The sequence below is a fragment of the Vipera berus genome (assembly GCF_964194415.1).
Source record: "Vipera berus genome assembly, chromosome: 1".
Lineage (NCBI taxonomy): Eukaryota > Metazoa > Chordata > Lepidosauria > Squamata > Viperidae > Vipera > Vipera berus.
In genome coordinates, this window is record NC_138202.1 from 185266742 (window position 1) to 185410920 (window position 144179).

General features: G+C 43.2%; 1 protein-coding gene across 2 annotated transcripts; it reads left to right on the top strand.

Moving 5' to 3' along the window:
* Positions 1 to 13017: 13017 nt before the first annotated feature.
* Positions 13018 to 62149, top strand: RAMP1 (receptor activity modifying protein 1). Of its 2 annotated transcripts, XR_014027302.1 has the most exons (5): positions 13018 to 13261; positions 42190 to 42325; positions 42796 to 42864; positions 60063 to 60936; positions 61864 to 62149. XR_014027302.1 is itself a non-coding variant. In XM_081334373.1 (4 exons), the coding sequence occupies exons 1-4, from the start codon at positions 13210 to 13212 to the stop codon at positions 60316 to 60318; spliced, it is 513 nt and encodes a 170-aa protein (XP_081190499.1). In that variant the 5' UTR covers positions 13018 to 13209; the 3' UTR covers positions 60319 to 62149. The 2 variants fall into 2 exon arrangements, 1 of the variants encoding a protein (XP_081190499.1); XM_081334373.1 differs by having other exon boundaries at positions 60063 to 62149.
* The last annotated feature ends 82030 nt before the right edge of the window (positions 62150 to 144179 follow it).

A 144179-nucleotide genomic window follows, 5' to 3' on the forward strand; every position in this document is an offset into this window, starting at 1 on the left:
AAAGTGGCCGCCCCAGTTCTGTTCAGGGAGAAGAAGGATGGTTCTTACCGCTGTTGTATAGATTATAGAAATCTGAACACAATTAGTGAATGCAATCTGTACCCCTTACCCCTAATGAAGGATATGCTATCCCATCTGTCGAAAGGAAGGATTTTTACCAAACTAGACCTGAGGGAAGCATATTACCATGTTAGGATTAAGGAGGGAAACGAATGGAAAACCGCATTCAACTGCCCATTGGGTTGCTACCAGTTCAAAGTACTGCCATTTGGACTGCAAGGGGCTCCCGCAGTATTCATGTAATTAATTAATGACGTGCTAATGGAGCACCTTTATAAGGGGGTCCTGGTTTAACTGGATGACATCATTATCTTCACTGAGATCAAAGAGGAACACATCAACCTAGTCAGAGCAGTCCTGAAAAAGTTGCGAGCTGCCAACCTATATGCTAAACTATTGAAGTGCGAATTCCAACCAGCCTGTAAAGTGGACAATGGAGTGTCAAACAGCATTTGAGAGGCTAAAGAGACTTTTTTCTGCTGAACCTGTCCTAAAACACCCAGATCCCAACAAACCTTTTGTAATACAGGCAGATGCGAGCGATGTAGCGGTAGGAGCCGTATTATTACAAGAAAATGATGGGGGGACGTTGCAACCATGCGCATACACATCCAGAAAACTCACAGAAACGTTGGCCAATATGGGGAAAAGAGGTATTCTTGTTGAGGTGGGCATTACTAACATGGCGCCAATTTTTAGAAGTAAATAAAATACCTTTCCAGGTCTGGACAGACCACAAGAATTTGGAAGCACTAAAAACACCCAGGAAGCTCACTCCTAAGCAAGCCCTCTGGTCCCAACATTTTCACCAATTCAATTTCACTCTCAAACACTTACCGGGGGGAAAGAACTTCCTGGCAGATGCATTATCCCGCATGCCCCAATGTAACAGCACAAGAGTTACTGACTTTAAACCACTTGTGCCGGAACAACAACTGGCAGCACCAGTCACCACCAGGGCACAAGAAAAAATGAAGCCAAAGGTAGATAGCCAAACTGGAATAGAATTCAGGAAGTCTTTGGAAAGCGATGAATGGTTCCAAAAAAATAGACATTTGTGCACAATTAAAGATGGGTGGGGGAGAAGCTATATACTTGCCACACAGAGAATCAATTTCATGCAACTGTGCCATGATACAAAATCAGCAGGACACTTTGGTTTTGTAAAAACCTTACACTTAACTAAAAGGCAATTTTGGTGGCCATCTATGAAAAAGGACATAAAAAGCTATGTGGGTAGCTGTCAAATTTGCGCGATGGCCAAAAGACTGCAAGGGAAACCGCCAGGTCTGTTACAACCAGTGGCAAACCCCGCAGCCCCATGGAAAGAAATAGCCATGGATTTTATCATAGAACTGCCAGAAAGTAATGGAAACACCGTAGTCTGGACTGTCACAGATCTGTTCTCTAAGCAAGTACATTTCATACCTTGCCAAAAAATCCCAACTGCAAAAGCATTAGCAAAACTTTTTGTACAGCATATTTACAGATTGATAGAGGGGTGCAATTTATGCCGGCATTTTGGAAAGAATTTTTATCCCTCTTAGGAACCACCCAAGGAGTGTCATCTAATCACCACCCTCAAACGGATGGGGTTTCTGAACGACGTAATGCTGTACTTGAACAATATTTAAGATGTTTTATTAATTTCCAGCAATCAAATTGGATGGACCGACTGCCTTTCGCAGAAGTAGCATATAATAATGCAGTCCACTCAAGCACAGGTTAAACTCCTTTTCAAGTAGCTACAGGCCAGAGTTTCAACCCAATACCAGAAATAACCCCAAAAGAACTGGTCATTCCTAAACTGAAGGAATGGATTGCTTAATTACAAAATACCTGGCCAATCATTAGGAAAGTGTTGGAAGATGCCAGAAAAGCATACAAGACACAGGCAGACAAAAAAAGAACTGATCCCACACCATTCAGGGTAGGAGAGATGATATATTTATCCACAAAATACCTGAAATCACTCCAACCATGTAAAAAACTAGGACCAAAATATATTGGACCTTTTCCAATTAAGAAAATCATAAACCCAGTAACAGTTGAATTAGAACTATCCCAAAATCTTAGACGAATACACCCAACCTTTCACTGCAGTTTAATAAAGAGAGAACAACAATCACCCCTATGAACAAAAATCCCACCACCACCACCACCCATCATGGTGGAAGGAGAACATTTTGAAGTGAAAGAAATCTTAGATTCCAGAAAACACCACGGAATGATACAATATTTAGTGGCATGGAAACACCTGCCCTCCTCAGAAAATGAGTGGGTTAACAAACTTCACGTTAAAGCACCAAGGTTGCTTAAGAGATTTCATACAGAATATCCGAACAAACCAGGCTAAAATTTATGTTTTCTTTTCCCCGCAGAGGGACACAACTTTTTTCTGAAAGGAGAGCCGATTGTCAGAATCCATTTATATCACATTTCATAAATGTATGGTTAGAATATTGTACCTATACTCGAGATTCTGCCATCTCTCCGAGGGGGGGGAGAGGATGTCTATTCAGATTGCAGTAGGCTGTTTTCAAAGACCAGGAAAGCTTTTGATCTGGGGGGAACAGAGAGAGAGAGAGAGAGAGAGAGAGAGATCTGGGTTGCATCTCCATTTGAAACTGAAAGGAAGAAAGCAATAACAATAAACGCAAGAAGATTTCCCTTTCCCACGAAAGGGCCTGACACCTAAGTAAATGATGTGAGCCTGACCAAATGGATTCGAAGGGAGGGGGTTGAAACGGGAATGCTTTATACAGTATCAAAATGTAACTTAATGTCAGATCCCGTCTTGTATTGCCACAACTGATCTCATCCTAGTAAACTTTTCCTTTTGGACAAACTTGGATCAGAGAGTTCTTATTTCCTAAGATTTGGATTGGGGTGGGTCCTGACAGGAAAGCTCTTTTTTGTTGTCTTTTGGGCAACCCTATGCATAGGTTTGTCCCTGTAGAAAGTATTTCTAGGGATTTTATTAGAGAGTTAATGCTTATCTCTTCCCTCAAGAGAAAAAGTGTATTAATTTATATATATTGAGAAATACTGTATTCTTCCACCAAGAGAAACTTAAAAGGAAAGTAAAAGTAAATACAAAGTAACTTGTTTCTTTTTTATTTGTTAGTTGACTGTACCATTCTCAATTTATATTTCTTAGGTGTCAGAACTGCCATCATACACAGAGCTTTGCATTTGCTAGCTGCCAGTCTGCAATGGACATGGGGGGAGGGAGCTAGATGAGAGGGGCAAAGTAACTACTCATTGTGCCTTCCAGAAACACCATCTCCAGGTCAAAGCTATGGGAATGGAATGCTGGCTAACTAGCCAGCCCACTGTTGAAGAAACAGTTACCAAAACAATTTATTCAAATATAATTGGACAATAAGGGACTATCAAGGGGGAGAAACTGGACAGGGAAAGTTAACTTGGAAAATTTGGTACATGAATCTTTAGTTCTGGCTTTGCTACACAAGTAGCAATTTATGACTTCAGTTGAGCCCAAAATTTATGTTGCTAAGTGAAAAAATTGTTAAGTGAGTTTTGCCCCATTTTACAACTTTTCTTGTTAATTGAATTACTGCAGTTGCTAAATTAGTAACACAGTTGTTAAGTGAATCTGGTTTTCCCATTGACTGCTTGTCAGAAGGTCGCAAAAGGGGGAAATCACATGACTCGGGGACACTTCAACTGTCATAAATGTGAGTTAGTTGTCAGGCATCCATATGTGATTGTGAGGATGCTGTAATGGTTATAAGTGTGAAAATGGTCACAAGTTACTTTTTTTAGTACCATTATAACTTTGAATGGTCATTAAATGAACTGTTGTAAGTCGAGGACTATCTGTACTGTAATCCAGGGCTTTTCAACCTTTTCACTATTGTACCACTTTTAGGATAAGGCAATATCCGAGTCACCCAGCAACTTGTCAAACACTTGAGAAAAAAAAAAAGGAAAAAAATGATAAAGTACAGGTAGTCCTCAACTTACAACAATTTGCTTAGCGAATGTTCGAAGTTATGACAGCACTAAAAAGTGACTTATGACCATTTTCTACACTTATGACTGTTGCAGCATCCCCAGGGTCATGTGATTTACATTCAGATGCTTGGCAACTGATTCACACTTATGATGGTCACAGTGTCCCAGGGTCATGTGATCACCTTTAGCAACTTTCTGACAAGCAAAGTCAATGGCCGGGGGGGGGGGGGGCAGCTCATCACTCAGGTTGTAGGGTGCCTGCGTGCCATATCATGTTGGCATTTAGGAATGATTGGAATTCTGCTGCTGTGAATTATGCCCCATTGTCAGAAACGATGACATCTGGCAGACCGTGTGTGGCGAAGAGCCAGCTTAGCTCCTGGATGAACCTGGCAGTTGTCATTGATGGGACAGGTACTACTTCCAATAACTTGGAATAGCTATCCACAACAATGAGGAATACCTGTCCCTTGAATAGGCCTGCAAATTCAATGTGCACGCGAAACCAAGGGGTGTGCGAGGTCTCCCAGCAGTGCACGGGTGCTTGAGACATCTCTGGAAAGGTCTCTTGGCAGACCTGATAGCTCCTTACTTGGGTTTCAATGTCTTTAGCCAGGCCGGCCACCACAAATAGCTCCTGGCTAAAGCCTTCATTCTTACGATTCCGGGGTGCCCTTCATGTAGGGAATCTAGCACCCTGGCTTGAAGACTGGGTGGGACGATGACCCTGCTCCCCCATAGTACAGAACCCTTGTGGGCTGATAGTTCATCTTTTCTGCATGCATAGTGCTGGAACTCTGGGCCTGGGCGGGTTTCTGGCCATCCCCTCAACACCCAGTTGAGAATGCGGCTGAGTGTTTTGTCTGTGGTGCATGCAGGGCTGTTTCTGGAAGGTCCTGGATTGCTGCCAGAGCTGGGTCTGTATCCATCTGCAACAGAGGCAGTCGGCTGAGCGCATCGGCGTGGCCCATTTCCCTCCTTGGCTTGTGGACTAACCTGTACAAGTAGGCAGCCATGAAAATTGACCATCGCAGCATCCACAGAGACAGGATCTGTGGAGTCTGCTTATCAGCTGTCAAAAGGCCAAGCAGCAGCTTGTGGTCTGTGAAGAAGGTAAAGGGTCGCCCATATAAGTCGTGGAACTTCTTAATACCTGCAACAATGGCAAGCGCTTCTTAATCGATTTGTGCATAGTTTCTCTAAGCTGATGATAAGGTTCATGAGTAGTATTTGATGGGTTAGCACTGCCCCAATGCCATAAGGTGAAGCATCGCAGGCTGGCATTACTGGCAGTTTTTCATTAAAATGCATCAGCACGGAGTTTGATGACAGCAGTGACTTGACCACCTTAAATGCCCTATCGTGGGTGCTCGACCAGACCCAGGGCACTTTTATGTCCAATAGGTGGTGAAGTGGTTCAGCCAGGGCAGTCTTGTGTGGCAAGAATGAGTGGTAGAAGTTAAGCAGGCCCAGAAATGCTTGCAGTTCCCCCTTGGATTTGGGTCTGTGGGCTTGTTCAATTGCTTTCAACTTGGCCTCTGATGGGTAGATTCCATTAGCGTCAATACAGAACCCCAGGAACTCTGCGGATTCCACACCAATTTGGCACTTGTCTTTTTTTAGATTTAAACCTGCCTCACAGAAGTGTTGCAGTACTGCCCAGAGACATTCTGCTAGGACTGCTGCTGATTCCCCTGCGATTAGGAGGTCATCGAAGTATGGGAAGATGCCTGGTATATTTTTAAGAGTCCGTTCCATGATGCTTTGGAACAACCCAGGGGCTACACTTACCCCCAAACTGCAGGCAGTGCACTCGGAATGGCCCTCTGTGCGTGAGGGGGCGTCGGGCTCCCGTTCATTGGATACTTCGCCTCCCTGAGCAATATCCAACCTGGTTCTTCCCTGGGCCCCAATTGACTTTCTGCTGTGGGGGAGCAGTTCATGTTTCTCTCTGGCAACCTCTACAGACTCTGGTGATGTGCCCTTGCTTTCCACAGGCGCGGCACACAGCTGTGTGAAATCTGCACTCTGCCCTTTTATGCTGTCCCCAGCAGGTGGCGCAGTTCAGTGGGGCTGTTGTTTGCTCTGTCGAATGTTGCTGTCTGGGTGGCTCTCTCTGCAACCGATTGATCTCATTGTCTTCATCGGTCTCCCTGGCTCCCTCAGCAGTCTCATGGTGGATCGCCGCAGGGCTGGTGTGTGCTTTTGGTGACCGGAGAGCCTTCATTGCTCCTACGGCAGCCTCATCTGCCATGACTTCCTTGAAAGCATCTTGAAATGTCAGTTTTTCCATGGCAAATAGGTGCTGCTGAAGCTCTTTATTTAACAAACCACAAACAACATGATGAGACTACATATAAGGAAATCTTAAGTTTAGAAAGGAATGTATGGCAATTAAAGCCATATAATATTTTAAAAGAAGAAAAGATTGTACAAACTTGGTTTCAGTATGGGCAATTACAGGCTAGATGGAAAGAGGATCAGAAAACTGTTTTTTTGATGACTGATGAAAATTTGCTAAAGCAAATTAGAGATCAAGGTCAAGCACATATAAAAAGGATATATAATGCATTGATAGAAATTGATTCAGAGACGGAACTTGTTAAAGACTGTATGATAAAGTGGGCTCAGAATTTTCAAGAAGTTATAACAATGGATACTTGGGAAAAGATTTGGGTTAGAAATGTTAAATTCACACAGGCCCAAAATTTAAGACAAATTTTTTACAAAATGCTTTATAGGTGGCACTTAGACCCTAAAAAATTAGCAAGTATGTATCCGAACTGCCAGCCTAAATGTTGGAGGTGTGGTTGTGAGGATGCAATGTATTTTCATATATGGTGGACTTGTAAAAAGGTTAAAGCTTTTTGGATTAAAATTTGGTGGAATATGCAAAAGATATTTAAGAAAAGGATAGTTTTCTCCACAATTGTTTTTATTGGGTATTATTACAGATACTGCTGCTATAGATATTAAGTTGATGTTGAATTTAATTACGGCAGCGAGACTTTTAGTAGCGCAATATTGGAAGAAGGAAGAACTGCCGACTATAGAAGTGGACTTTAAAAGTTTCTAACTTGGCGGAAATGGTGAAGATTTCAGCGTATTTGAAAGACCAATCGCAACAGAGATATATTGGTGAATGGAGGAGATGGATTGATTATATCCAGAACAAATATGGGACTAAAAAGTTTCATTTAGCATTTGAATAAGTAGTGGATCTATATGATGTATGATTAGTTTGTAGTTATTTTATTATTATTTTGACGATGGAGAGTTAAAGTGTGATAGAATTTAATGTTTTATTGTTGTTAGCGTATTTTAGATTATGTTTGTATTTTTATACCCTGTATTCAGCTCTGGGAAGTTGGGGAGGGGGGGGGAAGGAGGGGGGCTTTTTTTGTATTCAAAAATGTATTTTAAAACTTTTCAATTAAAAAAAAACACAAACAAGTCTGTCTCTGAAGTGGACTTCTAAATCTGGAAACTCACAGTTGCATGAACGAACTCAGCTGCTGATTCTCCAGACCTCTGCTCGCATTGCTCAAAAGCATGGCACCAAGCAATTATGGAGTTTTGGCTCAAAATGTTTTTTTAACCTCCTCTTGAGGTCTGCATATCTCACTGACTCTATGCTTGCCAGTGCTACCAGGTTTTCTGTGATGTCGAACGTTGCATGCCCGCATGCACAGAGTAGGCTTGCTGCCTTCAGGCCATCGTCTCTGACCTGGTTTGCCCATAGGTAATTGTCAACATGGGAGACATAGGAGCTCCACTGCTCCGGATGGGTGATGTTGAACTCGTTGAGCCAAGTTTAGCCATTCTGGGAGTTCTGTGGGGTCCTGGTTACTGCCCTTGCTGCTGCGGTAGGAGCTGTGTAGCCTTTTTGATCCTGGAGACGAATCCCTCAGGATGTCTGTGCCTCCAGTGTGTCTTACTGGCAGCCAGGGCGGGACGTGGTCCCACCAGGACTCAGTGCCTGGTCTGACACCAAGTGACTTCAGTCTCTTAACTCACACCAGCTCTCTTTCTGCAGCACCCCACCTTCGTCACCACTATTGTGTAGTGGGTTTTGAAGGCAATGACCAGACCGGCATTATACAAAAGTGTTTATTCAACCAAGAACAGAACTGTCAAACATTGGCAACATGCCTGCTCTTTATACTCTAGGGCGCCAACCAATCACAGCTTGCTCCCGCTCAAACTTGAATCCTTTGAATTTTCCCTCCAAAATTGTTGGAGGTATCCTAGTTTTACAGCACCATAATATCAATATTAATACATAACAAAGATTACCCAGGAAACTATATGTGTCACTTTGACTCCTATAATGGACAAGGTTTTCAAACAGATTACAGTATCAGTACATTTGTGAGCACTTGTGGGCATGCTAACAGAAGTTGGAATGGATTTATCACAAGTAATTACAGACCAGTCTTATTTCTTTTCTTGATCTTGTTAACTTGGTCAATCAGGAATGTATAAGACATGGTGTATTCCAGTAAAATAAAAACTTTGACAGATTATATTTTCTTAATAAACAGTTAAGTGGGTTATTAATATATTGCTAGTTAGACTTGCAGTAGGCAAAATTAGAAGCTTAGTCCCAAGTCCTGATATTTTAATGTTTTTTTTATCAATGACTTTTCAAAGAGTGGTGAGTACTCATAAAGTTTTGCAGAGAGCACAAAACTGGGGTAGTGGTGGTATAAGTAAGTAAATAAGTAAGAGAAGATTTAAAATCATATAAATAGACTTGAGCAGTAAGCTGAAATGAATAAATGGAATTTATTCAAGAAGAAATTTAAAGTTCAGCATCTATCTAGGATAGGTCCTAGTGGCTTGGCAGTAAATGTAAAAATAAGCTGTACTCAAGTCAAATCCAAGTGAAACATAAGCCAACAGTATGATGCAGCTGCTGAAAAGGTAAACACTATTCTGCAGTACAAGAACAAGGGCATGGTGCTAAGATCATGAGAAGTAGTTTGAAGTACTGTATTTAGTTTTGGGCACCACTACTCAAACATGATAGTGATAAACTGCAGCAAATACTGGGGCAATTGATGGATGAAGGCTCCACAAGCCAAGGCCTATATAAGAATGTTAAAGTATCTGGAAGGAGTACTGTATCAGAGATAAAGACACAAAACCACCCTCAAGGATAGCCTTTCCCGCTCCTCTCCGGGCAACGGCCCGTCATACTATCCCAGAAGGAGGTCATACAACAGTGACGGGTGGATAACACTAGAGTTTATTGTCTTTTGCTTTCGACTCTTGGCTACTCTCCATGCTGCTCTCTTTCAACTCTGATCTTTGAGTGAATAATAAAACCCGGAATTCGTGAGCCTTGGTTAATCCACCTTCAGGCAGTCTCAGAAATAGAACCCACAGGAAGAAAAACCTGCAGTTCCGCCAGCACAAATGAGTTTGTTTTAAATATTTTTGCTACGCATATTCCTTCGCCTTGCGAGTGAGTCTGGTGCAAGCTCCCCCTCACGGCAACACCACGGTCCCCCGCCGACCAGCAAGTCCCTGGAGGAAGAAGGAAAACGAACATCATTCCTTCGCAGTGGCGTAGCGTGGGTAGTCAGCACCCGGGGCAAGGCAAGTAATTTGCGCCCCCTAACCTGTGGATTTTAGCACTCGAGTCTCTTCCACTAGCTCAGGAATTCTGGGAGTTGAAGTCCATGAGTCATAAAAGAGCCAAGGTTGCCTACCCCTGAGTTAGGTTCAAGGCAAAAAAGGGTCTCTGGAGAAGAGGGAAAATGCTAGTTTAAAACTGAAACAAGGCAACTTTAAGGTGCCTCAGCTGTGATTTAGGATGAGACAAAGAGAGGACATGGCGTTGAAAATGGTTAATGGGGCATGTTTGTTCCACTCTTAGTGGACGTCAGGATAAACCCCACGAGAGAATGACCTTACAACAGATGTGAATAGGCTTGGACTACGTTTGTAGATTGAGTGCATACATCACATGGAGCGATGATGGGCTTCATCAAGATTTATGATCCCACAATTGGCTAGTTTTCTCCATCTTGTCCTAAACCCTGGATACCAACCACGGTTTATGGCTTAGCATGTGGCGTGGGGTTGACCCAACATGTTAGGCGACAAACAATGACTTCCAACTTACAATGCCTCAGCTTCCCAAGGTTATTCCAAAGCCGGAAAAGCCAACCAACCCACCCTGCAGCTTTGCCTGCTTAGGCTGAACCCCAGGAATTCATACTTGCTGCGGCGCCCGACCTATTTTCTGCCCAGACGCTGCTTATCCAAGCCAAGCCGCCTCCTTCTCTTTGGCACCTCACCCCAAAGATTCGCCGGCCTGGCTGGAAACTCTCGCTGCTGGCGACGTGTGTCGGGGGGGGGGGGCGGTCCCGATCGCCTCCTGCAGGGGGAACCGAGTGGCCGCAGAGAGTCAATACAGCAGGAGGAGGAGGAGGAGCAGCAGCAGCAAGCAGCCGCAGGTGCGGCGGCTGCAGTTGTTACCTGACTGCCAGTCAGTCTGACCTAAGGGAATTGAGCTTTACCTGTTGGTTTAGCATCCTGCCAGCAAAAGTTTCAGTCATTCAAAGTCAGCGGACCAGGCTGGGTGCCGAAGACTTAGGAGCAGACAGAAGGGAGAAAGTTGGGAACTTTAACTGAGTTTCCGAGTGAGGTACTATCATTCCTTCTCTTTGTACCTTTATCCACATCCATAACAATAAGAGAGTTGGAAGGGACCTTGGAGGTCTTCTAGTCCAACCCCCTGCTCAAGCAGGAGACCCTATACAATTTGAGTAGTCTCCTCTTAAAAACTTCCAGTGATGGAGCAGCCACGATTTCTGGTGGCAAGCTGTTCCACTGGTTAATTAATTGTCCTCACTGTCAGGAAGTTTCTCCTTAATTCCAGGATGTTTCTCTCCTTGATTAGTTTCCATCTATTGTTTCTTGTCCTGCCTTCTGGTGCTTTGGATGTATAAGTTCACACACACACACACACACCATTCTTTGCTGTCATGTCACCCCAATGATACGTTTGGTTTGCCATTAGGGTGCTGTGTGAATGTGGTCTTTAAATAAACCGCTGTTTATTAAATAAAACAGGTTTTTTTTTAAAACAAACAAACAAACCCCCTTTAAATAAAAGGGAAAGTCTGTAGCTTGGGAGTTTGGAGAGAGAAATGTTTTGACACAGTTAATGTGTGTTTCTGTGACGTTCACGAAGCCCCGGTTGAATGACATGAAACGAATCCCAGTTTATGGCCAATTTGGGGAAGGCGGCATCTGAGCGCTCGTTTTCCCCGCACCGGGTCCGGTCAAATTCACACACTCTTGAGCCAATCGAACGCATCCTTGTCTTTTAATCCGGTTCGCGCTCCAGAAACTGAGATTGAAGGCAGAAGAAGAGTTCAAGCTTTTAATGGGGGGGGGGGCGAGGGCTGCTTTTCTGCATTCCAGCAGGACAGGATTTATTTTTTTTTATTTTATTTTTTTTAAAAAGCGCCTTTTGCAGAACAGAGACAGCACGGGCGCGCCCACAAACACACACACACACGCACACGCACCCGACCACGTCCTCTCGCCCCCAAAGTCTGCATGCACGGTTGGATCGGCAACCTGCCGACGCAGCTTTCGTTCCAGAGCAGGGACCCCCGGAGAGACGCTGCAGCGATCCTCCCCCCGCGGGAAATCCACCCTCTTTCAAGCCCCGCCGCGCCCCCCCCCCCGCCTTTGGCAACCCCGGGAGCGCCTTGGGAGAGCCTCCGCAGCGGAGCCCCGGGCTTGCAGGAGGGCCGCGCTCTGTGCACGCTCAGGAGCCGCCTTCTCCTTTGCGGGGGGGGGGAGGAGGGAGAGAAGGCTTTCGTCCAGCGCCGGAGCGAAGGCGGAGCGGCCCGAAGGAGGAGTCACGCTGTGTGGTTGTGTGTTTGTTTGTGTGTGTGTGTGTGTGTGTGTGTGTGTGGCGCGCCGTGGGGCGTCAGGCCCTTCCCGGCTGGGGCTCCGGTGCCTCCGCCCTGCCGGATCCCGGGGCCGTCGAGCGCGCCCCCCCCAGATGTTGCGCCCGGTGCGGCCGGCCCCCCCTGCACCCCCCACGCTACGCCACTGCCCGCCGCGCCCCCCCCCCCCGCCTTTGGCAACCCCGGGAGCGCCTTGGGAGAGCCTCCGCAGCGGAGCCCCGGGCTTGCAGGAGGGCCGCGCTCTGTGCACGCTCAGGAGCCGCCTTCTCCTTTGCGGGGGGGGGGAGGAGGGAGAGAAGGCTTTCGTCCAGCGCCGGAGCGAAGGCGGAGCGGCCCGAAGGAGGAGTCACGCTGTGTGGTTGTGTGTTTGTTTGTGTGTGTGTGTGTGTGTGTGTGTGTGTGGCGCGCCGTGGGGCGTCAGGCCCTTCCCGGCTGGGGCTCCGGTGCCTCCGCCCTGCCGGATCCCGGGGCCGTCGAGCGCGCCCCCCCCCAGATGTTGCGCCCGGTGCGGCCGGCCCCCCCTGCACCCCCCACGCTACGCCACTGCCCGCCGCGCCCCCCCCCCCGCCTTTGGCAACCCCGGGAGCGCCTTGGGAGAGCCTCCGCAGCGGAGCCCCGGGCTTGCAGGAGGGCCGCGCTCTGTGCACGCTCAGGAGCCGCCTTCTCCTTTGCGGGGGGGGGAGGAGGGAGAGAAGGCTTTCGTCCAGCGCCGGAGCGAAGGCGGAGCGGCCCGAAGGAGGAGTCACGCTGTGTGGTTGTGTGTTTGTGTGTGTGTGTGTGTGTGTGTGTGGCGCGCCGTGGGGCGTCAGGCCCTTCCCGGCTGGGGCTCCGGTGCCTCCGCCCTGCCGGATCCCGGGGCCGTCGAGCGCGCCCCCCCCAGATGTTGCGCCCGGTGCGGCCGGCCCCCCCTGCACCCCCCACGCTACGCCACTGTTCCTTCGCTCTTCCTCTGCCCTCCCCAAAACGACCCAATCAGAACTCCCTCCCTTTCCACGTGCCCTTTGTGGTAACTAAATATCCTTCTTCGAAGAAGAACGAAGGCTACGGCTCGTGGGCTCGTTTGCTACGGGCTCGTGTGTTGCCACCTCCCTTAGTAGAGGCTTTGTACGACGTTGAATTGGTTGCACTTGGTCCTGCCCATCTTTCTGTGGAATAATTCGTTCGTCAAAGATTCCTGTTGCTTAAAATAAAGTCCCCTGGCGTCGACAGGCTTCATTCCTCTACTGGAGACATGGCTTTGGGAATGGTCTCCCTACTGAAGCACTGCCTGTGGCTTGGTGTTGGTGAGTGCCGCTTCGTGCCAGTGTAGAACAGAGAAGTGGGCAGGTCATCTATACGTTGAAGTGATATAGGCTAAAATTTGAATGGAGGAATTTAGTTGTGTGTGTATGTGTCTATATCTATATCTCTGTGTGTGTTTGTATGTGTGTGTATATATATATATATATATATATATATATATATATATATATATATATATATACACACACACACACACACACACACACACACACAGATATACACACACACAATGTGTGTGTGCATATGCATATACTCTTAATTATTTTGCTGTCTGTGTATTGCTGTATGGCTGTTAATCTGCCAATGATGATAAACTATGTTGGAACAGGTGATGATGATTAAAGGCAGTACAAAACAATTTATCAGATTCCCACAAAATAACTTTTGCTTTGAATCAACAAACTTATTTTTCCAACAATATCAACTTTCAGCTTCAGTGGAATTGTATAATGCCTTCTGCATTTATAAATACAATTTGCACAATTTACTTTTGAGTTTGTATTCTGTTTCTGTTTTATCAGCTTAAGTTTTGCCATGCCACTCAGTCTAACTATGAGATGCTTTGAGGTCAATGAGAATTCAATTCTATCTTTCATTCTACAGATGTGTTGCATTTCAACTCTCTCTTGCATGTTGAAGCATAAAGTGCTGGTGGCCATTCTACTATATTTTCCTCTAAATAATATAGTGAAGAGGATTGGGCCAAAGTTGAATTTCCCATCCTTCTAAGCTAGGGCCTCATAGGCAGAATGAGCAAATGGATACCGACTGTTCCTCTTTGCCGGGAAATCACCCACCACAATGGCACAGCTCTTCCCAAGTGTCAATGTTAGACTAAAGTTGTAATTTCTTATATCCTCGCCCCCCCCCCCTTTTTTTGAGATTAAGAGCAAATTTGCTGTCTACAGGGTGTGTGTGTGTGTGTGTGTGTGTGTGTGTTCAATGCTGACTCCTGGTGACCGCCTGCAGTTTTCCTGACAAGAGTTTGGAAGTGGTTTGCCCTTCCCTGCTTCTTAGGGTTGAGAGAGAATGAGAATGACTGGCCCTAGTCACCCAGCTGGCTTTTGTGCCTAAGACAGGACTGAAAGGATCTCCTGATTGCTATCCTGGTGCCCAGAGTTCCCCAAACATTCTGGCTTTGTGGATGGGGAGGGGGAAGGGGATGGTTCCACATGAGCAGCTGGCAAGCATGCATGGGTGTGCACAGCTCCATTTGCGCAAGTGGTGTCCACACACATCTGCCATTCATACAAATGGAGTGCATGTGCATTCACTCACTTGCTGCAAGTGGGGATGCTTGTGCGCATGCTCACCTGCCGTTTCCATGGCCCATTTGCAAACTAGTGGGCTATGGCCCAGAGGTTGGGGACCCCTGCCTTAACCAACTACAGGTGATCTTCAACTTATGAGTGATCATTTAACCATTCAGAGTTATGATGGGCTTGAAAAAAGTTACAGTGGATAAAGAAAGTCTACACATGTCTGTTAAAATGTCAGAGTTTTGAGATGTAAAAAATCAGACCAAGATAAATCACTTCAGAATTCTTTTCATCTTTAATATATACGTTATACAATTCAATTGAAAAACAAACTTTCATGTCAAGAACAGCTGCTCCTTATGAGCCTTCCTTCACCCTCAGAAAATTTCCTGGAAGGACTGTGCTTGGGGGAGTTATGTCTCAACAGATGTCAAAGTTATTACAGTCTTCCATTTTTCTTACTCAAATGTATGGCTTTGTGTATGTAGGACCAGGGCTTTTTTTCTCATAGAATGCTCAGATCAGCGTTCCGGCACCTTTTTTAAAAAAAATCTTTTGCACAAGCTGTGCTGCTATTGGCTTAAGCCTATTGCAGGCTTTGCTCTTTTATGACTCATGGACTTCAGCTCCCAGAATTCCTGAGTCAGTTATGCTATTGGCTTTTGGAAGCCAATAGGAATTGCTGCTGAGCTTGCCAAAAGACCCGGCAGGCAAATGTTGCACAGGCAAGAAGGCAGGAACTTTGCTCCCCAACTACACCATCTCAACTAGGTAAGTAAGATATTATTTGCAAATAGGATATCCAAGTATGACTCAAGGAAATTTTACCTGCATGGAGGGAGTAGTGGTTTGTTTCATTTTGTTTTACTTTTCAAATTGCTAATGATGATTAGAAAAAGGCAGGAAGTTATTTTTATTAGGAAGAATGCATTTATCCCATGCTAGATCTTTGGGAGCTTAGTACCACCAGCACAGGACATTTGCTTTTCTGAAACTTCATTCAAATTCAATTCCTGATAAGGGCATTTGAAAAAAAAATGTTATTTATTAAATTTATATGCTGACTATCTCACCAGGATGACTCTGAAGTCAAGGAGAGGGTTTGCAAATTCTGTTTGTAGTGATCCACATTTCTGCACACTAAGATAATCTGCCATTGTACAAATACAGAGCCTATCATGCTTTTATATTTATATGGAACAGATAGATTATCTGAAATTTTTGGAATGTGTAAAAAATTTGAACCAGCCCAGAAACTCATTTCCCATTGTTTGTGTATATAGAAAGTAAACCCTGAAATAGATTTGGAAAGAGCAAAGACTTTCATTAAATGGAAATGTTGCTAAGCATAGAACTGTTGAGTTAATTTGCAGCTGTTTCTTCTGTTTTCTTTTTATGCGCTTATGATTTTACATCACATTTTAAAATCAGCCAAATTGAATAGGAATAAGATTGTGACTGAAAGCATACTAATTTTGAAATATAGTAAATATCTTTAACAAGTAATGTTAAATTTAGCTTTAGTGTAATTTGCTTGTTTACTGTAGCTAAAACTGGAAATCATATTTCTAAAGGATTAGTTTGGATCATTGGAAAGAAAAAAGATTTAATATTTATGATTCAAAATATAAATATGTGAGAAACATGTTTTTAAAGACCTTTGCAGCTTGTTCTCATATATACCCTGCCACAAAGGAATAACGAAAATTATGAAATTTAGAATCTACCAAGCTTCCCTCCCCTGGACAGAAGACAATCCATGGGAAATGTGAATCCGTAATCCATAGCTTTAGCAGCAATAATAAATCTAATTATGCTATGTATATTTAAGTTAGCCAAACCCTGGAGCAGTGGTAGCAATCTTCTATCACAATGGCAAGACTTTTAAGATTATATATTAATTAATCATATAAGTTAATCATATAAGTGAAGAAATGAGGAAAACTGTGGTTAAAGAAATTGTTTGATCCAATAATAAAATTTCATTGATAATTGATGAATCAACCACAATAAGCAAAAAACTACCCTCATAGTGTTTGTTCGATGCTGTATTGAAGGTATGGGAATGAATTCACCAGTAAATTTGTTTTTGGACTTGATACAACTTGAAAAAGTAACAGCAGAAGGAGTATTTGATTCCTTACTCCAATGTCTTTACTCTTATGGGATGACAGAAGATTATTTGAAAAAATATTTGATTTCTCTGGCATGCGATGGCACCGCTGTGATGATGTGATGTAAAAGTGGAGTGAAAAAATTGCTGTCAGAACGTTTTCCTTCTATTATAGTTTGGCATTGTGCTAATCACAGACTAGAATTATCAGTAGGTGATGCTGCCAAGGAAACTTCAGGAATAAATAGATTCCAATCATTTATTGATAAACTATATGTCCATGCTTCACCAAAGAATAGCAGAGAGTTGCATTCATGTGTAGAATTACTGGGGACTGAGCTGCTGAAAATTGGAAGAATTTTAAGTACCCGATGGGTGTCATCTAGTTTGCATACAGTTTTGGCTGTATGGAATAATTTTGAATCCCTTGTGTATCATTTTGAACAAGCAATGCATGATCCTACAAGAGATAAAAATGATAAATGCACTTATGATGGCTTGAAAAGAAAAATAACATCTACAGAACTTTTATTGGACCTAGGATTGATGTGTGACGCTCTCCAAGAATTGTCAGATTTAAGTTTGGATCTACAGGACCGCAATATTGACTTATATAAGGCAAATAAGAAAATAAAAATACTGGTACAAGTTTTTGAAGAAAGAAGACAGAACTTTGGGCCCTATTATAAATGTGCTGTTGCTGCTGTAAGTGATCTTCGCTTTCATGGAGTTTTACTTCACAAAAGAGATTAAAAAAAGGATCCTCCCATTGACCCAAGTATATTTTATACAAAATTTAAAGATTCAATTGAAAAAAGATTACTTGATAGCAAAGATCAAGTAATTGGCATATTGGTCTCGCGTACTTGATCAAAAACATTGGCCTGAAGATGTTAATACTCAACTGACATTTAGAGAAGTGAAAATTAGAAACTTATCAATCAGACTGCAACTAAATGAAAGAGAATTGATTTGTGGATTCCGTGAATACATTCTTGAAAAGACATATCCAGAAAAACTGTTGCATTTGATACGGACTCTGAATACCATTCCTATTTCTTCAAGTGAATGTGAACGTGGGTTTTCACAGATGAATCTAATTGCCACCCCAACAAGAGCTTCATTAAAGACTAAGACAATTTCAGCACTTTGTTCATCAAACTTGTTGGACCACCTCTGAGACTTTTCGATCCTTCAAAGTACGTTGATCTGTGGTTACTCAGAGGACGACATTCGGCCATAGATACTAAGAGCAAGGAAAGGAGTCAAGAAGATTTGCCAGACAAGAATTGGACAAAAGTTGGGAATTTTCTATGAACGTTTGCCTTAAATACAATAAATTAAATGTATGTTAAGAATTGAATATATAATTGTTTAATTATATAAATATATAAATAAAATTATATAAATAAAAGATTAACAAGATGAGAGTTCCAGCACCTTTTTGTTTTTTGTTTTTTAGAAAAAAAGCCCTATGTAGGACAGATACTATTTTCTGGTGGAAATATTTCATAGTATTAATTTATTAATTTTAATTTATTAATATTTCTATACCGCCCTTCTCCCGAAGGACTCAGGGCGGTGTACAGGGCAAGAATAAAACACAGAGATTTACAAAAGATAAAAGATAATTAAATACATGCCCAATTAAAAATACAGTAATACATAATTAAAAAAAAACAACCAATAAAAATAGTAAAAAACCCCACCAATCCCCCTCAGGCCAGGCCGGCTTGCTCGAACAAGTATGTTTTCAGATCGCGGCGAAAGGAGCGAAGATCGGGCGCCGTCCGGAGCTCAACCGGTAACTGGTTCCATAGCTCCGGGGCGCCCACAGAGAAGGATCTCCCCCTGGGGGCCACCAGTCGACATTCTCTGACCGGTGGCACCCTGAGGAGGCCCTCTCTGTGGGAACGCACAGGGCGGAGGGAAGTAGACGCCGGCAGCAGGTGTTCCCTAAGGTACTCCGGACCCCTGCCATGAAGGGCTTTAAACACCATTACTAGCATCTTGAATCTCACCCGGAAGACAACTGGTAACCAATGCAGCTCACGGAGCAGAGGTGTGACATGGGAGTATCGGGAGACTCCCAACACAACTCTCGCGGCTGCATTCTGTACCAGTTGGAGCCTCCGGGTGGTCCTCAAGGGAAGCCCCATGTAGAGAGCGTTGCAGTAGTCTAGACGAGAGGTCACGAGCGCGTGAGTGACCGTGCATAAATCATCCCGGCTTAGATAGGGCCGCAACTGGCGCACCAGGCGAACCTGGGCGAAAGCCCCCCTAGTCACAGCCACCATGTGATCTTCCAAGGTGAGCCGTGAATCTAGGAGGACTCCCAAGTTGCGAGCCCTATCCACGGGGGGTAATAATTCACCCCCCATAGAAAGAGATGGAATATCCGAATAGACCCAGGATGAAGGTATGCAAAGCCACTCGGTCTTGTCGGGGTTGAATTGAAGTCTGTTCCTCCCCATCCAGACCCGAACCGCCTCCAGGCAATGGGACATCACGTTGAGGGCATCACTGGGGTGGTTTGGGGTCGAAAGAAAAAGCTGGGTATCATCAGCATACTGATGATACCCAACTCCAAAGCCACGAATGATCTCACCCAGCGGTTTCATGTAGATGTTGAACAGGAGAGGCGAGAGGACCGACCTCTGAGGAACTCCACAAACGAGAGACCTCGCGGTCGACCTCTGCCCTCCTGTCAACACCGACTGCGAACGTCCCTGGAGATAGGAGGAGAACCACTGTAAGACCGTGCCTCCCACTCCCAATCCCCTGAGACGCCGCAGCAGGATACCATGGTCGATGGTATCGAAAGCCGCTGAGAGGTCTAATAGGACTAGAACAGAGGAATGACCCCTGTCCCGAGCCCTCCAGAGATCATTCACCAGCGCGACCAATGCCGTCTCCGTGCTGTGCCCGGGCCTGAAACCTGATTGGTACGGGTCTAGATAATCCGCTTCATCCAGGACCAAAGGGAGCTGATGCGCCACCACACTCTCAACAACCTTCGCAAGAAAGCGAAGGTTGGAGACCGGACGAAAGTTGTTCAATACAGCTGGGTCCAAGGCAGGCTTCTTGAGGAGAGGCCTCACCACCGCCTCTTTCAAGGCGGCAGGGAAGCTACCCTCACTCAAAGAAGCTGATATAACTGCTTGGAACCAGCTGCGTGTCCTCTCCCGGGCTGCATAAACCAGCCAGGAAGGGCACGGGTCCAATAAACATGTGGTGGAGCTCAGTCTCCCCATAATCCTGTCCACTTCCTCCGGAGTCACAGAATCAAACTCCTCCCAGGTGATATCGACAAGACTGCCCGTGTCCTGATCGCCAGAGTCTGCCCAGTCAGAGTCCAGACCGGTCCGAATCCGAGCGATTTTGTCCGACAGATAATTGTTAAACTCCTCGGCACGACCCTGCAAGGGTTCCTCCCTCACCTCTTGATTAAGGAGGGAGCGAGTCACCCTAAACAGGGCGGCCGGGCGATTATCTGCGGACGCGACAAGGGTAGCGAAGTGATTAGACCTCACCACCCTTATCGCAGCGAGATAAGACCTAATGTAGGTTCTTATTCACAATCGGTCGGATTCGGATCGGCTGGACCTCCAACCGCTCTCTAGGCCCCGTCTCCAACGCTTCATCTCCCGGAGCTCCGTGGAGAACCATGGAGCTCGACGGGATCTGCATCAGGTCAGGGGCCGCAAGGGTACAACTCGGTCAAGAGCCTCAGTGGCTGCCCTTTCCCAGGCTTCCACTAAGGCATCTGCCGAGCTGTGAGTGGGGGAGGCAGGTGGGGACCCCAGCGCTGCCTGGAATCTCTCGGGATCCATTAAGCATCTGGGGCGGTACCATCTAACTGGTTCCACACACCCACGGCGGGGGGTAGCAAAGCGGAAGACCAGCCGCAGGAGATGATGATCGGTCCATGACAGGGGCATAATAATTGGAGAGCCCCCACCAAGATCATCTAACCACCGACCAGATAAGAAAACTAGGTCAAGGGTGTGGCCTCCCTCATGAGTCGGTCCTGAAATTACTTGCGTCAGGTCCATGGCCGTCATGGAAGCCATGAACTCCCGAGCCAACTCAGATGATCCTCCCAGAGATGGTAGATTGAAGTCCCCCAAAACTATAAGTTTCGGGAACTCAACCACCAGCCCAGAGAGGACATCGAGAAGCTCAGGCAGGGCTGCTGCTGCGTGACTAGGCGAAAGGTACACCAGCAGCAAGCCCAACTGCGCACCAGGGCTGCATCTCAAAAAGAGAGACTCACAACCGACTATCTGCGGAACGGTGGCCTCCCGCGGACCTAAGGTCTCCCTCATAACAACAGCCACTCCCCCACCCCTACCCTGAGCCCGAGGCCGGTGTAGCATCCGGAAACCTGGTGGGCAAAGATCAGCCAGAGGAATATCGCCCTCTGGGCCCAACCAAGTCTCCGTGATGCAAGCCAGGTCCGCCTGCTCACACTCGACCAAGTCACGGACGAGAGGAGCTTTATTGACGACAGACCTGGCACTAATCCCAGCACTAGATCCCAGAATGGATTTTGGATCCTAAAATGGGTCCCATATTGGCAGAAAAAGTAAACATTCATAAAATCATAATCCTATAATCAAGCAAATCAAAATTATCCAAATCAAAATATAAAAACTCATGTAAAAAGATAAAGCCATGTGTGAAAAGCTAAGTACACCATATGATTAAATAGCTTGTTTTAGCAGCAGTAAAATGAAATAATCATTTTCTGTATTCCTTTATCAGTCTCTCACATTGTTGTGGAGGAATTTTGGCCCATTCTTCTTTACAATATTGCTTCAGTTCATTGAGTTTGTGGGCATTTGTTCATGCTGTTCTCTTGAAGTCCCATCACAGCACAGCATTCAGTTAAGATGACGTCTGTACTTTGACTTTGCAATCCCTTGATTCTTTTCTTTTTCATCCATTCTGTTTTAGATTTGCTAGTGTGTGTGGGGATCATTGTCCTGCTGCATGATCCAATGTTGGTTAAGCTTTAGCGGTCAGACAGGTGGCCTCATATTTGTCTCTAGAATACTTTGGTATTCAGAGGAGTTCTTGGTTGATTCAATGACTGCAAGGTGCCCAACCTTGTTATGCAAGGTGCATAACAAGTACAAATCATCACCCACTCCATCATTGTGCTCAAAGTTGGTGTGAGATGTTTGTGCTGATACATTGTGCTTGGTTTTTGCTAAACATAGCACTGTGCATTATGGCCAGACATCTCCACCTTCGTCTTGTCTATCCAAAGGACAGTGTTCCAGAAGTTTTCATTTGTTCAGCTGCAACTTTGCAGACCTGATCTGTGCTGCCATGTTCTTTTTACAAAGAGGCTTTTTCCTGGCAACCCTTCCAAAAAAACCCACAAAAACATAGTTTAGGTTTTTTTTTTCTAATTGTACTGCCATGACATTTAACTTTTAACATGCTAACTGAGGCTTGTAGAGTCTGAGATGTAACTTTTGCAATTTCTCTGAGCATTGCACGATCTCACCTTGGGGTAAATTTGTTAGGACGTCCAGTCCTGAGAAAATTGGCAACTGTCTTGAATGTTTTCTACTTGTGAATAATCTTCCTCACTGTAGAATGATGGACTTCAAATTGTTTGAAAATGGCCTTACAAGCCTTCTCAGATTGATGGGCAGCAACAACATCATTGCTGATGTCTTTCCTCTTTGACATTGTGTTAACATACATCTCAGTGCTGGAGACCATCAAGTACCTAAAACTTTACCTTTTATATAAATAGTCACATTTGCTGATCAGTTGATCAAGGGTACCTGATTAAACAGGACCTGGCTGTTACTTAGCTTCTTCATACTTATGGAAGTAATAAGGTTTTAGCTTTTCACACATGGCTTCTCCATTTTGGGTTTCTTTTTGTAAAATAAATGATGACACGGTGTAATATGTCATGTATTGTTGTTCACCTGAGGTTGTATTTACCTACTCTTAAGAGCTGCTAAGGACCAGATGATTTTTATTATATTTTATTATACATAAAACCATAGAACTCAAATGGAGTGTACATTCGTTTTCACATGACTGCATGTGTTTGTATTCTTTGACTGTGTCAGGCTACCCACAGCTTAAACCTCTAAATAGAAACGATTCTTGTCTCCAATTGTTGAGAAAGGTATAATTTTATTAGACATCAGGTGAATTGCAGTATGGCATAGCCAAAACTGAGAACTGCATGCCCAAATCCCTCAGTTCTACTTTCCTCCCTTTAACTGTCCCTCGTAGCCCACCCCACTGCAACTAATCAAGTCCATGCAAGATGTTTTCATAATGGTCAGTCCAGGCTCACCTTGGTATGCTGCTTCCTCCTTCTTCCAGCTGGATGACCTTGGGGCAGTGTCTTGAGGAGGTGCAGTTTCTTCTTTTGATTCACTAAGCATCCCTCTTCATCCCCTCTTCCCACAGTTCATGGCAGTCTGTCACTACATAACAGTGAAGCACAGCAAACATAAGGTGACAGCTGACATTCTGCCTCCCTTGAAATAAGACTTTAGGTCTGGAAATGAAAAGCGAAGGAGAAAGATTGTGTGGTTTATCAGGATACTGGGCATGGAAATTACATAAAAACTTTGGTGCTTGCACATATTAGGCAGCCACCCATTCAGCTTCAGAGGAGGGGAAATACTTCCATGAGATAAGATATTGGAGTGCGCCCCTAGTGGAAATGCAAATTGGAAATGACTTGTACTTAGAAATGTTGCTCGCCTTCAATGAGATTGGGAAGAGGTGTGGCTTCTGCAGGTGGTCATAAGGGGGAGGTTTGGGCTGGTTTAAGAAAGACTGCAGTGGAAAACAGGATGTATCTTCCTAAGTTTCTTTGGTAACTTGTTCAACAGTCACTAGGTTAATAATTCTTACAATGGGAAAAGGGCCTACAAATTTGGATCCAAGCTTATTTGAAGGCTGCCTAGACTTTAGATCAGCAGCTCCCAACCTTTTCTATACCCCACACCCCTAGAATGCTTCTGATATATTCTCGCATCCCTTACAAAAGTTCAAATAATTAATTATGCATATACAGTATAATTTTGAAACTTCTAAACTCAAGATTTTGCACGCCCTGGAATGTTGTCTCACACCCCCAGGTTGTCTCACACCCCTGCTTTAGATACTTGGTGGATAAATAAACTTTATTCCCTACATCGAACTTCTCCGGGCCCTGTTTTTTCAGCATATTTCTTACACGCTTCTCTAGCCTCATCCAGTGCCTGGCAAATTACTGTCCAAGTAGTTTGCAATTGCTTCAGCCATTCTGTCAAAAAGTCTCTGCCAGTTGCAACTTGGAAAGGGGTAAAGCTAGTGCTGCTATGTACTGCATTGTTACACCATAGCAGTTTAGCACAATTATCTTGTTGATAATTGACATAAGATCTTAGGTACTGTTCTGATACACTGTTGGTACATTCACAGGTGCTGTTAGTCTGAGAATGATGCGAGGAGCTAAGTCCTTGGGTGGTCTCTAGTAATTTCAAAAACTCTTGCCAGAATTGGAAGGTGAATTGCACCCCTTGGTCAAAGATAATCCGCTTGGGAGTCCCATGCAAATGATAAATGTAGTAGAAACAGTTTTGTCATGGTTCGTGCAGAGGGGATTTTTGGGTATGCCACAAAATGCATGTTTTGAAAAGAGATTGGTTATAACCCAGACTAGAATGTTACCAGAACACTCAGGCAATTCAAAAATAAAATACATAGAAATTTCTTTCCAGGGTGCTGAGAGGTTAGTAACTTGCTACAAGTTGGACTGTGCTTAGTGCTGGGCTCTGGTGGTAACTAGTGCTGCTATTTTATTGGAAAGAATCATGGCATCTACTACCTCCTCCTTGGCAGTATTATACTGGGGCATTCTGTACAAGGCATCTGCTAAGATTTTTTTTCCTCCAGGCAAATACTTTAATGATTAAATTATTGCTCCCACCTCACTTGTTTAGGGGACAGCTTTCGGGGGAGGGGGTACTCTGCTTCTAGGTTTTTATGATCAGTCCAAACCTCGAAAGGTTCCTTGCCTCCTTCTAGGAAGTGACACCATATGAGTAGCGCCCCTCTGACCACATAAGCCTCCTTCTCTTAAGCCATCAATCTTTGTTCCACTCTGGACAGTTTTTGGGATAATGTAAGTACCCCTGGAGATATTCTAGGAGCATGTCTTGTGGCCAGTCTGGGAGCCTGCTAGCCAACCCCCAGAATTCTTGCACATAGACTGTGATCAATCAACTGCATTGCTGATTACCTTGATCCTGTTTTTTGCCATCCAGTCTGCCAGAGGGTCCTTAAATGGTTGTCTTAGGGCAATCATAAAGTAGTCAAAATCATGCAGCTCTTCGGTGATAGCATCATGGAGAGAAACTACCCAGTTGGTTGCCTCTCCCTCCAGAGCTAAGGTGATGTAGCTCACCCTGGCTTCATCATCTGGGAAGTTTGGCTCATGCTGCACCATGAAGTTCCATGCTTGGGTAAGGAAGTACCCAAACTGCCTCTCCATTGAATTTCACTTTCAACTCTGGTATCCAATAATCATCTTGCCCTGTTGGTCCCATGGGAATCAGGGTACTATGGTGGTGGGTAGGATTGCTGGTGCTGGTGCCAGTCCAGGTGTGGGAGTGGGTGGCTCCAGGGGAAAATGGGTCAAGAGTTCTCCAAGCTCCAGGAGTTCGAGCCTCTGGTCAATGTTTGCGTTGTGAGTCTCCTTCTGGTCTTGTCACAGATCATGCCATTCCCCTTGGTGGTGTGGTCTGGTTCCGGATCCTCTGGTGACCTCCCCTGTCGGTAGCTCCTCTGGCTTCCTGATGCCAAGAGACCACCTAGGGCGATGCCTTGCCATTGGAGACTCCCTCCATCTCTCAAGCGACAGGGGCAGTGGTGTCTGTTTCCACATTATTATGTTAGGGAGGTGCCATCCTTGGTTTATAATAGTTTGCACAGCAATTGTTTGAAGTTATGATAGATCTCCACAAGGGTTCTTAACACTTGGTTCTGATGGTTCCTCCCCCATAGTGATGTGACTGTATTTTGGGCAGTCAGTAGCTGGCCTGCCTTTACAGCTGTTTGCAACATTCCACAGTTACGCTACTGCATTTTATGATATTTTTACTAAAAAGCAGTGTCAAAACCCATTCCTATTTCATTTCATTTCATTTCTATTTCTTTCCTGGGTTTTTGTTTATTGGGTCTGTATCCTGTTTCCTGCGTTATCTCTCTGAACTCTATCTTTTAAATTGTCAGTTAAGAACAAAGGAGGAAATAAGGAATGTAACCTCAGTAACTGGTTTATGTCTACACTCTCAGAGAAAGGGGTGAAGAAGCCGCTAACCCTCGCTGCATGAGCTGGAGACGGGCCAATGTTATCTCCCTGGTTCCCACACCAGACGTAACACTTGGGGATTGGCTATCCCACATCGGGCAGTCAATCTGTGGGGTGGGGTCTTGCTTGGGGATACTATAATCTATTGCTCTGCATGGGAAATCTCAGATCCTTCTCTATTATGCCTGCTATCACCTACTCTTAATAAAAGTTCCTGTTTGGAAGAAATTGTTTCCAAGAGTTCTGCTTTCTTAAGATGTGGGTTTGACCTGGATCCTGACAAGCAGCATTTATTCCAATTTTCAGCAAAATCAGCCCATAACAAACACAAGCATTCACTTAATGTGGCATTTGCTTAACTACCATCTCAGAAAAAGGCAATAACATTGGTTCTGTGCTGAGCCATTTTATGACTATCATGACTTATGCCTGTAATGGGTATCATGGTCATAAGTCAAGGACTATATGTAGATATGTAGATAGTCTGGTATTTAGAGAGGCTGGATGAAACATACAGAACAGACCAAAACAACAGAGAAAGTAAATTTAAAAAAAAAACAAATGGAAAAAGCAAGGTGGCATCAAGCAACTAAGTTGAAATTCTGCTCCATCAGAGCAGGATTCAATCAATTATTATCTGCTATTGAAAACACACTGTTTCTAGGTAAGTGGTAAACATTAGAGATACAGTTAACAGGCAATTCACATCAAGTCAGATCTAGCTCTAGGTATCAGACATTTGTGGAATAAATCACAGAAATGATATCCATTTAGTGGTATAACTACAGCCAAGATTCAAGCACAGTTCTTAAAAATGAATGTTGGCTGTCACCTGCAGGGCTGGCAACATCTACTGAAATGTTTGCATAGAGTATTATGGTGGAAGTGAGTGTGGCAGACATCCTCAGATGACAGCAAAAAGAGAAATCTCAAGATATTTTTCACGAGTGGCCATCTCGATTTTTGCAATCCAGATTTGATTGTATGACTGCTCTACTTCTGAGCTCTGAATTACCATTGTTGCTATTCTTATCTAGAATTAGCTTAAGCAGAAGAAAAAATCCTGATATTTTCACTAATGAAGAATTATTTTGACTTTGCTGCTATTATTTTGTTAAAGACCTCCCTCCAAAATTTGTTATTTTTTTTATTCTACTGAATAAAAGTTTCTTTTTGATTAAAAGCACCTTGTAAAGAAACTATGTATTATATATGAGATTCTTATAGAGGTTACATACCACCTCTGTAAAACCTTAGATTAACACAAGATAATTGAAGTCAGTAGGAATGTCCCCACATTTTCAAATTGTTTCTGTATTGTCTCACCCAATTGCTTTTCTAAATCTCACTTCCAAATCTGTTTAAAGCCTAGCTATCTCTGTTTCAACAAGGATTATTACCAATGTAACAGTATTACATTGATATATTTTGATTGTAGGAAAAAAAGAAAGCATTAATTTCTCAAAATTGGACACTTCACAAGTAAAATTTACTCATCTAGCTTGGTTGCTGGTGACTTCATCTTGTGAATTTTGTTTTCTTGGCAGTAGTATAAATGTGGTTTGTCACTGCCTTTTTATGGGATTTTTTCAACTTACCAGTGCAACCTACAGACCTGGTATTTTCTGATTATCTTCCATTTAAATACTTTTTTCTTTTATAGATTGGGTAAAGTCAGCTAGGGCTATGCATTTGCTACATACAAATTTAAAATAAAGATCTTTAGATATCAAATGTGGCTATATAATGGCCCTACTTAGACTATCATAAAGGAGCAGATGCTGTCTGCTAAAATTGTTACATTGCTTCCCTTTCTTCATAAAACACTGCTGGAGAGAAAAGTAGAATCATGTGAGTTTTCATAGTCTTCCCAGTCAAAGACCCTGAAGAAATTGACCACAACAAATGGTAAAACATGGTAAAAAGGATACTAAAGTCACTGTAATATTAAAATACAAAATTTAATTCAGTTAAGAGATGAAAACATCAGTTGCTTTTAGGAAGTATCCCCTGATTAAAAGTACTTTCTTACATAAATCCCAGCATACAACAAAACCCCACACATTCCATTGATGTGCTGGAAGACTGGAGAAGAGCAAACCCATACCCAATACAGCAGAGGTCCTCAACCTTTTGGGCACCAGGCACTAGTTCTGTGGAGAAAGGTTTTTCCACGGACCAGAAAGTGCTTGGTTTTGTGTGCTGCCTGCATCCCACGAATGGGGATTTACTTGTTTGTGCGGAACGGTTGCTGGACCGTCCATGGACTGGGGGTTGGGGACCCTTGCAATACAGTATTCAAAAAGAACAGGAAAGAGCTAGGAAGCTGTATACCCATTGATAGCTGTACTTGAGTTTATTTCTTTAAGTATATTTACTCTTTACACTTTATTGTATCTGCTAGCAATAGTAAAAAAAAATGCTGTTGTTACTAAGAACCACCCTGTGTTTGTCAGGAACAAGTCATTTCAATTTAACTCATATATTTTTATGGCAGTTTAATAGAACAAGGAAATGTTGTGTAATGTCCCTTACTTCAATAAAGTACTGTATATAACAAAATATTTCATGATATCTTGTAAACAAGCTGTATGAATATACTGTAGGCTAGAGAGCTTTAACTGCTTTAACTGCTTCAACCTCACATTGCAATATCTCTCGGGGGGAAAACTTCCCTGTCCTGGTTACCACAATATTAAGAGTTCAAAGTCAGAGGTAATCAGACTGATCATCCCCTTCAAGCCAAGTTGAATACTCAAGTAGCTGAGGACCTGGGGTGCTCCCTAAAAGCAGCATTAGAGGGAGATGGGTGGTTCCAAGCACAATGCAGGATGGTCTAGCTTTGGTGGGAGCCAAATTATACGTTCCAGAAGGCCAAAGGATAATGGTGTTGGAAAAAAGCCTTGACTCTGAGGTGGCAGGACACTTTGGCTTTGTTAAAACACTGCACTTAGTTAAGCAGAAGTTTTGGTGGCTGCCACTAAAGAAGGACATAGAGAGCTACAGTGAGGGGAAAAATATTTGACCTCCTGCTGATTTTGTACGTTTGCCCACTGACAAAGAAATTATCAATCTATAATTTTAGTGGTAGGTTTATTTTAACAATGAGAGACAGAATAACAAAAAAAATGAGAAAAACTGGGAAGGGCTGAGGGGCTGGAAGGATGCAGGGAGAGGGCTGTGGTAGTCGGACTGCCTCTAGTTTGCTGGGCCTTGGGTCAGGATGCTTAGCTGCCCCCTCGAGCTGGGCTGCCTGGATTGGAGTAAGGGTCTAGGCAATTACTGAATATACTGTGACCCACCAGTTTGCTGTCTCCAACAGACTCCCTTGTCTGCTGTTCAGCCGCTGGTTCGCTGCTCTCAGTTTCCTTTTTTCCAGCATTGGGCTGCTTAGTTGGGCTCCTAAGCTGGATCTATCATTGTTGCCGGCTGCCTCCGACTCCACATGTAGCCATCCATTCGCTATGCTGCTGTTTTGCTGCTTTTTTCCTTCTTAACCTAGTTTCTTCTTTTCATTTGCCCTTTCTATCTTCCTTATCTAACTTTCTACTCCTTTTTCCTCTCTTTTTCCCCTCTCCTTGTACCTTCCTACTTAGTTTAGTAATTTCTCTCCCCATGATCTGACACTGCTTCCTACACTGCTTAGTACCTCCAGCACAATAATAGATGGAAACTGAAAGGCATACTAGAAGCAAAAGTAAAAATGGCTGCTGATTCTCAGTTGTCAGAGTGATGACATCCATTGTCACAGCATTGACATCCCCCCCCAACAGAGGTGTAATCCTGCAATTTAAACGGAAGCATAGGTTAAAGGTTGCCCCTTGGTTTGTTGAGGTGTTTGTCATAGAATTTACTGATGAGCTTATTAGCTTTCACATCATTGGATTTCACCCATGTGGCGTCTGATAATGCATATCCCTTCTACTGAACTAAATATTGAAATTTCCCTTTAAAAATCCTAGAATCAAGAATACATTTTGCTTCATAATGTGTTTGTCCAGCTATCAGTAGGGGAAGGTGCCTTCTTGGGAGGAGGTCATAAAGTAGAACCCCTGAATGGTTTTAATAAACTGCAGTGAAATACAGGGTGAATCTTCCCTAAAAGTCGTGGGAGTTTCAACTCCACCGTAACTGGATTTATGATTCTGACAATAGAGAAGGGACCTAGGTATTTTGGTCCCAACTTCTTACTTAAGTCTTAGATATTTTGTTGATAAATAAACCTTTCCCCCAACCTGGAAAGATCTCTGGGGAGACTGCTTTTTATCAGCTTGCTTTTTATCTGTTTCTGAGGTGTTTTTTCAGCGCTGTTTTTGTTTTGTCCCAAACCTCCCCCCATTTTGACATCCATTGGTCAAGAGTCTGGGAGGTAGAGGGTCCTTGAGGATACTCAGGTATTGGGTTGAATTCTTTTCCTGTGGCAATCTTTTTTTTTATTGAAAAGTTTTACAGTACATTTTTAATACAAATCCCCTCCCCTCCCCCTCCCCTCTCCCCAAACCTCCCCAACTCTCCCCTCCCCTCCCCTCTCCCCTCCCCGACTTCCCAGAGCTAAATACAGGGTGTAAAAATACTAACAAACATAATCTAAAATATGCAAACAACAAGATATTAAATTCTATCACACTTTAACTCTTAATAAAATGACTACAAGCTAATTGTACATCATATAAATCCGTTACTTATACAAATGCTAAGTGAAACTTTTTAGTCCCATATTTATTCTGAATATAATCTATCCATCTCTTGCACTCCACAGTATATCTCTGTTGCGATTGATCTTTCAAATACTCTGAAATCTTTGCCATCTCCGCCAAGTTAGAAACTTTTAAAGTCCATTCTTCTATAGTCAGCAGTTCTTCCTTCTTCCAATATTGCGCTACTAAACGTCTCGCTGCCGTAATTAAATTCAACATCAATTTAATATCTACAACGGTGGTATCTGTGATAATACCCAATAAAAACAATTGCGGAGAAAACTTTATCCTTTTATTGAATATCTTTTGCATATTCCACCAGATTTTAATCCAAAAAGCTTTAACCTTTTTACAAGTCCACCATATATGAAAATACGTTGCATCCTCACAACCACACCTCCAACATTTGGGCTGGCAATTCGGATACATACTTGCTAATTTTTTAGGATCTAAATGCCATCTATAAAACATTTTATAAAAATTCTCTCTTTAAATTTTGGGCCTGTGTGAATTTCACATTTCTAACCCAGATCTTTTCCCAAGTATCCATTGTTATAACTTCTTGAAAATTTTGAGCCCACTTTATCATGCAGTCTTTAACGAGTTCCGTTTCTGAATCAATTTCTATCAATTCATTATATATCCTCTTTATATGTGCTTGTCCTTGATCTCTAATTTGCTTTACCAAGTTTTCATCAGTCATCGAAAAACCAGTTTTCTGGTCCTCTTTCCACCTAGCCTGTAATTGCCCATACTGAAACCAGGTTTGTACAATCTTTTCTTCTTTTAAAATGTTATATGACTTTAATTGCCATACATTCCTTTTCAAACTTAAAATTTCCTTATATGTAGTCACATCATGTTTAAATCCCAAATTTATATTTTCTATTGCATGTTTAGGTATTCTCCAGATTGGTATCTTATAATTTAACTTATGTCTATATTTTTTCCAAACTCGCAACAGAGCATACCTTAAGATATGTATCTTAAACACATTATCCACCTTCTTATCATACAATAAATATGCATGCCATCCAAATAACAAATCATGACCCTCAAGATTTAATAATCTCGCTTGTGTTAAATTAAACCAGTCACTTATCGCTGACAATGCAGCAGCTTCATAGTATAATTTGAAATTAGGCATTTTAAGACCACCTCTTTCACGCGTATCTTGCATTATCTTAAATTTAACTCGTGGCTTTTTCCCTGCCCAAACAAATTTATTAACTCCTTTTTGCCATTCCTCCAAATTTGAATCCTTTTTAAGTATAGGTATCATTTGAAATAAAAATAAAAATTTTGGCAAAACATTCATTTTCACTGCTGCAATTCTTCCCAATAAGGATAATTGTAATTTTTTCCAACTATCCAATTCTTTTTGTACTTTTCCCCATAACTTTTCATAATTATTTTTATATAACTTCACATTTGAGGGTGACAAATATATCCCCAAATATTTAACCCTTTTAACTATTTCAAATCCCGTTAACTCTTCTAAGACAGCCTTTTGTGATACTGTCATATTTTTAGACAACATTTTAGTTTTTTGTATATTGATCTTAAATCCAGAAACTTTCCCATATTGCGTTATTATCTCCATCAATTCTACAACTGAATAATCAGGCTGAGTCACTGTAACAACCAGATCATCTGCAAACGCCCTCAATCTATAATCCTGGTCTCTAATTTGAATTCCCTTGATTTTATCCGAATCACGTATTTTAATCAGTAATATTTCCAATGTTAAAACAAATAATAGAGGTGACAACGGGCACCCCTGCCTTGTACCTTTTTCAATATTACATAATTCAGTCAGACTATTATTAACTATTATGCGGGCTGTTTGCTTTTGGTATATTGCCCTGATTGGTTGTAAAAATTTATCCCCAAATTCCATTTTCTTTAATACTTTCATCAGAAATTGCCAATCCAATTGATCAAAGGCTTTTTCAGCATCCAAAAAGATCAGCGCTGCAGGGATCTGATTGTTTCTTTCCAAAAATTCCAACAAATCCACAATATGTCTCACATTGTTCTTCATTTATCTACCACTTATAAACCCAGTTTGATCAGCATGAATTACTTGTTGTATTACCCTCATTAATGTGTTAGCTAAAATTTTGGCAAATATCTTGTAGTCCGTATTCAAAAGTGATATTGGCCTATAATTTTTTGCTTGGGTGACATCCTGATCTTCCTTCGGGATCAAAGAAATAAAAGCAGTTTTCCAAGACGGAGGTACCCCTCCTCCCATTTGAATTGTCCTAAACAATTCTCTTAAAGGTTCCACCATTTCTGACTGTAAATTTTTATAATACACAGCAGTCAATCCGTCAGTACCCGGCGCTTTACCCACTTTTAATTGTTTGATTGCTAAAAAAATTTCTTCATCAGTTATCAATTGATTCATCCCTTCCTTTTGTTCTTGCGTAAGAACAGGAATATTAGCTTTTGCCAAATAAACATCTATATCTTCATCTCTAATCTTATCTACAGCTTAGAATAAAAATCAACAAAAGTCTTTTTAATAAGACTCTGCTGGTACACTACTTTACCCTTATGTTCTATTCTATCTATATTAGAAGCCCTTTGCTTCTTCCTTAACAAATAAGCTAACCATCTACCTGGTTTATTAGCATTACAAAAAGTATTATGTCTAGCATATCGTAAATTAGTTGCCTCTTGATCTGCCATTAACTTATCAAACTTAATAAAATTAAGTTTTTGATAAAAAAATTTATCAAAATCAATAAAGTAATTACCTCTTTAATCTTCCCATCAGATGTCTTCAAAATTAAAGCCTTTTCTTTTTCCTTAATTTCATCCTCTAATTCTTTCCTCCTAAATTCCAATTTACGTCTATATTTATTGTTCAAATATATTAATACACCTCTCATATAAGCTTTACTAGCATCCCAAACCATCTCAATAGAAGTACCTTTATGCATATTAATTTTAAAAAATTCCTTCATCTGTTTTTTACACTCTTCCACATTTTCCTGATATCTAAACAAATTTTCATTTAAGCGCCAGGACCGTCTATCCCTATTATCTTTTTCTATCTCTAACCATACTGGACTATGATCAGATATAGTTCTTGGACAAATCTTGATCTTCTTAATCCTAGAAAAAAAATCATTAGTAATGAATACAATCCTAGAAAAAGATTGATGCCTGTCGGAGAAAAAAGTATAGTCCTTTTCTTGCAAATTCCTTTCTCTCCAAATGTCTCGCAATTCCAAGTCGTCCTTCATCTCAAAAAAAGATTTAGGCAGTTTAGCATGACTTGGGGTACTTTAAAAAAAAAACCTTGTCCATTTGTACATCCAAAACGCCGTTCCAGTCTCCCATCAAAATACAGGATTTATAATCCCACTGAATAATCTTGCTGTGTAATAAACTGTAAAAATCTCATTGTTGATTAGGAGCATATAGTCCAACCAAAAGCGTTTTCTTGCCTTCTATTAACAGTTCAATTATAACATATCTTCCTTGTTTATCTGCTTCAATTAAAGCCGCTGTCAAAGTATTCTTAACATAAATAACCACTCCATTTTTCTTATCAGTTGCAGAAGCAATAAACTGTGTTCCCAACCTTGAGTTTAACAAATACTTTTGATCCGTGGCTCTAATATGTGTTTCTTGTAGACAAATAACATCATTCTTAAATTGCTTTAAGTATTGAAATACTTTCTTTCTCTTCTGTGGTGAATTTAAACCATTCACATTCCAGGTTAGAAACTTTGTCGCCATCTTTCACGACCTGAAGCTTTTGGAGCGCTTCTTCCAAAATCACCTGCACTCTCTTAGGTCGCGCTCCTCCCACTGCTTCACTGTAAGTAGGTTTTGGAGGTGCCATCATAACTCTCTGTTGTTCTTGTTCTTGCTCTTGTCTCATTCGTCTAGCAGCAGCACGTGTCATTCTCTGGTCTCTAACCTCCTCCGATGATACTGAAATTTGATCCACTCCTGTAAATTTCTGAAATTCTCCATCTTTCATCTGCGTAGCTCCTTCAGCACCTTGTACTTTGTGATTGACGCTCTCCCTCACCATACTTCTTTTTGGATTCCAAAAGTGGTATGGGGACTGCCTTTAAAACATTGGTGTAAAAATCACGTGCCTGTAACACTGTAAGAAGACGATATCTTGTGCCTGCATACATCACCACCATACCCACTGGTATCTCCCATCTGAACTGAATATCCCGTCTTCTTAATTCTTCTGCCAGAAAAGCAAACTCCTTCCTTCTCCTTAAGATTCTTGGAGGAATCTCTTTTAAAATTAAAACTTCTTGTTCAGCAATTGCAAATTTATTATTGTAAAAAGCTTGAATAACCTCATTTCTGATTGCTCTCTTTGTAAAATAAACCAGCACATCTCTGGGTAATTTCCTTTGTCTTGCAATCCACGAATTAACACGAAATATTTTGTCTATGTCCTCCATAATTTCTTCTGCTGGACGCTCCAAAACACCTTCCAAAGCCTCTGAGACTATTTTTTTCAAATTTTCCTTAGAATCCTCTTTTAAGCCCCTAATTCTCACAGCGAACTCCATCTCTCTATACTGTACCAAGGTCAAATCTTTGTCAATCTTATCCACCACATTTTCAGTTTCTGTCATTTTTGCATCTAATCTAATATTATTTTGGCTGAGATCTTCCACTCTCTCGTCCAGACGCTCTATACATACAGCCATGCCTTGAAATGCAAGTAAGATGTCTGCCCTCATTTCTGTAAGCTTCTCCTCCATAAGTTCAGCTAATTGTTGAGATTGCTTTTTCAAAGCCTCTTGCAAAACATCCTGCAGATCTTTCACAGTAAAAGTTGGTACAGGTGCAGGTGCAGGTGCAGGGGGAGGGGGCATTAAAGCTTGTAGCGAAGATTGCTGCACCGCGGAAGCCCCTGCGCTTCTAGGAACTTTAGAAGATTTAGCAGCCATTTTCACCCACTACTGCCTGTTGCACACTTTCACTTTTATCAAACTCCGCAAAGTCCACCGAGTTAAAGATCATAAACTTGCTTTCACCTGATTCTCCTGTACCACTCTGCCTGCATCCAGGTCATCTAAAGTTCACTCTCGCTGGCAGGGATGGTTGCTATGCCCTGCTCTGCTCCAAAGCCCTGGAGCAGAGGCGTCCCGAGGTCCGGAGCAAACTCAGGCTTCGGGGGGGGGCTCGATTCTTCAGCCACCAGAGTTTCAACTCTGGCGGCCCGGGAGAGCTCTACCCCTGCCTGGGTGCTCACCCCCTCCTCTTCTCCCGAGGAGCGGGCTTCCAAGCCGCCAAAACAGCTGATCGGCGCTGTTTTCGGTGGTTCCACGGAAACAACGGGGCTGATAGCCTAAATGGCTGCCGGCGGCGAAGCCTTGCCACCCGGAAGCCCTCCTGTGGCAATCTTAAAAGGAGTGAAACCAGTGCTGCTATGAACAGTATTGTTGTAAGCCACCTCAGCAAAAGGAAGGAGGTCAGTCCAGTTTGTTTGTTGGTAGACCACATAGCACCTAAGGTACTGCTTCACCATTGAGTTCACTTTTTCAGCTGCCCCATTCGTAGAAGGTGAAAAGACGACGACAGTCCTTGTGACAAGCCAATTATTTTCAGGAAATCCCTCCAAAACCTGGCTGTGAATTGCATCCCCCTGTCAGAGATTATCCGTTTTGGTGCCCTGTGCAGCCTGTAATGTGCTTAAGGAACATTTTGGCTAGTTTCTGGGTTGACAGGAGTGCCTTGCAGGAGATGAAATGACCCTGCTTGGAAAAAAGATCAATCACAGTCCATATTACCATATTTCCTCTGCTTTCAGGTAACTCAACTATAAAATCCATAGCAATCTCTTCCCATGGCTGGGAAGGGTCCGCGATGGGCTGTAATAGACATTACAGAGGGTGGTGAGCACAGCACAAAACATCGTGGGCTGGCCCCTGACACCACTGGATGCCGTCGCCAGGGCCCGCTGCCTTGGAAGAGTGAGTAAAATTTTCAGGAACGACTCATATCCTGGTTGGTACCTCTTTACTCTCCTACCATCAGGTAGGAGATATAGAAGTATAGCCAGCCACACCAACAGGCTGAAGAACAGTTTCTATCCATGGGCTGTCAGGCTCCTGCACGGGACATAGCTATGTTATTTCCTTGTGAGGCCAGTGTGTTGTGCAATTAGCTCATATGATGTAACAAGATGGTGGGTTTGTTGTCACTGTGAGTTGGGGGGGCACAAAGGGAGTTGTACTTTGATAATAAAGGTTCATTCATTTATTCACACAAGACTGTACACCCTGAGAAAGAATGTGGATTACCCTAAACATCTCAGTGTTCTCAAAACACCTGGACTCATATTGGCTGAAGATGGACTAGCCATGGGAGAAGGGCTGAGGTATGAAGGAAACTTTCTGTATCATTTGAGCATGGGAAATTCAGTTCTAGCCTGGCTTTACTGCAGCCAGTATCTTTTAGTAAAATAACCTATCACTTCAATCAAATGGAGTCGAGGATATTTCTTTCCTAAGGGATCAGACTGGGATAGGTCTGAGACATGCATCATGTATCTTTTTCTTCTTTTCCTTATGGAGTGGAGGATCTTTCTTTCCTAAGGGATCAGACTGGGGCAGGTCTGAGACATACATCATGTATCTTTTTCTTCTTTTCCTTTCATTCCTTATTTCATATTCTTTACCATTTATTTATCTTATATTTTTAGTTTCAGTCTTCCATATGCCACAGTTATTGCTATAAATTTTACCAAAAACTTTACCCTTTGCTGCTTACCATGTGATCAATTCAAGCTCCATTCTTTAGGAAAAGGAATAAAGAATAGTCTAGGCTATCAGCTTTGTTGTATTGTGCCTCATGCACCACTCACTGCCAACAGTCTCCTTTATTCTGTGAAAATTAGGATCTTTAATCTAGAGATTTTTAGAAATAGTGTCAATAATAAGGTGTCAATAGTAAGAAACCTTACTATTGACTATATCCCCCTAGCTTAAAGATATGTACACCATATTGGCAAATATAGGAAACTTACCAATATTTTTTTATGAAATTTAGAGGCTGCCCAACTGCAGAATACTAAAATTGGAAAATAACAATAAAGAAAATCTCATGCATCAGGACCAATGTACTCTCTGTAAAGGAAGATTCTACCCCAAGGCCTGGGAAAACAGCTAGGTTTTTAAAGACTTCCAGAAAATCAATGTGGTGGGAAAGAAACAGATCTCTAGTAGCTAAAACTCAAGAGATATGAATCAACATTTCAATATAAACCAGAAGTAATCTAGATTTTAGATTTCATCATGTGCATTTCATGTAATCCTATTATTCCTTAGAAAGAAACCTCTGAAGCTGTGAATACTGATAAGGCATTGTTGTTCTGTAGCAGGGGTGTCAAACTCAATTTCATTGAGGGCCGCATCAGTATTATGGTTGCCCTCAAAGGGCCGGGTGGGCGTGACCAAGTGGGCGTGACCGAGTAGGTGTGGCTGAGTGGGCGTGGTCAGCTCAATGCTGCTCACTCAGCGCAGCTGACTCGAGATACCTGGTCAGGAAAGAACAAGTTGCACCGGCTAATTTGATGTGGGGACAACTCGTTGCCCCACAAGCTCTTCACCTCCTCAAACTTCTGCAGCCAAGCATGTGCACACGCACATGCACACAGACTGCATTCCAAGTTTAGGAACTTTTATCCACAGAGGATGGAAAGGGCCTTCTTCCCAAGCCCAGGCATGATTGGTAGTTTGTTAGCTCAGATATAGAGCAAGAGGAAGCAGGGAGCAGCACTTCCCAGTCCTGCATGAGGGGGGCTGGCCCTTCTTGAAAGGGAATCCCCATTTCCAATCATGCGTGGTCATGATGCTGGCTTGTTGGAGCAGCCTTCCCTCATGCAGCTTCCCTGCCACCTTCTGCTCCTCTCCAGAGATCTTTCAAGGCAGAAGAAGTTGGAGGAAACTGCTTCCTGGAAACTTTTGCCACATCAGCATCATGGTTGCCTTCAAAGGGCCAGTTGCATGTAAGACTATTGTGTTGTATTAGTTCAGAAGTGTATTATGTCTAAGAGTGGGGCAAAAAGGAGTAAAATTTCAAATATAACAAATAAGTTATTTATTTCAAATAAATCTGGAGATCTCTTGCTTGCTGGCCAAGGTTCAAGTGAATGGCAGTTTAAAGCTTTGCCTGCCAGATGCCAAATGGTGCTTACCACTGCCTGTTGTGAGAAGGGTCAGTGTTCTGGGTTCATTTATGCTGATGCATGCTTTAGTTATGTGGTTGGGCACAATGGTATCCGGCTGCCTTTTTTTATTTTTTAACTACATTTACATCTTGCTTGCACAAATATAATGCCCTCTCCCTTAGCAAGTAGGGGGAACAAATTGCTGCTTTGTAGTTCCTGAGGTCCCATCAGGTACATAGTGTTGAGAAATGCTCCTATTTCACTGCAGCAATTTAGACATTCAGAACACAGAAAAGGAAGCCCATGAATCAGATATCATCGATTAGATACCTTGAAGAGCGAGAAAAGGCCCTTTGAACACCCTTGGGAAAGGTCTGCAGCTGCCTTTGGCTGGAGAATTGGGGGCGGGGCTCATCTGAATCCCAAAGGTAAAGCTCTGCTTGGAATTAATTGGGTATTCTGTTGGATGGTAGGCCAAGACTTGCTAATAACCTGTCCCATATAAGTTTGAAAGATCAGGTGTTGGAATTTGCCAAAAAGAAAGCCTAAGTAAACTGATACGGTTGGGCCTCCCTGGCTGCAAAGCCAAAGGTAGAGTTGGGGCTGTTGCTGTGCAGAACTGTGTTTATCCTAAAGACCTTCAGGTCGCTAGAACACACTAGAATAGACTGTAGCTTGCTTTTGAAAAGCCCCAAAGACAACACAGCAGTAAAAATCTCTGCTGGGCCTCGGAATGCCGTCTTCCTTCAGGAGCTTAGCTGGTGGCACACAATGCCTGCTTAGCCCCTAGGAGCCGAGGAAGGTGTTCCTTTGGGCTGCCCCTCTCCCCTCCCCCTGGGAAAGCTGTGCTCCACGGGGATCTGAGAATGGTGCTTAGCTTCTAAGTTATTATTTAAGATTTTATTTTGAGGGGTGCCTTATTAAAATGACACGGGCTCCTCTTTTTTTTTTGCTACCCTGTACTTTGAATATTTTTTAATAAAATATTTAATTTCCTGATAGCAGAGTAGGGAGCTCTTTCTTTCAGTCTGCTCAGGAGATTTGATCTTACAGCTTGGCCCCTTCTTAGCAACATATCTATATTCTGTGCCACGCCGAGCCGCTCGTTGACTCTGGCAGCATCCCGGAGCTGGCTCGGCCTCAGCTGATGGGCCGCGGTTCGCAGGGTCCGCTCATCAGGCTGCCAGGCTTCCTGGCAGCACATCCCGCAGGGGAGGTCTGCTAGGGAGGCGGCAGTCAAGCGTTGTTTCCCTCCTCGTGCGTGTGTGTGTGTGTGTGTGTGTGTGTGTGTGTGTGTGAGACCTGCGGGAACGGCTGGTAGAGGTGGCGGCAGTCCGGCGTTTGCGTTTTTTTGTGTGTCAAGCCCCGTGGGCCCGACACACAGGAAGGGGGGAATGCCGGAATGCCGCTTCCCTACCAGCCATTCCCGTGGGTCTGACACACACACGCACGCACGAGGGGGAGAAACAACGCTGGACTGCCGCCGCCTCTACCAGCTCTGCAAGCCTCTGCCGCCTTCTCTCCGCTGCCTGGCCCGAACGAAGGGTCGTCACTTCGTTCGGGCCAAGCTGCTGAGAGAAGGGAGTGGCAGAGCCTTGCAGAGCTGCTCCCTTCGGCTCCTCTTTGTTCAGGCCAGGCAGCGGAGAGAAGGGGCAGCAAAGGCTTGCAGAGCTGGTAGAGGCGGCGGCAGTCCAGCGTTTCCCCCCCTCATGCATGCGTGCGTGTGTCAGACCCACGGGAATGGCTGGTAAGGAAGTGGCGTCCCCCCCTCCTGTGTGTCAGGCCCACGGGGCTTGACACACAGAGAAATGCAAATGCCGGACTGCCGCCACCTTTACTAGCCATTCCTGCGGGTCTGACACACACATACACATGCACGAGGGGGGAAACAACACCGGACTGCCACCTCCCTAGCAGACCTCCCCTGCGGGATGTGCTGCCAGGAAGCTGAGAGAAGGGGGCGGTGGGGGCTTGCAGAGCTGCTCCCTTCGGCTCCTCTTCGGACCAGGCAGCTGAGAAAAGGGGGCGGCAGAGCGGATCCCCATACGGGGGGGATACCTCTGGGTCCCTGCACAAACAGAGACAGGGGCGGTGCACCAATGGCTTGGACTTGTTGCCAAGGTCAGCCGGCCTGGCAGGCACCACAGGGGAATCTCTTGTAAGGTCTGCCGGCCGTGGCACGCCAAAAGGCAGGGGCTGACGGGGAAGCTTCTAAGACCCCTGTGGGCCCCCACCCCAGGCTAGCAGAGGTGGCGGTGCAGCAGGGCAAGGGGAGACCTGCCGGGCAGGGAAGAGGCAGGCCCCCCGGGGCACCCCAAGACTGGCCGCCCCCACCCGCGTAGCAGGTAGAAAAAGGGCCCACTCACCTTTCCAGTCCTCCAGTCTCTTCCTCCGCTGCCCCCACGTGCAGTCTGAAAAAGCAAGTTCAACCAATCAATTCAAACTTTGCAAGGTTTTTTTTTGTGAGCAGTTTGAATTGATTGATTGAACTTTTTGAGTCTCACTATTTTTTCCGGAACTGCACATGGTGGAGGAGGACTGGGAGACGCAGGAGACGGCTCTGGCCAATGAGCTGTCGAGGGGCTAATGAGCTGCAAATGTTGCTGGGCTCTACCAGCCCACGTGCACTTGCCTCCTACTGAGCAGGTGCTCAGCTGGGCCGGCGCCAAGGTGGTGGGGGCCGGACCTTGGTAATTTCCAGGAGAGTTGTGTGGGCCGGATTCAATCGTATGGCGGGCCATTTCTGGCCTGTGGGCCTTGTGTTTGACATGTCTGTTCTGTAGGAAGAGAGAAAACTTCTTTGGAATTAATATACACATCTATAGCTGACTGTGTCAGATTGGATATGCTTGTTTCTAACCTTTACAAAAACGCCCTTTATAGGAATGTTCCTTGTACTAGAATTTTGAACAATTCTGAGAGATTTGTTACATTCTTCAACTTCTGAGTAAAATTTGTTACTCAGTAAGATTATCTTACTGAAATTTCAGTGCGGTATCTTTTGATTTTGCTTTTATGAATATGTTAATAAATACCACAAAACTACTATTTTTCCATACAATCAAATTTAGAAAAATTGTGATGTTTTAGTCACTGCATTATAATTTACATTTATTAAAACTATTTGATGACTCTAGACATCTACCTGTAATATTTCATTTCTCTGAAATGATTATTTACTCAAGAATAAGCAACAATGTTTAGATGACAGAAAGAGATCTATTTGGGATAAAAAATTGGTAATTTTTATACTGACCTGAATCAAGAATTTCATTCTATCCTTATCTTGTTTTAAAAATCTTTCTGACTTTCCTCTTTCTATTTTAGCCCATCATTTTATTGTGGTCTCTGCATGCCATGGATCTTATGGACAATTAATTGAGGACTTTTGTCTCAGCAAATTTAAATCTGACATGGAAACTCTCAGGAAGACACTGTGGTGCGATTGGGATAAGACTTTGGAGTGAGTATCAAATAATCAAATGTATTTTTTTCTTTTATACCTATAATTAGGATCATAATAGAATGACCCAGTTAAAAGAAACCTTCCAGATTATTTAGTCCAACCCTTTGCTCAGTGCCAGAGTCCACTAGATCACATTTTTAGATAGATAGATAGATAGATAGATAGATAGATAGATAGATAGATAGATAGATAGATAGATAGATAGATAGATAACTTTTATTGTCATTTTTATTGTGGGCACGTTGCCACATATTAAAAATGAAATTTTGTTGCTTGCTCTCAAAAGTGTACACATACATAACACATTTAAACATACTAAGTACAACATATTGTAAACCTACATCCTTATATATAAATATTAATCACTGTCCATCTTGAATATATAGCGGAAAGAAGAAGCTTTAGAATTCATAAGGTTAACACTGTATGGAACAAATCTGTGACTGAATCTGGATGTTCTGCTTCAGATACCACGAAGCCTCCTCCCAGAAGGTAACAAAAAAACCATGTCGTGAAGAGCATATGTACTGTCCCAGGCAAGTTTGCAGACCCTGCTCAAGCAATGCTTATATGCTATGTCCTGAATGGGAGGGAATAGCCAATGATCTTTTCTGCCATCCTCACCACTCTCTGCACCACCTTCCTGTCTGAAGCAGTGATACTTCCAAACCACACAGTAATGCTGTATGACGATGCTCTCAGTCGTCCCTCTGTAGAAAGTGATAAGGACAGGGGAAGGAAGATGTGTTTTTCTCATGCAACACAGAAAATGCAAGTGCTGCTGTGCTCCCTTTACCAGTGTCTTGCTGTTGAGCGATCAAGCCAGTCTACTCACTAACTGCAAACACATAAATTTGATCCTGGTAACCATCTCCACAGGTGAATCATTAATACACACCTGCCTTTTCTAAAATCAACAAAGTTCTCTTTGGTTTTTCCAATGTTTAGAACTAGGCAGTTTTTCTTACACCAGTTCATGAAACCCTCAACCTCCTTGCGGTAATCACTCTCATTGTCATCTGAATAAGGCCCACTACTGTTGTATCATCTGCATACTACACAGTATGGTTGGTGGCAAACTAGCACAACAGTCATGGGTCAGCAACTGAACAGCAGCAGACTTGAGAACCTGTGCTCAAGAAAATGGTGTTAGAAATATTTGTTCCAGCTCACACATACTGGAGTGGGGCCTGTCAGTAAGATCAAGAATCCAGTTGCACAAAGGAGTGTTTAAGCCTAAAAGGCCCTGTTTGTCTACTAGATGCTGGAGAATGATTGCATTAAATGCCGAACTGAAGTTGACAAACAGTATACACACATGAGTATTTCTTTCCTCTTAAGTGCTCCAAGCTCAGATGGAAAACAGAAGAAATAGCATCCTCTGTAGAGCAATTTGGTTGGTAAGCAAACTGAAGTGGGTTAAATCCTGGTGGGAGGCTAGATACAATAATGTCCTTTATCAGCCTCTCAAAGCATTTCATAATGATGGATGTCAGTGCAACCGGGCGGTAATCATTAAGACTTGTAATTATAGACTTTTTTGGCTCTGGCAAAATAATGGCCATCTTAAAACACGATGGGACCACTGCCTGCTGCAAGACAAAGTAAAGTGATATAATTATTTCTTATGATCTAGACTCTATGTTCCAGTTAATGTGAGCCAAGAGAGAGTTTTTCTTTTTAGCAGTTGCCTCTTTAACTTTAATTCAATAAGGGTACTCAAATCCATTTCACAAAGGAAGATCTCTACTATCTTATAGTTGTGCTTTTCATTTTATTACCTTGATGGAAAATTTTACACCTCTTCCTGTCAAATTCCAACTATTCATTTCAGCCCACTACTCAATATATATAGGTTATCAACGCTGCTAACATTGGATGTTCTTGCTTTGACAAAATATGAAGATGCAGCCAATTTCCCCTTAACTTGCATGTTACTTTAAGAGTTAGAATTAGATGATACTGGGGGGTAGGAGGAAGAATGTGTATGGGAATTAGTTAGACATAACAACATCATAGTAGAGTGTTTTTCAAGGTTGTTTGAAATAAGAGATGATACGAAATGGGTTGGAGTACTGGAGGGAAGGTTTGCATTTCAAACTAATTGGAGAATGTGATTTATGACTGTTAATTAGAGTATCAAATTGTGCTTTGATACTATGTGTTTACGGGAGGAGAATTCAGATTTCGGCTTCGACCATGTACGTGCCGATGGCATGCAACTTGAATAAAGATTCTTTAAGGTAAACAATGCCTCAAAGTCGGAACCATGACATTAAGCCGAAATCTACACACTTTCCAAACTATCTAGGGGTCCTGAGCCCCAGTCGCTTTCCCTAGACTTGGGGGATAAGCTGACAAAGATTTAGGGAAGATTTCATCATGGGGGAAGACAAATTCCTGGCAGCACCTGCTACCCCAGGGGAGGAAGTGACAGCAAACCTGTGGAGAAGGAGCTTTTGCAGGCCTCCCAGCTGATAGCAAAACCCAAGCAGCTAGGAGAGCTGATCTGGTCGTCAGTTTGGGACAAGCCCAGCAGAGACTCCAGATGCCTCGTGACGGCCTTGCCACCCTCAAGGGCTTCAAAGGCAGATGAGGTGGAGCTACCATGAAGGGATTCCCGCATATCGCATTCCCCAGACCGATGGAGAGCAGGGAAGACAATAGCAGCTCCCACCCAGACAGCAACCTTTGGGAGACCTCCGGCAACTCGGGAGGCCAGTACTGCTGATATTGCAACCACCACAGGGGGATTGGCTGTGGCCCCCAAACATACAACCTCTGGGAATATGGCAGCAGCCAGGTTGGGCCAGCAGCAACTCAGGGTGCAACAGCCACAGTGGGGATCCAATGCAGCCATTGTATCAGCAGCCAAGGTGGGACCACCAGCAACTGGGGATGCAACAGCCACAGTGGGGGCCCCAGCAGCCAATGATTGCTCCACCTCTCAGAGCAACCTTCAGTGAGGACCCAGAGAAGCTGATTTTTTTTCTCAATCAAGTGCACTCTCATTTGAACTGCTGGGCCTATCTCTACCCAGACCCAGGTGCTATGGTCGATGTGATTGCGTCCAGCTTAGAGGGAAAGGCATCTAAATGACTGAAAAATTTATATAATGAGCAAGTCCCCAAATTGGAGGATCCCCACGTCTTCCTCCTGGGACTGAGAGAAAGATTTGAGGACCCATCCATTGCCCTCAAAGCAGAAGAACAAATCCATAAGATAAAACAAGCTGGCAGGCCTGCCCTGGAGTACATACGAGAGTTCCGCAAGTTAGCTGGTTGGATAGAGAGGTGGCCTAAGCAATCCCTAGTCCATCACTTCAGGGAAGGGTTGGACAATCACCTTTCTCAGGCCTGCATCTATCAAGTGGTACCTGATCTTTAAACCATTGATCAGTAAGGAGCTCTTGTTTTATTTTCTTTGCCTGAGGGTCATCCGGATTAGGGGCTCTGTGGGGTGTGAGTTGAGCAGCAGTTTGTGGATTGGAGATAATTACCTTGTTAACCTCTTCGTGTTCGCTTTTGTACTGGGGCAATCTCGATATCGCATGAGCTAGGAAGTTTTTTCCTCCCGGTATGAACTTTAGGGTGAAGTTGAAACGGTTAAAGTACTGTGCCCACTACACTTGCTTTGGGGACAATTTGCGGGGAGTTTTCAGTGCTTCTAGATTTTTGTGATCTGTCCATACTTCAAAAGGCAGATAGTGTCCCCAGTTTAATAGCCCCTGCCTAATTGCAAAGGCCTCCTTCTCCCAGGCTGCCCATCTCCTTTCACTTTCAGTGGATTTTTTAGAGGTGTAGGCGCAGGATTGCAAGGTCCCACTTTTGGTTTTTTTGCAGTAATACAGCTCCAACGGCCACATCAATGGCATCAGCTTGAATGACAAAGGGCTCCCCTGGGCAAGAGTGCTTTAGGACCGGTTCAGCAACAAATAGAATTTTAAATTCTCAAAAGCTGTCTTGACACCCCATCGTCCATGCTAGTAGTTGGCCCGATCATGGCTTCCCTCCTCCTTTGCCTGTTTTGAGTAGTTCTGTAAGGGGTAGGGCAATCTTGGCAAAGGAGGGGATGAATTGACGATAGAACTTGGCAAACCCTAGAAAGCTCTGGAGCTGTTTGTGAGTCTTTGGTGGGTACCATTCAATTGTAGTCCTCACTTTGGCATAAAGCTTGGCATTCAATAGTTTCTTTAACACTTCTCTCACCAGCTTTATATGATTGGTAATATTCGTGCTGCATATCAAAATGTCATCAAGATGTCAATGCTGCAAACATTGACATGTTTTTGCACTGACAATATAAAAGACAGCCTTTGTTTAAATTGCTTCACTTTGAACCTTGAAGGGAGGAAATTTTCTAATGACTATTTTGAGAAGATTAGAAAGCCCGCGTACAGAATGGGAGGAGAGACCTCATATGTAAAACTAATTGGATAATTGTGTGTGTGTTATGATGCATTTGGGGGGAGGAGATTTCAGATTCTGGCACCCCTCCATGAGTACCAATGTTTAATTTCATTACTAAGACTTTTTAGATAAATAATAGGCCTGCAATTTCTTTGATTTGTTTCATTCATTGGAACCATGACATTATGCCAGAATCTCCTTTCTTTCAAAGGGGGGTCCTGAACCCCCGCCGCTGTCTCTGGTAAGAGAGATAAGCTGGCAAAGATTTAGGGAAGAATCCTCAAGGTGAAGAGGGAAGGCCTGATTGCTGGCAAAACTTCTGAAGAGAAAATAATAAACCTCAGCAGATAACTGAGCTTATCTCATCGTCAAGCTGTAACCACTGCAATAGAGAATACAGAGGCCAGACTATGTGGCAAGAGGCCTCAGAAGCAGAATGGGGAGGAGATGTCAGATCATCAACCATTGAGAATCTGGGTGAGTGGAAGATCCTATCTGCAGATCAGACTGCCTGGCAGACTCAGGAGTCCCCTGACAAGCCCTCCAGACCCATAGAGACAGAGGACCCCAGCCTGGGGCCTCTGCAGCAATGGGAGGTTGGGAAGCCCCACAAGTGAAAGGCCAACAACCTCTGAGCTTGCCCAGCTAATAGAAGCCTTGCAACAGCTGGGGGTGGTGCAGAAGCCTGGAGATCAGGAGCTGGTGGGAGGACAACAGCAAGGGTGGCAGCAGCAGGACCCAAATGTGCAACCCCTGAATGTACATCAGGACCAGTGGGGCCAGCAGCAGTGGGGGTCCTGGCTGCCATTAAATCAGCAATCAGAGTGGGGCCACCAGCAACTGGAGACACAACAGCAGTGGGGGCCCCAACAACCATTTAACCAACAACCAGGGTGGAGCCAGCAGCAATGGGGCTCTCAGCAACCAATGATGAACCCACCCTTGAGAGCAACCTTCAATGGGGACCCAGAGGAACTGATTTTCTTCCTCAACCATGTATGCTCTCATTTGTATAGCTGGGCCCATCTCTACCCGGACTTAGGTGCTATGGTCAATGTAATTGCGTCCAGCCTAGAGGGAGAAGCATCTGAATGGTTGAACAATTTATATAACGAGCAAGCCCCTGACTTGGAGGACCCCCTCCGTTTCCTTCTAGGGTTGAGGGAAAGATTTGAGGACCCATCCATCGCCCTTAAAGTGAAAGAGCAAATTCACAAGATAAAACAAGCTGGCCGGCCTGCCCTGGAGTACATGTGGGAGTTTCGAAAGCTGGCCGGTCAGATAGAGAGATGGCCTGAGCAATCCATAATTCATCTTTTTAGAGAAGGGTTAGATGACTACCTTTCTCTGGCATGTATCTACCATGCTGTGCCTGACCAACTGCATGAATGGTACCAGGCAGTGGTGAAATTAGATGTTCAGCTCACCCGCTATTAGAAGCCTCTCCTACTTGAACCTGAGCCAAGGTCAGAACAACCTGAATGGCACTCACCACCACGAAGATCTCCAACTACTGTGAGGGCTGAAAGACCCAAGCCACCTGTAGACCCAGCAATTAAGTGTTTCCGATGCAGACAACAGGGACATCAAGCAGCAAAATGCCCAGTCCCCTTCCCCCAACAGCAGAACAGACCAGGACCAGCAGTGAGAAAGGAACCTGCACAGTGGCTAAAGGGAGAGAAATCCAACCGGATGACACAGAAACCTGTTGTCCAGGTCACATACCCCACACGGGACGACACTGGAATTCAGACTGGACCGACTCCAGTTCTACACTCTTTTGACAGCGACGACGAAGAGGAAAATGACCTGATGGTGAGTCGATGCATCCTACCCTATTTATTGCCTGCTAAATTCATAATCCCTAAGTCAGGGGCACAAGTAGACCTGAAAGTGCTACTCGATACTGGCTGCTCCCGATGCATCATTAGCCTGTCATGTGCCTTGAGACTGGGCATACGGGCCAAGCCGCACTCCAAACCTGTAAGGTTCGAGCAAGCCGATGGCTCCCTAATGGGAGGGACTTTAGTCACTCAATTAACAAGAGTCCTTACGCCTGGAAATAGGTGAGCACTGGGAGTTTATTCGCTTCCTGGTAGCTCAAAAGATGTCTGAGACTGTGATCCTAGGACTAGCCTGGCTAGACAAATAGAAGCCATTGATCTGATGGGAAAAAGGAATGAGAACTGTGAGATTACCCATAGGGCCTGATCCCCATATTGATTCAACAGATGTTACAGGAGATTTTGGTCCACCCAATGAGAAAGCGCACATGGCTGCCTTACGGCCACCTGGAGAGCTGCTCATCCCCAGTGAGTACCAGGATCTAGCGGAGGCATTTAGGGAGAAAGAATGTGATACTTTGCTTCCTCACCATCCCAATGATTGTTCCATAGAACTGTTATCAGGGGCCAAATTCCCCTGACCAAGAATGTAGGCTATGTCCCCCCTTGAAATGGAGGAGAAGCAGCGGTATGTGGATACAAACCTAGCAAGAGGATTCATCGAACGGGCCAAGTCTACTGTGGGAGCCCCAGTGTTGTTCAAAGAGAAAAAAGATGGGTCTCTGCATTTACTATAAAGGCCTGAATGCGGTGAGTGTGGAAAATAAATAGCCTTTCCCCCTCCTGAAAGACTTACTAACCAACCTGGCGAAGGGGAGTGTCTTCACCAAGTTAGACCTGAGACAAGCTTATTATATTCGCTAATATAAGAAAGATGACCCTGAGACAGGGCCCCAACCAACCAGAATGGAAACAGGAGATGGAAAAATCCCTGCACGTAAGTGAAGAGGAAGGAAGTTGGGCACAACACTTGAACTGGATCCTAGAGAAAGCTATCATCCTGATGAAAAGAACCCTTGGCTCCCTAGGGGAGGAGAGTTCTGAGCCCCACAGCCGCACCAGCACCCGGAGCTGCAGTCGGAGAGACACTGAGGGGGAATTGGAACCTGCAGCCCCAGGGACATCCACTTATCCAGTATCAACCATTTCAGCAGCCCCCACTACCCGCCAAACTGCAGATGGCGATCTGGATGGAAGATAATACCACCAACGATGAAGGCATTGATCCATTCAAATACTTCCACCGCTGGACACAAAATTCAAGGGGGAGGCAACACGCTTGGGGTTTTTCCTAACCCAAGTCCTCAGCTACATGGAAGAATACGGCCGGCACATCCCCAGTGACAAAGCCCATATACGGATTGTGCAATCTGCTCTGGACGGACCGGCTGCAGACTGGGTGGTGAATTTGCATGACTCCAATGCCCCAGAGCTCAATGACTTCAACCATTTCATGTCCCCTCTGAGGAGGCGATTTGAGGACCCCCTGGCTGATCACAAAGCCCGCGAAAGAATCAAAACAAGGCAAGGCAGACGCCCAGTAGCCAAATATACGCAACAATTCCAGGCCATTGCCAGCAAGCTGAACTGGCCGGAAGATATCCTCTTCAGCTATTTCAAAGACGGCCTAAATTATGACCTATATGATGCCTGCCTGCCTCAGGGGGACCCACAACAACTCTATGAATGGTACGAATGGAAGCAGAGATTGACCTACTGAAGAGGCACCGCCGAGGAAAACAATGGAGCCACTCAACACCTTGAGCCGTGTCGCGAGCCAGCAAAGCCACTGGCTATGGCCAAGAAGCCAACGGGCTGTTTCAAATGTGGGAGAGAGGGGCCATAGAATGCCATTTGAAAGCCCCCCAGCACAACCCAGACAGATCACCATCCAGCAAATCCAGGAAGTCCCCAGCTAAGCCAAAAGAATCTGCCATGAGAGTGATAGAGGCTGTGGAATCCCCAACCTCTGCTCAAGGTGTGGAAGGAACTCCAGCCTATATCGCAGGTCCGGTCGATGCCTTAGACAACAGCTCGGAGGGCGAAGCCCTGGTAAGTGGACCCATCGCACTGATCCTCAAGACAGTTATATTAGCCAGTGATGGCGAACCTTTTAGAAACCGAGTGCCCAAACTGCAACCCAAAACCCACTTATGTATTGTCGGGTGCCGATTGGGAGTGGCCCCCATGGCTACAGTGGTAACGGCAGACTGGGTGGGACTAAAAAAATCCAATCAATCAATTCCAACTTTGCATGATCTTTTTTTTCCTGTGAGAAATTGAAATTGATTGATTGATTGAACCTTTTTTCCCCACACGGCGGCGGAGGCCTAAAACCCAGCTGAAGGCCTAGGACTGGGCTGACAGTGTGTGTGCCCACAGAGAGGGCTCTGTGTGCTACCTGTGGCACCCATGCCATAGGTTCACCACCACTGCCCGAAGCTGTCAAGGTGAAAGCCTTAATAGACTCTGGCTGGACTTGCCTCATTAGCCCGACACTAGTGGGAAATCTGGGCATTCCGTTAAGGAGGCTAGAACAACCAATCTCATTTGGCCAGTTAGATGGGTCCATATCGGGGGGGTGCCAGTTACCATAGCCACTTTACCAGTCCACCTATCCTTGGGGAACCATGAGGAAGACATAACGTTCGTAGTGACCCCAGGCATGGAATGCCCAATGATCCTAGGGATGGAATGGTTAAAAAATGGAACCCCTGGGTAAATTGGAGGACAGCAGAAATCAACTTCTGAAGGGGGACCCCACGGATTTAAAACCCCAAGGGGATCAACCAAAATTAACAGAAAAAGCATCCATGGGAGAAGAAAGGGGGCTACCTGAAATACCAGAGGAATACAGAGATCTTGCTGAAGTTTTCAGTGAGGAAAGGGCAGATGAGCTTCCCCCTCACTGACCCATGGACTGTGCTGTAAAATTCAAGCCCGGGGCAAAACTCCCGAAGCCCAGATTATACTCCATGAGCCCAAAGGAGAAGGAGGAAATGGAAAGATTCATAAAGAAAAACCTAGAAAGGGGGTTCATTGAGCCAGCCAAGCCTAAAGTGGCTGCTCTGGTCCTCTTTAGAGAGAAGAAGGATGGCTCTTTATGTGTGTGCGTGGATTATCGCCTATTGAACACAATCAGTGAAAGCAACCTATACCCCTTACCCCTCATGAAGGACATGTTATCACACCTCTCGAAAGGAAATTTTTTTACTAAACTAGATCTTACCATGTTAGAATTAAGGAAGGGGATGAATAGAAAACAGCATTTAATTGCCCAATGGGGTGCTACCAATTCAAAGTTTTGCCATTTGGATTACAAGCCCCCCCCCCGCAGTATTTATGCAATTAATCAACGAGATACTAAGGGAGTACCTTTTTAAGGGGGTCCTGGTTTATCTAGACGACATCCTTATCTTCACCAAAACAAAAGAGGAACATGTCAACCTAGTCAGAGCGGTTTTAAAGAAACTGCAAACCGCTCACCTATATGCTAAATTATCAAAATGTGAATTCCACCAGGAAAGAATAGACTACCTGGGTTATCGCATATACCCACAGGGCATTGAAATGGACCCAGAGAAGGTTAGAGCAGTATTAGAATGGGCACCACCTCACAGAAGAAAGTAACTGCAAAGTTTCCTGGGCTTCGCAAACTTTTACCGCCAATTCATCCCCTCATTTGCCCAGATAGTCCTGCCCCTCACAAACTTATTAAAAATGAAGAGAGTATCCTCAGTAAAGCCTAGCCAACCACTGAAATTGACAATGGAATGCCAAGCGGCATTTGAGAGATTAAAGAGACTCTTTTCTGCAGAACCTACTCTGAAACACCCAGACATGGATAAGGCATTTATAATACAGGCAGATGCAAGCGATGTGGCAGTGGGGGCTGTACTATTACAAGAAAATGATGGTATTGCAACCCTGCGCATATTCCTCCAAAAAACTCACCAAAACAGAACAGCGCTGACCCGCTGAAAGAGGCATACAGGATACATTGGTCATTACTTACATAGCATCAGTTCCTTAAATGGAATAAAATCCCTTTTCAGGTGTGGACAGACCACAAAAATCTGGAAGCATTGAAAACACCCAGGAAGCTCAACCCCAAGCAAGCCCACTGGTCCCAACATTTTCACCAATTCCGCTTTATGCTCAAACATTTGCAAGGGGAAAGAATTTCCTGGCAGATGCACTATCTCACATGCCCCAATATAACAGCACACGAGCCACCGATTCTAAACCACTTATAAAAATTCATTCCAAAATGCTGATGTAAATTGTACTCCCCTATCAGATATGATGCGTTGTGGTGCCCCATGCAATCTGTAAATATGCTGCACGAAAGGTTTCGCTAAGGCTTTTGTGGTGGGAATCTTTTGGCAAAGGATGAAGTGCACCTGTTTAGAAAACAAGTCTGTGACCGTCCAGATTACAGTATTCCCATTGCTTTCTGGTAATTCCACTATAAAATCCATGGCTACTTCCCTCCAGGGGCTTAAGGGATATGCCACTGTTTGTAACAGTCTGGGTGATTTCCCTTGCAACCTCTTTGCACTAGCGCAAGTCAGGGAGCTGGCCACATAACTTTCCATGTCCTTTTTCATGGATGGCCACCAAAACTGCCTTTTAATTAAGTGTATTGTTTTTACAAATCCAAAATGCCCTGATTTGGTGTCATGGTAAAGCTGCATGAATGTGACCCTCTGGGTAATTGGTATCTATAACTTTTCCCCCACCCAAGGTAGTCTGTCCTTCATTGTGCACACGTGTCTATTTTTCTGGAACCATTCATCCATTTCCAAAGTTTTCTGGAATTCAATTCCGGTTTGGCTATCCAGTTGCGGTTTTAATTTAGCTTGGGCTTTGGTAGTTACTGGCGCTGCCAGTTGTGATTCCACCCCTTTTAGGGACCACTCAGGGACTGATATCTAGTCATCATCCTCAGGGGAATGGTCAAGCTGAGAAACCTTAGTACTTGAGCAATATTTAAGATCCTTTATTAATTTCCAACAAACGAATTGGATGGACCTAGTCCCTTTCACAGAAGTGGCCTTTAATAATGCAGTCTACTCCAGCACAGGTTACACTCCTTTTCAAATAGCTATCAGTCAAAGTTTCAACCCCATGCCAGAACTACCCCAAATGAACCGGTAATCCCATCACTGAAAGAATGGATAGAACAATTACAAAACACCTGGCCAATAGTTAGAAAAACCCTAGACAAAGCTAGGCAAGCATATAAAGAACAAGCAGATAAAAAAAGAATTGAACCCACACCATTCGTTATAGGTGAAATGGTATATTTGTCTACAAAATACCTAAAATCCTTATAACCCTGTAAAAAACTTGGACCAAAATATATAGGACCTTTTCCAATTAAAAGAATCATAAACCCAGTAATAGTAGAATTGGAATTGCCCAAAAATCTTAGACAAATACACCCAATTTTTCACTGCAGTTTGTTGAAAAGAGAACAGTCACCATTACGGCCAAAAAACCTCCCCCCCCCACCTCCAATCATGGTGGAAGGAGAACAACACTTTGAAATAAAGGAAATCCTAGACTCTAGAAGATACCATGGGACAACTCGATACCTAGTAGCATGGAAACACCTCCCCTCCTCACAAAACGAGTGGGTCCACAAACATCATGTAAAAGCCCTGAAGCTATTAAAGAAGTTTCATTCAGAGTATCCTAACAAGGCAGACTAACTTTTATACCTGTTTTGTTTTCTTTATAGGTGGATTTCTTATTTTTAAGGAGAGCAGGATGTCAGAATCCAATTATATTTCATTTCTATCTATCTTCTCTGATTTAAAAACCAATCCTTACTATTGCCTGGATTTTGTCATACTAAAAAAGGGGAGGGGATATACATGGGGGTTTTATTACTTATACTTCCTGTCTTCAGTACAAAGTAACCTTTTGTTGATTCACTTGGAGTTGCTAACCATAACAATGTAGCCATCTGCCTTTCATCCTATGCCTCTCTGAAGCTCTTCTCTTTACTAACAGTGAGAAAAAGGGGGAGGGGAAAGAGAAGAGGATTGAATGATCGTGCTGAGAGAGCCAGACTGAAGTTATTTTTCCTGATGTAACACCTAGAAATCTGCCAGTTTGGATTGCCCGGAAGACCTGTGGGTGGGGGGGCTGCTTGGGAACACTTTAAAACATTGAATGGTGGGGGGGATCCCCAGATCCTGTCTAGCATGCCTTTAGTCAGTTTCTTTTAATAAAGATTCCTGTTGGAAGAAACCGCTTCCAAGAGTTGTTTTCTTAAGATGTAGATTGAAGTGGATCCTTACATTTATTAAGTTGAACAGGTTTTAAAAGAAATTTTAAGCTTAAAATTTCACAATTCAGCCCAAAAATTATGTTGCTAAGTGAAACATTTGTTAAGTGAGCCTGCCTTGTTTTATGACTTTTCTTGCCATAGTTGTTAAGTGGATCATTGCATTTGTTAAGTTAGTAACATGGTTGTTAAGTGAATCTGGCTTCCTCACTGACTGCTTGTCAGAAGGTCACAAAAGCAGATCACATGACTCCGGGGCACTGCGTCAATTGCCAAGGGTCTGAATTCTGATCATGTGACCATGGGGATGCTTCAATGGTTGTAAATGTGAAAAATGGTCATGTCACTTTTTTCAGTGCTGTTGTAACTCTGAACAGTCATCCTGTAAATGTATATGTTATTTATTTATAACATGCAGATGATAAGATTTTGAAAAGGAATATTCATGATGCACATAGTTGTCATCTTATTTATTTATTTATTTATTTATTTATTTATTTATTTATTTATTTATTTATTTATTTATTTATTTATTTATTTATTTATTTATTTATGGGACTTATATCCCGCCCTATCTCCCGAAGGACTCAGGGCGGCTAACATCAATAACATATAACAGAAATTAAGATAAAATTAAAAATTAAAAATAAATTAAAAATTGTAAACATAATTAAAATGTCTGTCAGTCCAGGTCAGCCAGGTGGAAATGGAGTGTTTTGAGGCCACGGCGAAAGGACCGGAGATCTTGGGTCATCCAAAGCTCAGGGGGGAGCTGATTCCATAGGACTGGCGCTCCCACAGAGAAGGCCCTTCCCCTGCGGTTCGCCAGCCAACATTGTCTAGCCGACGGTACCCTGAGGAGGCCTTCTCTGTGTGAGCGTACTGGGCAATGGGAATTCGTTTCCGGTAGCAGATGGTCCTGCAAGTATCCCGGCCCTAAGCCATGTAGGGCTTTAAAGGTAAGTACCAGCACCTTAAATCTCACCTGGAGGGCAACCGGTAACCAATGCAGCTCATGGAGCAGAGGTGTTATATGGGAGTATCGGGGAGCTCCCATCACTACCTCTGCAGCCGCATTCTGCACCAGCTGAAGCCTCCGGGTGGTTTTCAAGGGCAGCCCCATGTAGAGAGCATTGCAGTAGTCTATACGGGAGGTAACGAGTGCGTGGGTGACTGTACGTAGGGCATCTCGGTCCAGAAAGGGGCGCAATTGGTATATTAGGTGAATCTGGGCAAATGTCCCCCTAGCTACGACTCCAATATGATCTTCAAAACTGAGTCGTGAATCTAGGAGGACGCCCAGATTGCGTGCTCTATCAACGGGAGGTAACATCTCTCCTCCTATAATCAAAGATGGAACCTCTTGGACTAAACAAGATGACGGTATGTAAAGCCACTCAGTCTTGGCCGGGTTGAGCCGAAGCCTGTTCTTTCCCATCCAAATCTGTACCACTTCCAGGCAACGGGACATCACATCGAGGGCATCACTGGGTTGGTTCGGGGTGGAGATGAAAAGCTGGGTATCATCAGCATATTGATGATACTTCACCCCGAAGCCACGGATGATCTCTCCCAGCGGTTTCATATAGATGTTGAACAGAAGGGGCGAGAGCACCGACCCCTGAGGCGCTCCACAACTAAGGGGCCTAGGGCTTGACCTCTGCCCCCCTGCTAACACCGTCTGCGAATGGCCCGAGAGGTAGGAGGAGAACCACCGCAGAACGGTGCCTCCCAACCCCTCAAGACGACGTAGTAAGATACCGTGGTCGATGGTATCAAAAGCCACTGAGAGATCTAATAAGACCAGGACAGAGGAATAACCTCTATCTCGGGCCCGCCAGAGATCATTCACCAGCGCGACCAATGCCGTCTCCGTGCTATACCCGGGTCTGAAACCGGATCCAGATACTCAGCTTCCTCCAGGACCAAAGGGAGCTGCCGTGCCACCACGCTCTCAACGACCTTCGCAAGAAAGCGAAGGTTGGAGACAGGACGAAAGTTGTTTAAAATAGGATCCAATGCAGGTTTCTTAAGGAGGGGCCTTACCACCGCCTCTTTCAAAGGCGGCAGGGAAGTACCCTTCACTCAGTGAGGCATTGATAACTGCTAGGAGCCAGCCTCGTGTAACCTCCTGAGATGCATAGACCAGCCAGGAGGGACACAGGTCCAACAAACATGTGGCGGCACTTAGTTTCCCCATGATCTTGTCCACTTCATCCGGAGTCACAGGATCAAACTCTTCCCAAATGTTCTCGGCCAGATTCATAGTTTTCCTCTCGTCAGATACTGCCCAGTCAGAGTCCAGACCAGCCCGAATCTGAGCAATTTTGTCCACCAGATATTTACTAAATTCCTCAGCCCGTCCTCGTAGGGGGTCCTCTCCCGTCCCTTGATTTAAAAGGGAGCGGACCACTCTAAATAGGGTGGCCGGGCGGTTATCTGCGGACGCAATGAGGGTGGTGAAGTAAGCGCGCTTTGCCACCTTCATTGCCACCTTCTAGGCCCCTTCTCCGGCGTTTCATCTCCCGCAGGTCCTTGGAGAACCAAGGAGCGATTCGGGACCTGCGCCGGGTCAGAGGCCACAAAGGGACAACGCGGTCGAGAGCCTCTGAAGCAGCCTGTTGCCAGGCATTAACTAAGGACTCGACCGGGCTGTGGGAGAGGGAGGAGAGAATCAATCCAAGCACCATCTGGAATTTATCTGGGTCCATCAGGCGCCTGGGGCGGAACCATCTGGTCGGTTCCGCCTCCTGACAGCGGGGGGTGACGTGACGGAGGCCCAACCGCAGGAGATAATGGTCTGTCCATGAAAGGGGTTGAGATGTTGGAGTAACCCCACCCAGCCCATTAAGCCATTGCCCAGAGATAAAAATAAGATCAGGCATGTTTCCTCCCTCGTGAGTTGGGTCCTGAATGCTTTTGCTGAAGAGTTTCTGTCTTTAATCATGGAAATGTCAATTACATAAACTGATTTTTAAATGAATGTTTACAAGCATCTTTAGCAAAATAACAATTTTCCTAAAGTCATATAAAAACAAATATAAATATAATGAAGGTCTGACATTCACAGCTGGCCTGTAGACAAACATTCTTTGTAGAGGCTACAGACCTCCTTGGAGGTCGTCTAGTCTAGCCCCCTGCTCAAGCAGGAGACCCTATAACATTTCAGACAAGTGGCTGTCCGCTCTCTTCTTAAAAACCTCCTGTGATGGAGTGCCCACAATTTCTGGGGGTAAGCTGTTTAATTTCTGGGGTAAACTGGTTAATTGTTCTCACTGGAATTAAGTTTCTCCTTAATTCCAGGTTGCTTCTCTCCTTGATTAGTTTTCATCCACACATTGTGGTTGGAGGGAGGGGGCACTGCACATTCACCTCCAGCTTTGCAGCCCAGTTTTTAACAGGCCACAGAGCAGTACTGGTCTTGGTCCTGGGGTTGGGGATCCTTAGTGTACGACATAAACATACATAAATAAAAATACATAAACATAAAAAACCATATAATACCTTAAATCACCCTAGCACACAGCTTCTTGCTCTTTGGTCCACAGATGTTGGTGTGCAGTCTCCAAAGAACAAAGCTTTCTCCAGAATGGGAAGGGCTGGGACAAATCTTCTTTTGGTTTACATGCTAAATCCCTGCTGGAGACCATACAACATGCAAGTTGGGAAAGGGCTATTACTACAATCTGTTTAGTAAATATAAAGATGGAACAATTTGGGCCATTAGGTACAACACATATCCATCCCTAGCATATCCCAGACAAAATGATACATGGCCTTCACTTCAACAAATTCAGTAAAGGAAAATTGATTCTGCTCTCTAATTTCTCTTAACTATTAGGACAATTTCCCAATATTTGACCTCATTCTTTTCCTTGCTCTTTATTCTTGAAACATTCTTCAAATGCAGAAAACTGAATTATTACTTCCTAACTCATTCCATTCTGGGTGTATATAGACAAATATGTATCCTTTTGTTCGTGCGTCTGGAATGGCACCAACATTTTAGCAGTCAGTTTAACATCGGATGAATCCCAGTGCAAAGACCCTTTTCATGCATGATTTTTCTTTCCTAAATGAAGATTTTTTTACTTGCTCTACTAAATTGGATTCAGTTTCTTATATGTGCATAAGTGTATTTAAATTGTGATTTTTCTGATGTACAGATATTATAGCTAAGGATCAAATGTTTAGTTGTTCAAATATTGTGGTTAACAGTTGGCAGAATGAGCAAGAGAGAGAGAACTTGTTACTGCTATGATCATGATTTCATCCATTTCCATATTCAGAAATATTTCTGCCCTTGATTTTTGTCTTTATAATGTGCATTCAGAATCCTAATTCTTAGATCACATTCTAAACATTCCAACCAGTTCAGTAAGCACTTTTGCAGCTGTGTATTGCAGTTGTGACTTTTGAGAGATCCTAAGCATAAAGTAGAAGGACACGGTGGCTCAGTGGATTAAGACGCTGAACTTGTCGATCAGAAGGTCAGCAGTTTGGCGGATCGAATCCTGAGTGCCACGTAACAGAGTGAGCGCCTGTTACTCGTCCCAGCTTCTGCAAACCTAGCAGTTCGAAAGCATGTAAAAATGCAAGTAGAAAAATAGGGACCACTACGGTGGGAAGGTAACAGCATTCCATGTGCCTTTGGCGTCTAGTCATGCCGTCCACATGACCACGGAGTTGTCCTCAGACAAGCGCTGGCTCTTTGGCTTTGAAACGGAGATGAGCACCGGGCCCTAGAGTTGGAAATGACTAGCATGCATGTGCAGGGGAACCTTTACCTTTAAGCATAAAGTAGTAGTATTTAGTTATCATTTGGGATTTAATTTAAGTACTTTATTTTAACTCATCTTAAATCTCCTCAGTAGAAATGATCCCCAAAGAGAAAAGGAGGGAGAGAGGAGGCAAGGACTAGAAGCTTAATCTGTTGAGCTGCCATCTCCTCTCCCCTAGTATCAGTGTCACTGGGTTTTCTGGTGGGAAGGATTCTAGAAATGTACTGCTTGTAAGGCATATTGTGAGAACTGTTACTTATTCTTCACTTTAGAGAAATACTATGGTATTTTGACCCTAAACCAATAACTGCTGGTAATTTAGGTTTTGTATCTGTGTAATATATGTAATGACCCTTATGATTGAGTGACATTTTTTAATAAGTCTGCTTGTCTCTTTTGCAGCTGTTACAAGGAGCTTACCAATTGCACCATCCTGATAGCTGAGAAACTGGATTGTTATTGGCCAAACCAACTGGTGGATCAGTTCTTCATAACAATTCATAGGCACTACTTCAAAAACTGCCCTATTTCAGGAAGGGCTGTAGGAGACCCCCCTAACACAATTTTATGCCCATTCATTGTTGTACCAATTTTTATCACCCTATTCATGATGGCATTGGTAGTGTGGCGAAGCAAATACAGTGAAGGCATTATTTAAACTTTTTCAATAACATTGGTGAAGTTGAACCCCAAAGTTTCCAACCTGCAAGCTGTACTGAAGCCTATTTTGCTGTTTCTTTGGTAGAGTTCTGGATACCAGAACAAAGTATTTTTAGGTGGTATCTAATAGCAAACTTTGTGCTACCTAGAGAAAAAAACTGTATTCATCTTCTTGAGTTAACAAATATTTTGCTTAAGTCAAGAGAATGCAACTGGTATTAATATTACGGACATGTTTGTACTATTGCTGCTTCAATCTTCTTCAAATTTAAGCTTCTCTTATATATATATGTGTGTGTGTGTGTGTGTGTAAATTTTTAAGATTGCTAACAAAGAATTAAAGGGAGACTGATATGCATTTCAAACTTATTTGTTTTCATCAGTCAGCCATACCCTTCTGAGATTCGAACCTGGGCTGATTGCACATTAGGCAGTTGTTTTTACCTCTAGGCCACAAGCTCTATCTCACTTTGTTAGCTGAGAAGCAAGGGAGATATGTGTTAAATGCTTGTTAACTATTTAGATTACCTTGCTAGGCCCGAAACATGGGACAAATCTTTATTTCCTGTTTCAGCCTAACCGAAGGCCATCGACAGGCAGTATATTATTGTCTTTGGTAATTACACATTTCCCTTGGTTTTATGCACTATTTTTTTAGATAAAGTAATTTGAAAAAAAATGTTGATGATGCATCAGCACCTGTGTATTATAGGAGTGCTGCCCATAAGAAATCATTTCAATTTATTTTGTTGGTTAAAATCACTGGAAAACCAATATATACTGTTCATTGTGTTAATTTTTCTGGCTGAAAAATTAACACAGCAGTAGTATTTTTTAGCAAATCCTAATTCTATGAAATATTATCACTATTTCTTAAGCATGTTAATGTTTTACCTAATAGATTACTTTTATATGAACAAATGTTCACTATAAATATTTTTATATGGACATTAATTAGTGCAGAAAATTATTCACAGGACAAATCTTCATCAAATTATTGGCAAAATATTAAAGTTTGCAATATACCATTATGAAGAAATGCTTTCTTATAAAAATTGTAATAAAATAAGTAGTATAAATATATGATAAAGCAAAAAATATATAGTTTTCTCATAAAACCTATGGCACTGAGAAATTTAATAGTAAAGTAGTAAATTTATTAATAAAGAAATGCTTGGATTTGCTATATAACATTGGTGGCCACAGCTAATTTCTGATTACCTTTGGTAAAATTCCCTACTCTGAGGACAAAAACATCTACAAATTGGCTCACACCTGTTGGCTATTCCCTGTGTGTATGTAAGAGACTATGAGCTGGAGAATGAAAATATGCTATAAACTATAGTTATAAATAACATTGTTTGAACAATAAAAGCCAACCAAAACATGTAAGCTTTGGATTGCTCTGGACTGTTTGGATATGATTTATTTTTCATATTTTGCTATATCAAATCCTCTTCCCTAAGCATTGCACTTTCATAGGAAATATAGTGTATAAATGAGAGACTAACAGTTATAATCAGCAGAAATTGTTTGTTTTCAGGAATCCGGTCTCTCAGAAAAATGTATATTCAGTGGGGCTAATGGAGCAATCACTCAACCAGCAGAAGCTGAGAAAAAGAAGTCAGGCTGATGAGGGGAAGGAAGAAGCAAATACTGAGTGACTGCATTCCTGAATTAATGAATTCATGTGCGAACTCAACAGCTGTGGTTTATGCAGTCAACGGTTACTAAGCAAATTATAAGTTAGTTATAAGAATGAACTACCTACTTTACCCCATCAAATTGTGTTGTATTATTTCAAATTATATGGCTTTAAATATAATTATGCAGTTAAGTGATGTTGTTGTTATGCTTTGTATCGACTGCTGGTGACAGCCTGTGAAGCCTGTGCAGTTTTCTTGGTAAGGTATTTTAGAGGTGGTTTGCCTTTGCCTGCTTCCTAGTGCTGAGAAAGAATGACTGGCCAAAGATCACCTAGATCAAGGCTTTTCAACCTTTTCAGATTGTGCCACTTTTAGGTAATGGCAGAAAGTGAAGAGGAACTAAAGAGCCTCCTCATGCGGGTGAAGAAGGAGAATGCAAAAGTGGCCTTGAAACTCAACATTAAGAAAACCAAGATCATGGCATCCGGCTGTCAAGTTTCTGACGAAATGAGCTTTTCAAAGGACTCTGAGGCATTGTTTACCTTAAAAGTCTTTTATTAGCCTTATAACGTTGGCAAATCTTGCTAAGAGAAGCTGGAGTCTGAATTCCACTCCCCTTAGCACAATATGTTAAGCACAATTGTCCTTTTCATTGCTCCCATAAATTTTTATTTTTTATTTTAATTCCATTTATATCCCGCCCTTCTCCGAAGACTCAGGACGGCTTACAAGCTTAGCAGTAGCCTTCATTCTATGTATATGCCTGCTTATTAGGGCTTTCACACACCCCCCAAGCGGCATTATTACAAAGTCAGCTTAATTGCCCCCAACAATCTGGGTCCTCATTTTACCTACCTCGGAAGGATGGAAGGCTGAGTCAACCTTGAGCCTGGTGGGATGCAAACCTGCACTAATTTCAGGCAGCTGGTGTTAATTAGCCCAAAGTGACCCTTCAAATTAATTGGAGAGCCTTGGTGGAGCCAAGGCTCTCCAATTAATTTGAAGGGTCACTTTTCCCTTCTGTTAGACAACCCGCCAAATTCTTATCTTCTCTTATTTCACAACAGCCTTGAGAGACTTTTTTCCTCCTCCCTCCCAGCAATAACTAATTCTAGCTTTAACAGTAACGCACAAGTTTAACATATGTTTAACATTCTTCATCTTTTCTCAAAGCGAGAACATTCGATGTTAGCAGTGTTGAAATCCAGCCCCCTTTACAAAAAGTACAGATCCTGTAATGAAACCAAAACACAAGTTAGGAGCTGGCTTTTGGTTTGTTGGGGTGTTTCTCATAAAACCTTTTGATAAGAATTTCAGCTTTCACATCAGTAGATTTCACCCAAATGGCTTCAGACAATGGGTATCCCTTCCATTGTACTAGGTACTACAATTTTCCCTTAAAGATTCTAGAATCAAGAATATGTTTCACTTCATAATGGGTCTGACCTGCTACTACAAGGGGTCCAGGTGCTTTTTTAGGGGGAGGTCTTAAAGTGGAGGTTTGAAAAGGTTTCAGCAAGCTACAATGGAACACTGGGTGAATTTTCCCCAAAAGTCTGGGTAGTTTCAATTTTACTGTGACCGGGTTGATGGTTTTCACAATGGGGAAAGGCCCCAAGAATTTTGGTCCCAATTTCTTGTTGGGTAGTTTAAGACATAAGTATTTGGTCACCAAATAGACCTTTTCCCCAACTTGGAATGTTGTTTGGGGAGCTATCTTTTTGTCAGCTTGCTTTTTGTAGGTCTCAAAAGTCTTTTTTAAGGCCACTTTTGTATTTTTCCAAATTTCTTCCCAACCCCTCACCCAATGATCAAGAGTCTGAGAAGCGGAGGGTAACTGAGGTTATTCTGGTATGGGGTTGAATTCTTTCCCTGTAGCTACACGGAAAGGAGTGTAACCGGTGCTACTGTGTACTGAATTATTGTAAGCCACCTCTGTGAAAGGGAGGAGGTCGGTCCAGTTTGTTTGTGTCATGGTTCTGATGAATAAGACAAATCAAACAAATTGCAGGCATATTATTTATCTAAAAAGTCTTAGTAATGAAGCGAAACATCGGCACTCATGGATGGATGCCATAATCTGAAATCTCCACCCAAACCCATCATAACACACACACAATCCCCGCCCTTATCTACACGTCATAAATCACATTATCCAATTCATTTCACATATGAAGTCTCCTCCCATTCTGTACGCGTGCTTCTTACCTTCTCAAAATAGTCGTTAGAAAAATTCCCTCCCTCCAAGATTCAAAGTGAAACAATTTAAACAAAAGGCTGTCTCTTACATTGTCAGTGCAAAAACATGTCAATGTTTGCAGCATTGACAGTTTGTTGGTAAGAGACATAGCATCTAAGATATTGTTCCACTATTTTGTTGGCGGATTAGTAGCTGGGTGAAAAGCAGTTGATAGGCCTTGAGATGATTCCAATTTAAGGAAGTTTCTCCAAAATTTCTCTGTGAACTGTACCCCTCTATCTGAAATTATTCACTTAGGGGCACCCTGTAGTCAACAGATACGTTTTAGGAACAACTTAGTCAGGCGTTCAACTGATGGAAGTCCTTTGCAGGTGATAAAGTGAGCCTGTTTTGAAAATAGGTCTATCACAGTCCAAATGACAGTATTTCCTCCACTGTCAGGTAGGTCTACTATAAAGTCCATAGCTATTTCTTCCCGTGGTTGAGAAGGTTAAGCCTGTTGCAGTAACCCAGGGGTCTTTCCTAGGGCTCTTTTCATGGTGGCACATACAGTACAGCTCTTGACATAGTTTTCTACATCTCATTTTAGTCCCAGCCACCAAAATTGCCAGTGAGTGAGATGTAGAGTTTTTAGATATCTGAAATGTCCAGCCTGTTTGACCTTATGGCTGTGTTTGAGGGCATTAAGACAAAGAGCTTCAGGCAAGTATAATTTTTCCCCCTTGTAAGCCAGACCATCCCTGCATGTTAGGGATGTCTGATTGTCTTTAAACCATTGATCAGTGAGGAGTTCTCACTTTATTTTCTTTACCCTGGGGTCATCAGGATTAGGGGTCCTGTGAGGTGTGAATTGGGCCACAGTTTGTATACTGGGGATAATTGCCTCGTGAACTTCGTATTCACTTTTGTACTGTGGCAATCGGGACAGCGCATCCGCTAGGAGGTTTTTTATTTCTGGTATGTACTTTAGAAGTTAAGATGGTTGAAGTACTGTGCCCATTGTATTTGTTTTGGGGACAATTTGCAGGGAGTTTTTAGTGCCTCTAAATTTTTGTGATCTGTCCATACTTCCAAAGGCACCTTGCTCCCTTCTAAGTAGTGCCACCAGTTTAATAGCCCCCACCTAATAGCGAAGGCCTCCTTCTCCCAGACTGTCCATCTCTTCTCGCTTTCAGTATATTTCTTAGAGGTGTAAGCACAAGGTTGCAGGAGCCCAATTTTATTCTTTTGCAATAACACCGCTCCGACTGCCACGTCGTTGGTGTCTGCCTGAATTACGAAGGGTTCCCCTGGGCAGGGGTGCTTTAGGACTGGTTCAGCTGCAAATAGGCTTTTTAAATTCTCAAAAGCTTTCTGACAACTCATAGTCCATGTTAGTGGTTGGCCAGGTCGCGGTTTTCCCCCTCCCTTGCCCATTTTGAGTAGTTCTGTAAGAGCTAGAGCAATCTCGGCAAAAGAGGGAATAAATTGGCAGTAGAAGTTGGCAAACCTTAGGAAGCTCTGGAGCTATTTGTGGATCTTTGGGGGCTGCCATTCAATTATGGTTTTTACTTTGGCTGGGTCCATTTTGAAACCCTCATTGCAAATTCTATAGCCAAGATAACCTAATCGGGTTTAGTGAAATTCACATTTTGACAATTTGACATAAAGTTTGGCATTCAATAGTTTCTTTAACACTTCTCTGACCAGTTTTATGTAGTCAGTCATAAAACTTGGTGGGTTTTCTAATGGGAGGAAACTGATTCTTTAAATTAATTGGAGAATATGATTAATGACAAAATTAGAAAGGTGGAGAATTGTGTTTAAATATATTGTGCAAGGGGCAGAAATTTCAGATTCCATCTTCCTTCAAGCAAGCATTTGCTGGTGTATTAGGCTAAATAAAGGACTTTTAAGGTAAACAATGCCTCAGAGTCACTTGAAAAGCCCATACATTGGAAACTTGACATCAAGCTGGAATCTATACTACTTTTTAAGCTAATTAGGGAGTCCCAACCTCCCATCACTGTCTCCAAGGTTGGGAGGCAGTCTGGCAGAGTTGGGAAAGATCCCATAATGGAGAAAAAAAATTACCTGAAGCCAGCTCCCCGGCACCAGCAGCCACCCCAGTGGGGGAAGGGCCAGTGAAGAAGCTGGCAGGAAAAGAGTTTCAGCAATCCTCCCAGCTGGGAGCTAGACCCAAACAACCAGGAGAAATGGTCTGGTCATCAGAGTGGATTAAGCCCAGTGGAGACTCCAGGCACCACGGAGCAGCCTTGCCATCCCCAAGGGCTTCAAAGAAAGAGGAGGTGGGACGACAACAAAGAGAATCATGCACATCATATTCCCCAGACCAGTGGGGAGCAGCCAGGCCAGCTGAGATTAAATACTCAGGTGAGTGGAAATATCCATATACAGCCCAAAGCCAATCAATTGACAATTTAGCAGAAAGGTTTGAAGAACTAGAAGTGAGAAGTGCAGAACAGCTCCTGCCAAAAGAGGCCCCCAGCCCCCTTTTTGCAGAGGTAACAGCCCTCCAACCCCTGAGTTCCCTGCTAGGGCCTCCAGTCCCACAGAAGAAGAGGAACTAGGGCTCCCTCAGCAGTGGGGAGTGTGGCAGCCCCCACAGAAGGAGGGGCAGCAACCTCTGAGCCTAAATCAGCTGATAGAGGGCTTGCAGCAGACTGGGGTGTTGCAGAAGCCTGGAGAGCACAATCCCATGGAGACAGGTCACCACCCCCGAGTGCCAAGCAACCACTGAAGGCCCCGCAAGTGAGGGAGGCACCACAGCATTTGAGACTAACACGACTGTTAGTAGATCAGCAGCAGAGGGTGTCACCATTCCCTGCAGCCAAAATCGAGAGTAGACAACAGCAACCCCCGCCTGTCCAACAACCATTGAGGGGCCTACAACAGCAGATGGTGCCACAACGTCCCACCGACCAACAGCACCCTCCCCTCAGACAACCACAGCAGGGGAGACAGCAGGGGCCAAACGTGGAACCCCTACAGCAGCACCAATGGGGTAGACGGCATCTGGGGGTCCAACAGCAGCAGTAGGGGCCTTGGCAGCCAGTGAATCAACAACCAATAGAGGGCCAGCAGCAACTGGGTGCACAACAACAGCAGTGGGGCCCCAGCAACCATTGATCCAACAACCAAGGGAGGGCAGCAGCAATGGGGCCATTGAACAAACAACTAGGGTGGGGCCAGAAGCAATGGGGGCCCCAGCAAACAATGATGAGCTCACCCTTCAGAGCAACCTTCAGAGAAACTGATTTTTTTCCTCAACCAAGTACGCTCTTACTTGAATTGCTGGGGTCACATTTACCCGAACCCGGGTGCGATGGTCGATGTGATTGCATCCAACCTAGAGGGAGAAGCATCTGAATGGTTGAACAATTTCGAGCAGGCCCCTGAATTGGAGGACCCCCACCTTTTCCTCCTGGGACTGAGGGAAAGATTTGAGGACCCATCCATTGCCCTCAAAGTGGAAGAACAAATACATAAAGCAAGCTAGCTCGCCTGCTTTGGAGTATGTACAGGAGTTTCGAAAGATGGCAGGTTGGATAGAGAAATGGCCTGAGCAATCAATAATTCATCTTTCTCAGGCATGTATTTACCGAGCTGTGCCTGACCAGCTGCATGAATGGTACCAGGCAGCGGTGAAATTAGATGTCTAGCTTGCCTGCTATAAAAAGCCTCTCCCACCTGAAGCTGTGCCAAAACCAGGATCCAGATGGCTACCACCCCCCAAAAAATCTCCAACGACTGCTACTGCTGAAAGACCTTGACCACCTACAGGTCCACCAATCAAGTGCTTTTGATGTGGACAGCAGGGACATCAAGCAGCAAATTGCCTAGTTCCTTACCTGCAACAGCAGAGTAGACCAGATCCAACAACAAGGAAGAAACCCACACAGCAGCCACCAAGAGAAAAGTCCAACTTGGCTACCCAGGAGCCCGTTACCCAGGTTACATCCCCCACCCAGGAGGACACTGGCCAACCGACCAGACCCACCCCCACTTTACCCGGTTTTGATAGCGACGATGAAGGGGAGAATGACCTGATGGTGAGTCAACGCATCCTAGCTTTTTATTGCCTGCTAAACTAAGTCAGGAGCACAAGTAGACCTGAAAGTGCTAGTCGATACTGGCTGCTCCCGATGCATCATTAGCCTTTCATGCGCCTTGAGACTGGGCATACGGGCTAAGCCACTATCCAAACCTGTAAGGTTTGAGCAAGCTGATGGCTCCCTAATGGGAGGGACTTTAGTCATGCAATTAACAGAGCTTTTATGGCTAGAAATAAGCGAGCACTGGGAGTTTATTCGCTTCCTGGTATTATTTATTTATTTATTTATTTTATATACCGCCCTATTCCTGAAGGACTCCAGGCGGTTTACAGGGCAAATTAAACAATACAAATAAATACAATTAAAATAGAATTAAATTAAGACTAGCCCACGATTAAAACAAATTAAAATTTAAAATTTAAAGTTAAATTAAAGCCCCCTCAGTCCAGGCCAGAAAGATCAAATAACCAAGTTTTCAGGTCCCGGTGAAATGAGTGAAGGTCCAGGGCAGTCCAAAGTTCCACCAGCAGTTCATTCCATATAGGGCAGGTGCGCCCACAGAGAATGCCCTCCCCCTTGGAATCACCCGCCGGCATTCCCTAACCAGCGAAGCCCTAAGGAGGCCCTCCCTGTGGGAGCGCACAGGATGATGAGAAGCTGATTCTGGCAGCAGGTGCTCCCTGAGATAATCTGGACCCATGCCAAAGATGGGTCCAAAGATGTCTGAAACTGTGATCCTAGGACTAGCCTGGTTAGACAAATGGAAGCCATTGATCTGGTGAGAAAAGGGAATGAGAACTGTGAGACTACCCATAGAGCCCGATTCCCCCATTGATTCAACAGATGTTACAGGAGAATTTAGCCCACTCAATGAGCGAGCGCACATGGCTGCCTTACAGCCCCCTGGCGAGCTGCTCATGCCCAGCGAGTACAAGGACATAGCGGAGGCGTTTAGTGAGAAAGAATGTGACACCTTGCCTCCTCACCATCCCAGTGATTGTTCCATTGAACTGTTACCAGGGGCCAAACTCCCCCGACCAAAAATGTATGCTATGTCCCCCCTTGAAATGGAGGAGATGCACTGATACAAAGCTAGTGAGGGGGTTCATCGAGCAGGCCAAGTCAACCATGGGTGCCCCTGTGTTGTTCAAAGAGAAAAAGGATGCGTCTCTTCATCTCTGCATGGACTATAAAGGCCTGAACACTGTGAGTGTGGAAAATAGATACCCTCTCCCCCTCCTGAAAGACTGCCTTGTCGTGGCGAAGGGGATTTCATCACTCAATGAAGCTATGAGCTATGCCATGCAGGGCCACCCAACATGTACAGGTCATAGGAGAGAGTTCTGACAAAATGTGATCCACTGGAGAAGGAAATGGCAACCCACTCCAGTATCTTTGCCATGAAAACCCCATGGACAGTACCGAAAGGCAAAAAGATATGATGCTGGAAGATGAGCCCCTCAGGTCGGAAGGTGTCCAATATGCTACTGGGGAAGAGCAAAGGGCTAGTACTAGTAGAATGAAAGAATGAATTGACTGGGCCAAACCTGAAAGGACACTCAGCTGTGGATGTATCTGGTGGTGAAAGGAAAGTCCGATGCTGTAAAGACTTTTTCTCCATAGGAAACTGTCAACAAAAGTGTGTATAGTCAAGCCTATGGTCTTCCCAGTTGCAATGTATGGCAGTGAAAGCTGGACCATAAGAAAGGCTGAGCGCCAAAGAATTGAAGCCTTTGAACTATGGTGCTGGAGAAGACTCCTGCGAGTCCCTTGGACTGCAAGGCGATCAAACCAGTCAGTCCTAGAGGAGATCAACCCTGACTGCTCTTTAGAAGGCCAGATCCTGAAGCTAAAACTCAAATACTTTGGCCACCTAATGAGAAGGAAGGACTCACTGGAGAAGAGCCTAATGCTGGGAAAGATTGAGGGCAATAGAAGAAGGGAACGACAGAGAATGAGGTGGCTGGATGGAGTCACTGAAGTAGTAGGCGTGAGCTTAAATGGACTCCAAAAGATGGTAGAGGACAGGAAGGCCTGGAGGAACATTGTCCATAGGGTCGCGATGGGTCGGACACAACTTCGCAACTAACAACAACAACAAGGAAGCCCTACAACACCTTAGAGAATTAACACCAAAAAATGATGTCCTTATCATCATGGGAGATTGGAATTCTAAAGTAGGAAGCAAAAAGATAACTGGAATAACAGACAAGTTTGGTCTTGCAGTACAAAATGAAGCAGAGCACAGGCTGATTTTGTCAAGAGAATATGATGATCATAGCAAACTTTTCCCACACGGCTCTACACGTCACCAGATGGCCAACACAGAAATCAGATTGACTATGTGCTCTGCAGCCAAAGATGAAGAAGCTCTATACCAGGGTTGTCAAACTCAATTTCATTGAGGGCCACATCAGCATTGCGGTTGCCCTCAAGGGGCCAGGTGGGTATGGCCAGGGTGGTCATGGCCTACTGGGTGGGCGTGGCTAGAGTGCATATGGCCTACTGGGTGGGCATGGCCAGCTTTACATCGTTGGCATCAAGGGTGCCTATGGGGGCCAGGGCAGGAGTGGGACAGTTATGAGGGTCTCTGGCAGAAGGAGGGTCTCTGGGCCAGGGCCAAGGCAGTGGGGGCCATTCCCTCACTGTTTCCAGGATGGCTTCGCGGGCCACATAAAACCACTTCGCGGGCCAGATCTGGCCACCAGGCCTTGTGTTTGACATGTCTGGCTTATAGCATGAAAAGTGCCCATTGCAGATAGAGCTCAAATTCAAAAACAAACACATATTCATGTTCCCCCGGCTCAGCGAAGAGCAAAAAACCATGGGTTTTGCAGATCTGATGTCTCCTTGCGGAGTTAGGGTATATCTTGCATTCCACTTAGGGTTAGGGTTAGGTCACCCTCAACTCATAGAGCAAAATGGACATCGCCAAAAACGTCGGAGTGCCTTGGTGCGGTTACGAGGTCACTTACTTTTCTGGAGTGCCCTATCTATGTTTCCTCGTAAAATACATAGGAAAATCCCATTGTAGCAAAATTCCACTTAGGGTTAGGTCAACATCAACTCATAGAGCAAAATGGACATCGCCAACAAACTCGAAGTCCTTGGGTCTGGATTGGAGGGCACTGAATTCTCTGGACTGTCCTATCCAGTTCTTTTTTTGTAAAAGAAAAAGGTGCCGGAACTCACACATGTCATACAACCCACCTTGCCTACCCTACAATGTTCCATCCAAAAAAGGTGCCGGAACTCCGTTCTGAGCGTTCTATGACAAAAAAAGCCCTGGTCCTATCTATGTTTCCTGGTAAAATACATGGGAAAATCCCATTGGAGGAAAATTATACTTAGGGTTAGGGTTAGGTCACCATCAATTCATAGAGCAAAATGGACATCGCCAACCAACTCAGAGTGCTTGGGTATGGTTAGGAGGACGATTACTTTTCTAGGCTGTCCTATTTAAATTTCCTGGTAAAATACATGGGAAAAATCCCACTGGAGGAAAAATCTAATTAGGGTTAGGGTTAGGTCACTATCAACCCATAGAGCAAAATGGACATCGCCAACAAACCTGGAGTGCTTGGGTATGGTTAAGAGGTCACTTACATTTCTGGACAGCCCTATCTATGTTTCCTGGTAAAATACATGGGAAAATCCCATTGGAGGAAAATTTCACTTAGGGTTAGGATTAGGTCAACATCACCTCATAGAGCAAAATGGACATCGCCAACCAACTCGGAGTGCTTGGGTATGGTTAGGAGGGCACTGACTTTTCTCGACTGCTTTATCTATGTTTCCTGGTAAAATACATGGGAAAATCCCATTGGAGGAAAATTCCACTTACGGTTAGGGTTAGGTCACCATCGTTTCTCGACTGCTTTATCTATGTTTCCTGGTAAAATACATGGGAAAATCCCTTTGGAGGAAAATTCCACTTAGGGTTACGGTTAGGTCACTATCAACACATAGAGGAAAATTTAAATCGCCAAGAAACATGGAGTGCTTGGGTTGGTTAGGAGGGCACTGAATTTTCTGGACTGTCCTATCTATGTTTCCTGGTAAAATACATGGGAAAATCCCATAGGAGGAAAAATCTACTTAGGGTTAGGGTTAGGTCACTATCAACCCATAGAGCAAAATGGACATCGCCAGCAAACTCGGAGTGCTTGGGTCTGGTTAGGAGGGCACTGACCTTTCTGGACTGCCCTATCTATGTTTCCTGGTAAAATACATGGGAAAATTCCATTGGAGGAAAATTTCACTTAGGGTTAGGGTTAGGTCACAATCAGCTCATAGAGCAAAATGGATATCGCCAAGAATGCCAGAGTGCTTGGGTATGGTTAGGAGAGCACTGAATTTTCTGCGCTGCCCTTGTGCTGCCACCAGGTGTCTGTTCTTGGGAAATTAGAATATGCTAATTGGGTCTGCCAGTACCTTCCCCCTTTGTGATGTATTTCCTATCCTGCTCATGATGCTGTACTAGGATCCACCCTTTCTGGGTTGGACCTCTTCCTTCTCCTTGTTCCCTTGTGTTCCATCCTCCATTGTAACATCTGAACACAAGCCATGCGGACAGTAATCATGTTACTGTCTTTCGACCTTAAAGTACCGTCCAGATTTCACCTGACCACACCTTCTGTGCTGTAACCACCTTCTACATGCAAAATAAAGGTATTTGAGATGAACCAGGTGCTTTATGAGTTCACTGTCTGGAAAGGGCCGTTAAATGTGACTAAATTCGCTTAAACAGACCAACAAGTGTCTTAACAAGGAATTAAAATCACGATACAATGTCCCTGCAACAGAACAGTCGAAAGACATAATTAATTTTTACTGCCTGCAATCCATTGTGTATGCATGTTATCTGCAAAAGCTTAAGTGAAATATCAGTGATCAATTTTACTGGCTGCATTGTGTGTGTTGTCTACAAGTAAGAAGTCAAGGATAGCAATTAATTCTTACTGGCTGCATGTGTTTACCTCAATCAAGTTTAAAATTCAATTAGAAAATGTGTTTTAATTTCTAAAATCTGCAATTTAAAGTCTTAACGTTTCTACAATCAAGTTTAAACAGTCAGGAAATGCAATCTGAATTCCTTCTCTCTGCATCCTTCATGTGCATGTTGTTTTTGAGCAAGGCAGAGATAACAAAGGTTTTGGAGATAACATTCTGTGAACTCTTGTTTGGAAAGGCTAGTAAACATCTCATTGCCTCTCTGCCAGCTCTTGCCTGCAATTTAGAATGACTGTTTGTTTGCAACCTTCAAGTTTGTGAAACCAAAAGGAAGTTTAAAGAAATTTCCTGACTGCCTTTTCAAATAGTCTTTCTCTAGAAGTTTCAGAGATTTACCTTTTGAAAATGAACTCTTCCTCTCTGGCTAAGCTATTAAGTGCCAATAAAGATAGACCATAAAGCAATCTGTTGTCCTGGTAACCAGCCCTTGGTGGTTCACCCCACCTTAGGAATGCGAGCTATGCGACAGCTTGTAAGCTTGGTTGTTATTATGCAGAGAGAAAGGCATTGATTGATAGCCATTATTTTTTAGAGTTGAATTTTGCTCAAACAAAATTTTGCCAGTTGCAAATGAAATCTATGACTAGCCATGCAAGCATTTCTACAGAGATCATCCTGTGCTATTAGCCATTGTTGTTAGAATTTTGCTCAAACAAAAAGGTTTGCCATATAGCAATTTTTTTTGCTCTAAAGACTGCTTAGGAAGGTCATAAAAAGACAATAAAGCAATTAGTTGCTCTGGCAATGCAGCTCCTCGTTGCCCCCACCCTTGGAATCCAGGAGACAAAAGGCCAGTTTGGATTTACACTAAGACAGGCAGCGACTCCTGGTGGCCAAACTGAAACGCTAAAACTGTCTGCAAATTTGAAACGCATGTGAAAGCTTGTATACACAGAGAGACTTTGATTCACACTTATAGCAAGCTATGCAAACATTTTATTTGGATAAGTAAGTGTTTTATAGTACTCTAGCTATAATCTAGGAACAAAGAACAAATTAACCAAATTCAAGCTAGAGACAATAACAGACTTGCATCCAAACAGCGACCTCTCGTGGTCAAGAGGTGAAGTTCGTTGAAGTACTCACCTACACAAGCAGCATTCCAGTGGCTGCTCAGTAAGTAAAAGGCTTGTCCTCAGGCACGTGTAGAGTGCCCCCTAGTGGTCAAAGGGTGAACTTTCCTGAAGTCCCTAACCATGCAGAAGGTGCCCCTAGTGGCCAACAGGCAAACTTCCCCAAAGTCTCTGACCGCACAGAAGGCGCCCCCTGGTGGTCAAAGAGCGAAGTTCACCAAATTTAATCAAAAATATCTAGGAAATTTTCTATATCTGTCCTAGCCATGGTGGAGTGTCTCATCGATTTCGAAGAGCCGGTTCAGTGAGACAACCCTGAATTGCATCAAGAAGTTGGAAGACCCAAGTGTACAATAAAACCAACCCAGAAACTCATAGAAATTTATGAGGCATCTAAAGATGAATTTTCCAGTAATCTGTCAGAGCTATGGGACAGAACCACACACGCCATAACACTTTTGCTCAGTGTTGATGGTAATCCTGCTGTATTAAGAGACTCTATAGATCGCTTATCTGCATCTTATGAACGTTACCAGCGGCTGTCTACAAAATACATAGGTTTTTTGAATGACTCTAATGTAGATGATTCCTCAACAGAATTAATTAAAATTGAGGATCTGAACCAGCAAAGAGATCTCCTGGTGCAAGAGGCAAAGAATAAGGCAAAAAACCGTATTGCTGACCTGCAAGAGACCAGATCTCATAGGCCCACATCAAGTAGACACACAGTAAACCGTATTACTGGCCTGCAAGAGACTAGATCTCATAGGTCCACATCAAGTAGACACACAGTATGCTCAGCTAGATCCTCTCGCTCCAGGGCTTCAACAATACATGACAAGCTATTAGAAGCCCTGCGCTTGCAGAAGAGAAGGACGTGCTTCTCTCCTTTACCAAAAGGGAAGCTGAAATGCAAGCTAAAATCAAAGCCCAGCAAGCGGAGATGGAAGCTAAAAACAAAGCCCGTCAAGCAGAGATGGAAGCCCAAATGACAGTTCTGCAACAAGAGAAGGAGCGAGCAGCCATTCGGGCAAAGCTGAAGGTCTATGAACAGGCAGCAAAGGAAAGCACCAAGGTAGATTGTTCCATCCCAACAGAGGTGGAAGATCCGATGGAACGCACCAGTCAATATGTACTAAAGCATAATGTTTGCAACGATACAGAGCCATCTTCCACACTGCCTACAAACACCACAGTCACCCCAGAACTGCAAGGGCCTGCACCCCTTCAACACCACAGCACAAGTGCATCTTCGGCACTCCCCACTCACCAGTCAGAGACCACAGAACTGCCAGGGCCTACACCTCTTCTTCAAAGCAACACAGATGCGTCAACCGTGCTTCCCACAAAGAGCACAGAAGTCATGCGCCTGCCAGGGCCTACACCTCTTCTTCAAAGCAACACAGGTGCATCAACCGTGCTTCCCACAAAGAGCACAGAAGTCCTGCGCCTGCCAGGGCCGACACCTCTTCTTCAAAGCAGCACAGGCGCATCAACCGTGCTTCCCAAGCCTGCCAAGGCCAGCACCTCTTCAATGCCCAGACACAGGTGCGCCAACACCTCAAATTGCACCACCTCTTGTCAACGACAACGTAACTTCCAGCAATGATCAATGGTTGAATCAACAACCAGCACAAATTTTAGAGATTACACCACAGCTAAATGCTTCTGCAACATCATCCTACTCTAATGGACCTCATCCTTTCTCACCAGAGAACTCTCACACCCAAGGGGTCCCACAAGTTTCTTTGGCATTGAAGAGTAAGAGACCAGACCTTCCTGAGTACACCAAACACACCAATCATTGACAGCTCACCATCAATAGCCTCTCAAAGTTTAATGACCATCCAGAAGACTACAAATCCTGGAGAACAACCTTCAAAGCTGTTGTTGGTGATCTCAACCTTACCGCCAGAAAGGAACTCGACCTACTCTTTTCCTTTCCCCTATTCTCATATTTTTGCAGGTTTATAAGTCATCATGCCTGGACGAACAATGAACCCAGCTTTGACTTCGCTGAATCCAGTGTGCCTGCTCCATTACCATCACCAAGGTATGGTAACACAGCAGCTCAACACAGAGACTTATGTGGAGCTGTGTCTACAAGAAGGACGGACATCTCACTTCCTGTATCATCTCCTCCTCTATGGAGTGATTCAGGTGGTAGCATTTCACCTCCTGTACCACCCTCTCCTCTTTGGAGTGATTCAGGCAGTGGCAACTCACATCCTGTACCACCTCTTCCTAAATGGAGCAATTCAGGTGGTGGGGACTGTTAGAGATTAAACTTGATTTGGGTGACAATATTATATAATGGAGTAAAAGCACCTTTAAGGAGTTAAACGGCCTGAGGGTGTGGCTGTAATTATTCCACATAAAAGAGAGTTAGATGTTACACGTAGTTGCTCTTGTATATGTGTTTGATGTTAGTGTTTGGATACTTCTTGTTCTCTTGTTTGCTAACTTGATATTTATTCTCTCAAGAATCAACTGCTTGCTACAGTGTATATTGTTTTTGATATTGGTAAGCAGCTTTTGTATTTTGATACTATGTTTTTTTTATGGACTGACTTTTATGTGCATGATACTGGATTGATACTTGGACTATTTCTTACTGTGTTTCTTTTTGTTGTCTGAGTAAAAATAAGTTATAAAACTCGTGTTAGTGCATTACTGTTTGCCTAAAAGTCCCAGTACAACTTCCACTGTGTATTAATAATACTCTGTTAAACAAACCATCTTTTCAACAACATATTCTAACAGGGACGAATACACCACAGGTGCTGTGCTTCATATGGTCATTTTGCTAAAAATTGAAAAGCGTGTGACAAGTGCACAGAATGCGATAGTGACAAACACGATACAGCTACGCATCCTGATCCATTTCCAGGCAATCCACAGCAACCACCTATATCCAACCCTGCTTCAGGTTATAGCGGGGAGCAGCATGGCGGGGAGCATCAAAGTCATGCTCCAGTCACCAATGTTTCATCTTCACCCAATCTCTAAGTTAGAGACCTTGTTTTGTTTAAGGACCAACGAGCTCAAGAATCGAAAGGCACTAAAACCTCCATAAGACTATCAAAGAACTTGTTTTGCCTCTAACCCTTGAACACTGAACTCGTTGCTTTCCCTGTTGAATCCTGCCTTCAAGAAGAAAAGTGCCTTCAACCTGATCCAGTCTATTGAAAAGGCAATTGTTATTGTTGCAATATATATGCATGTTCTTTTATATCTTTCAGGTCTTGAACGCAACAAGCAAAACCTCAGCCTGAAATGGCAGTTTTCTTATTGCACTATATATGCATGTTTATTTTATATATCTCAGGTTTTATGTCCTATATGGACAAATGTTTACTTCTTATATCTCTCAGGTTTTTATGCCTCATATATCATGTTTATTTTCTATCTCTCTGATTCACGTTTATTTCTATGCATGTTTAACTTTTATATCTCTCAGTTTTATGTCCATTTCTCAGATTTATTACTTATATTTCTTAGGTGTTTTCTGACAACAACAAACCACAAACGTGTATTTGTGTTTGCATAACTACTGTTATGGTGGTATTATGAAAAACCAGATGGGGAGTGTGCTGCCACCACGTGGCTGTTCTTGGGAAATTATAATATGTTAATTGGGTTTGCCAGTACCTTCCCCTTGTGATGTATTTCCTATCCTGCTCAAGATTCTGCACTAGGATCCAACCCTTCTGGGTTGGACTTCCTCCTTCTCCTTGTTCCCTTGTGTTCCATCCTCCATTGTAACATCTGAACACAAGCCATGCGGACAGTAATCATGTTACTGTCTTTCGACCTTAAAGTACCGTCCAGATTTCACCTTCTGTGCTGTAACCACCTTCTACATGCAAAATAAAGGTATTTGAGAACCAGGTGCTTTATGAGTTCACTGTCTGGAAAGGGCCGTTAAATGTGACTAAATTCGCTTAAACAGAACAACAAGTGTGTTAACAAGGAATTAAAATCACGATACAATGTCCCTGCAACAGAACAGTCGAAAGACATAATTAATTTTTACTGCCTGCAATCCATTGTGTATGCATGTTATCTGCAAAAGCTTAAGTGAAATATCAGTGATCAATTTTACTGGCTGCATTGTGTGTGTTGTCTACAAGTAAGAAGTCAAGGATAGCAATTAATTCTTACTGGCTTAAATGTGACTAAATTCACTTAAACAGACCAACAAGTGTCTTAACAAGGAATTAAAATCACGATACAATGTGCCTGCAACAGAACAGTTTCCTTGTAAAATAAATGGGAAAATCGCATTATAGCAAAATTCCACTTAGGGCTAGGGTTAGGTCACCATCAACTCATAGAGCAAAATGGACATTGCCAAAAATGCTGGAGTGCTTGGGTATGATTAGGAGGTCACTTATTTTTCTGCACTGCCCTATCTATGTTACCTGGGAAAATACATGGGAAAATCCCATTGGAGGAAAATTCCACTTAGGGTTACGGTTAGGTCACCATGAACTCATACAGCAAAATGGACATCACCAAGTACGCCGGATGGCTTGGGTATGGTTAGGAGGGAAATTACTTTTCTAAGGTGTCCTAGCTACATTTTCTGGACTATCCTATCTGTTTCCTGGTAAAATACATGCGAAAATCCCATTGGAGGAATATTGCACTTAGGGTTAGGGTTATGTCAACATCAATCAACATCAACTCATAGAGCAAAATGGACATCGCCAAAAACACCAGAGTGCTTGGGTATGGTTAGGAGGTCACTTACTATTCTGGACTGCCCTATCTATGTAAAATACATGGGAAAATCCCATTGGAGGAAAATTCCACTTAGGATTAGGGTTTGGTCACCATCAACCCATAGATCAAAATGGACATCGCCATCCAACTCAGAGTGCTTGGGTATGGTTAGGAGGGCAATTAATTTTCTCGACTCTCCTATCTAAATTTCCTTGTAAAATACATGGGAAAATTCCACTGAAGGAAAATTCCACTTAGGGTTAGGGTTAGGTCTACATCCCCTCATAGAGCAAAATGGAAATCGCCAACCAACTTGGAGTGCGTAAGTACGGTTAGGAGGGCAATTACTTTCCTAGGCTTTCCTATCTAAATTTTCTGGTAAAATACATTGGAAAATCCAGTTGGAGGAAAATTCCACTTAGGGTTAGGGTTAGGTCACTATCAACTCATAGAGCAAAAGTGACATCGCCAACAAACTCGGAGTGCTTCGGTATGGTTAGGAGGGCACTGAATTTTCTGGACTGCCCTATCTATGTTTCCTGGTAAAATTCATGGGAAAATCCCATAGGACGAAAATTTCACTTAGGATTAGGGTTAGGTCACCATCAACTCATAGAGCAAAACGGACATCGCCAACAAACTCGGAGTGCTTGGGTATGGTAAGGTGGGCAATTAATTAATTAATTAATTAATTAATTAATTAATTGAAAGAGCCTTGGTGGAGCAGTGGGCTAATGCCTCCTTAAGTAACACCAGCTGCCTGCAATTAGTGCAGGTTCGCATCCCACTAGGCTCAAGGTTGACTCAGCCTTCCATCCTTCCGAGGTAGGTAAAATGAGGACCCAGATTGTTGGGGGCAACTTTGTAATAATGCCGCTTGGGGGTGTGTGAAAGCCCTAATAAGCAGGCATATACATAGAATGAAGGGTACTGGTAAGCTTCTAAGCCGCCCTGAGCCTTTGGAGAAGGGCGGGATATAAATGGAATTAAAATAAATAAATAAAATAAAATAATTTTCTCAACTGTCCTATCTAAATTTCCACGTAAAATACATGGGAAAATCCAGTTGGAGGAAAATTCCACTTAGGGTTAGGGTTAGGTCACTAACAACTCATAGAGCAAAATTGACATTGCCAACAAACCCAGAGTGCTTGGGTTGGTCAGGAGGGCACTGAATTTTCTGGACTGTCCAATCTATGTTTCCTGGTAAAATACATGCGTAAATCCCTTTGGAGGAAAATTCAACTTAGGGTTAGGGTTCGGTCACCATCAACTCATAAAGCAAAATGGACATCGCCACCCAAATTGGAGTGCTTCAGTATGGTTAAGAGGGCAATTACTTTTCTAGGCTGTCCTATCTAAATTTCCTGGTAAAATACATGGGAAAATCCCATTTGAGGAAAATTCCACTTAGGGTTAGGGTTATGAACTCATAACTCCCATGAACTCATACAGCAAAATGGAAATCGCCAAGTACGCCGGATGGCTTGGGTATGGTTAGGAGGGCACTTACTTTTCTGGATTGCCCTATCTATGTTTCCTGGTAAAATACATGGCAAAATCCCATTGGAGGAAAATTCCACTTAGGATTAGGGATAGGTCACCATCAACTCATAGATCAAAATTGACATCGCCATCCAACTCGGAGTGCTTGGGTATGGTTAGGAGGGCACTTACTTTTCTGGATTGCCCTATCTATGTTTCCTGGTAAAATACATGGGAAAATCCCATTGGAGGAATATTGCACTTAGGGTTAGGGTTAGGTCAACATCAGCTCATAGAGCAAAATGGACATCGCCAATAACACCGGAGTGCTTGGGAATGTTTAGGAGGTCACTTACTTTTCTGGACTGCCCTATATATGCGAAAATCCCATAGGACACGGGTCAGCAACCTGCGGCTCCAGAGCTGCATGCGGCTCTTTCATCTGTCTCCTGCGGCTCCCAGTCCTCTGCCATGTGCAGTCCAAAAAAAAATGGGACTAAAAAAGTTCAACCAATCAATTCAAACTTCTCATGGAAAAGAAAAAACTTGTGAAGTTTGAATTGATTCGTTGAAGTTCTTTGGTTTGTGGGACTGCCCACAAACCTCTTCTTCTTTGGACTGCACATGGCAGCAGCAGAGGAAGAGACGGGAGGACTGCTGGAAAGGTAAGTAGTGGGTCGGTCGGGTGGGGCATGCGGGTGTGGTGTTGTTGTTTCTGAGCAGCATATGGAGTCTCGGGTGCTGCCAGATCCCCTCCTTCTTTTCCCCCTTTCTCTCTCTCTCTCTCTCTCTCTCTCTCTGTCGGACCCATAAGGAATGGCTGGTATCCGTCCATATCATGTAACGTCCATATCATGTAACTCCTCCCATTAATGTCCTTTCCAAGGCCGCTGGTTACACCTTCAAGATCATCTCAATGGTCCGGAACCACCCCGCCTTACTTGCTCTTTCCAAGGCCTCTGGCTTCACCCCTTATCCTGGTACATTCTGCCGCATGTCTAGATCACGTATGCCTGTTCCACCCCTGGTTGCCCTTTTTTATCTCTACCTTTCACCTGACACCCATATATGCTCGTTACCGGTCACCCCTTAATCGGGGATGTAGTCTGGCATTTTTCCCCCTCTCATTTGTGTGTGTGTGTGTCGGACCCGCGGGGAATGACTGGTAGGAAGGCAGCAGTCTGGCATTTTTCCCCCTCTCATTTGTTTTTTTTTACTTTATTAAATTTATTATTAAAAACATTGGACACGGTACAAACGGACTGACATACCTTCTTGTCTACAATATTCATATATGTATATGTACACATAAAATACACTTAAGATACAAATCAATTATATATAATACAATACTTGGAACAGTCAACCAATCTATAAATTCTAATAGAGACCTTCCTTTTGTTCCCGCCAAAGATAAAATTTATTCCAAATTTTGTAGTAACCTGATTGGTCTTTATTTTTAATTTCCAAAGTTAATTTATCCATTTCTGCGCATTCCCAAATTTTCCTTATTACCTCATTTTCTACTGGAATTTCACTCCTTTTCCAATTCTGGGCAAATGACATTCTTGCTGCTGTAATAATGTGAATCATCAGATACAACCCATCTTTGGGGTATTTCTCTTTTGTTATTCCCCCTCTCATTTGTGTGTGTGTGTGTCGGACCCGCGGGGAATGGCTGGTAGGGAGGCGACAGTCTGGCATTTTTCCCCCCTCATTTGTGTGTGTGTGTGTGTCGGACCCGCGGGGAATGGCTGGTAGGGAGGCGGCAGTCTGGCATTTTTCCCCCTCTCATTTGTGTGTGTGTGTTTCGGACCCACGGGGAATGGCTGGTAGGGAGGCGGCAGTCTGGCATTTTTCCCCCTCTCATTTGTGTGTGTGTGTGTGTGTGTGTCGACCCACAGGGAACAGCTGGTAGAGGTGGCAGCAGTCTGGTGTTTGCGTCTCTCTGTGTGTCGAGCCCATGGGCCTGACACACACACAGGAGGGGGGAAATGCCGGATGGCCACCTCTACCAGCCATTCCCCGCAGGTCCGACACACACATACACACACACAGGAGGGAGTTAAACATTGCCGGACCACCGCCTCCCTAACAGACCTCTCCTGTGCGTGGAGAAATGCCCATTCCCTCTGCTGAGCCGTCCCAGTTGCTTGCATTGCAGAAGGCAATCATTTGGAATGAAGACACGAGTTCAGCATTTCTCCGTGCCTGCTTATCAGCGCGCGGGGAGAAATGCCCATTCCCTCTGCTGAGACGTCCCAGTTGCTTGCGTTGCAGAAGGCAAGCATTTGGAATGAAGACTCGAGATTCGGTGTTTCTCCACGCCTGCTTATCAGTGCGTGCGGAGAAATACCCATTCCCTCTGCTGAGCCATCCCAGTTACTTCCCTGAAGCACCTCCATATCTCACAAGGGCACACAGGGAATCCGCGTTTCTCCATGCGCGCTGATCAGCGTGCGTGGAGAAATGCCCATTCCCTTTGCTGAGCCATCCCAGTTGCTTGCGTTGCAGAAGGCAAGCATTTGGAATGAAGTCTCGAGATTCAGCATTTCTCTGCACCCGCTTATCAGCGCATGGGGAGAAATGCCCATTCCCTCTGCTGAGCCATCCCAGTTACCTCCCTGGAACACTATCTTGCAAGGGCGCACAGGGAATCCACATTTCTTTGTGCGCGCTGATCAGCGTGCGTGGAGAAATGCCCATTCCCTCTGCTGAGCCATCCCAGTTGCTTGTGTTGCAGAAGGCAAGCATTTGGAATGAAGACTCGAGATTCGGTGTTTCTCCGTGCATGCTGATCTTGCACTCCTTACAGTCTCCCTTTCTTTCAGCTTGCTTTCTGCATTTGAGATGAAGACTCGAGAGAGGGAGACTGTAAGGAGTGCGAGATCAGCGTGGGCTGAGAAACGCCGAATCTCGAGTCTTCGTCCCAAATGCAGAAAGTGCTGATTCCAAATGCTTGCCTTCTGCAACACAAGCAACTGGGATGGCTCAGCAGAGGGAATGGGCATTTCTCCCCATGCGCTGCAAAGAAATGTGGATTCCCTGTGCGCCCTTGCAAGATAGTGTTCCAGGGAGGTAACTGGGATGGCTCAGCAGAGGGAATGGGCATTTCTCCACGCACGCTGATCAGCGCGCGTGGAGAAATGTGGATTCCCTGTGTGCCCTTGCGAGATATGGAGGTGCTTCAGGGAAGTAACTGGGATGGCTCAGCAGAGGGAATGGGCATTTCTCCACGCGCACTGATAAGCAGGCGTGGAGAAACACCAGCATCTCGGCGAGCGCACTGGGCCGCCCCGCTCCTTGGGGTTCGCTGCTGCCATGGGGGCCGGCACGGGGATTTGTTTCTGTGGGTTAAATTGGAACCAAGCAGTAAGTGAAAAAGTTAGCAGCAGTAGCGAAAGTGGTTTTAATTGTCAAGCGTCCCCATGGAAGTCAATGGAGGTGCCGCGGCTGGCCTTTTGAGTTGGTGAGTGAATGAGAGTGAGAGAGAAACATTTTTTGAGCAGTGTGAGTGAATGAGAGTGTGAAAGAGGCTTTTTAGAGCAAAAGTGAGGAAATGAGAGAGCGAGAGAGAAGATTTTGGAAACAAAACATGAGTGAATGAAAGCGAGAGAGAAGATTTTCCAAGCAAAGGCGAGTGAATGAGAGCGGAGGGGGCAGGGTGGCTGCATGTCTCCCCTTAGGCTCCACTGTTCTGTCAAGCCTCTTGTTTTGTGCATGCGTGCGCATGCGCACCCTTCTTTGCGGCTCTCAGTTTTTTCTTTTGTGAGGGAACCGGTTTCGAGTGGCTCTTTCACTGTTTCAGGTTGCCAGCCCCTGCCATAGGAGGAAAATTCCACTTAGGATTAGGGTTAGGTCAAAATCAAATCATAGAGCAAAATGGACATCGCCATACAACTGGGAGTGCTTGGGTATGGTTATGAGGGCAATAACGTTTCTCGGCTGTCCTAGCTAAATTTCCTGGTAAAATACATATGAAAATCCCATTGGAGGAAAAATCTACTTAGGGTTAGGGTTAGGTCACTATCAACCCATAGAGCAAAATAGACATCGCCAACAGACTCGGAGTGCTTGGGTCTTTTTAGAAGGGCACTGACCTTTCTGGACTGCCCTATCTATGTCTCCTGGTAAAATAGATGGGCAAATCCCATTGGAGGAAAATTCCACTTAGGGTTAGGTTTAGGTCACCATCAGTTCACAGACCAAAATGGACATCACCAACAACGTTGGTGTGCTTAGGCCTGGTTAGGAGGACACTGAATTTTCTTGACTGTCCTATCTATGTTTCCTGGTAAAATACATGGGAAAATCTCTTTGGAGGAAAATTCCACTTAGGATTAGGGTTAGGTCACCATGAACTCATACAGGAAAATGGACATCGCCAACAAACTCGGAGTGCTTGGGTCTGGCTACGAGGGCAATTACTTTTCTAGGCTGTCCTATCCAAATTTCCTGGTAAAATACATGGAAAAATCCAATTGGAGAAAAAGTCCACTTAGGGTTAGGGTTAGGTCAACATTACCTCATAGAGCAAAATGTACATTGCCAACCAACTCAGAGTGCTTGGGTATGGTTAGAAGAGCAATTAATTTTCTAGGCTGTACTATCTAAATTTTCTGGAAAAATCCAATTGGAAGAAAATTCCACTTAGGGTTAGGGTGAGGTGACTATCAACCCATAAAGCAAAATGGACATCGCCAACAAATGCGGAGTGCTTGGGTATGGTTGGGAGGGCACTGAATTTTCCGGACTGTCCCAGATATGTTTCATGGTAAAATACATGGGAAAATCCCTTTGGAGGAAAATTGCACTTAGGGTTAGGGTTAGGTAACCATCAACCCATAGAGCAAAATGGACATCGCCAAGAAACTCGGATTGCTTGGGTCTGGTTAGGAGGGCACTGAATTTTCCGGACTGTCCTATCTTTGTTTCCTTGTAAAATACATGGGAAAATACCATAGGAGGAAAATTCCACTTAGGATTAGGGTTAGGTCACCATCAACTCATAGAGCAAAATAGACATTGCCATCCAACTCAGAGTGCTTGGGTGTGGTTAGGAGGGCAATTACTTTTCTCGGCTGTCCTATCTAAATTTCCTGGTAAAATACATGGGAAAATCCCATTGGAGGAAAAATCTACTTAGGGTTGGGGTGAGGTCACTGTCAACCCATAGACTTAAACGGACCTCACCAAAAAACCCGCAGTGCTTGGGTCTTTTTAGGAGGGCACTGACCTTTCTGGACTGCCCCTATCTTTCCTGGTAAAATACATGGGAAAATCCCATTGGAGGAATATTCCACTTAGAGTTAAGGTTAGGTCACCATAAGCTCATAGAGCAAAATGGACATCACCAACCAACTCGCAGTGCTTGGGTATGGTTAGGAGGACAATTAAGTTTCTAGTCTGTCTTATCTAAATTTAATGGTAAAACACATGGGAAAATCCAATTGGAGGAAAATTCCACTTAGTGTTAGGGTTAGGTCACTATCAACTCAAACAGCAAAATTGACATCGCCAGCAAACCCAGAGTGCTTGGGTTGGTTAGGAGGGCACTGAATTTTCTGGACTCTCCTATCTATGTTTCCTGGTAAAATACATGGGAAAATCCCTTTGGAGGAAAATTCAACTTAGGGTTAAGGTTTGGTCATCATCAACTCATAGAGCAAAATGGACATTGCCAAAAAACCCGAAGTGCTTGAGTATGGTTAGGAGGGCACTGACCTTTCTCGACTGCCCTATTTATGTTTTCTTGTAAAACACATGGGAAAATCCCATTGGAGGAAAATTCCACTGAGGGCTAGGATTAGGTCACCATGAACTCATAAAGGAAAATGGACATCGCCATGAACGCCGGAGTTCTTGGATCTGATTAGGAGGGCACTGAATTTTCTGGACTGTCCTATCTATGTTTCCTGGTAAAATGCATGGGAAAATCCCATTGGAGGAAAAATCTACTTACGGTTAGGTTTAGGTCACTATCAACCCATAGAGCAAAATGGACATCGCCAACAAACTCGGAGTGCTTGGGTATAGTTAGGAGGGCACTGACTTTTCTGGACTGCTCTATGTTTCCTGGTAAAATACATGGGAAAATCCCTTTGGAGGAAAATTTCACTTAGGGTAAGGGTTAGGTCATCATCAACTCATAGAGCAAAATGGACATCGCCAACCAACTCGCAGTGCTTGGGTATGGTTAGGAGGGCACTGCATTTTCTGGACTGCGCTATCTACAGTCATGGCCGAAATTGTTGTCACCCCAGAAATTTTTCCAGAAAATCAAGTATTTCTCTCAGAAAAGTATTGCAGTAACGCATGTTTTGCTATACACAGGTTTATTCCCTTTGTGTGTATTAGAACACAACAAAAAAAGGGAGGAAAAAAAGCAAATTGGACATAATGTCAAACAGAACTCCAAAAATGGCCTGGACCAAATTATTGGCACCCTTTCAAAATTGTGGATAAACAAGATTGTTTCAAGCATGTGATGCTCCTTTAAACTCACCTGGGGCAAGTAACAGGTGTGGGCAATATAAAAATCACACCTGAAAGCAGATAAAAAGGAGAGAAGTTCACTTAGTCTTTGCATTGTGTGTCTCTGTGTGCCACACTAAGCATGGACAACAGAAAGAGGAGAAGAGAACTGTCTGAGGACTTGAGAACCAAAATTGTGGACAAATATCAACAATCTCAAGGTTACAAGTCTATCTCCAAAGATCTAGATTTGCCTTTGTCCGCAGTGCACAACATTATCAAGAAGTTTGCAACCCATGGCACTGTAGCTAATCTCCCTGGTCATGGACGGAAGAGAAAAATTGATGAAAGGTTGCAACGCAGGATAGTCCGGATGGTGGATAAGCAGCCCCAAACAAGTTCCAAAGGAATGCAAGCTGTCCTGCAGGCTCAGGGAGCATCAGTGTCAGCGCGAACTATCCATCAACATTTAAATGAAATGAAACGCTATGGCAGGAGACCCAGGAGGACCCCACTGCTGACACAGAGACATAAAAAAGCAAGATTACAGTTTGCCAAAATGTACTTGAGTAAGCCAAAATCCTTCTGGGAAAACGTCTTGTGGACAGATGAGACCAAGATAGAGCTTTTTGGTAAAGCACATCATTCTACTGTTTACCGAAAACGAAATGAGGCCTACAAAGAAAAGAACACAGTACCTACAGTTCAATATGGTGGAGGTTCAATGATGTTTTGGGGTTGTTTTGCTGCCTCTTGCACTGGGTGCCTTGAATGTGTGCAAGGCATCATGAAATCTGAGGATTACCAAAGGATTTTGGGTCGCACTCTAGATCCCAGTGTCAGAAAGCTGGGTTTGCATCCAAGATCTTGGGTCTTCCAGCAGGACAATGACCCCAAACATACGTCAAAAAGCACCCAGAAATGGATGGCAAGAAAGCTCTGGAGAGTTCTGAAGTGGCCAGCAATGAGTCCAGATCTGAATCCCATTGAACACCTGTGGAGAGATCTTAAAATTGCTGTTGGGAAAAGGCGCCCTTCCAATAAGAGAGACCTGGAGCAGTTTGCAAAGGAAGAGTGGTCCAAAATTCCGGGTGAGAGGTGTAAGAAGCTTATTGATGGTTATAGGAAGCGACTGATTTCAGTTATTTTTTCCAAAGGGTGGGCAACCAAATATTAAGTTAAGGGTGCCAATAATTTTGTCCAGCCTATTTTTGGAGTTTTGTTTGACATTATGTCCAATTTGCTTTTTTTCTCCCTTTTTTGTTGTGTTCCAATACACACAAAGGGAATAAACCTGTGTATAGCAAAACATGTGTTCCTGCAATACTTTTCTGTGAGAAATACTTGATTTTCTGGAAAAAGTTTTGGGGTGCCAACAATTTCGGCCATGACTGTATGTTTCCTGGTAAGATACATGGGAAAATCCCATTGGAGGAAAATTCCACTTAGGTTTAGGGTTAGTTCACTCATAGAGCAAAATTGACATCACGAGGAACGCCCGAGTGCTTGGGTATAGTTAGGAGGTCAATTACTTTTCTACACTGCCCGATCTATGTTTCCTCTTGGGTATGGTTAGGAGGTCACTTACCTTTTTGGACTGCACTATCTACGTTTCCTGGTAAAGTACATGGGAAAATCCAATTGGAGGAAAATTACACTTAGGGTTATGGTTAAGTCACTATCAACTCATGGAACAAAATGGACATTGCCAACCAACATGGATTGCTTGGGTCTGGTTAGGAGGTGTTCTGTACCAGCCTGCTACCGGCCCTGCAGAAAAGGCAGGGACAACCCCTTTACAAAAGGCAAGAGGCTGGAATAAAGCCTGCCAAATTTATTAACATAAAACAGACACCAACCATGAAACAGGAGCTATGAAACAGGAACTATCCAAGCGGTTGCCTTCAGCAAAACAGCCCTCCCACACATTCCCCTTAAATACAGCTCAGGGCGTGGCCTCTCTCTGCCTCCTTCTGAGGTGCCCCATTGCCTTCCTCTGTTTACTCCTGATTGACTGCCTCCTGCGTCGGGTGTCCTTGAACAGGGCCAGCTGTGGGTCATCTTCATCCATGCTGTCAGGCTCACACAGCTGGGTCTCCACCAGGTGGGAGGGGCCTGGCTGAGGGCTCTGCGGAGGCTCAAAGCCATCATCAGCAAGCTCTTCAACACCCCCTCCTCCTCCTCTGAGTCGTCCGACCCAACTGCCGAACGCACAGGCTGACCCTGAATCACAACAGGAGGGCAATTAATTTTCTGGACTGCCCTATCTATGTTTCCTGGTATAAAACATGGGTAAATCCCATTGGAGGAAAATTCCACTTAGGGTTAGGGTTAGGTCACCATCATCTCCTAGAGCAAAATGGAAATCGCCAACAAACCCAGAGTGCGTGGGTTCGTTAGGAGGGCACTGAATTTTCTGGACTGTCCTATCAATGTTTCCTGGTAAAATACATGGGAAAATCCCTTTGGAGGGAAATTCAACTTAGGGTTAGGGTTCGGTCACCATCAACTCATAGAGCAAAATGGACATCGCCAAGAAACTCGGAGTGCTTGGGTATGGTTAGGAGGGCACTGACCTTTCTCGCCTGCCCTTTCTTTGTTTCCTTGTAAAATACATGCGAAAATCCAATTGGAGGAAAATTGCACTTAGGGTTAGTGTTAGATCACCATGAACTCATAGAGTAAAATGGACATCACCAAGAACACTGGAGTGCTTGGGTATGGTTAGGACGTCACTTACTTTTCTGGACTGTCCTATCAATGTTTCCTGGTAAAATACATGCGAAAATCCCGTCGGAGGAAAATTCAACTTAGGGCTAAGGTTCGGTCACCATCAACTCATACAGCAAAATGGACATCGCCAAAAAACTCGGAGTGCTTGGGTATGGTTAGGAGGGCACTTACTTTTCTAGACTGTCCTATCTAAATTTCCTGGTAAAATACATGGGAAAATCCCATTGGAGTAAAAATCTACTTAGGGTAAGGATTAGGTTACTATCAACCCATAGAGCAAAATGGACATCACCAACAAACTCGGAGTCCTTGGTATGGTTAGGTGGGCAATTACTTTTCTGGAGTGCCCTATCTATGTTTCCTGGTAAAATACATGTGAAAATCCCATTGGAGGAAAAATCTACTTATGGTTAGGGTTAGGTCACTATCAACCAGACATCGCCAAGAAACTCGGAGTGCTTGTGTCTGGTTAGGAGGGCACTGAATGTTCTGCACTGCCCCATCTGTTTCCTTGTAAAATACATGGGAATATCCCATTGCAGCAAAATTTCACTTAGGGTTAGGGTTAGGTCACCATCAACTAATAGAGCAAAATGGACACCGCCAACAAACTCGGAGTGCTTGGGTCTGGTTAGGAGGACACTGCATTTTCTGGACTGCGCTATCTATGTTTCCTGGTAAGATACATGTGAAAATCTCATTGTAGGAAAATTCCACTTAGGGTTAGGGTTAGGTCACTGTCATCTTATAGAGTAAAATGGCCATTGCCATCCAACTCGGAGTGCTTGGTTATGGTTAGGCGGTCACTTACTTTTCTGGACTGCCCTATCTATCTTTCCTGGTAAAATACATGCGAAGATTCCATAGGAGGAAAATTCCACTTAGGATTACGGTTAGTTCACCATCAACTCATAGATCAAAAGGGACAACGCCTACAAACTCAGAGTGCTTGGGTCTGGTTAGGAGGGCACTGAATTTTCTGGACTGTCCTATCTATGTTTCCTGGTAAAATACATGGAAAATCACATTGGAGGACAATTCCACTCTGGGTTAGGGTTAGGTCATCCTGAACTCATAGAGCAAAATTGACATCGTTAAGAACACTGGAGTGCTTTGGTATGGTTAGGAGGACACTGAATTTTCTGCAGTGCCCTATCTGTTTCCTTGTAAAATATATGGGAAAATCCCATTGGAGGAATATTGCACTTCAGGTTTGGATTAGGTCAACATCAACTCATAGAGCAAAATGGACATTGCAAAAAATGCCAGAGTACCTGGGTATGGTTAGGCGGTCACTTACTTTTCTGGACTGCCCTATCTATGTTTCCTGGTAAAATACATGCGAAAATCCCATAGGAGGAAAATTCCACTTAGGGTTAGGGTTCGGTCACCATCAATTTATAGAGGAAAATGGACATAGCCATCCAACCTGGAGTGCTTGGGGATGGTTAGGAGGGCAATTACTTTTCTATGCTGTCCTATCTAAATTTCCAAGGTAAAATACATGGGAAAATCCCATTGGAGGAAAAATCTATTTAGGCTTAGGGTTAGGTCACTATCAACCCATAGAGCAAAAGGGAGATCACCAACAAACTCGGAGTTCTTGGGTCTTCTTAGGAGGGCACTGAACTGCGCTATCTATGTTTCCTGGTAAAATAGACATCGCCAAAAAACTCGGAGTGCTTGGGTCTGGTTAGGAGGGCACTGACCTTTCTGGACTTCCCTATCTATGTTTCCTGGTAAAATACATGGGAAAATCCCTTTGGAGGAAAATTCCACTTAGGGTTAGGGTTAGGTCAACATCACCTCATAGAGCAAAATGGACATTGCCAACCAACTCAGAGTGCTTTGGTATGGTTAGAAGGGCAATTACTTTTCTAGGCTGTCCTATCTAAATTTTCTGGAAAAATACATGGGAAAATCCCATTGGAGGAAAATTCCACTTAAGGTTAGGGTAAAGTCACCATAATCCCATAGAGCAAAATGGACATCACCAACCAACTAGGAGTGCTTGGGTATAGTTAGGTGGGCAATTACTTTTCTGGACTGCCCTATCTATGTTTCCTGGTAAAATACATGGGAAAATCCCTTTGGAGGAAAATTCCACTTAGGGTTAGGGTTAGGTAACCATCAACCCATAGAGCAAAATGGACATCGCCAAGAAACTTGGAGTGCTTGGGTCTTTTTAGGAGGGCACTGACCTTTCTGAACTGCCCAATCTTTGTTACCTGGTAAAATACATGCGAAAATCCCATAGGAGGAATATTCCACTTAGGATTAGGGTTAGGTCACCATCAGCTCATAGAGCAAAATGGTCATTGCCAAAAACGTCGGAGTGCTTGGGTCTGGTTAGGAGGGCACTGAATTTTGTGGAAAGTCCTATCTATGTTTCCTAGTAAAATACATGGGAAAAACTCATTGGAGGAAAATCCCACTTAGGGTTAGGTTTAGGTCACCATCAACGTATAGAGCAAAATGGACATCACCATCCAACTCAGAGTTCTTGCATATGGTTAGGAGGGCAATGAAAATCCCATAGGAGGAAAATTCCACATAGGGTTAGGGTTCGTTCACTATCAATCCATACAGCAAAATGGACATCGCCAACCAACTCGGAGTGCTTGGGTATGGTTAGGAGGGCAATTACTTTTCTGTACTGCCCTTTCTATGTTTCCTGTTAAAATACTTAACCTTAAGTGGAATTTTCCTCCAATGGGATTTTCCCATGTATTTTACCAGGAAATATAGATAGGGCAGTCCAGAAAAGTAAGGGTCCTCCTAACCATACCCAAGCACTACGACGTTGTTGGCGATGTCCATTTTGCTCTATGGGTTAGTGTTAGGGTTAGGGTTAGGGTTAGGTGACCTAACCCTAAGTGTACCTTTCCTCCAATAGGATTTTCCCACGTATTTTACTAGGAAACATAGATAGGGCACAAAAGAAAAGTCAGTGCCTAACCAAACCGAAGCACTCGGACCTGGTTGGCGGTGTCCATTTTGCTGTATGGGTTGATGGTGAACTAACCCTGACACTATGTAGAATTTTCCCATGTATTTTACCGTGAAACATAGACAGAACAGTGGAGAAAATTCAGTGCCCTGCTAAGCACACCCAAGCACTCCGTGTTGGTTGGCGATTTCAATTTTGATCTATGAGTTGATGGTGACCTAACCCTAACCCTGGGCTATCTCCGCAAGGAGACATCAGATCTGCAAAACCCGTGGTTTTTTGGTCTTCGGTGAGCCGGGGGAACATGAATATGTGTTTGTTTTTCGAATTTGAGCTCTATCTGCAATGGGCACTTTTCATGCTATAAACCAGATATGTCAAACACAAGGCCCGGGGGCCGGATCCGGCCCACGAAGTGGTTTCATGCGGCCCGCAAAGCCATCCTGGAAGCAGTGAGGGAACGGCCCCCACTGCCTTGGACCTGGCCCAGAGACCCTCCTTCTGCCAGAGACCCTCAGATCTATCCCACTCCTGCCCAGTCCCCCATAGGCACCCTTGATGCGAACAAATGTAGAGTTGGCCATACCCACCCAGTAGGCCATACACACTCTAGCCACACCTACCCAGTAGGCCACGCCCACCCTGGCCATACACACCCGACCCCCTGAGGGCAACCACAATGCTGATACGGCCCTCAATGAAATTGAGTTTGACACCCCTGCTATAAGCAGTTTTTCCTAACAAATGCAATATATAACCTAGGCTATCTCCGCAAGGAGACATCAGATTTGCAAAACTCGTGGTTTTTTGGTGTTCGGTGAGCCGGGGAAACATGAATATGTGTTTCTTTTTAAAAGTTGAGCTCTATCTGCAATGGGCACTTTTCATGCTATAAGCAGTTTTTCCTAACAAATGCAAGATATAACATGGGCTATCTCCGCAAGGAGACATCAGATCTGCAAAACTCATGGTTTTTTGGTCTTCGAGGAGCCGGGGGAACATGAATATGTGTTTGTTTTTTGAATTTGAGCTCTATCTACAATGGGCACTTTTTAGGCTATAAGCAGTTTTTCCTAACAAATGCAAGGTATAACATGAGCTATCTCCGCAAGGAGACATCAGATCTGCAAAACTCATGGTTTTTTGGTCTTTGGGGAGCTGGGGGAACATGAATATGTGTTTGTTTTTCGAGTTTGAGCACTATCTGCAAAGGGCACTTTTCATGCTATAAGCCGTTTTTCTTAACAAATGCAAGATATAACATGGGCTATCTCCGCAAGAGGGACGCGGTAGCTCAGTGGGTTAGGACGCTGAGCTTGTCGATCGGAAGGTCGGCAGTTTGGCGGGTCGAATCCCGAGTGCCGCGTAACAGAGTGAGCGCCTGTTACTCGTCCCAGCTTCTGCCAACCTAGCAGTTCGAAAGCACGTAAAAATGCAAGTAAAAAATAGGGACCACTATGGTGGGAAGGTAACAGCGTTCCGTGCGCCTTTGGCGTCTAGTCATGCCGGCCACATGACCACGGAGATGTCCTCGGACAAGCGCTGGCTCTTTGGCTTTGAAACGGAGATGAGCACCGGCCCCTAGAGTCGGAAACGACTAGCACGCATGTGCGGGGGAAACTTTACCATTTACCTTTATCTCCGCAAGAAGACATCAGATCTGCAAAACTCTTGGTTTTTTGGTCTTCAGGGAGCTGGGAGAACATGAATATGTGTTTGTTTTTCGAATTTGAGCTCTATCTGCAACGGGCACTTTTCATGCTATAAGCAGTTTTTCCTAACAAATGCAAGATATAACATGGGCTATCTCCGCAAGGAAACATCAGATCTGCAAAACCCTTGGTTTTTTGGACTTCGGGGACCTGGGGGAACATGAATATGTGTTTGTTTTTCGAATTGGAGCTCTATCTGCAACGGGCACTTTTCATGCTATAAGCAGTTTTTCCTAACAAATGCAAGGTACAACTTGGGCTATCTCCGCAAGGAAACATCAGATCTGCAAAACTCATGGTTTTTTGGTCTTCGGGGAGATGGGGGAACATGAATATGTGTTTGTTTTTCGAATTTCAGCTCTATCTGCAACGGGCACTTTTCAGGCTATAAGCAGTTTTTCCTAACAAATGCAAGCTACAACATGGGCTATCTGCGCAAGGAAACATCAGATCTGCAAAACTCATGGTTTTTTGGTCTTCGGGGAGCCGGGGGAACATGAATACATGTTTGTTTTTCGAATTTGAGCTCTATCTGCAACGGGCACTTTTCATGCTATAAGCAGTTTTTTTCCTAACAAATGCAAGATATAACATGGGCTATCTCCACAAGGAGACATCAGATCTGCAAAACCCTTGTTTTTTCGGTCTTTTGGGAGCTGGGGAGATAGCCCATTTTATACCTTGCATTTGTTTGCAAAATCTGCTTATAGCCTGAAAAGTACCCATTGCAGATACTCAAATTCAAAAAACAAACACATATTCATGTTCCCCGGCTCCCCGAAGACCAAAGAAACACGAGTTTTGCAGATCTGATGGCTCCTTGCAAAGTTAGCCCATGTTACATCTTGCATTTGTTAGGAAAAACTGCTTATAGCCTGAAAAGTGCCCGTGGCAGATAGAGAACAAATACATCTTGCATTTGTTAGGAAAAACTGCTTATAGCCTGAAAAGTGCCCGTTGCAGATAGAGATCAAATTCGAAAAAGAAACACTTATTCATGTTACCCCGGCTCACCGAAGACCAAAGAAACACGAGTTTTGCAGATCTGATGGCTCCTTGCGAAGATAGCCCATGTTACATCATGCATTTGTTAGGAAAAACTGCTTATAGCATGAAAAGTTCCCGTTGCAGATAGAGCTCAAATTCGAAAAGCAAACACATATTCATATTCCCCCAGCTCCCAAAAGACAGAAAAACCAAGGGTTTTGCAGATCTGATGTCTCCTTGTGGAGATAGCCCATGTTACATCTTGCATTTGTTAGGAAAAACTGCTTATAGCCTGAAAAGTGCCCGTTGCAGATAGAGATCAAATTCGAAAAAGAAACACTTATTCATGTTCCCCCGGCTCACCGAAGACAAAAGAAACACGACTTTTGCAGATCTGATGGCTCCTTGCGAAGATAGCCCATGTTACATCTTGCATTTGTTAGGAAAAACTGCTTATTGCATGAAAAGTGCCCGTGGCAGATAGAGCTCAAATTCGAAAAGCAAACACATATTCATATTCCCCCAGCTCCCAAAAGACCGAAAAACCAAGGGTTTTGCAGATATGATGTCTCCTTGTGGAGATAGCCCATGTTATATCTTGCATTTGTTAGGAAAAACTGCTTATAGCCTGAAAAGTGCCCGTTGCAGATAGAGATCAAATTCGAAAAAGAAACACTTATTCATGTTCCCCCGGCTCACCAAAGACAAAAGAAACACGACTTTTGCAGATCTGATGGCTCCTTGCGAAGATAGCCCATGTTACATCTTGCATTTGTTAGGAAAAACTGCTTATTGCATGAAAAGTGCCCGTGTCAGATAGAGCTCAAATTCGAAAAACAAACACATATTCATGTTACCCCGGCTCACCGAAGACCAAAGAAACACGAGTTTTGCAGATCTGATGGCTCCTTGCGAAGATAGCCCATGTTACATCATGCATTTGTTAGGAAAAACTGCTTATAGCATGAAAAGTTCCCGTTGCAGATAGAGCTCAAATTCGAAAAGCAAACACATATTCATATTCCCCCAGCACCCAAAAGACCGAAAAACCAAGGGTTTTGCAGATCTGATGTCTCCTTGTGGAGATAGCCCATGTTATATCTTGCATTTGTTAGGAAAAAAACTGCTTATAGCATGAAAAGTGCCCGTTGCAGATAGAGCTCAAATTCAAAAAACAAACACATATTCATGTTCCCCCGGCTCCCCGAAGACCAAAGAACCATGAGTATTGCAGATCTGATGGCTCCTTGCGAAGATAGCCCATGTTACATCTTGCATTTGTTAGGAAAAACTGCTTATAGCCTGAAAAGTGCCCGTTGCAGATAGAGATCAAATTCGAAAAAGAAACACTTATTCATGTTACCCGGGCTCACAGAAGACAAAAGAAACACGACTTTTGCAGATCTGATGGCTCCTTGCGAAGATAGCCCATGTTACATCTTGCATTTGTTAGGAAAAACTGCTTATAGGCTGAAAAGTGCCCGTTGGAGATAGAGCTCAAATTCGAAAAACAAACACATATTCATGTTACCCCGGCTCACAGAAGACAAAAGAAACACGACTTTTGCAGATCTGATGGCTCCTTGCGAAGATAGCCCATGTTACATCTTGCATTTGTTAGGAAAAACTGCTTATAGGCTGAAAAGTGCCCGTTGGAGATAGAGCTCAAATTCGAAAAACAAACACATATTAATGTTCCTCCGGCTGCCCGAAGACCAAAAAACCATGAGTTTTGCAGATCTGATGTTTCCTTGCAGAGATATCCCATGTTGTACCTTGCATTTGTTAGGAAAAACTGCTTATAGCCTGAAAAGTGCCCATTGCAGATAGAGCTCAAATTCAAAAAACAAACACATATTCATGTTCCCCCGGCTCCCCGAAGACCAAAGAACCATGAGTTTTGCAGATCTGATGGCTCCTTGCGAAGATAGCCCATGTTACATCTTGCATTTGTTAGGAAAAACTGCTTATAGCCTGAAAAGTGCCCGTTGCAGATAGAGATGAAATTCGAAAAAGAAACACTTATTCATGTTACCCCGGCTCACCGAAGACCAAAGAAACACGAGTTTTGCAGATCTGATGGCTCCTTGCGAAGATAGCCCATGTTACATCATGCATTTGTTAGGAAAAACTGCTTATAGCATGAAAAGTTCCCGTTGCAGATAGAGCTCAAATTCGAAAAGCAAACACATATTCATATTCCCCCAGCTCCCAAAAGACCGAAAAACCAAGGGTTTTGCAGATCTGATGTCTCCTTGCGGAGATAGCCCATGTTATATCTTGCATTTGTTAGGAAAAAAACTGCTTATAGCATGAAAAGTGCCCGTTGCAGATAGAGCTCAAATTCAAAAAACAAACACATATTCATGTTCCCCCGGCTCCCCGAAGACCAAAGAACCATGAGTTTTGCAGATCTGATGGCTCCTTGCGAAGATAGCCCATGTTACATCTTGCATTTGTTAGGAAAAACTGCTTATAGCCTGAAAAGTGCCCGTTGCAGATAGAGATCAAATTCGAAAAAGAAACACTTATTCATGTTACCCCGGCTCACCGAAGACAAAAGAAACACGACTTTTGCAGATCTGATGGCTCCTTGCGAAGATAGCCCATGTTACATCTTGCATTTGTTAGGAAAAACTGCTTATAGCCTGAAAAGTGCCCGTTGCAGATAGAGATCAAATTCGAAAAAGAAACACTTATTCATGTTCCCCCGGCTCACCGAAGACAAAAGAAACACGACTTTTGCAGATCTGATGGCTCCTTGCGAAGATAGCCCATGTTACATCTTGCATTTGTTAGGAAAAACTGCTTATTGCATGAAAAGTGCCCGTGGCAGATAGAGCTCAAATTCGAAAAACAAACACATATTCATGTTACCCCGGCTCACCGAAGACCAAAGAAACACGAGTTTTGCAGATCTGATGGCTCCTTGCGAAGATAGCCCATGTTACATCATGCATTTGTTAGGAAAAACTGCTTATAGCATGAAAAGTTCCCGTTGCAGATACAGCTCAAATTCGAAAAGCAAACACATATTCATATTCCCCCAGCTCCCAAAAGACCGAAAAACCAAGGGTTTTGCAGATCTGATGTCTCCTTGTGGAGATAGCCCATGTTATATCTTGCATTTGTTAGGAAAAAAACTGCTTATAGCATGAAAAGTGCCCGTTGCAGATAGAGCTCAAATTCAAAAAACAAACACATATTCATGTTCCCCCGGCTCCCAGAAGACCAAAGAACCATGAGTTTTGCAGATCTGATGGCTCCTTGCGAAGATAGCCCATGTTACATCTTGCATTTGTTAGGAAAAACTGCTTATAGCCTGAAAAGTGCCCGTTGCAGATAGAGATCAAATTCGAAAAAGAAACACTTATTCATGTTCCCCCGGCTCACCAAAGACAAAAGAAACACGACTTTTGCAGATCTGATGGCTCCTTGCGAAGATAGCCCATGTTACATCTTGCATTTGTTAGGAAAAACTGCTTATAGCCTGAAAAGTGCCCGTTGCAGATAGAGATCAAATTCGAAAAAGAAACACTTATTCATGTTCCCCCGGCTCACCGAAGACAAAAGAAACACGACTTTTGCAGATCTGATGGCTCCTTGCGAAGATAGCCCATGTTACATCTTGCATTTGTTAGGAAAAACTGCTTATGGCATGAAAAGTGCCCGTGGCAGATAGAGCTCAAATTCGAAAAACAAACACATATTCATGTTACCCCGGCTCACCGAAGACCAAAGAAACACGAGTTTTGCAGATCTGATGGCTCCTTGCGAAGATAGCCCATGTTACATCATGCATTTGTTAGGAAAAACTGCTTATAGCATGAAAAGTTCCCGTTGCAGATAGAGCTCAAATTCGAAAAGCAAACACATATTCATATTCCCCCAGCTCCCAAAAGACCGAAAAACCAAGGGTTTTGCAGATCTGATGTCTCCTTGTGGAGATAGCCCATGTTATATCTTGCATTTGTTAGGAAAAAAACTGCTTATAGCATGAAAAGTGCCCGTTGCAGATAGAGCTCAAATTCGAAAAACAAACACATATTCATGTTCCTCCGGCTGCCCGAAGACCAAAAAACCATGAGTTTTGCAGATCTGATGTTTCCTTGCAGAGATATCCCATGTTGTACCTTGCATTTGTTAGGAAAAACTGCTTATAGCCTGAAAAGTGCCCATTGCAGATAGAGCTCAAATTCAAAAAACAAACACATATTCATGTTCCCCCGGCTCCCCGAAGACCAAAGAACCATGAGTTTTGCAGATCTGATGGTTCCTTGCGAAGATAGCCCATGTTACATCTTGCATTTGTTAGGAAAAACTGCTTATAGCCTGAAAAGTGCCAGTTGCAGATAGAGATCAAATTCGAAAAAGAAACACTTATTCATGTTACCCCGGCTCACCGAAGACCAAAGAAACACGAGTTTTGCAGATCTGATGGCTCCTTGCGAAGATAGCCCATGTTACATCATGCATTTGTTAGGAAAAACTGCTTATAGCATGAAAAGTTCCCGTTGCAGATAGAGCTCAAATTCGAAAAGCAAACACATATTCATATTCCCCCAGCTCCCAAAAGACCGAAAAACCAAGGGTTTTGCAGATCTGATGTCTCCTTGTGGAGATAGCCCAAGTTATATCTTGCATTTGTTAGGAAAAAAACTGCTTATAGCATGAAAAGTGCCCGTTGCAGATAGAGCTCAAATTCAAAAAACAAACACATATTCATGTTCCCCCGGCTCCCCGAAGACCAAAGAACCATGAGTTTTGCAGATCTGATGGCTCCTTGCGAAGATAGCCCATGTTACATCTTGCATTTGTTAGGAAAAACTGCTTATAGCCTGAAAAGTGCCCGTTGCAGATAGAGATCAAATTCGAAAAAGAAACACTTATTCATGTTACCCCGGCTCACCGAAGACCAAAGAAACACGAGTTTTGCAGATCTGATGGCTCCTTGCGAAGATAGCCCATGTTACATCATGCATTTGTTAGGAAAAACTGCTTATAGCATGAAAAGTTCCCGTTGCAGATAGAGCTCAAATTCGAAAAGCAAACACATATTCATATTCCCCCAGCTCCCAAAAGACCAAAAAACATGAGTTTTGCAGATCTGATGGCTCCTTGCGAAGTTAGCCCATGTTACATCTTGCATTTGTTAGGAAAAACTGCTTATAGCATGAAAAGTGCCCGTTGCAGATAGAGCTCAAATTCGAAAAACAAACACATATTCATGTTCCCCCAGCTCCCAAAAGACCAAAAAACCATGAGTTTTGCAGATCTGATGTTTCCTTGCGGAGATAGCCCATGTTATATCTTGCATTTGTTAGGAAAAACTGCTTATAGGCTGAAAAGTGCCCGTTGGAGATAGAGCTCAAATTCGAAAAACAAACACATATTCATGTTCCTCCGGCTGCCCGAAGACCAAAAAACCATGAGTTTTGCAGATCTGATGTTTCCTTGCAGAGATATCCCATGTTGTACCCTGCATTTGTTAGGAAAAACTGCTCATAGCATGAAAAGTGCCCATTGCAGATAGAGCTCAAATTCGAAAAACAAACACATATTCATATTCCCCCGGCTCCCCGAAGACCAAAAAACCATGAGTTTTGCAGATCTGATGTTTCCTTGCGGAGATAGCCCATGTTGTACCTTGCATTTGTTACGAAAAACTGCTTATAGGCTGAAAAGTGCCCGCTGCAGATAGAGCTCAAATTCGAAAAACAAACACATATTCATATTCACCCAGCTCCCCGAAGACCAAAAAACCATGAGTTTTGCAGATCTGATGTTTCCTTGCGGAGATAGCCCATGTTATATCTTGCATTTGTTAGGAAAAACTGCTTATAGCCTGAAAAGTGCCCGTTGCACATAGAGCTCAAATTCGAAAAACAAACACATATTCATGTTCCCCCTGCTCCCCGAAGACCAAAGAAACACGAGTTTTGCAGATCTGATGTTTCCTTCCGGAGATAGCCCATTTTGTACCTTGCATTTGTTAGGAAAAACTGCCTATACCCTGAAAAGTGCCCGTTGCAGATAGAGCTCAAATTCGAAAAACAAACACATATTCATATTCACCCGGCTCCCCGAAGACCAAAGAAACACGACTTTTGCAGATCTGATGGCTCCTTGCGAAGATAGCCCATGTTACATCTTGCATTTGTTAGGAAAAACTGCTTATAGGCTGAAAAGTGCCCGTTGGAGATAGAGCTCAAATTCGAAAAACAAACACATATTCATATTCACCCAGCTCCCCGAAGACCAAAAAACCATGAGTTTTGCAGATCTGATGTTTCCTTGCGGAGATAGCCCATGTTGTACCTTGCATTTGTTAGGAAAAACTGCTTATAGCCTGAAAAGTGCCCATTGCAGATAGAGCTCAAATTCGAAAAACAAACACATATTCATGTTCCCCCGCGTCCCAAAAGACCAAAAAAAAAGGGTTTTGCAGATCTGATGTCTCCTTACGGAGATAGCCCATGTTATATCTTGCATTTGTTAGGAAAAACTGCTTATAGCCTGAAAAGTGCCCGTTGCACATAGAGCTCAAATTCGAAAAACAAACACATATTCATGTTCCCCCTGCTCCCCGAAGACCAAAGAAACACTAGTTTTGCAGATCTGATGTTTCCTTCCGGAGATAGCCCATTTTGTACCTTGCATTTGTTAGGAAAAACTGCCTATACCCTGAAAAGTGCCCGTTGCAGATAGAGCTCAAATTCGAAAAACAAACACATATTCATGTTCCCCCGGCTCCCCGAAGACAAAAGAACCACGAGTTTTGCAGATCTGATGGCTCCTTGCGAAGTTAGCCCATGTTACATCTTGCATTTGTTAGGAAAAACTGCTTATAGCCTGAAAAGTGCCCGTTGCAGATAGAGCTCAAATTCGAAAAACAAACACATATTCATATTCACCCGGCTCCCCGAAGACCAAAGAAACACGACTTTTGCAGATCTGATGGCTCCTTGCGAAGATAGCCCATGTTGTACCTTGCATTTGTTAGGAAAAACTGCTTATAGCATGAAAAGTGCCCGTTGCAGATAGAGCTCAAATTCGAAAAACAAACACATATTCATGTTCCCCCGGCTCCCCGAAGACAAAAGAACCACGAGTTTTGCAGATCTGATGGCTCCTTGCGAAGATAGCCCATGTTGTACCCTGCATTTGTTAGGAAAAACTGCTCATAGCATGAAAAGTGCCCATTGCAGATAGAGCTCAAATTCGAAAAACAAACACATATTCATGTTCCCCCGGCTCCCCGAACACCATGAAACCATGAGTTTTGCAGATCTAATGTTTCCTTGCGGAGATAGCCAATGTTGTACCTTGCATTTGTTACGAAAAACTGCTTATAGCCTGAAAAGTGCCCATTGCAGATAGAGCTCAAATTCGAAAAACAAACACATATTCCTGTTCCCCAGCTCCCCGAAGACCAAAAAACTTGAGTTTTGAAGATCTGATGTCTCCTTGCGAAGTTAGCCCATGTTACATCTTGCATTTGTTAGGAAAAACTGCTTATAGCATGAAAAGTGCCCGTTGCAAATAGAGCTCAAATTCGAAAAACAAACACATATTCATATTCACCCGGCTCCCCGAAGACCAAAGAAACACGACTTTTGCAGATCTGATGGCTCCTTGCGAAGATAGCCCATGTTGTACCATGCATTTGTTAGGAAAAACTGCTTATAGCATGAAAAGTGCCCGTTGCAGATAGAGCTCAAATTCGAAAAACAAACACATATTCATGTTCCTCCGGCTGCCCGAAGACCAAAAAACCATGAGTTTTGCAGATCTGATGGCTCCTTGCGAAGATAGCCCATGTTACATCATGCATTTGTTAGGAAAAACTGCTTATAGCATGAAAAGTTCCCGTTGCAGATAGAGCTCAAATTCGAAAAGCAAACACATATTCATATTCCCCCAGCTCCCAAAAGACCGAAAAACCAAGGGTTTTGCAGATCTGATGTCTCCTTGTGGAGATAGCCCAAGTTATATCTTGCATTTGTTAGGAAAAAAACTGCTTATAGCATGAAAAGTGCCCGTTGCAGATAGAGCTCAAATTCAAAAAACAAACACATATTCATGTTCCCCCGGCTCCCCGAAGACCAAAGAACCATGAGTTTTGCAGATCTGATGGCTCCTTGCGAAGATAGCCCATGTTACATCTTGCATTTGTTAGGAAAAACTGCTTATAGCCTGAAAAGTGCCCGTTGCAGATAGAGATCAAATTCGAAAAAGAAACACTTATTCATGTTACCCCGGCTCACCGAAGACCAAAGAAACACGAGTTTTGCAGATCTGATGGCTCCTTGCGAAGATAGCCCATGTTACATCATGCATTTGTTAGGAAAAACTGCTTATAGCATGAAAAGTTCCCGTTGCAGATAGAGCTCAAATTCGAAAAGCAAACACATATTCATATTCCCCCAGCTCCCAAAAGACCAAAAAACATGAGTTTTGCAGATCTGATGGCTCCTTGCGAAGTTAGCCCATGTTACATCTTGCATTTGTTAGGAAAAACTGCTTATAGCATGAAAAGTGCCCGTTGCAGATAGAGCTCAAATTCGAAAAACAAACACATATTCATGTTCCCCCAGCTCCCAAAAGACCAAAAAACCATGAGTTTTGCAGATCTGATGTTTCCTTGCGGAGATAGCCCATGTTATATCTTGCATTTGTTAGGAAAAACTGCTTATAGGCTGAAAAGTGCCCGTTGGAGATAGAGCTCAAATTCGAAAAACAAACACATATTCATGTTCCTCCGGCTGCCCGAAGACCAAAAAACCATGAGTTTTGCAGATCTGATGTTTCCTTGCAGAGATATCCCATGTTGTACCCTGCATTTGTTAGGAAAAACTGCTCATAGCATGAAAAGTGCCCATTGCAGATAGAGCTCAAATTCGAAAAACAAACACATATTCATATTCCCCCGGCTCCCCGAAGACCAAAAAACCATGAGTTTTGCAGATCTGATGTTTCCTTGCGGAGATAGCCCATGTTGTACCTTGCATTTGTTACGAAAAACTGCTTATAGGCTGAAAAGTGCCCGCTGCAGATAGAGCTCAAATTCGAAAAACAAACACATATTCATGTTCCCCCGGCTCCCAGAAGACCAAAGAACCATGAGTTTTGCAGATCTGATGGCTCCTTGCGAAGATAGCCCATGTTACATCTTGCATTTGTTAGGAAAAACTGCTTATAGCCTGAAAAGTGCCCGTTGCAGATAGAGATCAAATTCGAAAAAGAAACACTTATTCATGTTCCCCCGGCTCACCAAAGACAAAAGAAACACGACTTTTGCAGATCTGATGGCTCCTTGCGAAGATAGCCCATGTTACATCTTGCATTTGTTAGGAAAAACTGCTTATAGCCTGAAAAGTGCCCGTTGCAGATAGAGATCAAATTCGAAAAAGAAACACTTATTCATGTTCCCCCGGCTCACCGAAGACAAAAGAAACACGACTTTTGCAGATCTGATGGCTCCTTGCGAAGATAGCCCATGTTACATCTTGCATTTGTTAGGAAAAACTGCTTATGGCATGAAAAGTGCCCGTGGCAGATAGAGCTCAAATTCGAAAAACAAACACATATTCATGTTACCCCGGCTCACCGAAGACCAAAGAAACACGAGTTTTGCAGATCTGATGGCTCCTTGCGAAGATAGCCCATGTTACATCATGCATTTGTTAGGAAAAACTGCTTATAGCATGAAAAGTTCCCGTTGCAGATAGAGCTCAAATTCGAAAAGCAAACACATATTCATATTCCCCCAGCTCCCAAAAGACCGAAAAACCAAGGGTTTTGCAGATCTGATGTCTCCTTGTGGAGATAGCCCATGTTATATCTTGCATTTGTTAGGAAAAAAACTGCTTATAGCATGAAAAGTGCCCGTTGCAGATAGAGCTCAAATTCGAAAAACAAACACATATTCATGTTCCTCCGGCTGCCCGAAGACCAAAAAACCATGAGTTTTGCAGATCTGATGTTTCCTTGCAGAGATATCCCATGTTGTACCTTGCATTTGTTAGGAAAAACTGCTTATAGCCTGAAAAGTGCCCATTGCAGATAGAGCTCAAATTCAAAAAACAAACACATATTCATGTTCCCCCGGCTCCCCGAAGACCAAAGAACCATGAGTTTTGCAGATCTGATGGTTCCTTGCGAAGATAGCCCATGTTACATCTTGCATTTGTTAGGAAAAACTGCTTATAGCCTGAAAAGTGCCAGTTGCAGATAGAGATCAAATTCGAAAAAGAAACACTTATTCATGTTACCCCGGCTCACCGAAGACCAAAGAAACACGAGTTTTGCAGATCTGATGGCTCCTTGCGAAGATAGCCCATGTTACATCATGCATTTGTTAGGAAAAACTGCTTATAGCATGAAAAGTTCCCGTTGCAGATAGAGCTCAAATTCGAAAAGCAAACACATATTCATATTCCCCCAGCTCCCAAAAGACCGAAAAACCAAGGGTTTTGCAGATCTGATGTCTCCTTGTGGAGATAGCCCAAGTTATATCTTGCATTTGTTAGGAAAAAAACTGCTTATAGCATGAAAAGTGCCCGTTGCAGATAGAGCTCAAATTCAAAAAACAAACACATATTCATGTTCCCCCGGCTCCCCGAAGACCAAAGAACCATGAGTTTTGCAGATCTGATGGCTCCTTGCGAAGATAGCCCATGTTACATCTTGCATTTGTTAGGAAAAACTGCTTATAGCCTGAAAAGTGCCCGTTGCAGATAGAGATCAAATTCGAAAAAGAAACACTTATTCATGTTACCCCGGCTCACCGAAGACCAAAGAAACACGAGTTTTGCAGATCTGATGGCTCCTTGCGAAGATAGCCCATGTTACATCATGCATTTGTTAGGAAAAACTGCTTATAGCATGAAAAGTTCCCGTTGCAGATAGAGCTCAAATTCGAAAAGCAAACACATATTCATATTCCCCCAGCTCCCAAAAGACCAAAAAACATGAGTTTTGCAGATCTGATGGCTCCTTGCGAAGTTAGCCCATGTTACATCTTGCATTTGTTAGGAAAAACTGCTTATAGCATGAAAAGTGCCCGTTGCAGATAGAGCTCAAATTCGAAAAACAAACACATATTCATGTTCCCCCAGCTCCCAAAAGACCAAAAAACCATGAGTTTTGCAGATCTGATGTTTCCTTGCGGAGATAGCCCATGTTATATCTTGCATTTGTTAGGAAAAACTGCTTATAGGCTGAAAAGTGCCCGTTGGAGATAGAGCTCAAATTCGAAAAACAAACACATATTCATGTTCCTCCGGCTGCCCGAAGACCAAAAAACCATGAGTTTTGCAGATCTGATGTTTCCTTGCAGAGATATCCCATGTTGTACCCTGCATTTGTTAGGAAAAACTGCTCATAGCATGAAAAGTGCCCATTGCAGATAGAGCTCAAATTCGAAAAACAAACACATATTCATATTCCCCCGGCTCCCCGAAGACCAAAAAACCATGAGTTTTGCAGATCTGATGTTTCCTTGCGGAGATAGCCCATGTTGTACCTTGCATTTGTTACGAAAAACTGCTTATAGGCTGAAAAGTGCCCGCTGCAGATAGAGCTCAAATTCGAAAAACAAACACATATTCACCCAGCTCCCCGAAGACCAAAAAACCATGAGTTTTGCAGATCTGATGTTTCCTTGCGGAGATAGCCCATGTTATATCTTGCATTTGTTAGGAAAAACTGCTTATAGCCTGAAAAGTGCCCGTTGCACATAGAGCTCAAATTCGAAAAACAAACACATATTCATGTTCCCCCTGCTCCCCGAAGACCAAAGAAACACGAGTTTTGCAGATCTGATGTTTCCTTCCGGAGATAGCCCATTTTGTACCTTGCATTTGTTAGGAAAAACTGCCTATACCCTGAAAAGTGCCCGTTGCAGATAGAGCTCAAATTCGAAAAACAAACACATATTCATATTCACCCGGCTCCCCGAAGACCAAAGAAACACGACTTTTGCAGATCTGATGGCTCCTTGCGAAGATAGCCCATGTTACATCTTGCATTTGTTAGGAAAAACTGCTTATAGGCTGAAAAGTGCCCGTTGGAGATAGAGCTCAAATTCGAAAAACAAACACATATTCATATTCACCCAGCTCCCCGAAGACCAAAAAACCATGAGTTTTGCAGATCTGATGTTTCCTTGCGGAGATAGCCCATGTTGTACCTTGCATTTGTTAGGAAAAACTGCTTATAGCCTGAAAAGTGCCCATTGCAGATAGAGCTCAAATTCGAAAAACAAACACATATTCATGTTCCCCCGCGTCCCAAAAGACCAAAAAAAAAAGGGTTTTGCAGATCTGATGTCTCCTTACGGAGATAGCCCATGTTATATCTTGCATTTGTTAGGAAAAACTGCTTATAGCCTGAAAAGTGCCCGTTGCACATAGAGCTCAAATTCGAAAAACAAACACATATTCATGTTCCCCCTGCTCCCCGAAGACCAAAGAAACACTAGTTTTGCAGATCTGATGTTTCCTTCCGGAGATAGCCCATTTTGTACCTTGCATTTGTTAGGAAAAACTGCCTATACCCTGAAAAGTGCCCGTTGCAGATAGAGCTCAAATTCGAAAAACAAACACATATTCATGTTCCCCCGGCTCCCCGAAGACAAAAGAACCACGAGTTTTGCAGATCTGATGGCTCCTTGCGAAGTTAGCCCATGTTACATCTTGCATTTGTTAGGAAAAACTGCTTATAGCCTGAAAAGTGCCCGTTGCAGATAGAGCTCAAATTCGAAAAACAAACACATATTCATATTCACCCGGCTCCCCGAAGACCAAAGAAACACGACTTTTGCAGATCTGATGGCTCCTTGCGAAGATAGCCCATGTTGTACCTTGCATTTGTTAGGAAAAACTGCTTATAGCATGAAAAGTGCCCGTTGCAGATAGAGCTCAAATTCGAAAAACAAACACATATTCATGTTCCCCCGGCTCCCCGAAGACAAAAGAACCACGAGTTTTGCAGATCTGATGGCTCCTTGCGAAGATAGCCCATGTTGTACCCTGCATTTGTTAGGAAAAACTGCTCATAGCATGAAAAGTGCCCATTGCAGATAGAGCTCAAATTCGAAAAACAAACACATATTCATGTTCCCCCGGCTCCCCGAACACCATGAAACCATGAGTTTTGCAGATCTAATGTTTCCTTGCGGAGATAGCCCATGTTGTACCTTGCATTTGTTACGAAAAACTGCTTATAGCCTGAAAAGTGCCCATTGCAGATAGAGCTCAAATTCGAAAAACAAACACATATTCCTGTTCCCCAGCTCCCCGAAGACCAAAAAACTTGAGTTTTGAAGATCTGATGTCTCCTTGCGAAGTTAGCCCATGTTACATCTTGCATTTGTTAGGAAAAACTGCTTATAGCATGAAAAGTGCCCGTTGCAAATAGAGCTCAAATTCGAAAAACAAACACATATTCATATTCACCCGGCTCCCCGAAGACCAAAGAAACACGACTTTTGCAGATCTGATGGCTCCTTGCGAAGATAGCCCATGTTGTACCATGCATTTGTTAGGAAAAACTGCTTATAGCATGAAAAGTGCCCGTTGCAGATAGAGCTCAAATTCGAAAAACAAACACATATTCATGTTCCTCCGGCTGCCCGAAGACCAAAAAACCATGAGTTTTGCAGATCTGATGGCTCCTTGCGAAGATAGCCCATGTTACATCATGCATTTGTTAGGAAAAACTGCTTATAGCATGAAAAGTTCCCGTTGCAGATAGAGCTCAAATTCGAAAAGCAAACACATATTCATATTCCCCCAGCTCCCAAAAGACCGAAAAACCAAGGGTTTTGCAGATCTGATGTCTCCTTGTGGAGATAGCCCAAGTTATATCTTGCATTTGTTAGGAAAAAAACTGCTTATAGCATGAAAAGTGCCCGTTGCAGATAGAGCTCAAATTCAAAAAACAAACACATATTCATGTTCCCCCGGCTCCCCGAAGACCAAAGAACCATGAGTTTTGCAGATCTGATGGCTCCTTGCGAAGATAGCCCATGTTACATCTTGCATTTGTTAGGAAAAACTGCTTATAGCCTGAAAAGTGCCCGTTGCAGATAGAGATCAAATTCGAAAAAGAAACACTTATTCATGTTACCCCGGCTCACCGAAGACCAAAGAAACACGAGTTTTGCAGATCTGATGGCTCCTTGCGAAGATAGCCCATGTTACATCATGCATTTGTTAGGAAAAACTGCTTATAGCATGAAAAGTTCCCGTTGCAGATAGAGCTCAAATTCGAAAAGCAAACACATATTCATATTCCCCCAGCTCCCAAAAGACCAAAAAACATGAGTTTTGCAGATCTGATGGCTCCTTGCGAAGTTAGCCCATGTTACATCTTGCATTTGTTAGGAAAAACTGCTTATAGCATGAAAAGTGCCCGTTGCAGATAGAGCTCAAATTCGAAAAACAAACACATATTCATGTTCCCCCAGCTCCCAAAAGACCAAAAAACCATGAGTTTTGCAGATCTGATGTTTCCTTGCGGAGATAGCCCATGTTATATCTTGCATTTGTTAGGAAAAACTGCTTATAGGCTGAAAAGTGCCCGTTGGAGATAGAGCTCAAATTCGAAAAACAAACACATATTCATGTTCCTCCGGCTGCCCGAAGACCAAAAAACCATGAGTTTTGCAGATCTGATGTTTCCTTGCAGAGATATCCCATGTTGTACCCTGCATTTGTTAGGAAAAACTGCTCATAGCATGAAAAGTGCCCATTGCAGATAGAGCTCAAATTCGAAAAACAAACACATATTCATATTCCCCCGGCTCCCCGAAGACCAAAAAACCATGAGTTTTGCAGATCTGATGTTTCCTTGCGGAGATAGCCCATGTTGTACCTTGCATTTGTTACGAAAAACTGCTTATAGGCTGAAAAGTGCCCGCTGCAGATAGAGCTCAAATTCGAAAAACAAACACATATTCATATTCACCCAGCTCCCCGAAGACCAAAAAACCATGAGTTTTGCAGATCTGATGTTTCCTTGCGGAGATAGCCCATGTTATATCTTGCATTTGTTAGGAAAAACTGCTTATAGCCTGAAAAGTGCCCGTTGCACATAGAGCTCAAATTCGAAAAACAAACACATATTCATGTTCCCCCTGCTCCCCGAAGACCAAAGAAACACGAGTTTTGCAGATCTGATGTTTCCTTCCGGAGATAGCCCATTTTGTACCTTGCATTTGTTAGGAAAAACTGCCTATACCCTGAAAAGTGCCCGTTGCAGATAGAGCTCAAATTCGAAAAACAAACACATATTCATATTCACCCGGCTCCCCGAAGACCAAAGAAACACGACTTTTGCAGATCTGATGGCTCCTTGCGAAGATAGCCCATGTTACATCTTGCATTTGTTAGGAAAAACTGCTTATAGGCTGAAAAGTGCCCGTTGGAGATAGAGCTCAAATTCGAAAAACAAACACATATTCATATTCACCCAGCTCCCCGAAGACCAAAAAACCATGAGTTTTGCAGATCTGATGTTTCCTTGCGGAGATAGCCCATGTTGTACCTTGCATTTGTTAGGAAAAACTGCTTATAGCCTGAAAAGTGCCCATTGCAGATAGAGCTCAAATTCGAAAAACAAACACATATTCATGTTCCCCCGCGTCCCAAAAGACCAAAAAAAAAAGGGTTTTGCAGATCTGATGTCTCCTTACGGAGATAGCCCATGTTATATCTTGCATTTGTTAGGAAAAACTGCTTATAGCCTGAAAAGTGCCCGTTGCACATAGAGCTCAAATTCGAAAAACAAACACATATTCATGTTCCCCCTGCTCCCCGAAGACCAAAGAAACACTAGTTTTGCAGATCTGATGTTTCCTTCCGGAGATAGCCCATTTTGTACCTTGCATTTGTTAAAAAAAACTGCCTATACCCTGAAAAGTGCCCGTTGCAGATAGAGCTCAAATTCGAAAAACAAACACATATTCATGTTCCCCCGGCTCCCCGAAGACAAAAGAACCACGAGTTTTGCAGATCTGATGGCTCCTTGCGAAGTTAGCCCATGTTACATCTTGCATTTGTTAGGAAAAACTGCTTATAGCCTGAAAAGTGCCCGTTGCAGATAGAGCTCAAATTCGAAAAACAAACACATATTCATATTCACCCGGCTCCCCGAAGACCAAAGAAACACGACTTTTGCAGATCTGATGGCTCCTTGCGAAGATAGCCCATGTTGTACCTTGCATTTGTTAGGAAAAACTGCTTATAGCATGAAAAGTGCCCGTTGCAGATAGAGCTCAAATTCGAAAAACAAACACATATTCATGTTCCCCCGGCTCCCCGAAGACAAAAGAACCACGAGTTTTGCAGATCTGATGGCTCCTTGCGAAGATAGCCCATGTTGTACCCTGCATTTGTTAGGAAAAACTGCTCATAGCATGAAAAGTGCCCATTGCAGATAGAGCTCAAATTCGAAAAACAAACACATATTCATGTTCCCCCGGCTCCCCGAACACCATGAAACCATGAGTTTTGCAGATCTAATGTTTCCTTGCGGAGATAGCCCATGTTGTACCTTGCATTTGTTACGAAAAACTGCTTATAGCCTGAAAAGTGCCCATTGCAGATAGAGCTCAAATTCGAAAAACAAACACATATTCCTGTTCCCCAGCTCCCCGAAGACCAAAAAACTTGAGTTTTGAAGATCTGATGTCTCCTTGCGAAGTTAGCCCATGTTACATCTTGCATTTGTTAGGAAAAACTGCTTATAGCATGAAAAGTGCCCGTTGCAAATAGAGCTCAAATTCGAAAAACAAACACATATTCATATTCACCCGGCTCCCCGAAGACCAAAGAAACACGACTTTTGCAGATCTGATGGCTCCTTGCGAAGATAGCCCATGTTGTACCATGCATTTGTTAGGAAAAACTGCTTATAGCATGAAAAGTGCCCGTTGCAGATAGAGCTCAAATTCGAAAAACAAACACATATTCATGTTCCTCCGGCTGCCCGAAGACCAAAAAACCATGAGTTTTGCAGATCTGATGTTTCCTTGCAGAGATATCCCATGTTGTACCCTGCATTTGTTAGGAAAAACTGCTCATAGCATGAAAAGTGCCCATTGCAGATAGAGCTCAAATTCGAAAAACAAACACATATTCATATTCCCCCGGCTCCCCGAAGACCAAAAAACCATGAGTTTTGCAGATCTGATGTTTCCTTGCGGAGATAGCCCATGTTGTACCTTGCATTTGTTACGAAAAACTGCTTATAGGCTGAAAAGTGCCCGCTGCAGATAGAGCTCAAATTCGAAAAACAAACACATATTCATATTCACCCAGCTCCCCGAAGACCAAAAAACCATGAGTTTTGCAGATCTGATGTTTCCTTGCGGAGATAGCCCATGTTATATCTTGCATTTGTTAGGAAAAACTGCTTATAGCCTGAAAAGTGCCCGTTGCACATAGAGCTCAAATTCGAAAAACAAACACATATTCATGTTCCCCCTGCTCCCCGAAGACCAAAGAAACACGAGTTTTGCAGATCTGATGTTTCCTTCCGGAGATAGCCCATTTTGTACCTTGCATTTGTTAGGAAAAACTGCCTATACCCTGAAAAGTGCCCGTTGCAGATAGAGCTCAAATTCGAAAAACAAACACATATTCATATTCACCCGGCTCCCCGTAGACCAAAGAAACACGACTTTTGCAGATCTGATGGCTCCTTGCGAAGATAGCCCATGTTACATCTTGCATTTGTTAGGAAAAACTGCTTATAGGCTGAAAAGTGCCCGTTGGAGATAGAGCTCAAATTCGAAAAACAAACACATATTCATATTCACCCAGCTCCCCGAAGACCAAAAAACCATGAGTTTTGCAGATCTGATGTTTCCTTGCGGAGATAGCCCATGTTGTACCTTGCATTTGTTAGGAAAAACTGCTTATAGCCTGAAAAGTGCCCATTGCAGATAGAGCTCAAATTCTAAAAACAAACACATATTCATGTTCCCCCGCGTCCCAAAAGACCAAAAAAAAAAAGGGTTTTGCAGATCTGATGTCTCCTTACGGAGATAGCCCATGTTATATCTTGCATTTGTTAGGAAAAACTGCTTATAGCCTGAAAAGTGCCCGTTGCACATAGAGCTCAAATTCGAAAAACAAACACATATTCATGTTCCCCCTGCTCCCCGAAGACCAAAGAAACACTAGTTTTGCAGATCTGATGTTTCCTTCCGGAGATAGCCCATTTTGTACCTTGCATTTGTTAGGAAAAACTGCCTATACCCTGAAAAGTGCCCGTTGCAGATAGAGCTCAAATTCGAAAAACAAACACATATTCATGTTCCCCCGGCTCCCCGAAGACAAAAGAACCACGAGTTTTGCAGATCTGATGGCTCCTTGCGAAGTTAGCCCATGTTACATCTTGCATTTGTTAGGAAAAACTGCTTATAGGCTGAAAAGTGCCCGTTGCAGATAGAGCTCAAATTCGAAAAACAAACACATATTCATATTCACCCGGCTCCCCGAAGACCAAAGAAACACGACTTTTGCAGATCTGATGGCTCCTTGCGAAGATAGCCCATGTTGTACCTTGCATTTGTTAGGAAAAACTGCTTATAGCATGAAAAGTGCCCGTTGCAGATAGAGCTCAAATTCGAAAAACAAACACATATTCATGTTCCCCCGGCTCCCCGAAGACAAAAGAACCACGAGTTTTGCAGATCTGATGGCTCCTTGCGAAGATAGCCCATGTTGTACCCTGCATTTGTTAGGAAAAACTGCTCATAGCATGAAAAGTGCCCATTGCAGATAGAGCTCAAATTCGAAAAACAAACACATATTCATGTTCCCCCGGCACCCCGAACACCATGAAACCATGAGTTTTGCAGATCTAATGTTTCCTTGCGGAGATAGCCCATGTTGTACCTTGCATTTGTTACGAAAAACTGCTTATAGCCTGAAAAGTGCCCATTGCAGATAGAGCTCAAATTCGAAAAACAAACACATATTCCTGTTCCCCAGCTCCCCGAAGACCAAAAAACTTGAGTTTTGAAGATCTGATGTTTCCTTGCAGAGATATCCCATGGTGTACCTTGCATTTGTTAGGAAAAACTGCTTATAGCCTGAAAAGTGCCCATTGCAGATGGAGCTCAAATTCAAAAAACAAACACATATTCATGTTCCCCCGGCTCCCCGAAGACCAAAGAACCATGAGTTTTGCAGATCTGATGTCTCCTTGCGGAGATAGCCCATTTTATACCTTGCATTTGTTTGCAAAAACTGCTTATAGCCTGAAAAGTGCCCATTGCAGATAGAGCTCAAATTCAAAAAACAAACACATATTCATGTTCCCCCGGCTCCCCGAAGACCAAAGAAACTTGAGTTTTGCAGATCTGATGGCTCCTTGCGAAGATAGCCCATGTTACATCTTGCATTTGTTAGGAAAAACTGCTTATAGCCTGAAAAGTGCCCGTTGCAGATAGAGCTCAAATTCGAAAAGCAAACACATATTCATATTCCCCCAGCTCCCAAAAGACCAAAAAACATGAGTTTTGCAGATCTGATGGCTCCTTGCGAAGTTAGCCCATGTTACATCTTGCATTTGTTAGGAAAAACTGCTTATAGCATGAAAAGTGCCCGTTGCAGATAGAGCTCAAATTCGAAAAACAAACACATATTCATATTCACCCGGCTCCCCGAAGACCAAAGAAACACGACTTTTGCAGATCTGATGGCTCCTTGCGAAGATAGCCCATGTTACATCTTGCATTTGTTAGGAAAAACTGCTTATAGCATGAAAAGTGCCCGTTGCAGATAGAGCTCAAATTCGAAAAACAAACACATATTCATGTTCCCCCGGCTCCCCGAAGACCAAAAAACCATGAGTTTTGCAGATCTGATGTTTCCTTGCGGAGATAGCCCATGTTGTACCTTGCATTTGTTAGGAAAAACTGCTTATAGCATGAAAAGTGCCCGTTGCAGATAGAGCTCAAATTCGAAAAACAAACACATATTCATGTTCCCCCGGCTCCCCGAAGACAAAAGAACCACGAGTTTTGCAGATCTGATGGCTCCTTGCGAAGATAGCCCATGTTGTACCCTGCATTTGTTAGGAAAAACTGCTCATAGCATGAAAAGTGCCCATTGCAGATAGAGCTCAAATTCGAAAAACAAACACATATTCATGTTCCCCCGGCTCCCCGAACACCATGAAACCATGAGTTTTGCAGATCTAATGTTTCCTTGCGGAGATAGCCCATGTTGTACCTTGCATTTGTTACGAAAAACTGCTTATAGCCTGAAAAGTGCCCATTGCAGATAGAGCTCAAATTCGAAAAACAAACACATATTCATGTTCCCCCAGCTCCCCGAAGACCAAAAAACTTGAGTTTTGAAGATCTGATGTCTCCTTGCGGAGATAGCCCATGTTATACCTTGCATTTGTTTGCAAAAACTGCTTATAGCCTGAAAAGTGCTCATTGCAGATAGAGCTCAAATTCAAAAAACAAACACATATTCATGTTCCCCCGGGTCCCCGAACACCAGAAAACCAAGAATTTTGAAGATCTGATGTCTCCTTGCGGAGATAGCCCATGTTATACCTTGCATTTGTTTGCAAAAACTTCTTATAGCCTGAAAAGTGCCCATTGCAGATAGAGCTCAAATTCGAAAAACAAACACATATTCATGTTCCCCCAGCTCCCAAAAGACCAAAAAACCATGGGTTTTGCAGATCTGATGTTTCCTTGCGGAGATAGCCCATGTTGTACCTTGCATTTGTTAGGAAAAACTGCTTATAGCATGAAAAGTGCCCGTTGCAGATAGAGCTCAAATTCGAAAAACAAACACATATTCATGTTCCCCCGGCTCCCCGAAGACAAAAGAACCACGAGTTTTGCAGATCTGATGGCTCCTTGCGAAGATAGCCCATGTTGTACCCTGCATTTGTGAGGAAAAACTGCTCATAGCATGAAAAGTGCCCATTGCAGATAGAGCTCAAATTCGAAAAACAAACACATATTCATGTTCCCCCGGCTCCCCGAACACCATGAAACCATGAGTTTTGCAGATCTAATGTTTCCTTGCGGAGATAGCCCATGTTGTACCTTGCATTTGTTACGAAAAACTGCTTATAGCCTGAAAAGTGCCCATTGCAGATAGAGCTCAAATTCGAAAAACAAACACATATTCATGTTCCCCCAGCTCCCCGAAGACCAAAAAACTTGAGTTTTGAAGATCTGATGTCTCCTTGCGGAGATAGCCCATGTTATACCTTGCATTTGTTTGCAAAAACTGCTTATAGCCTGAAAAGTGCTCATTGCAGATAGAGCTCAAATTCAAAAAACAAACACATATTCATGTTCCCCCGGGTCCCAGAACACCAGAAAACCAAGAATTTTGAAGATCTGATGTCTCCTTGCGGAGATAGCCCATGTTATACCTTGCATTTGTTTGCAAAAACTTCTTATAGCCTGAAAAGTGCCCATTGCAGATAGAGCTCAAATTCGAAAAACAAACACATATTCATGTTCCCCCAGCTCCCAAAAGACCAAAAAAACATGGGTTTTGCAGATCTGATGTTTCCTTGCGGAGATAGCCCATGTTGTACCTTGCATTTGTTACGAAAAACTGCTTATAGGCTGAAAAGTGCCCGCTGCAGATAGAGCTCAAATTCGAAAAACAAACACATATTCATGTTCCCCCGGGTCCCCGAACACCAGAAAACCAAGAATTTTGAAGATCTGATGTCTCCTTGCGGAGATAGCCCATGTTGTACCTTGCAGATAGAGATCAAATTCGAAAAAGAAACACTTATTCATGTTACCCCGGCTCACCGAAGACAAAAGAAACACGACTTTTGCAGATCTGATGGCTCCTTGCGAAGATAGCCCATGTTACATCTTGCATTTGTTAGGAAAAACTGCTTATTGAATGAAAAGTGCCCGTTGCAGATAGAGCTCAAATTCGAAAAACAAACACATATTCATGTTCCCCCGGCTCCCCGAACACCAAAAAACCATGAGTTTTGCAGATCTGATGTCTCCTTGCGGAGATAGCCCATGTTGTACCTTGCATTTGTTAGGAAAAACTGCTTATAGCCTGAAAAGTGCCCATTGCAGATAGAGCTCAAATTCGAAAAACAAACACATATTCATGTTCTCCCAGCTCCCCGAAGACCAAAAAACATGCGTTTTGCAGATCTGATGTCTCCTTGCGGAGATAGCCCATGTTATACCTTGCATTTGTTTGCAAAAACTGCTTATAGCCTGAAAAGTGCCCATTGCAGATAGAGCTCAAATTCGAAAAACAAACAGATATTCATGTTCCCCCGGCTCCCCGAAGACCAAAAAACCACGAGTTTTGCAGATCTGATGTCTCCTTGCAGAGATAGCCCATTTTATACCTTGCATTTGTTTGCAAAAACTGCTTATAGCCTGAAAAGTGCCCATTGCAGATAGAGCTCAAATTCAAAAAACAAACACATATTCATGTTACCCCGGCTCCCCGAAGACCAAAGAACCATGAGTTTTGCAGATCTGATGGCTCCTTGCGAAGATAGCCCATGTTACATCTTGCATTTGTTAGGAAAAACTGCTTATAGCCTGAAAAGTGCCCGTTGCAGATAGAGATCAAATTCGAAAAAGAAACACTTATTCATGTTACCCCGGCTCACCGAAGACCAAAGAAACACGAGTTTTGCAGATCTGATGGCTCCTTGCGAAGATAGCCCATGTTACATCATGCATTTGTTAGGAAAAACTGCTTATAGCATGAAAAGTTCCCGTTGCAGATAGAGCTCAAATTCGAAAAGCAAACACATATTCATATTCCCCCAGCTCCCAAAAGACCGAAAAACCAAGGGTTTTGCAGATCTGATGTCTCCTTGTGGAGATAGCCCATGTTATATCTTGCATTTGTTAGGAAAAAAACTGCTTATAGCATGAAAAGTGCCCGTTGCAGATAGAGCTCAAATTCAAAAAACAAACATGTATTCATGTTCCCCCGGCTCCCCGAAGACCAAAAAACATGAGTTTTGCAGATCTGATGGCTCCTTGCGAAGTTAGCCCATGTTACATCTTGCATTTGTTAGGAAAAACTGCTTATAGCATGAAAAGTGCCCGTTGCAGATAGAGCTCAAATTCGAAAAACAAACACATATTCATGTTCCCCCAGCTCCCAAAAGACCAAAAAACCATGAGTTTTGCAGATCTGATGTTTCCTTGCGGAGATAGCCCATGTTATATCTTGCATTTGTTAGGAAAAACTGCTTATAGGCTGAAAAGTGCCCGTTGGAGATATAGCTCAAATTCGAAAAACAAACACATATTCATCTTCCTCCGGCTGCCCGAAGACCAAAAAACCATGAGTTTTGCAGATCTGATGTTTCCTTGCAGAGATATCCCATGTTGTACCTTGCATTTGTTAGGAAAAACTGCTTATAGCCTGAAAAGTGCCCATTGCAGATGGAGCTCAAATTCAAAAAACAAACACATATTCATGTTCCCCCGGCTCCCCGAAGACCAAAGAACCATGAGTTTTGCAGATCTGATGTCTCCTTGCGGAGATAGCCCATTTTATACCATGCATTTGTTTGCAAAAACTGCTTATAGCCTGAAAAGTGCCCATTGCAGATAGAGCTCAAATTCAAAAAACAAACACATATTCATGTTCCCCCGGCTCCCCGAAGACCAAAGAACCATGAGTTTTGCAGATCTGATGGCTCCTTGCGAAGATAGCCCATGTTACATCTTGCATTTGTTAGGAAAAACTGCTTATAGCCTGAAAAGTGCCCGTTGCAGATAGAGATCAAATTCGAAAAAGAAACACTTATTCATGTTACCCCGGCTCACCGAAGACCAAAGAAACACAAGTTTTGCAGATCTGATGGCTCCTTGCGAAGATAGCCCATGTTACATCATGCATTTGTTAGGAAAAACTGCTTATAGCATGAAAAGTTCCCGTTGCAGATAGAGCTCAAATTCGAAAAGCAAACACATATTCATATTCCCCCAGCTCCCAAAAGACCAAAAAACATGAGTTTTGCAGATCTGATGGCTCCTTGCGAAGTTAGCCCATGTTACATCTTGCATTTGTTAGGAAAAACTGCTTATAGCATGAAAAGTGCCCGTTGCAGATAGAGCTCAAATTCGAAAAACAAACACATATTCATGTTCCCCCAGCTCCCAAAAGACCAAAAAACCATGAGTTTTGCAGATCTGATGTTTCCTTGCGGAGATAGCCCATGTTATATCTTGCATTTGTTAGGAAAAACTGCTTATAGGCTGAAAAGTGCCCGTTGGAGATAGAGCTCAAATTCGAAAAACAAACACATATTCATGTTCCTCCGGCTGCCCGAAGACCAAAAAACCATGAGTTTTGCAGATCTGATGTTTCCTTGCAGAGATATCCCATGTTGTACCTTGCATTTGTTAGGAAAAACTGCTTATAGCCTGAAAAGTGCCCATTGCAGATAGAGCTCAAATTCGAAAAACAAACACATATTCATGTTCCCCCGGGTCCCCGAAGACAAAAGAACCACGAGTTTTGCAGATCTGATGGCTCCTTGCGAAGTTAGCCCATGTTACATCTTGCATTTGTTAGGAAAAACTGCTTATAGCATGAAAAGTGCCCGTTGCAGATAGAGCTCAAATTCGAAAAACAAACACATATTCATATTCACCCGGCTCCCCGAAGACCAAAGAAACACGACTTTTGCAGATCTGATGGCTCCTTGCGAAGATAGCCCATGTTACATCTTGCATTTGTTAGGAAAAACTGCTTATAGCATGAAAAGTACCCGTTGCAGATAGAGCTCAAATTCGAAAAACAAACACATATTCATGTTCCCCCGGCTCCCCGAAGACCAAAAAACCATGAGTTTTGCAGATCTGATGTTTCCTTGCGGAGATAGCCCATGTTGTACCTTGCATTTGTTAGGAAAAACTGCTTATAGCATGAAAAGTGCCCGTTGCAGATAGAGCTCAAATTCGAAAAAAAAACACATATTCATGTTCCCCCGGCTCCCCAAAGACAAAAGAACCATGAGTTTTGCAGATCTGATGGCTCCTTGCGAAGATAGCCCATGTTGTACCCTGCATTTGTTAGGAAAAACTGCTCATAGCATGAAAAGTGCCCATTGCAGATAGAGCTCAAATTCGAAAAACAAACACATATTCATGTTCCCCCGGCTCCCCGAACACCATGAAACCATGAGTTTTGCAGATCTAATGTTTCCTTGCGGAGATAGCCCATGTTGTACCTTGCATTTGTTACGAAAAACTGCTTATAGCCTGAAAAGTGCCCATTGCAGATAGAGCTCAAATTCGAAAAACAAACACATATTCATGTTCCCCCAGCTCCCCGAAGACCAAAAAACTTGAGTTTTGAAGATCTGATGTCTCCTTGCGGAGATAGCCCATGTTATACCTTGCATTTGTTTGCAAAAACTGCTTATAGCCTGAAAAGTGCTCATTGCAGATAGAGCTCAAATTCAAAAAACAAACACATATTCATGTTCCCCCGGGTCCCCGAACACCAGAAAACCAAGAATTTTGAAGATCTGATGTCTCCTTGCGGAGATAGCCCATGTTATACCTTGCATTTGTTTGCAAAAACTTCTTATAGCCTGAAAAGTGCCCATTGCAGATAGAGCTCAAATTCGAAAAACAAACACATATTCATGTTCCCCCAGCTCCCAAAAGACCAAAAAACCATGGGTTTTGCAGATCTGATGTTTCCTTGCGGAGATAGCCCATGTTGTACCTTGCATTTGTTAGGAAAAACTGCTTATAGCATGAAAAGTGCCCGTTGCAGATAGAGCTCAAATTCGAAAAACAAACACATATTCATGTTCCCCCGGCTCCCCGAAGACAAAAGAACCACGAGTTTTGCAGATCTGATGGCTCCTTGCGAAGATAGCCCATGTTGTACCCTGCATTTGTGAGGAAAAACTGCTCATAGCATGAAAAGTGCCCATTGCAGATAGAGCTCAAATTCGAAAAACAAACACAAATTCATGTTCCCCCGGCTCCCCGAACACCATGAAACCATGAGTTTTGCAGATCTAATGTTTCCTTGCGGAGATAGCCCATGTTATACCTTGCATTTGTTTGCAAAAACTGCTTATAGCCTGAAAAGTGCTCATTGCAGATAGAGCTCAAATTCAAAAAACAAACACATATTCATGTTCCCCCGGGTCCCAGAACACCAGAAAACCAAGAATTTTGAAGATCTGATGTCTCCTTGCGGAGATAGCCCATGTTATACCTTGCATTTGTTTGCAAAAACTTCTTATAGCCTGAAAAGTGCCCATTGCAGATAGAGCTCAAATTCGAAAAACAAACACATATTCATGTTCCCCCAGCTCCCAAAAGACCAAAAAAACATGGGTTTTGCAGATCTGATGTTTCCTTGCGGAGATAGCCCATGTTGTACCTTGCATTTGTCAGGAAAAACTGCTTATAGCCTGAAAAGTGCCGGTTGCAGATAGAGCTCAAATTCGAAAAACAAACACATATTCATGTTCCCCCAGCTCCCCGAAGACCAAAAAACTTGAGTTTTGAAGATCTGATGTCTCCTTGCGGAGATAGCCAATGTTATACCTTGCATTTGTTTGCAAAAACTGCTTATAGCCTGAAAAGTGCTCATTGCAGATAGAGCTCAAATTCAAAAGACAAACACATATTCATGTTCCCCCGGGTCCCCGAACACCAGAAAACCAAGAATTTTGAAGATCTGATGTCTCCTTGCGGAGATAGCCCATGTTGTACCTTGCAGATAGAGATCAAATTCAAAAAAGAAACACTTATTCATGTTACCCCGGCTCACCGAAGACAAAAGAAACACGACTTTTGCAGATCTGATGGCTCCTTGCGAAGATAGCCCATGTTACATCTTGCATTTGTTAGGAAAAACGGCTTATTGAATGAAAAGTGCCCGTTGCAGATAGAGCTCAAATTCGAAAAACAAACACATATTCATGTTCCCCTGGCTCCCCGAAGACCAAAAAACCATGAGTTTTGCAGATCTGATGTCTCCTTGCGGAGATAGCCCATGTTGTACCTTGCATTTGTTAGGAAAAACTGCTTATAGCCTGAAAAGTGCCCATTGCAGATAGAGCTCAAATTCGAAAAACAAACACATATTCATGTTCTCCCAGCTCCCCAAAGACCAAAAAACATGAGTTTTGCAGATCTGATGTCTCCTTGCGGAGATAGCCCATGTTATACCTTGCATTTGTTTGCAAAAACTGCTTTTAGCCTGAAAAGTGCCCATTGCAGATAGAGCTCAAATTCGAAAAACAAACAGATATTCATGTTCCCCTGGCTCCCCGAAGACCAAAAAACCACGAGTTTTGCAGATCTGATGTCTCCTTGCGGAGATAGCCCATTTATACCTTGCATTTGTTTGCAAAAACTGCTTATAGCCTGAAAAGTGCCCATTGCAGATAGAGCTCAAATTCAAAAAACAAACACATATTCATGTTCCCCCGGCTCCCCGAAGACCAAAGAACCATGAGTTTTGCAGATCTGATGGCTCCTTGCGAAGATAGCCCATGTTACATCTTGCATTTGTTAGGAAAAACTGCTTATAGCCTGAAAAGTGCCCGTTGCAGATAGAGATCAAATTCGAAAAAGAAACACTTATTCATGTTACCCCGGCTCACCGAAGACCAAAGAAACACGAGTTTTGCAGATCTGATGGCTCCTTGCGAAGATAGCCCATGTTACATCATGCATTTGTTAGGAAAAACTGCTTATAGCATGAAAAGTTCCCGTTGCAGATAGAGCTCAAATTCGAAAAGCAAACACATATTCATATTCCCCCAGCTCCCAAAAGACCGAAAAACCAAGGGTTTTGCAGATCTGATGTCTCCTTGTGGAGATAGCCCATGTTATATCTTGCATTTGTTAGGAAAAAAACTGCTTATAGCATGAAAAGTGCCCGTTGCAGATAGAGCTCAAATTCAAAAAACAAACACATATTCATGTTCCCCCGGCTCCCCGAAGACCAAAGAACCATGAGTTTTGCAGATCTGATGGGTCCTTGCGAAGATAGCCCATGTTACATCTTGCATTTGTTAGGAAAAACTGCTTATAGCCTGAAAAGTGCCCGTTGCAGATAGAGATCAAATTCGAAAAAGAAACACTTATTCATGTTACCCCGGCTCACAGAAGACAAAAGAAACACGACTTTTGCAGATCTGATGGCTCCTTGCGAAGATAGCCCATGTTACATCTTGCATTTGTTAGGAAAAACTGCTTATAGGCTGAAAAGTGCCCGTTGGAGATAGAGCTCAAATTCGAAAAACAAACACATATTCATGTTCCTCCGGCTGCCCGAAGACCAAAAAACCATGAGTTTTGCAGATCTGATGTTTCCTTGCAGAGATATCCCATGTTGTACCTTGCATTTGTTAGGAAAAACTGCTTATAGCCTGAAAAGTGCTCATTGCAGATAGAGCTCAAATTCAAAAGACAAACACATATTCATGTTCCCCCGGGTCCCCGAACACCAGAAAACCAAGAATTTTGAAGATCTGATGTCTCCTTGCGGAGATAGCCCATGTTGTACCTTGCAGATAGAGATCAAATTCAAAAAAGAAACACTTATTCATGTTACCCCGGCTCACCGAAGACAAAAGAAACACGACTTTTGCAGATCTGATGGCTCCTTGCGAAGATAGCCCATGTTGCATCTTGCATTTGTTAGGAAAAACTGCTTATTGAATGAAAAGTGCCCGTTGCAGATAGAGCTCAAATTCGAAAAGCAAACACATATTCATATTCCCCCAGCTCCCAAAAGACCGAAAAACCAAGGGTTTTGCAGATCTGATGTCTCCTTGTGGAGATAGCCCATGTTATATCTTGCATTTGTTAGGAAAAAAACTGCTTATAGCATGAAAAGTGCCCGTTGCAGATAGAGCTCAAATTCAAAAAACAAACACATATTCATGTTCCCCCGGCTCCCCGAAGACCAAAGAACCATGAGTTTTGCAGATCTGATGGCTCCTTGCGAAGATAGCCCATGTTACATCTTGCATTTGTTAGGAAAAACTGCTTATAGCCTGAAAAGTGCCCGTTGCAGATAGAGATCAAATTCGAAAAAGAAACACTTATTCATGTTACCCCGGCTCACAGAAGACAAAAGAAACACGACTTTTGCAGATCTGATGGCTCCTTGCGAAGATAGCCCATGTTACATCTTGCATTTGTTAGGAAAAACTGCTTATAGGCTGAAAAGTGCCCGTTGCAGATAGAGCTCAAATTCGAAAAACAAACACATATTCATGTTCCTCCGGCTGCCCGAAGACCAAAAAACCATGAGTTTTGCAGATCTGATGTTTCCTTGCAGAGATATCCCATGTTGTACCTTGCATTTGTTAGGAAAAACTGCTTATAGCCTGAAAAGTGCCCATTGAAGATAGAGCTCAAATTCAAAAAACAAACACATATTCATGTTCCCCCGGCTCCCCGAAGACCAAAGAACCATGAGTTTTGCAGATCTGATGGCTCCTTGCGAAGATAGCCCATGTTACATCTTGCATTTGTTAGGAAAAACTGCTTATAGCCTGAAAAGTGCCCGTTGCAGATAGAGATCAAATTCGAAAAAGAAACACTTATTCATGTTACCCCGGCTCACCGAAGACCAAAGAAACACGAGTTTTGCAGATCTGATGGCTCCTTGCGAAGATAGCCCATGTTACATCATGCATTTGTTAGGAAAAACTGCTTATAGCATGAAAAGTTCCCGTTGCAGATAGAGCTCAAATTCGAAAAGCAAACACATATTCATATTCCCCCAGCTCCCAAAAGACCAAAAAACATGAGTTTTGCAGATCTGATGGCTCCTTGCGAAGTTAGCCCATGTTACATCTTGCATTCGTTAGGAAAAACTGCTTATAGCATGAAAAGTGCCCGTTGCAGATAGAGCTCAAATTCGAAAAACAAACACATATTCATGTTCCCCCAGCTCCCAAAAGACCAAAAAACCATGAGTTTTGCAGATCTGATGTTTCCTTGCGGAGATAGCCCATGTTACATCTTGCATTTGTTAGGAAAAACTGCTTATAGCCTGAAAAGTGCCCGTTGCAGATAGAGATCAAATTCGAAAAAGAAACACTTATTCATGTTACCCCGGCTCACCGAAGACCAAAGAAACACGAGTTTTGCAGATCTGATGGCTCCTTGCGAAGTTAGCCCATGTTACATCTTGCATTTGTTAGGAAAAACTGCTTATAGCATGAAAAGTGCCCGTTGCAGATAGAGCTCAAATTCGAAAAACAAACACATATTCATGTTCCCCCAGCTCCCAAAAGACCAAAAAATTTGAGTTTTGAAGATCTGATGTCTCCTTGCGGAGATAGCCCATGTTATACCTTGCATTTGTTTGCAAAAACTGCTTATAGCCTGAAAAGTGCTCATTGCAGATAGAGCTCAAATTCAAAAGACAAACACATATTCATGTTCCCCTGGGTCCCCGAACACCAGAAAACCAAGAATTTTGAAGATCTGATGTCTCCTTGCGGAGATAGCCCATGTTGTACCTTGCAGATAGAGATCAAATTCGAAAAAGAAACACTTATTCATGTTACCCCGGCTCACCGAAGACAAAAGAAACACGACTTTTGCAGATCTGATGGCTCCTTGCGAAGATAGCCCATGTTACATCATGCATTTGTTAGGAAAAACTGCTTATAGCATGAAAAGTTCCCGTTGCAGATAGAGCTCAAATTCGAAAAGCAAACACATATTCATATTCCCCCAGCTCCCAAAAGACCAAAAAACATGAGTTTTGCAGATCTGATGGCTCCTTGCGAAGTTAGCCCATGTTACATCTTGCATTCGTTAGGAAAAAAACTGCTTATAGCATGAAAAGTGCCCGTTGCAGATAGAGCTCAAATTCAAAAAACAAACACATATTCATGTTCCCCCAGCTCCCAAAAGACCAAAAAAACATGGGTTTTGCAGATCTGATGTCTCCTTGCGGAGATAGCCAATGTTATACCTTGCATTTGTTTGCAAAAACTGCTTATAGCCTGAAAAGTGCTCATTGCAGATAGAGCTCAAATTCAAAAGACAAACACATATTCATGTTCCCCCGGGTCCCCGAACACCAGAAAACCAAGAATTTTGAAGATCTGATGTCTCCTTGCGGAGATAGCCCATGTTGTACCTTGCAGATAGAGATCAAATTCAAAAAAGAAACACTTATTCATGTTACCCCGGCTCACCGAAGACAAAAGAAACACGACTTTTGCAGATCTGATGGCTCCTTGCGAAGATAGCCCATGTTACATCTTGCATTTGTTAGGAAAAACTGCTTATTGAATGAAAAGTGCCCGTTGCAGATAGAGCTCAAATTCGAAAAACAAACACATATTCATGTTCCCCCGGCTCCCCGAACACCATGAAACCATGAGTTTTGCAGATCTGATGTTTCCTTGCGGAGATAGCCCATGTTGTACCTTGCATTTGTTACGAAAAACTGCTTATAGCCTGAAAAGTGCCCATTGCAGATAGAGCTCAAATTCGAAAAACAAACACATATTCATGTTCCCCCGGCTCCCCGAACACCATGAAACCATGAGTTTTGCAGATCTAATGTTTCCTTGCGGAGATAGCCCATGTTGTACCTTGCATTTGTTACGAAAAACTGCTTGTAGCCTGAAAAGTGCCCATTGCAGATAGAGCTCAAATTCGAAAAACAAACACATATTCATGTTCCCCCAGCTCCCCGAAGACCAAAAAACTTGAGTTTTGAAGATCTGATGTCTCCTTGCGGAGATAGCCCATGTTATACCTTGCATTTGTTTGCAAAAACTGCTTATAGCCTGAAAAGTGCTCATTGCAGATAGAGCTCAAATTCAAAAGACAAGCACATATTCATGTTCCCCTGGGTCCCCGAACACCAGAAAACCAAGAATTTTGAAGATCTGATGTCTCCTTGCGGAGATAGCCCATGTTGTACCTTGCAGATAGAGATCAAATTCGAAAAAGAAACACTTATTCATGTTACCCCGGCTCACCGAAGACAAAAGAAACACGACTTTTGCAGATCTGATGGCTCCTTGCGAAGATAGCCCATGTTACATCTTGCATTTGTTAGGAAAAACTGCTTATAGCCTGAAAAGTGCCCGTTGCAGATAGAGATCAAATTCGAAAAAGAAACACTTATTCATGTTACCCCGGCTCACCGAAGACCAAAGAAACACGAGTTTTGCAGATCTGATGGCTCCTTGCGAAGATAGCCCATGTTACATCATGCATTTGTTAGGAAAAACTGCTTATAGCATGAAAAGTTCCCGTTGCAGATAGAGCTCAAATTCGAAAAGCAAACACATATTCATATTCCCCCAGCTCCCAAAAGACCAAAAAACATGAGTTTTGCAGATCTGATGGCTCCTTGCGAAGTTAGCCCATGTTACATCTTGCATTCGTTAGGAAAAACTGCTTATAGCATGAAAAGTGCCCGTTGCAGATAGAGCTCAAATTCGAAAAACAAACACATATTCATGTTCCCCCAGCTCCCAAAAGACCAAGAAACCATGGGTTTTGCAGATCTGATGTTTCCTTGCGGAGATAGCCCATGTTGTACCTTGCATTTGTTAGGAAAAACTGCTTATAGCATGAAAAGTGCCCGTTGCAGATAGAGCTCAAATTCGAAAAACAAACACATATTCATGTTCCCCCGGCTCCCCGAAGACAAAAGAACCACGAGTTTTGCAGATCTGATGGCTCCTTGCGAAGATAGCCCATGTTGTACCCTGCATTTGTGAGGAAAAACTGCTCATAGCATGAAAAGTGCCCATTGCAGATAGAGCTCAAATTCGAAAAACAAACACATATTCATGTTCCCCCGGCTCCCCGAACACCATGAAACCATGAGTTTTGCAGATCTGATGTTTCCTTGCGGAGATAGCCCATGTTGTACCTTGCATTTGTTACGAAAAACTGCTTATAGCCTGAAAAGTGCCCATTGCAGATAGAGCTCAAATTCGAAAAACAAACACATATTCATGTTCCCCCAGCTCCCCGAACACCATGAAACCATGAGTTTTGCAGATCTAATGTTTCCTTGCGGAGATAGCCCATGTTGTACCTTGCATTTGTTACGAAAAACTGCTTGTAGCCTGAAAAGTGCCCATTGCAGATAGAGCTCAAATTCGAAAAACAAACACATATTCATGTTCCCCCAGCTCCCCGAAGACCAAAAAACTTGAGTTTTGAAGATCTGATGTCTCCTTGCGGAGATAGCCCATGTTATACCTTGCATTTGTTTGCAAAAACTGCTTATAGCCTGAAAAGTGCTCATTGCAGATAGAGCTCAAATTCAAAAAACAAACACATATTCATGTTCCCCCGGGTCCCCGAACACCAGAAAACCAAGAATTTTGAAGATCTGATGTCTCCTTGCGGAGATAGCCCATTTTATACCTTGCATTTGTTTGCAAAAACTGCTTATAGCCTGAAAAGTGCCCATTGCAGATAGAGCTCAAATTCAAAAAACAAACACATATTCATGTTCCCCCGGCTCCCCGAAGACCAAAGAACCTTGAGTTTTGCAGATCTGATGGCTCCTTGCGAAGATAGCCCATGTTACATCTTGCATTTGTTAGGAAAAACTGCTTATAGCCTGAAAAGTGCCCGTTGCAGATAGAGATCAAATTCGAAAAAGAAACACTTATTCATGTTACCCCGGCTCACCGAAGACCAAAGAAACACGAGTTTTGCAGATCTGATGGCTCCTTGCGAAGATAGCCCATGTTACATCATGCATTTGTTAGGAAAAACTGCTTATAGCATGAAAAGTTCCCGTTGCAGATAGAGCTCAAATTCGAAAAACAAACACATATTCATGTTCCCCCAGCTCCCAAAAGACCAAAAAACCATGAGTTTTGCAGATCTGATGTTTCCTTGCGGAGATAGCCCATGTTACATCTTGCATTTGTTAGGAAAAACTGCTTATAGCCTGAAAAGTGCCCGTTGCAGATAGAGATCAAATTCGAAAAAGAAACACTTATTCATGTTACCCCGGCTCACCGAAGACCAAAGAAACACGAGTTTTGCAGATCTGATGGCTCCTTGCGAAGTTAGCCCATGTTACATCTTGCATTTGTTAGGAAAAACTGCTTATAGCCTGAAAAGTGCCCGTTGCAGATAGAGATCAAATTCGAAAAAGAAACACTTATTCATGTTACCCCGGCTCCCCGAAGACCAAAGAAACACGAGTTTTGCAGATCTGATGGCTCCTTGCGAAGATAGCCCATGTTACATCATGCATTTGTTAGGAAAAACTGCTTATAGCATGAAAAGTTCCCGTTGCAGATAGAGCTCAAATTCGAAAAGCAAACACATATTCATATTCCCCCAGCTCCCAAAAGACCGAAAAACCAAGGGTTTTGCAGATCTGATGTCTCCTTGTGGAGATAGCCCATGTTATATCTTGCATTTGTTAGGAAAAAAACTGCTTATAGCATGAAAAGTGCCCATTGCAGATAGAGCTCAAATTCGAAAAACAAACACATATTCATGTTCCCCCGGCTCCCCGAAGACAAAAGAACCACGAGTTTTGCAGATCTGATGGCTCCTTGCGAAGATAGCCCATGTTGTACCCTGCATTTGTGAGGAAAAACTGCTCATAGCATGAAAAGTGCCCATTGCAGATAGAGCTCAAATTCGAAAAACAAACACATATTCATGTTCCCCCAGCTCCCCGAACACCATGAAACCATGAGTTTTGCAGATCTAATGTTTCCTTGCGGAGATAGCCCATGTTGTACCTTGCATTTGTTACGAAAAACTGCTTATAGCCTGAAAAGTGCCCATAGCAGATAGAGCTCAAATTCGAAAAACAAACACATATTCATGTTCCCCCAGCTCCCCGAAGACCAAAAAACTTGAGTTTTGAAGATCTGATGTCTCCTTGCGGAGATAGCCCATGTTATACCTTGCATTTGTTTGCAAAAACTGCTTATAGCCTGAAAAGTGCTCATTGCAGATAGAGCTCAAATTCAAAAAACAAACACATATTCATGTTCCCCCGGGTCCCCGAACACCAGAAAACCAAGAATTTTGAAGATCTGATGTCTCCTTGCGGAGATAGCCCATGTTATACCTTGCATTTGTTTGCAAAAACTTCTTATAGCCTGAAAAGTGCCCATTGCAGATAGAGCTCAAATTCGAAAAACAAACACATATTCATGTTCCCCCAGCTCCCAAAAGACCAAAAAAACATGGGTTTTGCAGATCTGATGTCTCCTTGCGGAGATAGCCAATGTTATACCTTGCATTTGTTTGCAAAAACTGCTTATAGCCTGAAAAGTGCTCATTGCAGATAGAGCTCAAATTCAAAAGACAAACACATATTCATGTTCCCCCGGGTCCCCGAACACCAGAAAACCAAGAATTTTGAAGATCTGATGTCTCCTTGCGGAGATAGCCCATGTTGTACCTTGCAGATAGAGATCAAATTCAAAAAAGAAACACTTATTCATGTTACCCCGGCTCACCGAAGACAAAAGAAACACGACTTTTGCAGATCTGATGGCTCCTTGCGAAGATAGCCCATGTTACATCTTGCATTTGTTAGGAAAAACTGCTTATTGAATGAAAAGTGCCCGTTGCAGATAGAGCTCAAATTCGAAAAACAAACACATATTCATGTTCCCCTGGCTCCCCGAAGACCAAAAAACCATGAGTTTTGCAGATCTGATGTCTCCTTGCGGAGATAGCCCATGTTGTACCTTGCATTTGTTAGGAAAAACTGCTTATAGCCTGAAAAGTGCCCATTGCAGATAGAGCTCAAATTCGAAAAACAAACACATATTCATGTTCTCCCAGCTCCCCAAAGACCAAAAAACATGAGTTTTGCAGATCTGATGTCTCCTTGCGGAGATAGCCCATGTTATACCTTGCATTTGTTTGCAAAAACTGCTTTTAGCCTGAAAAGTGCCCATTGCAGATAGAGCTCAAATTCGAAAAACAAACAGATATTCATGTTCCCCTGGCTCCCCGAAGACCAAAAAACCACGAGTTTTGCAGATCTGATGTCTCCTTGCGGAGATAGCCCATTTATACCTTGCATTTGTTTGCAAAAACTGCTTATAGCCTGAAAAGTGCCCATTGCAGATAGAGCTCAAATTCAAAAAACAAACACATATTCATGTTCCCCCGGCTCCCCGAAGACCAAAGAACCTTGAGTTTTGCAGATCTGATGGCTCCTTGCGAAGATAGCCCATGTTACATCTTGCATTTGTTAGGAAAAACTGCTTATAGCCTGAAAAGTGCCCGTTGCAGATAGAGATCAAATTCGAAAAAGAAACACTTATTCATGTTACCCCGGCTCACCGAAGACCAAAGAAACACGAGTTTTGCAGATCTGATGGCTCCTTGCGAAGATAGCCCATGTTACATCATGCATTTGTTAGGAAAAACTGCTTATAGCATGAAAAGTGCCCGTTGCAGATAGAGCTCAAATTCGAAAAACAAACACATATTCATGTTCCCCCAGCTCCCAAAAGACCAAAAAATTTGAGTTTTGAAGATCTGATGTCTCCTTGCGGAGATAGCCCATGTTATACCTTGCATTTGTTTGCAAAAACTGCTTATAGCCTGAAAAGTGCTCATTGCAGATAGAGCTCAAATTCAAAAGACAAACACATATTCATGTTCCCCTGGGTCCCCGAACACCAGAAAACCAAGAATTTTGAAGATCTGATGTCTCCTTGCGGAGATAGCCCATGTTGTACCTTGCAGATAGAGATCAAATTCGAAAAAGAAACACTTATTCATGTTACCCCGGCTCACCGAAGACAAAAGAAACACGACTTTTGCAGATCTGATGGCTCCTTGCGAAGATAGCCCATGTTACATCTTGCATTTGTTAGGAAAAACTGCTTATAGCCTGAAAAGTGCCCGTTGCAGATAGAGATCAAATTCGAAAAAGAAACACTTATTCATGTTACCCCGGCTCACCGAAGACCAAAGAAACACGAGTTTTGCAGATCTGATGGCTCCTTGCGAAGATAGCCCATGTTACATCATGCATTTGTTAGGAAAAACTGCTTATAGCATGAAAAGTTCCCGTTGCAGATAGAGCTCAAATTCGAAAAGCAAACACATATTCATATTCCCCCAGCTCCCAAAAGACCAAAAAACATGAGTTTTGCAGATCTGATGGCTCCTTGCGAAGTTAGCCCATGTTACATCTTGCATTCGTTAGGAAAAAAACTGCTTATAGCATGAAAAGTGCCCGTTGCAGATAGAGCTCAAATTCAAAAAACAAACACATATTCATGTTCCCCCAGCTCCCAAAAGACCAAAAAAACATGGGTTTTGCAGATCTGATGTCTCCTTGCGGAGATAGCCAATGTTATACCTTGCATTTGTTTGCAAAAACTGCTTATAGCCTGAAAAGTGCTCATTGCAGATAGAGCTCAAATTCAAAAGACAAACACATATTCATGTTCCCCCGGGTCCCCGAACACCAGAAAACCAAGAATTTTGAAGATCTGATGTCTCCTTGCGGAGATAGCCCATGTTGTACCTTGCAGATAGAGATCAAATTCAAAAAAGAAACACTTATTCATGTTACCCCGGCTCACCGAAGACAAAAGAAACACGACTTTTGCAGATCTGATGGCTCCTTGCGAAGATAGCCCATGTTACATCTTGCATTTGTTAGGAAAAACTGCTTATTGAATGAAAAGTGCCCGTTGCAGATAGAGCTCAAATTCGAAAAACAAACACATATTCATGTTCCCCTGGCTCCCCGAAGACCAAAAAACCATGAGTTTTGCAGATCTGATGTCTCCTTGCGGAGATAGCCCATGTTGTACCTTGCATTTGTTAGGAAAAACTGCTTATAGCCTGAAAAGTGCCCATTGCAGATAGAGCTCAAATTCGAAAAACAAACACATATTCATGTTCTCCCAGCTCCCAAAAGACCAAAAAACCATGGGTTTTGCAGATCTGATGTTTCCTTGCGGAGATAGCCCATGTTGTACCTTGCATTTGTTAGGAAAAACTGCTTATAGCATGAAAAGTGCCCGTTGCAGATAGAGCTCAAATTCGAAAAACAAACACATATTCATGTTCCCCCGGCTCCCCGAAGACAAAAGAACCACGAGTTTTGCAGATCTGATGGCTCCTTGCGAAGATAGCCCATGTTGTACCCTGCATTTGTGAGGAAAAACTGCTCATAGCATGAAAAGTGCCCATTGCAGATAGAGCTCAAATTCGAAAAACAAACACATATTCATGTTCCCCCGGCTCCCCGAACACCATGAAACCATGAGTTTTGCAGATCTAATGTTTCCTTGCGGAGATAGCCCATGTTGTACCTTGCATTTGTTAGGAAAAACTGCTTATAGCCTGAAAAGTGCCCGTTGCAGATAGAGATCAAATTCGAAAAAGAAACACTTATTCATGTTACCCCGGCTCACCGAAGACCAAAGAAACACGAGTTTTGCAGATCTGATGGCTCCTTGCGAAGTTAGCCCATGTTACATCTTGCATTTGTTAGGAAAAACTGCTTATAGCATGAAAAGTGCCCGTTGCAGATAGAGCTCAAATTCGAAAAACAAACACATATTCATGTTCCCCCAGCTCCCAAAAGACCAAAAAACTTGAGTTTTGAAGATCTGATGTCTCCTTGCGGAGATAGCCCATGTTATACCTTGCATTTGTTTGCAAAAACTGCTTATAGCCTGAAAAGTGCTCATTGCAGATAGAGCTCAAATTCAAAAGACAAACACATATTCATGTTCCCCTGGGTCCCCGAACACCAGAAAACCAAGAATTTTGAAGATCTGATGTCTCCTTGCGGAGATAGCCCATGTTGTACCTTGCAGATAGAGATCAAATTCGAAAAAGAAACACTTATTCATGTTACCCCGGCTCACCGAAGACAAAAGAAACACGACTTTTGCAGATCTGATGGCTCCTTGCGAAGATAGCCCATGTTACATCTTGCATTTGTTAGGAAAAACTGCTTATAGCCTGAAAAGTGCCCGTTGCAGATAGAGATCAAATTCGAAAAAGAAACACTTATTCATGTTACCCCGGCTCACCGAAGACCAAAGAAACACGAGTTTTGCAGATCTGATGGCTCCTTGCGAAGATAGCCCATGTTACATCATGCATTTGTTAGGAAAAACTGCTTATAGCATGAAAAGTTCCCGTTGCAGATAGAGCTCAAATTCGAAAAGCAAACACATATTCATATTCCCCCAGCTCCCAAAAGACCAAAAAACATGAGTTTTGCAGATCTGATGGCTCCTTGCGAAGTTAGCCCATGTTACATCTTGCATTCGTTAGGAAAAACTGCTTATAGCATGAAAAGTGCCCGTTGCAGATAGAGCTCAAATTCGAAAAACAAACACATATTCATGTTCCCCCAGCTCCCAAAAGACCAAAAAACCATGGGTTTTGCAGATCTGATGTTTCCTTGCGGAGATAGCCCATGTTGTACCTTGCATTTGTTAGGAAAAACTGCTTATAGCATGAAAAGTGCCCGTTGCAGATAGAGCTCAAATTCGAAAAACAAACACATATTCATGTTCCCCCGGCTCCCCGAAGACAAAAGAACCACGTGTTTTGCAGATCTGATGGCTCCTTGCGAAGATAGCCCATGTTGTACCCTGCATTTGTGAGGAAAAACTGCTCATAGCATGAAAAGTGCCCATTGCAGATAGAGCTCAAATTCGAAAAACAAACACATATTCATGTTCCCCCGGCTCCCCGAACACCATGAAACCATGAGTTTTGCAGATCTGATGTTTCCTTGCGGAGATAGCCCATGTTGTACCTTGCATTTGTTACGAAAAACTGCTTATAGCCTGAAAAGTGCCCATTGCAGATAGAGCTCAAATTCGAAAAACAAACACATATTCATGTTCCCCCGGCTCCCCGAACACCATGAAACCATGAGTTTTGCAGATCTAATGTTTCCTTGCGGAGATAGCCCATGTTGTACCTTGCATTTGTTACGAAAAACTGCTTGTAGCCTGAAAAGTGCCCATTGCAGATAGAGCTCAAATTCGAAAAACAAACACATATTCATGTTCCCCCAGCTCCCCGAAGACCAAAAAACTTGAGTTTTGAAGATCTGATGTCTCCTTGCGGAGATAGCCCATGTTATACCTTGCATTTGTTTGCAAAAACTGCTTATAGCCTGAAAAGTGCTCATTGCAGATAGAGCTCAAATTCAAAAGACAAGCACATATTCATGTTCCCCTGGGTCCCCGAACACCAGAAAACCAAGAATTTTGAAGATCTGATGTCTCCTTGCGGAGATAGCCCATGTTGTACCTTGCAGATAGAGATCAAATTCGAAAAAGAAACACTTATTCATGTTACCCCGGCTCACCGAAGACAAAAGAAACACGACTTTTGCAGATCTGATGGCTCCTTGCGAAGATAGCCCATGTTACATCTTGCATTTGTTAGGAAAAACTGCTTATAGCCTGAAAAGTGCCCGTTGCAGATAGAGATCAAATTCGAAAAAGAAACACTTATTCATGTTACCCCGGCTCACCGAAGACCAAAGAAACACGAGTTTTGCAGATCTGATGGCTCCTTGCGAAGATAGCCCATGTTACATCATGCATTTGTTAGGAAAAACTGCTTATAGCATGAAAAGTTCCCGTTGCAGATAGAGCTCAAATTCGAAAAGCAAACACATATTCATATTCCCCCAGCTCCCAAAAGACCAAAAAACATGAGTTTTGCAGATCTGATGGCTCCTTGCGAAGTTAGCCCATGTTACATCTTGCATTCGTTAGGAAAAACTGCTTATAGCATGAAAAGTGCCCGTTGCAGATAGAGCTCAAATTCGAAAAACAAACAGATATTCATGTTCCCCTGGCTCCCCGAAGACCAAAAAACCACGAGTTTTGCAGATCTGATGTTTCCTTGCAGAGATATCCCATGTTGTACCTTGCATTTGTTAGGAAAAACTGCTTATAGCCTGAAAAGTGCCCATTGAAGATAGAGCTCAAATTCAAAAAACAAACATATATTCATGTTCCCCCGGCTCCCCGAAGACCAAAGAACCATGAGTTTTGCAGATCTGATGGCTCCTTGCGAAGATAGCCCATGTTACATCTTGCATTTGTTAGGAAAAACTGCTTATAGCCTGAAAAGTGCCCGTTGCAGATAGAGATCAAATTCGAAAAAGAAACACTTATTCATGTTACCCCGGCTCACCGAAGACCAAAGAAACACGAGTTTTGCAGATCTGATGGCTCCTTGCGAAGATAGCCCATGTTACATCATGCATTTGTTAGGAAAAACTGCTTATAGCATGAAAAGTTCCCGTTGCAGATAGAGCTCAAATTCGAAAAGCAAACACATATTCATATTCCCCCAGCTCCCCGAAGACCAAAAAACTTGAGTTTTGAAGATCTGATGTCTCCTTGCGGAGATAGCCCATTTTATACCTTGCATTTGTTTGCAAAAACTGCTTATAGCCTGAAAAGTGCCCATTGCAGATAGAGCTCAAATTCAAAAAACAAACACATATTCATGTTCCCCCGGCTCCCCGAAGACCAAAGAACCTTGAGTTTTGCAGATCTGATGGCTCCTTGCGAAGATAGCCCATGTTACATCTTGCATTTGTTAGGAAAAACTGCTTATAGCCTGAAAAGTGCCCGTTGCAGATAGAGATCAAATTCGAAAAAGAAACACTTATTCATGTTACCCCGGCTCACCGAAGACCAAAGAAACACGAGTTTTGCAGATCTGATGGCTCCTTGCGAAGATAGCCCATGTTACATCATGCATTTGTTAGGAAAAACTGCTTATAGCATGAAAAGTTCCCGTTGCAGGTAGAGCTCAAATTCGAAAAGCAAACACATATTCATATTCCCCCAGCTCCCAAAAGACCGAAAAACCAAGGGTTTTGCAGATCTGATGTCTCCTTGTGGAGATAGCCCATGTTATATCTTGCATTTGTTAGGAAAAAAACTGCTTATAGCATGAAAAGTGCCCGTTGCAGATAGAGCTCAAATTCAAAAAACAAACACATATTCATGTTCCCCCGGCTCCCCTAAGACCAAAGAACCATGAGTTTTGCAGATCTGATGGCTCCTTGCGAAGATACCCATGTTACATCTTGCATTTGTTAGGAAAAACTGCTTATAGCCTGAAAAGTGCCCGTTGAAGATAGAGATCAAATTCGAAAAAGAAACACTTATTCATGTTACCCCGGCTCACAGAAGACAAAAGAAACACGACTTTTGCAGATCTGATGGCTCCTTGCGAAGATAGCCCATGTTACATCTTGCATTTGTTAGGAAAAACTGCTTATAGGCTGAAAAGTGCCCGTTGGAGATAGAGCTCAAATTCGAAAAACAAACACATATTCATGTTCCTCCGGCTGCCCGAAGACCAAAAAACCATGAGTTTTGCAGATCTGATGTTTCCTTGCAGAGATATCCCATGTTGTACCTTGCATTTGTTAGGAAAAACTGCTTATAGCCTGAAAAGTGCCCATTGAAGATAGAGCTCAAATTCAAAAAACAAACATATATTCATGTTCCCCCGGCTCCCCGAAGACCAAAGAACCATGAGTTTTGCAGATCTGATGGCTCCTTGCGAAGATAGCCCATGTTACATCTTGCATTTGTTAGGAAAAACTGCTTATAGCCTGAAAAGTGCCCGTTGCAGATAGAGATCAAATTCGAAAAAGAAACACTTATTCATGTTACCCCGGCTCACCGAAGACCAAAGAAACACGAGTTTTGCAGATCTGATGGCTCCTTGCGAAGATAGCCCATGTTACATCATGCATTTGTTAGGAAAAACTGCTTATAGCATGAAAAGTTCCCGTTGCAGATAGAGCTCAAATTCGAAAAGCAAACACATATTCATATTCCCCCAGCTCCCCGAAGACCAAAAAACTTGAGTTTTGAAGATCTGATGTCTCCTTGCGGAGATAGCCCATTTTATACCTTGCATTTGTTTGCAAAAACTGCTTATAGCCTGAAAAGTGCCCATTGCAGATAGAGCTCAAATTCAAAAAACAAACACATATTCATGTTCCCCCGGCTCCCCGAAGACCAAAGAACCTTGAGTTTTGCAGATCTGATGGCTCCTTGCGAAGATAGCCCATGTTACATCTTGCATTTGTTAGGAAAAACTGCTTATAGCCTGAAAAGTGCCCGTTGCAGATAGAGATCAAATTCAAAAAAGAAACACTTATTCATGTTACCCCGGCTCACCGAAGACCAAAGAAACACGAGTTTTGCAGATCTGATGGCTCCTTGCGAAGATAGCCCATGTTACATCATGCATTTGTTAGGAAAAACTGCTTATAGCATGAAAAGTTCCCGTTGCAGATAGAGCTCAAATTCGAAAAGCAAACACATATTCATATTCCCCCAGCTCCCAAAAGACCAAAAAACATGAGTTTTGCAGATCTGATGGCTCCTTGCGAAGTTAGCCCATGTTACATCTTGCATTCGTTAGGAAAAACTGCTTATAGTATGAAAAGTGCTCGTTGCAGATAGAGCTCAAATTCGAAAAACAAACACATATTCATGTTCCCCCAGCTCCCAAAAGACCAAAAAACCATGAGTTTTGCAGATCTGATGTTTCCTTGCGGAGATAGCCCATGTTACATCTTGCATTTGTTAGGAAAAACTGCTTATAGCCTGAAAAGTGCCCGTTGCAGATAGAGATCAAATTCGAAAAAGAAACACTTATTCATGTTACCCCGGCTCACCGAAGACCAAAGAAACACGAGTTTTGCAGATCTGATGGCTCCTTGCGAAGTTAGCCCATGTTACATCTTGCATTTGTTAGGAAAAACTGCTTATAGCATGAAAAGTGCCCGTTGCAGATAGAGCTCAAATTCGAAAAACAAACACATATTCATGTTCCCCCAGCTCCCAAAAGACCAAAAAACTTGAGTTTTGAAGATCTGATGTCTCCTTGCGGAGATAGCCCATGTTATACCTTGCATTTGTTTGCAAAAACTGCTTATAGCCTGAAAAGTGCTCATTGCAGATAGAGCTCAAATTCAAAAGACAAACACATATTCATGTTCCCCTGGGTCCCCGAACACCAGAAAACCAAGAATTTTGAAGATCTGATGTCTCCTTGCGGAGATAGCCCATGTTGTACCTTGCAGATAGAGATCAAATTCGAAAAAGAAACACTTATTCATGTTACCCCGGCTCACCGAAGACAAAAGAAACACGACTTTTGCAGATCTGATGGCTCCTTGCGAAGATAGCCCATGTTACATCTTGCATTTGTTAGGAAAAACTGCTAATAGCCTGAAAAGTGCCCGTTGCAGATAGAGATCAAATTCGAAAAAGAAACACTTATTCATGTTACCCCGGCTCACCGAAGACCAAAGAAACACGAGTTTTGCAGATCTGATGGCTCCTTGCGAAGATAGCCCATGTTGCATCATGCATTTGTTAGGAAAAACTGCTTATAGCATGAAAAGTTCCCGTTGCAGATAGAGCTCAAATTCGAAAAGCAAACACATATTCATATTCCCCCAGCTCCCAAAAGACCAAAAAACATGAGTTTTGCAGATCTGATGGCTCCTTGCGAAGTTAGCCCATGTTACATCTTGCATTCGTTAGGAAAAACTGCTTATAGCATGAAAAGTGCCCGTTGCAGATAGAGCTCAAATTCGAAAAACAAACACATATTCATGTTCCCCCAGCTCCCAAAAGACCAAAAAACCATGGGTTTTGCAGATCTGATGTTTCCTTGCGGAGATAGCCCATGTTGTACCTTGCATTTGTTAGGAAAAACTGCTTATAGCATGAAAAGTGCCCGTTGCAGATAGAGCTCAAATTCGAAAAACAAACACATATTCATGTTCCCCCAGCTCCCCGAAGACAAAAGAACCACGAGTTTTGCAGATCTGATGGCTCCTTGCGAAGATAGCCCATGTTGTACCCTGCATTTGTGAGGAAAAACTGCTCATAGCATGAAAAGTGCCCATTGCAGATAGAGCTCAAATTCGAAAAACAAACACATATTCATGTTCCCCCGGCTCCCCGAACACCATGAAACCATGAGTTTTGAAGATCTGATGTCTCCTTGCGGAGATAGCCCATGTTATACCTTGCATTTGTTTGCAAAAACTGCTTATAGCCTGAAAAGTGCTCATTGCAGATAGAGCTCAAATTCAAAAAACAAACACATATTCATGTTCCCCCGGGTCCCCGAACACCAGAAAACCAAGAATTTTGAAGATCTGATGTCTCCTTGCGGAGATAGCCCATGTTATACCTTGCATTTGTTTGCAAAAACTTCTTATAGCCTGAAAAGTGCCCATTGCAGATAGAGCTCAAATTCGAAAAACAAACACATATTCATGTTCCCCCAGCTCCCAAAAGACCAAAAAAACATGGGTTTTGCAGATCTGATGTTTCCTTGCGGAGATAGCCCATGTTGTACCTTGCATTTGTCAGGAAAAACTGCTTATAGCCTGAAAAGTGCCGGTTGCAGATAGAGCTCAAATTCGAAAAACAAACACATATTCATGTTCCCCCAGCTCCCCGAAGACCAAAAAACTTGAGTTTTGAAGATCTGATGTCTCCTTGCGGAGATAGCCAATGTTATACCTTGCATTTGTTTGCAAAAACTGCTTATAGCCTGAAAAGTGCTCATTGCAGATAGAGCTCAAATTCAAAAGACAAACACATATTCATGTTCCCCCGGGTCCCCGAACACCAGAAAACCAAGAATTTTGAAGATCTGATGTCTCCTTGCGGAGATAGCCCATGTTGTACCTTGCAGATAGAGATCAAATTCAAAAAAGAAACACTTATTCATGTTACCCCGGCTCACCGAAGACAAAAGAAACACGACTTTTGCAGATCTGATGGCTCCTTGCGAAGATAGCCCATGTTACATCTTGCATTTGTTAGGAAAAACTGCTCATAGCATGAAAAGTGCCCGTTGCAGATAGAGCTCAAATTCGAAAAACAAACATATATTCATGTTCTCCCAGCTCCCCAAAGACCAAAAAACATGAGTTTTGCAGATCTGATGTCTCCTTGCGGAGATAGCCCATGTTATACCTTGCATTTGTTTGCAAAAACTGCTTTTAGCCTGAAAAGTGCCCATTGCAGATAGAGCTCAAATTCGAAAAACAAACAGATATTCATGTTCCCCTGGCTCCCCGAAGACCAAAAAACCACGAGTTTTGCAGATCTGATGTCTCCTTGCGGAGATAGCCCATTTATACCTTGCATTTGTTTGCAAAAACTGCTTATAGCCTGAAAAGTGCCCATTGCAGATAGAGCTCAAATTCAAAAAACAAACACATATTCATGTTCCCCCGGCTCCCCGAAGACCAAAGAACCTTGAGTTTTGCAGATCTGATGGCTCCTTGCGAAGATAGCCCATGTTACATCTTGCATTTGTTAGGAAAAACTGCTTAAAGCCTGAAAAGTGCCCGTTGCAGATAGAGATCAAATTCGAAAAAGAAACACTTATTCATGTTACCCCGGCTCACCGAAGACCAAAGAAACACGAGTTTTGCAGATCTGATGGCTCCTTGCGAAGATAGCCCATGTTACATCATGCATTTGTTAGGAAAAACTGCTTAGAGCATGAAAAGTTCCCGTTGCAGATAGAGCTCAAATTCGAAAAGCAAACACATATTCATATTCCCCCAGCTTCCAAAAGACCGAAAAACCAAGGGTTTTGCAGATCTTATGTCTCCTTGTGGAGATAGCCCATGTTATATCTTGCATTTGTTAGGAAAAAAACTGCTTATAGCATGAAAAGTGCCCGTTGCAGATAGAGCTCAAATTCAAAAAACAAACACATATTCATGTTCCTCCGGCTGCCCGAAGACCAAAAAACCATGAGTTTTGCAGATCTGATGTTTCCTTGCAGAGATATCCCATGTTGTACCTTGCATTTGTTAGGAAAAACTGCTTATAGCCTGAAAAGTGCCCATAGAAGATAGAGCTCAAATTCAAAAAACAAACACATATTCATGTTCCCCCGGCTCCCCGAAGACCAAAGAACCATGAGTTTTGCAGATCTGATGGCTCCTTGCGAAGATAGCCCATGTTACATCTTGCATTTGTTAGGAAAAACTGCTTATTGCCTGAAAAGTGCCCGTTGCAGATAGAGATCAAATTCGAAAAAGAAACACTTATTCATGTTACCCCGGCTCACCGAAGACCAAAGAAACACGAGTTTTGCAGATCTGATGGCTCCTTGCGAAGATAGCCCATGTTACATCATGCATTTGTTAGGAAAAACTGCTTATAGCATGAAAAGTTCCCGTTGCAGATAGAGCTCAAATTCGAAAAGCAAACACATATTCATATTCCCCCAGCTCCCCGAAGACCAAAAAACTTGAGTTTTGAAGATCTGATGTCTCCTTGCGGAGATAGCCCATTTTATACCTTGCATTTGTTTGCAAAAACTGCTTATAGCCTGAAAAGTGCCCATTGCAGATAGAGCTCAAATTCAAAAAACAAACACATATTCATATTCCCCCAGCTCCCCGAAGACCAAAAAACTTGAGTTTTGAAGATCTGATGTCTCCTTGCGGAGATAGCCCATTTTATACCTTGCATTTGTTTGCAAAAACTGCTTATAGCATGAAAAGTTCCCGTTGCAGATAGAGCTCAAATTCGAAAAGCAAACACATATTCATATTCCCCCAGCTCCCAAAAGACCAAAAAACATGAGTTTTGCAGATCTGATGGCTCCTTGCGAAGTTAGCCCATGTTACATCTTGCATTCGTTAGGAAAAACTGCTTATAGCATGAAAAGTGCCCGTTGCAGATAGAGCTCAAATTCGAAAAGCAAACACATATTCATATTCCCCCAGCTCCCAAAAGACCGAAAAACCAAGGGTTTTGCAGATCTGATGTCTCCTTGTGGAGATAGCCCGTGTTATATCTTGCATTTGTTAGGAAAAAAACTGCTTATAGCATGAAAAGTGCCCGTTGCAGATAGAGCTCAAATTCAAAAAACAAACACATATTCATGTTTCTCCGGCTGCCCGAAGACCAAAAAACCATGAGTTTTGCAGATCTGATGTTTCCTTGCAGAGATATCCCATGTTGTACCTTGCATTTGTTAGGAAAAACTGCTTATAGCCTGAAAAGTGCCCATAGAAGATAGAGCTCAAATTCAAAAAACAAACACATATTCATGTTCCCCCGGCTCCCCGAAGACCAAAGAACCATGAGTTTTGCAGATCTGATGGCTCCTTGCGAAGATAGCCCATGTTACATCTTGCATTTGTTAGGAAAAACTGCTTATAGCCTGAAAAGTGCCCGTTGCAGATAGAGATCAAATTCGAAAAACAAACACATATTCATGTTCCCCCTGCTCCCCGAACACCAGAAAACCAAGAATTTTGAAGATCTGATGTCTCCTTGCGGAGATAGCCCATGTTGTACCTTGCAGATAGAGATCAAATTCGAAAAAGAAACACTTATTCATGTTACCCCGGCTCACCGAAGACAAAAGAAACACGACTTTTGCAGATCTGATGGCTCCTTGCGAAGATAGCCCATGTTACATCTTGCATTTGTTAGGAAAAACTGCTTATAGCCTGAAAAGTGCCCGTTGCAGATAGAGATCAAATTCGAAAAAGAAACACTTATTCATGTTACCCCGGCTCACCGAAGACCAAAGAAACACGAGTTTTGCAGATCTGATGGCTCCTTGCGAAGATAGCCCATGTTACATCATGCATTTGTTAGGAAAAACTGCTTATAGCATGAAAAGTTCCCGTTGCAGATAGAGCACAAATTCGAAAAGCAAACACATATTCATATTCCCCCAGCTCCCAAAAGACCAAAAAACATGA

Bases quoted from the DNA above. Each gene is read 5' to 3' on its own strand.
- RAMP1 (XM_081334373.1), top strand. From the start codon at position 13,210: ATGGCTTTGGGAATGGTCTCCCTACTGAAGCACTGCCTGTGGCTTGGT. The intron at 13,262-42,189 runs GTGAGTGCCGCT...TTTCTATTTTAG, and splicing joins CTGCCTGTGGCTTGGTGTTG to CCCATCATTTTATTGTGGTC. The intron at 42,865-60,062 runs GCAAGTTTGCAG...TCTCTTTTGCAG, and splicing joins GAGCATATGTACTGTCCCAG to CTGTTACAAGGAGCTTACCA.